This window comes from Sorghum bicolor, chromosome 10 (genome assembly GCF_000003195.3).
Source record: "Sorghum bicolor cultivar BTx623 chromosome 10, Sorghum_bicolor_NCBIv3, whole genome shotgun sequence".
Lineage (NCBI taxonomy): Eukaryota > Viridiplantae > Streptophyta > Magnoliopsida > Poales > Poaceae > Sorghum > Sorghum bicolor.
The window spans coordinates 50838908-50981447 of NC_012879.2; the positions used below are offsets into that span (position 1 = coordinate 50838908).

Consider the following 142540-nt stretch of genomic DNA (forward strand, 5'->3'; position numbering starts at 1 on the left):
ATATCCCGAACCGACCGCTTCCATTTCTACATTGTAATACCGTTTCCGACCGTTTTCATCCTTACATGCAAGCAAGCAATGAAATCTACAACATTGTCTAAGTGATAGGACCAAAAAATAAACATAATCTGCAAAATACATGTATTTCACTATTATTAGGGTAAAAATGCACAAGCAAATGCAGCAATGTCCCAGAAGCATTCACAATATGAGGTAGCTGATGAAATGTCTGTTTCCCAACAAGGCACACAAACATTTTCATACAGATTCCAATAAAGATGCTTTAATAAAGCAAACAGTATCACTTGTGTAGCCAAAACATTACTACAATTGAATTTTCTAAATTGCTAGTTTACAAAAATAAACCATAAGATCGTAATGTTAGACCTCCCAACTTCAATTCCTCATCTTCGTTTCAGACACCAAAAGAGCATTGCTCCATGTACAAACATTTTCTTCAACTTACAACTCAAGTATAGCTAAGAATCACAAGCTTATAAAAAACTTAAAAGCACTTGAGATGATGCTTAAAATCACTTGAGATGATAGCACCTAAACAAATCGAATGGCTCAAATACACAAGGTAAGCCGGGAATTACCTTGTAAAAACTACATGGTCACCAGGGTACCAAAGGTCAAAGGCTACTAGTAGGCCGGGAACTCTAAATGACAGCACATGCACAGTTATCAGGCTACTAAGTGCACTGTTATCAGGCTACTAAGTTCAATCAAACTCAATATGAATCGACGGGTATGAACAAGGGATGACAACAGATTTATTTCCAAAGACCAAAGTTCTGGTGATGTTGAAATTGGAACGAACCAGCAGTCAAAAGTTACCCTACATATAGTCCTGCCCAAAGAAAAGCTGAGGATACAACTAACACGCCCCCGATCACATCTACAGTTCCGAAACCTATGAGGCCACAACTCACCAAAATCGCATCCAACAGAGACCACAGCTCAGCAGCGCGCATCACCAATCAGATCAAGCTACACGGAAGGGATCACAAAACCCTACAAACCAAACTGCCGAGCATACCAAAACTTCCTCGCAGACAGTCTGACAAGCGACGCGCTACGCAGCACTTCTGAAAGAGCGATAAAAAAAAGAGAGAGAGAGGGAGAGGGAGAGTGGAGAAGGAACTCACGAGCGCCATGCCGACGGTTGCCGCTGGTTCACGGGGACGGCCGATCGGAACCTCAGATCTGCTGGGCAGATCGCAGGAGCAGGCCGCGGGTGGAAGAGGGGTTTACGGAGGGCGAGGGCCGCGGACTTTATGTGATGGCGGCGCAGCCGAGAGGGGACAGGGAGAAGGAAGGCGCAAGCGCAATCTAGGGTTGCGGCGGCGGGGTGTTCGGATGAAGGATCGGACGGACTGGATTGACCGCAAGATGAGCCGGATGCTTGGCCGCGTGGGGCCTGGATGGCCCTTTTTTGATCACGCTCCTTGTACTATTTTGCAATTTAGTAAATGGGTATATAGTTTTTTTTTAAAAAAAAATGGGTATATACCTTTGCTACATTTGTTTCCGTGATAAGGAGCGGGTCAATCGAGAAACAACCAAAAAAAATCGTACAAATCAAATTTTGTTCAGCTCCACATATGTAGATCCATGGAGTAAACAAAAAATATCATAGATTTTAGTATATTTTTTTACTGGAGATGCTTGTCTATGCTTTTTAGTGTAAAATTAAAATTGTAGTTATTTGCTCCGATTATTATCAAAATTTTATGGTAGTCTATTTATTGTGATGTTTGATTTGTGGTAAAAATTTTAGCATCATTCCTACATATCTCACCGATTTACTAATTTACCTAAATTTATGCTTGAGGATGCTTCTACTACCTTTACACGATGTGTTATTATGTCATATGAACACTTCATAAGCCTATGTGTTCATAATCTACATACATTTAACTGATATATCATATTTCATAGAAATCCTAATCTAAATAAAAATAAAGCTAGCAACAAACCTCTCATATTTTAATATAATACTAAGATATATTAAGAGGTAATATTAGAGTAAAATAAGATTTGATTAATTCCTTTTTTATTATTAAATAAATATGTCTCCGACTTACATATTATTATGAATATTAACTATCTAATACCATAGATGTCATGGTTATTAATAAAATAAATTATAGACTTTAAATTTTATAAAAAAAATAAATATAAATAGATATGTAACTTCTATTTGATATTTTTCTCCCGTTGCAACGCACGGGCATATTTTGCTAGTATAAATAAGGCCAGACTCAATGGCCCGTTTCAATGCACTGTTTCCAAAACAAATCTGCAGAGCATCAATGAAACGAACAATGAAACAACCTCCACAATGCATGAGTTTCACCTTATGTTTCCTAGGCTGGGCAAAGCATTTAATTACTGCAAAATGATTGGATCACATGCAAGATGGTGAAACGATTTAGTCTTCAGTGGGGATTTCATCCTGTTTCACCGCGTGGGAAACAACGCCAGCGGAGTTTCACCATGGTGAAACTACTTCCTTCTCTCTCCTCTTCGTTTCATGCAAAAAGTACAGTTTTACTGACATGGCGCTCTAATAAATGTGCATGACATCTTGGTGAAACCCCCACTGACACTGGCCTAACTGATCTTTACCTACGTGACGGCTAAGTAAGGTCCTGTGTTAACCTCCTGAGAAAAATAAGGATAGAGTGAAAAAAAAATGAGAACGGGATCCAAATATTGTAGAAACAAACTATCTACGAAAAATCAACTATTGGGATATTTCAACTATAGGAAAGCATAGGATTAGCAATTCTTAGGTTAGAAGAGTTAATAAATGATATTGCAGTTCTGAATGCATCAAGCATAGGATTAGCAAGAGCAAGAGTCTCCTTAACTATCAAGTTGATGATATGACAAGTACAATGTTGATGCAAAAACAGATCAACATCCAAATACCGCTTAAGTACAAGTTTCAATGTATCCATGGCTTTGTTATTAGCAGATGCATTGTCCAAAGCGACAGAAAAAACCTTATTCAATATACCATAATCATTAAGCACATTAGTCACACGTTCAGCAATGTTATCAGCATTATGTGACACATCAATAAGCCTTAACCCAAGCACCCTCTTTTCAAGTTGCCAATCAGCATTAATGTAATGAGCCACAACACTCAGATAATACTATTTAGCATTTCTAGATCAGATATTAGAAGTAATATCAACAGAAGTAATTGTATTGTTCTTGAAAGCATCAATCAAGTTATCACGCTTACTATTGAAGTACTTAAAAAGATCTCTAGTTGTTTTTTTGCCTAGAAACAGTTTTATATCTAGGTTTTGAGCCTTTCTGATATACTCTTCCTGTTGACACTTGCTAACACCACTTGAATACTAGGTTGTCATCCCCAGCATGGCACTAGAGTGTACTATACGGTATTTATACGCACACAGATAAATCCGCAAGCGCATGGATACCGTTGTAGTTTTTACCCGGTTAAAGGTTTTATCGTATCCACAGAGAAACGGGAGAACTGATCTACGCTCTAACTGAACCTAGATAGATAGGTGTAAATAGGAAAGATGGTAAAATTGAGTAAGAACAATATTAAAGGTAAGATAACAATGAGTGATAATATGGGAATAGAGAGTAGAGCAATCTAGTATATGGGCGATGGTAGGAGAATAGAGAGGGTAACTATGGTTTCTCTACTTCAAAGGGATATGTCTATGTCTGGGACGAACCACGTGATAAGAATACACCACAAAGGATACTTATCCATAGGCCGATAAACCCTACCAGTCCTGCTAACAGGAGGTGGACTATAGGGGACCAACGTAACTGTCACCTACGCGGCCTACCACATGATCCGGCTAGACAGGGGATATCCACAAGTAATCTAGGTCTAAGCACCATGCTTACACCTATACTACAACTCTCACCTATAGCGTCCTATAGATTAAAGTACTCAAAAGAGTTGTGAACCAGAATATACATAGATAGTAATTGCATAATGAAATAAGAAGTAGATTACCAGAGTCATCCCATGAGCAAGCTTGATTAGAGCTTGATCATGGCGAAGTACAACCGGAGGAAGAACCGACAGGCCGGCCTCTCCTCCAATCCTCTCTCGCTCTCCATCTCGCTACTATCTAGATCTACTCTAGTTTATCAAGGGGTGCCTCCTCCAGGGGCCAGGGGGTCTGCTTATATAGTCCTGTCAAGTGAATCTGGGCCGTCGGATCAAACCGACATTGATTGAACGGTTATCCTTGATCCTTTAGGTCGGTGGAGCATAATCCGCGAAGTAGAACGTGATTGGTGGAAAAAGTAGGGCGGGCGCCCTAAGGAGTAGGGCGGGCGCCCTGTCCCCGAGCCCGCTCGGCTTCCCGTTCGTTCCCGTGGCTTCTGGAGTCTTCTAGATGATAGAAAATTGTGTGGCATGTTAATATCTCTATGTAAACCCGACATGTGGGCCTTTCCTCCATATTTCCTGATAACCCCCTGTAGAAATAGACAAACACCAAAACTCGTGGAATTCTATCAGATAAAACCCTAAGTCTGGGTGTTGGTTGCATTTGGATCCTTTTCTTTGTTTATTTGATAATTAAATTTGGTACTTAAGGACCGTCAACACTTCCCAGGCCTCAGATTGCCCAATACTGAGGGGAAGGTCTAGTCTAGCAAGCAAGCGAACAAGCTCCACCCGAGCAACATCAGCAGAATAATCCCAATTACAAACAGTACCATCCCTAGTAAAAGTAATGTGGGACTGAGCCAAGCGATCTTTCTCACACTTTTTAGGGCAATTCTCCTGATGACGGAGGAGATGCCTAGTACCAAACTTAGAAATAGCATTGAACTCCTTCTTGTAGTGATTACAGGTAGCCGCATACCTAAAATCCTTACCGTTTACCTTTTTGTGAGTTTCGTGAAGTCATCCCAGCATGCAGAGGTAGAATTGCGAATAGGTGCCCGCCTACCGTCTCCATCACCGTCTGCATCTGGCTAGGGGAGGCCGTCACCGGCAGCATCTTGCTGGGGCTCGCCGGCACCGGAAGAGCCAGAGTTGCTGTCACTAGCAGAGGTAAGGTTGGCGTGGCTCTCGGCAACAGCACGACCGAAGGAGCTCCTGGATCCCACACGCCGACTCCTCTTCCCCACGTCCAGCATAAGGGAGCCGCCGGCGCCACCATGGATTCGGCCATCGCAGGGTCTCTTACCACTAGCATAGAGGGCCGCGCGGATCTGGCCGCTGGTATATTGTCCGCCGGTCGCACGATGCGAGACACAGGCGTTGTCCCTGGTCTTTCAGTGGATGAGGCTGTGGATGCGGCCATGGGGGCTATGGGCAGTGGCTGGTGTGCAAGGCAGTCGGGGGCTAGGGCTGCAGGCAGTGGTGGCCGATGCGTAGGGCCTCGGCCATCTGGCAGCGGCGCGAACGCAGGCATGGTCGCACGAGGCTATGACCGACCAGTGAGAGGTTTGGAGATGAACTCTCGAGCGTTTTTAGATTCTGCGGCTGGATTAGTTATCTCACAATTTACAGTTGCTGGCTTAGTTTTCAATTCAATTTGTCTCAATTTACTCTGTTCTCGCGAGATGTCAAGTAGCACTTGGTTTTTGACTGGTTCTGAAAAATGTGTTTGCTTCTTCAGTTGTTTGTCGTGTCTTTTCTCTGATCTCTTTTTCCCCACCGCTATCTGTGTTGGTCGCACGTAGCAATTAAGATGTAGTGCCCTTCTCACTTGTTTCTTGGTTCAGACAATGACAAGAAGTGTGTAGTTGCTTTTCAACATTCAGATAAGCAGTGAAGCAGTAGGTTAGTATGATTTGTGATTGGCCCAATCATGTTACAGTGATACATCCTTGATTACACTAAGTCTAAGTGTGCATAATTTGTTTGGTTAGGTTCTTTTCAGCGCTCGAGAACCATCAAAGTTACAAAAAAAGAACCATCAAGGAGACCTGTTCTAATTGATATTATTGATTTCTGATGGGATCTTAATAGGATTTGAGTTGGTATTGAAATCAGGAAATGCAGTATATATTCTTTCTTTCTTTATTCACTGGACAAATCAATATCAGCAAAAACATTGCTCAAAATTAGTTTTTTCCTACTATCATGGTTTCATTTTCTTAAACCTTGTAACTGATTCTAACCTACTTTCGCATGATTGGGCTCTTCACAGGGATGCAGGTTCATATGATCTGGATTTCAAGTCAACAAAGAAATCAGGGAAGAACTTCAAAACTGTTGATGATATGATTGAGATTTATAGTCAGCTTTGTTCAGGTATTCATGAATTGTGGTTTGGCATCATATTTTTATTTTTTCTTCATATTTTAGTTTCATGAAGCATATAAACACAAGTTCACTGATTTCTTCCCTCCACTTCTGCACTAGGTGAATATTCGGATGGATATATCGGCAGAGAAGATGAATTTTGGTGTTGATCCAAAGAGGAGAGATGAGCTTATCAATGCAGGTTAACTCTCAGAACATGTAAAATTTTCATAGATACGTGCCTTTTCATGGAGCAGCGTGCTTGCCAATTTTTAGATACAGGCTTTTAGAAAACTAGACTTCAAATTTGATAGAATTAACTCTATCCTTAATGTGGCCTGGGCAAATTTACTTTGTGATTCATCTAACCAAATGGCATGGCGAATTTTGTGCCTATGTAAGTGCAGACTTTGTGATATTCTCATTGAATTGCAGAAACCACCATTTAAGCTGTTGTTGACGGTCCTTAAGTACTAAAATTAACCATCAACTAAACATGGAAAAGGATCAATATGCACCAAACATCTAGAAGTAGGGTTTTATCTGACAGAATTCCACGAGCTTTGGTGTTTATCTATTTCTTTAGGGGGTTATTAGAAAATATGGAGAGAACGCCCACATGTCATGTTTACAATGAGATAATTACGTGCCGTGCAATTTTCCTTAATCCAGAAGAGTCCAGAAGCCACAGCAACGGACGGGAGACCGGACGGGCTAGGGGGCAGGGCGCCCGCCCTGGCCTCGGGGCCAATCAGAACCAAACTCTTGGATCGTGCTCCACCGAACTAAAGGATCAAGAAAAACCATGCGATCAATGTCGGTTTGATCCGACGGCCCAAATTCACATGAAAAGACTATATAATCATGGCCTCTCCACCCCTGGGGGTGAGAAGAGAAGAAATCATTATCAGAGGTAGCCATCAAAGTTAGGGTTTAGGACTTCTCTCCCACAGAGAATTAGAATTAGCTACTCCCTAATCCTTCAAGTTTAGAGGATTGATTAGATAGAATTAAAGAAGTAGAGCACTACACTCTAGATTCGGATCTTCGGTAATAAAGATTGGTATTATTTCATATCTTTCTCTAATACTTTGTTCTAATTGCATTATATCTCTATTTATTATGCTCTTAGTTTGCTCTAGTTCTATATTTGATATAGTTATGATTGATAATGAGTTTATGTATAAGTTTGCAAAGCGCTTAGCTCTTGACACGTGGGAGTTAAGTGGTAGATCACATGTGGGCGTGGTGCTTAGATGTTATTTACCTGCAAATGTATCCTATTGGCCGGGTAGTGTGGTAGTTCGCGATAGTGACAGCTTCATTGATTCTTATATAGTCCACCCTCCGTTGATAGGACTGGTAGAATTTGTATTGCGGAGTAAGTCTTGCGATGCTCTGATTTACTTTAGCAATGTTCCTTATACATGAATAAAGAGTCTTTTATACTATATATGATCTTGTAGATAACTAGAGTAGATTGTGACTTAGTAGATAGTAGATAACTTAGAATCCATTCTCTAGCTAATCCGACATCACCTTACATATATGAGGAGTAGTCTATTTTCTAATCGCTGTGTTATTTACCCATGAACTTATAATCCATTATCATTATCTTTATATTTTACCCCCTGCCAAAGTAAGTGACTGTGTGACGAGTTCCTCATTAGTAATCATGTTCTTGCAAGTTTATCTCTAGTCTATGCCTTGATAGGTTTATCCTTATCTTCATTCATTTAATCCTTTTTTCTCCTGAGCAAAATTAGAAATAACAATACCTGGAATACTTACCTAGTGAAATGCTACAATGAGGTGTTTTATCTGTGCGCTTGCGGATAGAATAGATTATTTTCTAGAGAGCCTCCATATTTATAAATACCTTTGTACACTCTGGCACCATGCTGGGGATGACAACCTAGTATCTAAGTGGTGTTAGCTAGTGTCAACAAGCATTTCTGGCACCGTTGCCGGAGAGTCAAAAAGGGGAACCATAAGGGGAACACACAAAAAGGAAACACATAGGAACGATAAGGAAAGTCAGGAAATCAGTCAAGGTTATTCATATAAAATATTAGACTAGACTATAGAGAAATAATTGCATAAAACAGGTACTAAGTGAGAAATCATAACAAGGCACCTCTGCTTGGGCAGGTTCACCCTGTTGTTTTTCTATGTTTATATTTTTTATACAGGGTATTTCAGGATTGACTTTGGGTACATTCAACTCTTCATCATCAGAACCAAAGCAATCAAGAAAGGAAGAAGAAGCTAGCTACCAATTGCTGAAGCTATGGCACAAAAGACCTTGCAAGAATTCTCTACTCCAAGTCTTGAGAACATTCCAACTAGTCCAAGATTTGTAGTAGAAGAAGGAGCACTCGAGTTCGAGCTCAAGTCAAGCCTCATCAATTTGGTACAAGCTACACAATTCAGTGGAAAGGCACATGAAGATGCTAGTGCACACTTGCAAAATTTCTTAGAGATTAGAAGCACAATCCACATCAACGGAGTCGACAAAGACGTCATACTGCTTCGCCTTTTTCTATTCTCACTAGAAGGGAAAGCGAGGAAGTGGTTCTACACTCATCAGGATAACATCAACAACTGGACGAACTTGTCAGATGCCTTTCTATCAAAGTTTTTCCCTATAGGCAAAACAACTGCCTTAAGAGGAAATATTGTCAGTTTCCAACAGAGGGAAAATTTGCTCCATTGGATTGACCAGAGGGCCAAGTTTAAAGAAGATCAAAGGGCCATTGAGACAACATACAAATATCAACCTACCTCGAGTCAACCCAATAGCAAAGGTATGAATTCAGGTAATACTTTCAAACAACTTTCATTAAAAGAGGTAATTGCTCAACAAACCAAAATTAATGATGAAGTTAAACAAAGGCTAGATACAAATGAATCATCTCTAAAAGATATACATAATAAAATGGATTTTCTATTAACTGCCTTTGATGAGCAAAGCACTCTTAATAAAAGGGCAGAGCTTAAATTAATAAAGCTAGCTGCTGCACTGCCTGTTGCTACTAACATTGAGCAGGTAAAGAACATAACTACTAGAGGAGGCAAAGCCACCAGGGATCCCCCATACCCAAAAGAGAAACAAAGAACATCAGCACCAGTGCAACCAGCAGTGATAGAAGAAGAAAGCCCAGTTGAAGCATAAGATCTGCCACAACCACCAAGAACTGGAGAAATGAGGAAAGATTTTTACAACACCAACTATTTGCCATTTCCCAGAAGAAACAGAGGACTGCAGTCGAATGAGCAGTTTGGTAAGTTTGTAGAGGTCATTCAGAAACTATATGGGAACATACCTCTACTTGATGCCATAAAGGTACCTACATATGCAAAGTACATCAGAGATATTCTTAACAAAAAGAGACCATTGCCCACCACTGAGGTTATCAAGCTGACAGAAGAATGTAGTGCGGCCATCCTCAATAAACCACCAAGGAAGAAGAAAGATCCAGGATGTCCCACCATTGATTGCTCGATCAGAAACCAACACTTCAACAATGCACTTTGTGATCTCGAAGCAAGTGTCAGAGTGATGCCAGCATCAGTCTACGAGAAGCTTGAGCATACGACCCTAGAACCAACATCAATGTGCCTACAACTAGCAGATCAATCGGTTCGACACCCGTTGGGCATCGCCGAAAACATTTCAGTCAAGATAAGAGATTTTCTTGTGCCAGTAGACTTTGTGGTACTGGACATGAGTCCTGACTCAAAAGTGTCCATCATCCTTGGAAGGCCATTTCTGAGCACTGCCAATGCCCACATTAATGTCGGAAAGAGAGAAATCAAGTTCAACATCAACGGAAAAGAAGAACACTTCACATTCAAGCCCAGACCAGAGAGAGACTCTACAGTAAAGGAAGTTCATGAAGAAGAACCACTGGAGACACCATCTCCGGAGGAAGGCAATTCATAAGATTAAAAGATTTGGAGGTCCAGCTTGGGGGACCCAAAAATCCCAAACCCTCGTCGGGAGGTAAATCGGTATTTATCCACATTGTTTAAATTCTTGCATAGTTAATTCTTGCATTAGTCATATTTATTCATAGCATTATTATAATAATAAAAAGCCCCATATAAATAATATTTATGGTGTGTAACAACCCATATTTATTAATTATTGTGGAGGCACAAAAATATTTTTCCATTATCATTTCAATAAGTTTTTATTTCTCATAGATTTTCCTGCATTATATTTAATTATAGCAACCTTCTAGAAGCATGACCCACATTCCTTGGGTCCCACATGTCATACACCACACCTCACACACATCCCATCACATTATTTGATCCACCAACATATCTCCACTCACCAGCACTTTTCCACCGACCAACCGCCACCATTGAATTATTTTTTGGCTTAAAGATTAAGCAAAGAAGGGAGTGGAGAAAAGGCAGCCAGGATGGGCACCAAAGGTGGGCGCCCGCCCACCTATAGAGGGCGCCCGCCCTGTCCCCTCTTCCTCCTATAAATTGCCACCTCCTGCCTCCATCTTCTTCACACAAGCATTCTAGAAAACCACACAAGTTTCAGTTTCTAGAGAAGGAGCTCTTGTAGTGAAGTAAGAAGAGAGTAGAGAGGAAGAGAAGAGTGGGAAAGAAGTTGGTAGTCTTTGAGTGAGAGAGTAAGATTCACCTAGTAAGTAGTGATCCCGCTGTCCTGACCGGAAGTAAAAGTTTTTTAGGGAGGTGCTCGCAAAATAAAAACTTGTCTTGAACGACTAACCCCGGGACTACTAACATTTCGGACAGCTGACCACTAACATTTTCTCTCACATTTTCCACTAGTTGTGTGTGTGTCAACTTTTGTTTACAGGATGTTCAAGAAGGTGAAGAACGCAGGGAATGCCCTCAAGAACATAGGTACAAGGAGTTCATCCTGACACTCCTCGCACCCGTCAGAGATGAGCGTTGACCCGACACCCACACAAGCTCCGTCATCTTCATCTGATCAGCAAGTCAAGGTCCTCCTCAAGATAGGAGACCTTGGACTAAAGACCCGCAGGGAAAAGGAAGTTTACCAGCAGCTAAAGAACAAAGATTTCATTCACACCCCTACTCTTGATCCAATCTTGCTACAAGAAACAAGTATGGATACTGAATTCGACTTAATTTTCCAGATGTTAGGTTGGACAAATTTTTGGAACATAACTGAGCTGGGTTCCCATCTTCTCACCCTTGAATTTCTTTGTACTTTACAATATTATGAGGGGGGAATTGTTTTTCGGATGTTCAAACATGACATTATGTTATCTTGGAGAGAACTGAGCGACCATCTCGGTTTCTCTTTAAGGTGCATCCTGAACATTGACTCCGACTTACCCAATTTTGAGAGACACCAGTTCTAGAGAGAGATATCTAGAGATGATTTTTATAGTCAAGCCCGAACCAGTGACATGGAACACCCCACTCTTAGGATATTCCACAAATGGCTTGGGTACAATCTTTTCCATCGTGATGACATTAGAAAAGTAAGAGTAGGAGATTTACAACTTCTATATGCTACTATAAATGAAGTACCCACTTCACCTGTTACACTTTTGGTTTCTCATTGGCTTAGTATACCTAGTCTTTAGGGACCTGTAGGATGTACTTCACTTATCACTCGTCTAGCCTCTAATCTTCATTTGCTAGAAAACTCGTCATTGGAATTCATAGATGAGTTATGAATTTATCATGGCTATGACACATTTAGGCAAGCTCGGATGTTGAAGAAAGAGGGGAACATAATGTATATGCTATATGATAATAAAGGCAAGATTCGGTTACCTAACCCGAACCTTGGCCTCTATGTTGTTCAAAATTACTTGATTGAGATTACAGTGACACCAGTAAACCAAAGTGCTCCACAACAAGTGACATCTGAAAGAATGACCACCCATCAAGAACGCACCTGGTATGGAGCTGATCTCGGGCCGGAAGAAGCAGCACACCTGCATTATTACGACTACAACCCCCGAGTCCTTCGAGACCCATGGGTTCGACATGCTCAACCACAAGAGCCAACACAGGAGACATGGCCGGAGAGCCAAGATCACCAGTGGACAAACCCGCCTTTCCGTACGGGTAGGTACTCCACTGATCCATATGGAGCTTCAGGTTCCAGACCTCCGCCCCAATTCGATGCAAGACGATACTCCGACGCCTCTTATGCTTTCACGAACGACTACTACCAAGAGGCCGACGCTTTCTTCACCCGTACCAACAACACTCTCCTCGACATCCAGAATACGCAAGTAGAACATGGAAGACTCCTGGAACAACAACAAAAATGGAACCAGGACCACGCCACTGCAGTACAAGAACTGAGACAAGACACCACAACAATGAACGACAACATCACCACCATGATGCGATTCTGGAACATTGGGTAAGACCGATAACCACATCCAGCTTGGGGGAGTTCCTCCCCGTTTTATCAAGTAAGTTTTTATTTACTCTTCTTATTTATTCTTTTCTATTTTAGTGTTTTATTTATCTTATAGAGAAAAACTTAGAAAACCCAATAAATATTTTCTTGCTTTCAATTACTGCATTTTATAAACATGAAAACAAAATAAAAAGAGTGTGAAGATAAGTGTGCTTTATTTTTCCAACTAAGTTTAATCTCTAGAAAAAGAAAAAAATAAAAGACAAAAAAATGCATGATGGAAACGATGAACAGTTGCTCTGTTTGCTTACTTTCAAGTACCTAGCTTTTATATTAGAGTTCTTCCAGGAATCATTAAAACTGAAATTATTATCTATGGGAAACATAAAACTAAAGTCTAGGTAAGAAAAGGGCATGATATAAAGTTTGAGCTACTGTTTATCTTATTTCTACTACACTAAGTTCTGGAGATTTATTTTGAAAACTTGCAAATCACATGATGAGTTCCTAGCACAACAAAATTTCTACCACAACCATACTTGCTATAACATCTTTTACTATATTTACATTGAGTTTGATCGAGCTATGTAGACCCTTAGTCATGTGGTTAAATTAAGATATTCACTTGCACATATCCACTACACCATTCACTATCATCCATTAAAATTGCTAAAAATATTATCACTCACTGTCCCAAGTGTTGTAATTCTCTCTCTCTAAAAAGATTCAATGCAGAAGAGGCATGGGTTATGCAAAAATAGGCGAGGAAATAAAAAGGGGCAAGTGCCCGGAACCTCAAAAAAGAAAAAAAAGAGTGAGACGAGAGGTAAAAATGGACAAGTGTCCGGAGTAGAATTAGGAGTACAAAGATGCCCACTTGAGCGGAAAAAAATAGACAAGTGTCCGACGGTAGAATTAGGGGTATCTACTACCCTCCTGAAAAAGATAGCCCATGTTCTTCCAAAGCAAAGATCAAAGAAGAGGAGAGATAGCAATATGAGGAGCAATGAGAAGTAAGTTTTATCATCACTTATACATCACTATCGTTTACTTCACCACACATGCACATCTTGATTTAATTATATGCTGAGTTCCTTTGGATCCATGGCTCGATTAGACAACATATGTATGACCTGTTTTTCACTCCTATGAGCTCCACTTAAATATTCCATTAGCTATAGGTAAGTGACATTTTTGGTAAGGATCCACAAATACCACATATAGAGAGACTTGAGAGAATCATAGCTGGGAACTCTGAGTTTTATTTTTGAAAACTTATACAAAACTCCAGAACAAAAGTGAAGTATAGACAGGAGGAATAGTGCTTGACTTAATTATTTTGTCTTTCGGTTACTTAAGACTTAAGTGCAGGTATTAAGCTCCATGACACTTCACTCTAATCTGGAAGAATTTTTATGTGAAAGCATGTGTGCCTGTCAGAAAAGAAAACATCGAAGCAACTCCTGATCCGTCTGAGTTTAGCTGTTTGCTCAGGGACGAGCAAAGGGTAAGCTTGGGGGAGTTTGTTGACGGTCCTTAAGTACTAAAATTAACCATCAACTAAACATGGAAAAGGATCAATATGCACCAAACATCTAGAATTAGGGTTTATCTGACAGAATTCCACGAGCTTTGGTGTTTATCTATTTCTGTAGGGGGTTATCAGAAAATATGGAGAGAAGGCCCACATGTCATGTTTACAACGAGATAATTACGTGCCGTGCAATTTTCCTTAATCTAGAAGAGTCCAGAAGCCACGGGAACGAACGGGAGACCGGACGGGCTCGGGGGCAGGGCGCCCGCCCTCCCCCCTTGGGTGCCCGCCCTGGCCTCGGGGCCAATCAGAACCAAACTCTTGGATCGTGATCCACCGACCTAAAGGATCAAAGAAAACCATGCGATCAATGTCGGTTTGATCCGACGGCCCAAATTCACTTGAAAAGACTATATAATCAAGGCCTCTCCACCCCTGGGGGAGAGAAGAGAAGAGAAGAAATCATTATCAGAGGTAGCCATCAAAGTTAGGGTTTAGGACTTCTCTCCCACAGAGAATTAGAATTAGCTACTCCCTAATCCTTCAAGTTTAGAGGATTGATTAGATAGAATTAGAGAAGTAGAGCACTACGCTCTGGATTCGGATCTTCGGTAATAAAGATTGGTATTATTTCATATCTTTCTCTAATACTTTGTTATAATTGCATTATGTCTCTATTTATTATGCTCTTAGTTTGCTCTAGTTCTATATTTGATATAGTTATGATTGATAATGAGTTTATGTATAAGTTTGCAAAGCGCTTAGCTCTTGACACGTGGGAGTTAAGTGGTAGATCACATGTGGGCGTGGTGCTTAGATGTTATTTACCTGCAAATGTATCCTATTGGCCGGGTAGTGTGGTAGTTCGTGATAGTGACAGCTTCATTGATTCTTATATAGTCCAACCTCCGTTGATAGGACTGGCAGAATTTGTATTGCGGAGTAAGTCTTGCGATGCTCTGATTTACTTTAGCAATGTTCCTTATACATGAATAAAGAGTCTTTTATACTATATATGATCTTGTAGATAACTAGAGTAGATTGTGACTTAGTAGATAGTAGATAACTTAGAATCCATTCTCTAGCTAATCCGACGTCACCTTACATATATGAGGAGTAGTCTATTTTCTAATCGCTGTGTTATTTACCCATGAACTTATAATCCATTATCATTATCTTTATGGTTTACCCCCTGCTAAAGTAAGTGACTGTGTGACGAGTTCCTCATTAGTAATCATGTTCTTGCAAGTTTATCTCTAGTCTATGCCTTGATAGGTTTATCCTTATCTTCATTCATTTAATCCTTTTTTCTCCTAAGCAAAATTATAAATAACGATACCAGGAATACTTACCTGGTGAAATGCTACAATGAGGTGTTTTATCTGTGCGCTTGCGGATAGAATAGATTATTTTCTAGAGAGCCTCTATATTTATAAATATCTTTATACACTCTGGCACCATGCTGGGGATGACAACCTAGTATCTAAGTGGTGTTAGCTAGTGTCAACAGCTGTCTATCACTCTATTGAGTACTCATGCTCTGATGGAACCAAAGAGGACGACGACGACATTTGGGGCATCGTTGGTGGGAAGGTAAACAAGATGCTATCATGTCATAACTCATTCATGGTGGAAGAATTTTGTGTTTTAGTTTTTTTTAGTGGATAATTTCAGTGAAATATGGCATATGTAAAAAGCAACCTGAGAATAACAGTATTACAAGATCTAGAAACAGAAGGGCAAAGTATACTCAACTTTTGGGGAAACTTACACCTCATTCATTGCTAATGCCTTGCAGATGCACCAACGGGCTTGTACACAGAATTTGTTGTCAAGGTTGTAGCGATGTAAAACAGTTTGGGGATTACCGGTAGATGGCTGCAGCAACAGGTTGACATATATATAATAACCATTATCAAGTATAATAGATTGTTTTAGTTTTATCATATTTTCAAATTCATAAGATAGGTTGTTTATCATCTTTGATGAATGTGTGTTACCTTAGATGTCGCCGTAGCGTTAGCACAGGTAATATACTAGTATATCTATACTTATCTATAAAGAGGGAAAATTTCAGTCTGCCCCTAAATTTCTTCTGCCAATTTGTCTGTGTCCTGTCCGTGTCCGGGTCGTTTGCTGAAAAAGGAGTACCTCTATACCTAATTTCAGCTGTTTTTTTGGCCTGAAAATTTTTTGGTCTGTCTACTTATAAGGATAAGGAGATTGGATGTAAGAGGAACAGGAAGAAAAGAATTCTCTCTCAAACCGGACTTTCCCAAATCAAACTCTATCAAACCGACCAGCAAAATCTTGTCCAACAAAATCCTCGTCCAGCCTCTTCGACATACAGAAGTTGGAGACTAGAATCCGTATCCGTATGTGAGCCAAAAATAATTTATAAAAACAGGAAATACTAGAGAGATCTGAGAACCAAATCGTAGGCCATCATGATTTAGATCGAGTCTAGAGCAAAATACCAAATCTAGGCTATCATATAAAGATTAGGAGAGATCAGAGAACCAAATCAAGCCCATCACGGTTTAGATCAAGACCAAATAGAGTACAATACCAAATCAGAACCATCAAATATACTTTAGATCGAGACCAAACATAGCAAACCGAGGCCATCAACCATGTAGCACAAAAAATGAAGTATAAACAGCCAGGGCCTCACCCGACGTCGTCTGCCACAAGGCCGCTAGCCGGCAACCTCCGCGCCCCCATGGTTGGTCCCTTGCAGCCAATGAGCCCGCGACCTCGAACGATTGGCGGCCGGTGTGTAGATACACCCTTCACCGGCTCTCCGCATGCGCGGCACACTCGCGCTGCAGCCGGTTCCCGCTCTAGCTACTAGCGCCTGCGCGATCGACGGCCAGCAGACCTACGCGGCCTCCGCACCTCGTGACTGTTTTCTCTGCGGGAGAGGGGGCTCGGCGACGGAGAAGAACTCAGTAACTTTCTGCAACGTTACGACGTAACTTTTGCTTCATCTCATGCGTCCATTCAAAATCCAAGGGATGTCTTGATTTCAAACGAAAAGACATCCTCATACTGGCCATTTTCAACATATGGGCCGCTGGGCAAGCGATGCGAGTTTGTTAGCTGATATAAAAAGTTATGGCTAAAAATACTGTTCACTGATTTATTGTGAGAAAAAAATACTATTAACTGATAGAAAAAAACGGCTGATAAGACAAGCGAACAGGTAGTGCGCTCGGACAATGAGGCCCAGTTCAAAAAAAAAATTACAATTTTTTTAGATTTCTCATCATATCAAATCTTAAAGCACATGCATTAGTTAAATTTACGACATAAATCTTTTGAGCCTAATTAATCTATAATTAGACACTAATTATCAAATAAAACAAAATACTATAATATTAGTTAAACTTTAACCACCTCAAGCAAACACTCCGTCCTAACGCGAGCATATGGATGCCCGGCAGCGGAGCAAATGGCCGCGGCACCACTATGGCCTTGTAGCCTTGTTTAGATGCACCCAAAAACCCAAAACTTTACAAGATTCTCCATCACATCGAATTTTATGGCACATGCATGCAACATTAAATATAGATAAAAAAGATAACTAATTGCACAATTTACATGTAAATCACGAGATGAATCTTTTAAGCCTAGTTACTCCATGATTGGATAATGTTTGTCAAATAAAAACGAAATTGCTACAGTGTCAAAATTCAAAAAGTTTTTGATCTAAACAAGGCTTCTTCAACGAAAAAATTTCGTGACACTGTAGCATTTTCGTTTGTTTGTGGTAATTATTGTCTAACCATAGACTAATTAGGCTCAAAAGATTTGTCTCGTCAATTCCGACCAAACTGTACAATTAGTCTTTATTTTTGTTTATATTTAATACTCTATACATACGTATAAATATTCGATGTGACGGCAAATCTTGAAAATTTTTGAATTTTTGGGTGGAAGTAAACAAGACCTATGCGTCGGCGTCGCGCCCACGCATATACAGGCTACCTGCGATGGGCTTGGCTTGGCAAACGGCTCGGCTTGCGGTTGAAAATGACCAAGTGTGGGGATGTTTTTCCGTTTAGAATCAAGGCATTCCTTGGATCCTGAATGGACGCACGAGATGAAGCAAAAGTTACGTTGTAACGTTGCCAAGCAAAGTTATTGAATCCTTCTCGCTCTGCGACTCGGACTAGACAGCGGCGCCCCTTCGGGCTGCAAACGGAAGCGGCGGCCCTCCTGCGAACGGTGACAGCCTTAGGACCGAGAAGGTGAACGATTTTTTCGTTTGTGCGTCCATGTGAAATGGGATAAGGTAGTGCCCTTTTGCACAAAAATCCTTAAACTCCAGTGAATTGCATAATAATTCTTATCAATTATTAATTCATTTTTGTTCCTACGTTTTAGCCTTTAATTTAACATAGATCATCACTGCAATATATTACATTTATATTTGATTTAAATGCATTATAATGCACACTGTTTACCACTATAAATAGTTGTTTTTTTAAAAGACTAATGAGTCTTTAGAAATAGCATCATAATATTTTATATTGTGAATGATTTTACTATGTTAATGTTTAAACGTTTTTTTCTCCGTATGTTTTTAGAATAAAGAAAAATAATAATACAAATTGCGGTATGCTAACAACATACCACAAAATTTCGGAGTATGTACTCACTTGCTAAATTTTTTAGTCTGGTATTTTTTTTGTATGGTCTCCCTTGCTAATCATATTATGTTTAGCTCATGTACTCATCACACTCCACACGAGGAAAAAACTAGGACTCCCCTATCCATGTCACACAAGGTAAAGTATATTATATCATTATTCCATATCTAGACCGTACAAATATGGAACCAAATCTAGATTCCACATCCATCCAAAACAGTCCATCGTCATTAATTTTTGTACAAAAGATTATGTCACTAAATTGTTAAAAAATTATTTTCATTCAAATCTAAATCTAAATCAATCAATAGTTCATGAACTAAATCTTGATCAGTTTGTTGTGGTTTGTTGTCTAATCTAGTCTAAATAAATGTATTTCTAGAATCATCGATGATGATTGTCATGTAAAAAAATCAAGAGAGATATCTCGTCATAATCATCATCGCATAAACCAATTCTTGACACATCAGCAAATAACTCCTTATGGACTATAATTAAATATTTTATAGGTCCTAAAAAATCACAGAGCTCGATATTTAATTTAAATTTATTTTTTTTGTCTTGAACTATAATTAAATATTTTGTGCATCCTAAAAAAGTCACAGAGCTCGATATTTAATTTAAATCTATTTTTTTGTGTCTTGGAACAAGACACCAAAAGAATCTCTCAAAGTTATATTTTAATTTGATACAAATTTAATAAGACATTTTCATATTAATGACAACACTAAGTTATATTATGATATCATAGCCATGGTAAAATAAATTACAATTTTCAAGTTTTATCGAAAAGATAAATTATAAATACAAATTATATCATTACCATGGTCCCTTCCCATTAAGGTTTAAAAGTTTTTTTCTCCCGTTGCAACGCACGGACATATTTTGCTAGTACTAATATACCGTGACTTTTTTAATTGAAAAAGAAAAAAAAAGAAGGAAAAAAAGGGATCAGCATAATATCGAGAAACACATCGTCAGGCATGAAGCCTGAAGCGGATATTCCGTATAGCCTGGCAGCTACAGCGCATCTCCTCGACTATCCGAAAGAACATGCAGTCCCGTTGGGCTTTCGGCCCATAAAGCTCATGGCCTTTGACTTTTCGGTCCATACATGGCCCAGCGTTCTCTGAGGTCGAGCTTCTGCTACGCGCTTCGACGGACCGACCGCACCGTGCGTCAGCGCGTGCGCCCCGCGGAGGTCCCTGGCCATGGCGAACGCCGAACGGCGAAAGCCAACGGCAACACGCGGCGCAAGTCGCGACCTCGCGGCCATGGCGAATTGGCGATGCGTGTCCTCCGCCTCCCAGAAGGCTGCCATGGGTGAACCCCTCTCTCCCCCCATACCCATCCTCCATCTCTCTTACAGCTGGCGATCGAGATGTTCGACGAAATGCGATCAAAGTGTTTTCTGCTGTTATCACGTGTTTCCTGGGATCTAGGATGGGGATGTTCTTAGGTGGTTGTTAGTATAAGCACTAGCGATACAAATCTGCAGGAGTTTCGTAACTAACCTAACTCCTATCCAAATGCTGCAGCATGGGGCGTGGCACAAAACAGATTTGCCCGTTCGTGTTTGCTTGTACTAGCTTCTGCAGGCCACGGAGTATGTTATTTTTAGCTCTGTTCCAGGTAAGTGGAGTAACTGCTAATTCATTGTGTAATAAAGAGCCATGTATCCCTTTAAAGAAAATGAAAAAAAAAACTGAAACCTATGGAACTCCTTTGCAAATTTTCAGGAAAATGTGAGACTGTTCGGCAAAGTTGAGTCGCAGTGATATAGAGGAGTCTCAAGTATACTTCCTTTTTCAGTGAGGTTAAGGATCAATGTCCTTGGGAAGTCGTTGCTGTTGAGATTTGAAATAACAAGTCTGGGACCACTAACCCAGTACTATGCGAGTAAACTACAACTAACCCAGTACTATGAAACATGCATGCATGCATCACCCTCCCTGTAGCTCAGCAATTTCTGTGCCAATGAAGTCTTTCTTTTTTAGTAGTCCTGATTCTTTGTGTGGTGCTATGCTACATTTGATGAAATTATGAAAATACATTGTTCCGTAGCAAAATACATATGCATGAAATGGGCTTGCAGCCTTGCACAATTGAACTTTTTAAGATCCATGTAGGAAAAAACCCATAAAGGTCGAGCTTTGCATCATAAAACTGCGCTTTTTTCTTGACAAGTGAAAAGTAATAGGTTGATGGACCATATCCTTCTTTTATGTTTGATGTATTTTATGGTAAAATAGTATCATGTTATTGCAGTCATTTATTATACGGGTTGTCAGCTATGAAGACTCTTTGAAATGTTGTCTTTTCTTAATTTAGGAGCTTTTGCACAATTTTTGTGGTAAATTTCTTGCATACGATTACAATAAGCTGATTATGAGATTGAGGTGGAAGGTGTAGTCTATTGGAGACAGTTCTTTAGTTCTTTCTTTTTTCCATTTCAGTTGACTTCATTTGTCTAGACTCATCTTGTTCGTTTGGTTGGATGTTAACTTGTTGACTGGAAGGTAGTTGCTTAGCTCTGTTGTTCGGCGCTGAAACTTGTAAGCTGGAATCTCCAGCATTGTTGTTGTGTCAGAGTCTGTACAAACTTATATATTAACTTTCTATAAAAGCTGAATTACCTATGAAAAAAGGACAAAAATTTTGGTCATGATGAGAGGAAAGAGTCAGCACATGAAGATAAATATAAAGACGTAGAAGAATGTAAAGGATGAATAAAAAAATAAAATATTATATATGATTCAACTCCAACAAATGTTGCAAAACAGATTTGTGAAAGGACAAAGCAAATGATTGCAAATATGTTCATAGATGACAATGATACTATAAACACGATAACGATGATGAAATAGAGAAGCATTTGACTCATCAACGTATTTCAAAGAGAGAAGTACCAAATATTGCAGCCTACCTTCTTTGAGGTATCACTTCTTGGAGATTAAGTATCGTTGCAGCCTGTTACAGAGAAAAGCTCATTCTTTGTCCATTTCGTTGTAACAGTAACTATCGTTGCTAAGTCCCATTGCCACAACCAAAATAGCTACCTGATGAAGAATCCTTGGCTTTAGTGCAGCGTGCACAAATTACTCATAGAGCTTGGAGCAACGCAAAGCACATACCATGGAGTGGAGGCTCTACTGGATGTGGCTTTTTTTACCCTGCCAGTTTCAGGATTCTATTTTAGTAATTTAGAATAAGTATCAAGATTGCTAGTGGTGGTGCGACACTGGTAGAATAATTTGAGATTGTAGCCAGATACCAGTTGTCAGAATATCTGGACCAGTCAGGATCACACATTCTAATAAGTTATTTCTTTCTAACAAAGATAGCTTGTGCACACTTGTACCTGTTAGTATTGAAGCAAAAAAGAAGAAATACAGAGATGCACAATGCAGTAACATTGGAAAGGGCCTGGGGACTCTAATTTTTTAACGTTTCTGTGTGTTCTGCCTCTCTTTGTTGATAGTTAACCCAAGAACAAAGAGAATATGTATAAGGAAAAAAAGATATGACAATGATGGACATATTTTTCCTCTTTTAGAAAACCGGAAAGGTCATATGATTCCCCATTCTCCAAATAAAGTTATTCATTTCAAAGTGTTCTATCAGAAATCGTACCTGTGATTGCTATGTTGCCAACTTGCCGCACAATCTAGAAGTTTGGTACTTTATCTTTTATTTTTTAGAAAATGACTAATGTATTTTCAGAATATTACTGATACTGCAGTAGAAGTATAAGACAGGGTCTTCCTTTAAAAGCCTTTGCTCATGTAATAATTTTTTCCACTATTGTTATATTTCTTGTTAATAGATAGTTGCAGAGTTATAAAGGCTTTTCATATCAAACAACATACATGGGTAGTTGGGTACACACCATATATCTCAATTCATAAAAGGCAAGCCAGAAGTATGAAAATAACCACCCATCCCTAAAATGCTTTGTTGTTGTTGTCAGTAATAAAAAAACGAACTTGTCACCAAACCCCTATTTAGTCTGACAAATTTGCAAAAGGACTTGTACATAACTTTTATTTGTGAATGGACTCTGTTTCTAATCAAATTGGTTATGCATAGTGGAGCTTTTTCTCCTTACAAAGTAGCAGAGTTAAGGTACTTTTAGTTTCTTCCCTGATCTGCAAATCTGGCACAGAAATTTCTTTAATATTTATTATAATTATTGTTGTTTTCTTTGTTGGCTAACATTATGCAAGAATGTCAAGCATTCAGCCCTGAAATAAGTGGCTGTGGTTCCTCCCTTCATCCTACCCGTAGGTTAACCTTATCCTTAATCCTCCTCCCTTTGCTTATTCTGTTTTTTTGTTGATCCTCTGATAGCAACAGGTTGCTGCAGTTGCGGCCTTGCGTGTGTGTGCCATCCACAACCACCTACAACATTGTGGCCTGATCACATCCCTATCATCTGACTAGTCAATTGCTCATTTTAGTTTAACTGTTATACTAATTGGACAAACTATTAAAATTTGTACATGTGCCTTTTCATTTTTATATAAAATAATTCATGAGCAGCAGGATGTTCTCTACCTTGCTGATTAACCAGATATGACCTATTCTATCACTTTTGCTTTAGATTTTCTGGTGGTAGAGAGTTTAGTGCAATACCATCTCAAATATCTTGGCCCATCTTTTTCCTGCTACCTTGAAAGGGATCATGAAAATTTAGAAAAAGAATGGATATTTCAATTTAGTATCTGGAGATCCCTATTAACATGATCCGATCAAAACTATTTTTAATTAGCTGGTCTACCCATGTATGTCTTATAGTTTCTTTGTCTCATTTGAGTACCGACAACTGAGACCGACACAACTCATTGTGCAAGCATTCTAAAAGAAGTTTAGTTTGTATATGTATAATAATCCTGTGCTGCACCGTACAGCCATCACCCTTGATTGATGAGGTACCTGTATGTGTACCGTAATTGTTTAGCTTTTGGATCACCAACCATGCATTTTGCTGTTACCCCCACAGAGAGGGTCCCTGTAGAGATGGCAGCACAGTGTCCTTTTGCTCAATGCCATGATCCCTTTGGATTTGCAGAGCCTTCTGAAAGTTACGTATTTGTTGGGTATCTGTTGGGCGCATGTCTATGATTTGAGCCTTGCCTTACCACCTTACAACTTGTGACAGTGAGTTACTCTCTCTGTCTTGCTCGCTCTAGGAGTGATTCATAGACCGCATACGTATCCAGCCTAACCATCATACAATCTAGCTGTAGCTGCGTTTCTGTTAGAAACATTATCCAGCTGTAGGAATGATATGATAAGAACCTTGACGGTGCTTGCCCTGAATGCTTTTTGCCCTTGCGTATCTGAAGTGTCCAAATTATATATAGGATTTTGATGGATATGCTGCCCTTAGATCACCCCATTTTACTGGGCATCAGTCTTGCAGTTGGGTTTTTCTTGTGCTGCCATAGACATGGTTTGCTAGTAAACAGCTGTGCCATTCTGAAAGCTGTGCTATTTCCTGGAAGTGGGATCTTCGGTCACTGTATGACCTGGATACCAATACCATGCTGATATACTTGGTCTGCACTGTTTTATTAATAGCTTCAGTCTTGTCCCTTTTCGAATACTATGAAGTGTCAGGGATTAGGACTCTTCTTATCAGCTAATTGAACCCTCAAATGTTGCTCTGTTTTTATCATGTAGCTGTTCTTTGTGTTATCCTTGCTTTACCAAACTCATGTTAATTGTGCTGTTTAATCACTGATTATGAATATGTTTGCACAGATATGGAACTGGGGCCGACTTCTGAACCGCTAAAGCATCTATCCCACTAGGCCAGTACTCACCATGCTTGATGATAAACCTGCAGATTTCTGGTCAGATTCTGCAGCTCCGCGGCTCTCCAATCTCCATGCGCAGAGGAAACATATCTACATCGTTGAAAGATCTCGCCTTGTAAGTGTGTCAAACACACAATGTTGCCAATTGCTTTTCCTCCTTCATTGTGAATAATAATTCCCATCTAATTTTGACGCAACCACCATGATCCGATTAGGACTCGTCCCTGAGTAGGAGGAGTATATCCGGCTGTAAAGGACAGGACAGGACGCGGCAAGGTTTGAGTTGTGCAGTGGGCGCGGCCAAGTTGCCCCTGTGCTTGTGCATAGATAGATTCGGGCCAATCAGTCTGTTGTTTGGACGTGCATCTGTCCCCATTAAGGGGCAGATCACGAGGGGAGAGGCGCGAGCAACAAGTCGCCCAGCTGATTTTGGACGCACGCTGTTGGGGGCGTATGGGTATGGGCTCCGTCATGCTGCCGGAAGAGCCGTCGCCCTCCGGATTCGTTTCACTGTACTGTACCTGCTGGTCGTAAGTCGTAAACAGAGGATAGGATAGATGGAGGCCGGCCTTGTTTAGATCGAATTTTTTTTAGAAACATTATCCAATTATGGAGCAACTAGGCTTAAAAGTTTCGTCTCGTGATTTACAGGTAAACTGTGTAATTAGTTATCTTTTTCTTTATATTTAATATTCCATGCATTTGCCGCAAGATTCGATGTGATGGAGAATCTTGTAAAGTTTTGAGTTTTTGGGTGTATCTAAACAAAGCCTTACTTCACCCCAAAATCCAAAAACTTTTCAAGATTTCCCGTCACATCGAATCTTACGGCATATATATGAGGCATTAAATATAGACGAAAATAAAAATTAATTGCATAATTTACCTGTAAATTACGAGATGAATCTTTTAAGCTTAGTTACTCTATGATTAAACAATGTTTATCAAATAAAAACGAAAGTCTAGTTCAGGAAACTAAAAAGTTTTTGCAACTAGGCCGGAATGGACCAGGACCTGGGGAAAGCGGATGCTGGTAATAAGGAGAGAGTATGGCCGTATGGGTGAGCTTTGCGCCTTTGCACGCCGTGTCTTGCCTTTTTTGGTAAAATCCGTGTTGGGGAAGTACTGCTGCTATTTTCCTGTATTAGCAGCGCTGGTGCAATGGACTTGCAGGCCATCATGATCGTTTGGACATACTACACAAGATCTTGAGGGCATGGTACAGATTGCAGGCGATGATTGATATTGCCAGTGACAAAACGTACGGGTGATATGCAAGTGAAGCCGAAGTGCCGACGTCCCCTCCCTCCCTTGGACTGGACCTCCTCGATCACACATCTCCTGGCCGATCGGACCCGCGCCTAGGAATAACGTGTGTTGCACTGCAGCCGACGTGTTTTACTGTTCCCCTCCGATCTAGCCCATCTATCTCTTTGCACCCTCGGTCCCTCCACCTCTCTCTCTCTATCTCTCTCGTTCGTGTGTCTGTGAAAGGGATCACACACGAATGATCTACACAGCCTAGGCAGGCACCTCCCTCCTTGTTGTCCCTTTATAAAAGGGACATGCCTCCCCCTTTCGTTCATGATCGCTAGCTCGCTGCTTGCCTTTTGATCCCTCGCTCCAAATTGCCCATTATTCCGACATACACACAGCACCAGCCGCCACCGCCGCCGCGGCTGCTGTTCTCCTCCTACTCTCTCCATATTATCTCTCATCTGATCTTCACTCATCACCTAGCTATATATACTAGATCCTGCTAGCTAGGTCCTCCATAGCTCTATCCAAATCTCGATATCGCAAGCAAATTCCTGATCTCATCAGTCCCTATAGCTCCCATGTCTGCCATCTACATGAGCCAGCTCTCCACTGCTCTCCCTCTCATGGAGGGAGATCACCACCACCACCACCACCACCACCACCAAGGCCACTTCCAAGCCTTCACGCTGCCAAAGGATCCCCCAATCCTTTTCCCCTTTGTGATCAGCAATAGTAGCGCCAGCGAAAGCAGTCTGAGCTATGGATCGGCAGATCATCACTTGTTGAGGCAGCATCGTCAAACTATGCTCGAGCCCCAACATGTACGTGTTACTTAATTAACTGTATAGTATGTGTTCAATTTCCTAATCATAGCCCATGCATGTGTAAAAATTCACAGATTTATTTCGTCACTCATGCTGCGCGCCCTTTTATGTATAATAATTTTTATCTAATTATATATATCAGATGATTGGTGGATCGTCATCAGCTGCGAGTAGTGTCTTTGCGACGCCGTTCCCGACTGTGGAGAGCATCCGTGACGACATGATCGAGCCTGCCTCGTACGATCCATACGATATGGGGAAGCTGCACCAGGTGGTCGGTGGCGGGTCGTCGATGGATGCTTGCAGCTGGACGCCGCCGGCGGCCAAGATGAGGATCACGAGGAAGGCCACTGCCGCCGATCCCAGTGGTGCCGGGAAGAAGCCGAGGAGAAGGGCGCATCAGGCAGCAGGGTACGACGCCGACATCAACATGAGCGGCCAACCAAATTTGGGTGTTATTAGGGTGTGCTCCGACTGCAACACCACCAAGACGCCCTTGTGGAGGAGTGGTCCTTGCGGCCCCAAGGTATCTTTCTCTGTTTGTTGTTGCCTCTTCCAATCCAACTCCTACGTACATGGTGTCGTGGTCCTTGCATGCTGCATATATACTTATGTAGTAATTTATATTATTGCAAGCCCATGAGTGTAACATATCTTGTTTTGCATGGCGCAGTCGCTCTGCAACGCGTGCGGTATCAGGCAGCGGAAGGCACGGCGGGCGATGATGGCCGCCGCGTCTACCTCCGGGCCAGCAGCAGTGCCCGCCACCGACAGCGATAAGGCCTCGCCGAGCAACGCCGCCGGGGCCGCAGCAGCACACCCCAAGGTGAAGAAGGAGAAGAGATCAGTGGACGTGGACCGGTCGCTGCCGTTCAAGAAACGGTGCAAGGTGGTCCAGGTCCAGCAGGATCACGCTGCGGCCGTCGCAGCTCCTGCCGCGGCCACTGACAGGCCGGCTGTCGTCGTGCAGCAGGCGGCCACCGCCGCCGAGGTTGGTGACGACGACGCCTGTCCGAGCAGGGACCTGCTTGTCGACGACATTGGTGGGCTCATCAGCTGGAGCAGGAGTCCGCCGGCGGCTCCCGCATCTGCAGATGCTGCCTCCTGCAGTTTCCGGGCGTCGCCGGCGTTGCCGGTGCAGCAGGACGAGATCACGGACGCTGCCATGCTGCTCATGACGCTGTCCTGCGGGCTTGTCCGAAGCTGATCGACGATCGATCTACCTCTACAAAGGCCCCAGCACCATAGGCTTTTTGCAGCTAGCTACCTCTAGCTAGTGCCTTTGACTGTTAGTGTTACTGTTAGTGTTGTTACCATCGTCGTTTACCCTACGACCTGTAGTTTTTTTTATTTGGCTTCTTGTTCTTGTTGCCAGTGTAACCCGTGTCACTGTTCAAGTCATGTGATTCGTTTGATGAGAGAGAGAGAGAGAGAGAAGAGAGTTGAGAGAACGGGACGATAGGAGCGAGAAGATCACGAGTGGAAGTGATGAGGCAAAATCGTGATTATCATCTCTAGCTACAATAGCCAGGACGACGATATAATTATTGCATGTAGTGTGAGACTGTGAGGTGTTTCAGTTTTGAGTGCACTAGTTTTTTTCCCCATGCTGTGGCTGTAATCTGGTCAATGGCTGCTATTGTTATTTATTCTTCATTCTGGTTGAGTTTCTTGTAATGGCAATCTGGAGACATATCGTTGCAAGGCGTGCCTGTGTTCTTGCGACTCGTTCATGACTTTTCCTTCTGATGGTTCTGTCAGTATGATCTGCTTTGAGCTGCAGTATATAAAGCTTTTGTCAGCTTGTCTGGTGGTCTCCATTGTTTCACCAGTTTTCATGCAACATTCTCCTAATCTCCTTTATCATATGCCATCTTGTCAGGACCCGAGTCAAGATCCTAATGGAATCTGGAAGTGGAGTAGAGTTTAGGGGAGAATTAGCAAGAACAGGATACACTACTGGATCCGGCTTCTTTGCCGAGAGCCGGGAGCCCTCGGCAAAGGCCTCAAAGCCCTCGGCGAAGTCTTCGCCGAGAGTCTGCCACGAGGCTCTCGGCAAAGAGCTCTCGGCAAAGAATTCTTTGCCGAGAGCCACGTGGCAGGCTCTCGGCAAGAAACGCCCTCGGCAAAGCCCACGGCGCCGTCGAGGAACGTCAATGTTGACGTCGTCTTTGCCGAGAGCTGTGCTGGTAGGCTCTCGACAAAGGAGGTCTTTGCCAAGAGCCGTCCAGGCAGGCTCTCGGCAAAGACTTTTTATTCTGTAGAGATGGCAGCACAGTGTCCTTTTGCTCAACGCCATGATCCCTTTGGATTTGCAGAGCCTTCTAAAAGTTACGTATTTGTTGGGTATCTGTTGGGCGCATGTCTATGATTGAGCCTTGCCTTACCACCTTACAACTTGTGACAGTGAGTTACTCTCTCTGTCTTGCTCGCTCTAGGAGTGATTCATAGACCGCATACGTATCCAGCCTAACCATCATACAATCTAGCAGTAGCTGCGTTTCTGTTAGAAACATTATCCAGCTAGGAATGATATGATAAGAACCTTGACGGTGCTTGCCCTGAATGCTTTTTGCCCTTGCGTATCTGAAGTGTCCAAATTATATATAGGATTTTGATGGATATGCTGCGCTTAGATCACCTCAGTTTACTGGGCATCAGTCTTGCAGTTGGGTTTTTCTTGTGCTGCCATAGACATGGTTTGCTAGTAAACAGCTGTGCTATTTCCTGGAAGTGGGATCTTCGGTCACTGTATGACCTGGATACCAATACCATGCTGATATACTTGGCCTGCACTGTTTTATTAATAGCTTCAGTCTTGTCCCTTTTCGAATACTAGTATGAAGTGTCAGGGATTAGGACTCTTCTTATCAGCTAATTGAACCCTCAAATGTTGCTCTGTTTTTATCATGTAGCTGTTCTTTGTGTTATCCTTGCTTTACCAAACTCATGTTAATTGTGCTGTTTAATCACTGATTATGAATATGTTTGCACAGATATGGAACTGGTGCCGACTTCTGAACCGCTAAAGCATCTATCCCACTAGGCCAGTACTCACCATGCTTGATGATAAACCTGCAGATTTCTGGTCAGATTCTGCAGCTCCGCGATCTCTACCTGCCAGCAAGAACAAGAAGTTCAGAGATCCAGCTCCAATCTCCATGCGTGGAGGAAACATACATAGATCGTTGAAATATCTCGCCTTGTAAGTGTGTCAAACACACAATGTTGCCAATTGCTTTTCCTCCTTCATTATGAAATAATAATTCCCATCTAATTTGACGCAACTACCATGATCCGATTAGGACTCGTCCCTGAGTAGGAGGAGTATATATATCCGGCTGTAAAGGACAGGACAGGACGCGGCAAGGTTTGAGTTGTGTAGTGGGCGCGGCCTTGCCCTTGCCCTTGTGCATAGATAGATTCGGGCCAATCAGTCTGTTGTTTGGACGTGCATCTGTCCCCATTAAGGGGCAGATCACGAGGGGAGAGGCGCGAGCAACAAGTCGCCCAGCCGATTTTGGACGCACGCTGTTGGGGGCGTATGGGTATGGGCTGCCGGAAGAGCCGTTGCTCTCCGGATTCGTTTCACTGTACCTGCTGGTCGTAAGTCGTAAACAGAGGATAGATGGAAATTTTTTTGGGAACTAAACAAGGCCATAGATGGAATGGACCAGGAGAAAGCGGAGCAGGCGCCGGTAAGTATGGCCGTATGGGTGAGCTTTGCGCCTTTGCACGCCGTGTCTTGCCTTTTTTGGTAAAAATCCGTGTGGGGAAGTACTGCTGCTACTTTTCCTGTATTAGCAGCGCTGGTGCAATGGACTTGCAGGCCATCATGATCGTTTGGACGTAGATCTGATTTAAATGTAGAGATTTTAGCAAAACATCTAGCTAGATATTTGTGGGAGTCAAAAGCTCCGTTCGCTTGTCTTATACTCTTAAGTCTGCCAACTAATATTGTTTTGCTCTCACAATAAATCAGCGAACAGTACTGCCCGCCATGACTTTTCAGAACATATGACAACATATTATGCTAAAAGCCAACATATTATGGGTTGTGTGTTTGATTGTCAGCATAGAGTTCAGATGGCAATGGGTATAAACTCGTTAGAGTTTGCTAACTTAAACACATGTCTATAAATATAAAATATGCTTACTAAAAAACCCATGACCTATGACGAGTTTAATTTTATGTCTAGACCCATATCCATTTGGATCATAGGTACCCAACGGGTCGCTTGTACCCACATAGCAAGCACACTACTTCACCACCAATAGGGATATAGTATTATAGTACATATTCACAAATGGTATACTCATGTAAGCACAATACAATGAAATATAATCAAATTAGAAATCATATTTCACCAATCATACAAAAATCAGACACCATAGTTCATATATTAATGACATACATATATCAACCAGTTGGGATCTTAGTCTCTCAGATGTGGCGTGATGCGTGTCGTAGTATGGTTGGGTGGGTGATAGGAAAGGAATGAGCTAGGGTAATGTTTGGGATGGAAAGGTTGCTTATGTATACCTTTAAATGGATTGATAGAGTAGAAATTTAGAGTACCATGGACTGATATAAGCTCTTCTATGATGGATTTGGTTTAAAAATCTATAGGTGTATGAGTTTGGGTACTACATCTCCAGACTACACCTGCAAACCTGCTGGGTATGATTTTTTGTCCATTAATAAACCCACGGGTAGACAAATTAACTCATATCCACGCACTAATAGGTAAAGACACGTCAGGTTTCAAGTATCCATTGTCATCTCTCTAACCTTAGTATGTTACAACTAACCTTAGACAGTGGCGGAGCTCGTCAATTTTGACGTCTAGGGCCACTAATAAAGCACACACACCGTTTACGTTGAATCAAGATATCAGTTGTACCAAGTCTAATACCGATAGATAACAAAAATAGCTTATAAATACATAGTTCGAGATAAAAATCTTAATTTCAAACTTAAATCCATAACATGAAAGTGGATAAAAATCTTAATTTCAAACTTAAATCCACTCGCGCTCGGCCATCTAGGGTGCGTTTGGTTGGAGAGCGTGGAAGAGGGATGGAATAACTATTATTGTGTTTGGTTGGAATGATAGAATTATGTCTTTGCTAATAACTGCAAAGAAGGACGTGTTTAGCTAGAAAACAACAACAAAGCCAACCACGATGCCCTGGAGTACACTATGAGCTGGGATTGAAAACGTGAGGGAACCAGGAAGGAGTAACACACTACAAAGCGGGCACAAGCAAGAGATGAGAGAGGGTGATCGAGGCAGTCTATGGTGATGAATATAATCCAAAAAATTAAAAATGAGTATTAAGAAATTTTGGTCCACAAGTAGGGCCAAGGCCCTAGTGGCCCTAGGTGGAGATCCGCCCCTGTCATTAGATAAGTGTGGCAAATTATAAAAAGTATATTCACAGAAAGTTTGGAGGTAGATGCATCACGAGTCCGTGGGTTGGCACACAAAAGGCGCTGATCAGAGTCATGCATGTAATAAAGGGTAAAAGTGGACAATAAGGATGTAGAGGAGAATGTTGTCATGGTGACGAAGGAGGGCGGTGAGGATGTTGGCTGGAGCTCAGGCTTACCGTGGCTACTCCCTCCGCATCTTGCGGTGGAGAAGGCTTGAAGTGTCACAGTAAAAAAGCTACTAGACGATAGGTATAGTTTGAATCCTGGGTACATTATTTTTCTTTTACAATTAATCAGCAAATAATACTTTTCAGCCTAGCTTATCAACAAAACGAACGCATTTTACTTGCCAATAAACAACAGAACAAGTAAATAACCCACCTTTTGTCAAAATTGCTGCTGTGGGCTATATTGAACTAAAATGCTACAGAATATTGTATTATACATTCATATATATCTGTATACGTATGTACATAAGAGTGTGCAAAAATAGTTGGATATTCCTGGGAGAATACCCTTCGGATCCGCCAAGGCATCCCACTTTGGATAATCAACCAAGCAAATTGTTTTCCACATATATATTTAGAAAATACCTATCAAGTATAGAAAATGTTTGCATATAATGGATGATTCATTATCGTTACTGGTGTTTTCCTTTTGTTGATGAGGGTGTTTCTTGTATCTAGTTCTGGTCCCTTGAAGGTAATGAGTTTAGAGATCTGGATTTTTTGTGAACAGTAAAATGAATACGGCCTTGTTTAGTTCATTCAAAAACTAAAAACTTTCCAAGATTTTTCGTCACATCGAATTTTGCGGTACATGCATGGAGTGTTAAATATAGATGAAAACAAAAACTGTTTAGTACCAGCTGTTGTCGCGGTGGGTAATGTGGGCAACAAGGTTGTTAACATCTCAAAAATTTTGTAAAAATTTTCAAGATTCCTCGTCACATCAAATCTTGCAGCACATGCATAAAACATTAAATATAAATAAAAAACTAATTACATAATTTGTCTATAATTTACGAGATGAATCTTATAAAAAACTAATTTGTCTATGATCGGATAATATTTGTCAAATACAAATGAAAGTGCTATCGTATCTATTTTGCAATTTTTTTTGTAATTAAACAAGGCCCAAGTGTCTTTTTTACTTGCAGAAGCCATTCAATGCACTACTACAATAAACGAGTATAATGTACATGCTAACGCTACGGTTTTATCTTATGAATGTATCTTAAAACAATAAAATTATATTTGCATAGTCTAATATTTATACAATTGTATTTGAGTCTATATATAATTCAGAAATAGTTTTGTAGATAAAAATGTGTAGTAATGTTATTTCTAATATTATAACCATCTAAGTTATATTTTTACGGTGCATGGTATAGATAATTAATAATAGGTTATTATTTTTCTATATAGTGTACAATATATAGCAAGAGACTATATATGCTTACGGTGTTGATCGGTGACAATCTTTCGCCGTCCCACAACTTCATAAAATTGTATACAAGAAAGCCTCCTAGTTTCCTGGACAAGATCAGTTGTTTATTCAATGTACATAAATAAAATAACTATTTTTTTGTGATTTAATAGGTGACATGTATTACAAGAGATTACCAGTATTTATTGTGTGTAACCTTTGTTACATATGTAGGGTATTCTTTCTTCCAATTATAAATATTACCGTTTCGGGTATGGTTGTGTACTTCGTACCCACTCTTTGCTATAAAACAAGGTTATAAAATAAATTACTTTTTGTAGGAATTATAGAATGGATAACTAAAATTTCTAAATTAGAATAAAACAATTTTCTTTAGAATGACTTACTGAGCCAAAGTTTCGTTAGTGCTGATGAAATGGATGTTTGTGCATATTACGTCCAATATGTGTTTTCTACTTTTCCACTTTATTGTACGTGTCAACTTAATTCACCTTGAGGCATGACTTGTACATTGTTTGCTTTCTTTGGCTTATTATACTGAGGCAACACCATCATCTGACTGAGAATATGCATTGGATTTTCATTGCTTTCTGGCCGAGGCGTTTGTACACCATTATCTTTGAACCGTACTTCATTTTCATCCTTTAAAGTGATCTGCATATGCAATATATATAATATCAGTTTGACATGCCATTCTTTTATATTTAGCATGCAATGCCCACATGGGCAAAAAATATATGCAATCCATGGTCGCCGCCCATGGCATCTTCATCACCATCCCAACTATCATTTGTTGGTTCAAATAGTTCACGGTCAAATTCATCTTCATTGGTTGTGACATCTAAATGGTTGCGGCGCCGCTCAGGTAAATGAACTTTTGCAAATTTTAATAATAAGTACAATAGCATGTATCTAAATACCTTTTTTTATTAAACTTCTAAAAATATTTTTAAAATAAGTACATTAACATATTTCTAATTGGCTTATTTTTTTTATCTAAATTAGCATGAGTTGTTGTGCTTGCCTGAATCAACGGGAGTAGGCAATGTTCGAGAAAGGACCGTACATGGGCCTCTAGCTCGTGGCACATAATTATCATTTCTATATAGTTGATAATCCTGTTCCAAAACTCACACAACCTACAAATAGACAACGGTTCATGATATATTACATGGTTGATGAAATGCATAAATTAAAGATATTACTCACCTGTAGGTGAGGATGCTGGCACTATTTGAGACACATCAGAGGTGGTGGTAATATTTTGCATTGCAACCTTCCTACGCGCTCGATATTCACGTTGTTTCCTATTAATCTCCTCCCTTTGTTGATCAGTCATATCATCTCTTCGTTTCCGTTGTCGTGCATTCTTTTCTTCCCTCCTAGTATCAGCACTGTCTGCAGGCATCGTTTGTAGGGCCAAGTGCACATGTTTACATCATTTAAGAAATTTAAGAAAGCATGTTACTTTTGCACAATAACAAACTTGAAGTATACCTAGGACATCATTGTCGTTGACTTCAGATTGTGCACTGCCTCTTGTTGTCGATGTGCCAACGCCAACATGGCTCTGATTCCCATCTGCATCTTTTTGGATATTGTTGTTGCCCAAAATAATTGGTGTGTTTTCATCACATGGGTCAGCATTTTCGTCAATATCTAATATTAGTGGGTTGCACACAAAGGATGACCATTTGTTAGGATAAATCATTAGGGTTAATGGTGTAAATGGGAATAACAAAGAGATTAATTACCCATCGTTAATGAAGTTAATGACATTGTTTCAGTCAAAGTAGCAGAAGTGCTACTATTTTGGGTTGCGGCCTTCTTACGCTGTCGGTATTCACGTTGTTTCCTATTAATCTCTTCCCTTTGTTCGATGGACATATCAGCTCGACGTTTCCGCTGCTGCATATTCCTTTGATCCCTCTTCCGCGAGGCCTCATCTAAAGTGGGCGTTTGGACGATAACTTTACTCCATTAGCATGAGATTGCGTTAAGAGCAGCATACGAAAATATTATAAGCATACCTGTGACGTTGGTGATATCGCTTAACGGTCCGCATGTATCTCTCGGCGTAGACATCTCGCTATGTGCTCGGCCTATATCTCTTGACATAGACATATCGCTTTGTGGTCCACGTGGATCTCTTGGCGTAGACATATTGCTTTGTGTTCCACGTGGATCTCTTGGCGTAGACATATCGACTTAGTTGGACATGGAGTTTTCTGCTCAAATAATTTAGGTTTAGAAAATACTCAAAAATCATATAACAATATCTCTACTATAATGAGCCACACAGCACACATAAAAATTTTGCAGTTATATTATTGTGCAACTATAGCCGGCACTCAAGCAGCTTCTGCTTACCACTCATCTGCAACCCATCCATACAATAGCACTAAGAACTTATATGTGTTACGGCCTAAGGGGAAACTAAACATGATCAATTTATCTAGAGATCTCTGCATGCATATATGAGCACCTCTTTCTGAAATAAAGCAGACAACTCAATGTGAGTACTGATGGCAAAGATAAAATTGCTATTCAGTCTAACCAAGCTTAAATAGCAGGGTTGCTTTTGGGAAATTTTAATTTAGTTGCATAATTAGGCCTTGTTTAGTTTGCAAAAATTTTCAAGATTCTCTGTCACATCGAATCTTTGGTCGTATGCATGGAGCATTAAATATAGATGAAAATAAAAACTAATTGCATAGTTTACGAGATGAATCTTTTGAGTCTAGTTACTTCTTATTTGGACAATGTCTGTTAAATAAAAACGAAAATTTTTGCGAACTAAACAAGGCCTTACTAAAACAGTCGTAGAACACATCCCAATGAAAAAATAGCAGCAGCATCTAGCTAAAGCATCGGTAATAGCGCACGCACACAGGAGGCGCTAGGTCGCCGCCCCAGCCCGCGCTCACCATGTCCACCGCCGTCGATCGTTTCACAAGAGTATTTCTGGTTTTGTTTTTCTTCAAGAAAACGACCATAATTAGCATGCATGACATCATGGTGATGCCATCAAGCTAATAAGGACCAAACGCACACACCGCCGGTTGCTTTGCACTGCCTGCTGTTGTGCCATGATCGCCGGCGAGGTGAGATCGCCAAGAAACGACGAACCGTTACTGTCGTTCACAAAACTCGACGCGAGAAAAAAAGCACCGGGAGGAAAAGGGCGTTACCATGAACTCGATGAGATTGATCTCGATGTTGCGGCCGGCGCGCAGCGAAGAACACGGTGAGCCTTGCGGCTGGCCGGAGATCGGGCGATGATGGGCCGGAGATCGGGCGCTGGTTGACTCGTTGATTGATCGTAGATGACTCGGAGGCTTGTTGAAGCTCGGCGTTGAGGCCTGCAACCGTTGGTGGCTGCACGATTGTGTTGAAGTCTGGCAGAGATGTTCTGTAGCTCTTGATTTTAATGATGACGGTTTTATGTGTACATTTTTCTGGGTGCATAAAAGTTGGAGACTCTTAGTGGGAGAAGTGTTTTTTGGTGGATCTAGTATAATTTGAACTGGTCTATTATAGTAGAGATTAGGGACGGAAACTTCCAAAACTCCTTTCATACTTTTTCTTATTATAGGGACAAAAACTCCTAAGACTTCGGACAGCTGCATAATTGGCTTGAGTGGCAAAACTTTGCATGTCCCACACCACGTGTCGCCGCCTCATTAGGGACAGAAACTTCCGAAACTCTTTCCATTTAAATCGAGTCAGGTTATCCATATTATTTAATACATGCCTTAAAATTATTAGATAATATATGGGCGTGGCTCATATTAAATCTAACACACCCCATCCGGCCCCGTCTCACTCAAATTATTGATACTGTAGCATTTTTATTTGTTTGTGGTAAATATTGTCCCATCATAAACTAGCTAGGCTCAAAAGATTCTTCTCGTAAATTACAGACAAACTGTGCAATTAGTTTTTGTTTTCTTCTATATTTAGTGCTTTATGCATGTGCCATAAGATTTGATGTGAACAATTTTGAAAAGTTTTTGAATTTCGGAGTCAACTAAAAAAGGCCTAGCTCCCGTCCCGTACCAAGTAATAATATTGGCAGGCACCTAGCAGCTATTGGCAGGCACCTAGCAGCCCAGCGCTGCAGGGCAAATTAGCCAGCACCCAGCAGCCTTGCGATGCAATGCAACTGCAAACCGCAAGGTACCAACGGCAAGCGGCAAGCCCAGTAGGCTTGGCCTTAGGCCTTCGGCCTTCATGGACGTGCAGCAAACATCACAGGAAAGCTGGCAAGGCTTGGTCGTTGGGGCCTGCTTTAATTTGCACTTTTGACTGAGAATTTCTCTCCCTGACTCGCCCGTGTATTGGTCCGCTTCTAAATATTCCAGGCCTTTGCACTGATTCCGCGTTGTAGTTATCTGCTTCTCGCCTGCTCATCGTCATCCACTACTATTTTTTGATAGCCCAGCTTATACTGAAAGATTAACGAGTTTAGGCCCCGGATACCAGCTTAGAGTACATGTCGCAGAAGGACACTTTCGACTCTTACAAGCACGTAGTTTATTATTTCATATAAGTAATTTAATCTAACTTCGTTATAATTCATCTGCAGTTCCCACGGCAACGCACGAGAAACACTTCTAATTTACAGTATTATATACTTCCTCGGTCAAATTATGTAGGTCAAGTGTCCGATTTTATAATAGTTGACTAATAATTCAGCTAACAACATTTAGCTATTCTAATAAAAAAATTGATTCTATTAAATCTATAACCAAATATATTATCTAGTAATTATAAATTTATAACCTTTATAAATAAATAGTTAAATAAATTATAATTTAGAAAATCGTGTCATGTCAAAAAAAGTGGACTTATCACAGGCTTGCTGACCCTAGTGGCGTTTTATCAGGCCTTGTTTAGTTCACCCCGAAAACCAAAAAGTTTTCAAGATTCCCTGTCACATCGAATCTTGTGCCATATGCATGAAACATTAAATATAGACGAAAACAAAAACTAATTACACAGTTTAGCTGTAAATCACGAAATGAATCTTTTGATCCTAGTTAGTCTATGATTAGATAATATTTGTCACAAACAAACGAAAGTGTTACAGTACCGAAAACTTTTTACTTTTCGGAACTAAACAAGGCCCTAGCTTCACCCCCTGGGGTCAATAGCCTCGTTCGACGAGAACGGTCAAGCAGGAAGAGACATTGGGGATCAGGTCAATAGCCTCGTCCGACGAGTCGCCAAAACCCTAGGAAAGTACAGGTCTCATCGGGCGTGTAGATAAGGGATGCCCGAGAGGAAAATGATAACTTGAAGCACCTTGTCGGAGGCCTAGGACCAATGGTGTGGACTGTGGAGGACCCAGCTCGCTCACCTCCACGCAACATATGCTATCTCGGATGCCCTTGCAACCGTACCGCCTTTAAACCTTAGCAATCACTATGGGCATTTGGTAATACTGAACCGATCCGTTCGGTTCGTCAGTACCCATACAAATTCGGTTTCTGAGGAAACTTGTACCGATCGGTTCCTAAAAATATTCAGTACCAAGGAAATTCGGTAAACGTTCTTTTCGGTTCGACGAAAGAACCGAACATATTACAACAACATGTAACATCAGGTTCAATGGCCAATTCAACATGATTTCATATAGAATAAGAGTACCAAAATCATACACATAAAAAGTCACAATACAACAGGAGTAGATGAGCTGCTAGGGTTTCGTTTATGTGAGCTTAGGTGGACTGCTACTGGGCTAACATGGGCTGCTAGTCGACATATTCGGTACTTCAGTTCACGAGGTACAGAACGAATATACCTCGGTAAATTCGGTTCCTAAGAACTAGGTACCGAACAGGAAATCAGATTTTTTCAGTTTCGTTAAATTCGGTTCGGTTCTTAGGCCTTGTTTAGTTCCAAAAATTTTCAAGATTTCCCATCACATCGAATCTTTGTACACATGCATGGAGCATTAAATATAGACGAAAATAAAAACTAATTGCATAGTTTGTTTGTAATTTGCGAGACGAATCTTTTGAGCCTAGTTACTCTGGAATTGGATAATAATTGTCACATACAAACGAAAGTGCTACAGTAGCAAAAACAAAAATATTTTGCGAACTGAACAAGGCCTTAATAAATTCGGTTTGGTTCTCGGTATTTCGTTTCTAGAGTGACTTAGGGATTTATGTCCCATGGTATAATAAAGCAAATGCTAGTAGTGATGTTGAATCGAGTCAATTCTGTACGTCTTAATTGTTCTTCAATGTTTGGTTAATTTGTCTTTTTGCTTATGCTTGAATAGCATTTTTTTAAGAGTGCAATGACCTTCAGGGCATGTCTACAGCCAAACAGGCAGACCATACCAATGGCCCAGCCACGGCAGTGATGATATATCATTGCTAGGTTTCAAACAACCGATAATAATAGTATATATCAGTGTCAGATCTAAAACAACAGACACTGATTTTGCCGACAGTTTTAGACCGACCTCAGTTTTTTGACAAGAGACAGGTGAAATTCCTGCTGCATTTTGACAACTCTGTCAAATTAAACCCTAAACCCTAAACCCTAAACCCGGCCTAGCTTGTTTTCTCTACAAACAACTTTTTAAGGCTTCTAATCCACTGCCCTTTGATGCTGCATGTCCATGGTTGGAATACAAGAAACGATGTAAGTATGATCCAGCATATATATGGTGTGACGATTTGCTAAGGTTCGAAAAGACGAAAACAGGTTCAGAGTATGCATGAGTGATGCTGAGACAGTGCTCTACGCTAGGCATGTACGTATATGCCTACGTCTTGCTGCCGCTCCGACCAATTTGCTCCACTCGTTTGCCACCGGAACCGGAATGAGATGAGACGAAGATCGATCACGGACATCCAGACGATTAAATTAAACCGGCGCTGGAAAAAAAGTTGAAATAAAAGCACAGCAACCTGACTCGCGAGAAATATCTGACGGAATGTCTGAACACGATCGCCTGACAGGACAGGAACAGGACGCACATCCTCTCTGAAACCTAGAGGCCTCTCAAGAGCCAACAAGCCTAGCGAGCGAGCTAGCTGAAGGGATCTTCTAAGAGACACCGAAAAGGCCGGCGATGTCCTCTTGCGACGGCTGGCTTGTGGATGGCCACGCCGGCCGGCGGCCGCTCCCGGCTCATCCCGATGCCTCCAGACCCCAGACGCGCACGGCCCCGGCCGCCGCGCGCCTGGCTGTTGGTTTTATTTCGACGTGGGTTTTTATGTGGACATGGCTGCCGCGATCTTGCGCGATTCCTCCGCGGCGCCGGGATCGGAGCTACCTAGCGAGGCGACATGGAGGACGCAGCACCGCACGTTTGTGTGCTGCACGCGCGGGCCAGAGGTCGCCGTCGTGGTGGGATTGTTGGCCGCTGAGATGGTCTCGTCGAGCAATGGAACCAGGCGAGCAGGTGAACTTATCGTCAATTCGTCATCTTGGATCCGCAGTAACAGCTGCCTTTATCCTCTGCACAGAATTCTTATCTGCGCTTTCTTGCATGATTTGCATTTCGCCGTGGATCGCACGAGAAATAGTTAGGCGTGGAAAGCCGTGACAGGGTAAGAGAACAGGACTCCCTTCGCTTAAAAAAATAGGTCGAATTCAAATTATTTCAAATCTAATTAAATTTATAGAAAATAATAGCAATAGTGATGGTTTAAAATATGTATAATGAAAATATATTCGATGGTGGGTATAATGATACTTATATTTATTGATATCATAAACATTAGTATACCTTATAAATTTGGTCAAACTAAATATAATATGATTTTGTACTGTATTTAAACTGGCACTCCTTTTAAAAGGGGGGGGGGGGGGGTCAGTCTCTATTCAATTTGTGAAGTTTTTGTTACTATTGGAAGGAAAGTCTTCTAGATATTCGCTCACAAAAAGTCTTCTAGATGGCTAAGCATCGTCCTGCAAGCTTCCAGACTTATAGTGAGCCACAGAAGAGTGTATGAGGGCTCCAATCTTATTATATCAAAGTCAAACTATTTTAAATTAAACTAAATTTGTAGATATAGTATTAATGATTATGATTCTACAAAGTCTCATATGTTAAGTGAATCACATAATCTTTGAAGCACATGCACATAATTTAAGAATATCTCAACTTTGTACATGCATATTTAACTGGGTATGTAACCAGAGGACATGGACGAAGCTAGCGGTGGGGCTAGGGGGGCTCTAGCCCCCCCTACCGCTACTGATTCAGTAGAGCTCCTAGTGTTTTTGCTTCTAATTTTAGACATAAATTTATAAGGTAGGGTGGGCTGAGACTTTATTTTTAGATATATTTTGTGAATTAATATAAAACTACTTCAAGCTAATATATATTTTTTCTATTGTGAGGGGTTATAGTAAAGTTAAGTTGATGTAGCAATTTTGTTTAGCCCCTCCTACAATTTTTTTTGGCTTCGTCCCTGCCAGAGGAAGGTCAACAGTTCGACATTTATTTGAAGCACACTATCTGACCTGCTGCAACTTCGTTGCTTACATGTTCCACGGAGAGATACATGTACATAAACCCATTCTAAAAGTAAACGAACAAACAACTAAAGATTAAACCATATTACAAATCAAAATAGCTAGGACGCTTCTCCGGATCAGCATATCACCGCAAATTCCCTATGGCTCCTAATATAATAGAAAAAGAATCAACCAAACTAATACCTCCTCTATCTCAAATTATAAATCATTCCAATAATTTTAAAGAATCAAAACATTTCAAGTTTGACTAAGTCTATACCGTAAAATAATAACATTTATTATATCAACTAAGTATCATTACGTTCTATATTAATTATATTTTCAAAGTATATCTATTTGATACCACAAAACTTTGTAATTTTTTTCTATAATTTTAGTGATGCTTTGACTCTCTAAGATTCTTGGAATGACTTACAATTTGGGATAGACCTTTCTATTAAAATGGAATCAACCAAATCCAAATTTCTGATTCTCTACCAAAAAAATCCAAATTTCTGATTCTCTAAACACACCTGCTGAGTGCTGACCACTAACTATCGTTCGTGCAAAGCACCTCCGACCTGTCGTCTCCTGCTTTGCTCCGATCCACACAACATGCATGCATGCATGCAGGCCAAGCTAGACACCAATAATGTCCTCTACAGGGAAGAGTCAGAGGCCACTCTGTCGGTCAAGCCGTCGCCGGCGGCGGAGAAGATCCCCTGCCCCGGCGACAGAATCGCCCGCGGGTCGTACTTGCGCTTCAGCGCGGCGAACCTGCTCCACTTGTCGCCGAAATGCCGCCTCCAGCCGTCCCGCGACGCGTGGCTCGGCAGGTACTGCTTGCACCCTATGCGCTCCCGGTGGCAGAACTCCAGGACGGCGGCGTTCTCCCTCTCCAGCTGCTCCACGTCGCCGGCAGCCACCGCGGACCGCAGCAGCCCGACGGCGTAGAACACGTCGTCGTCGGGCGTGGCCGCCGTCATCCTGTCGTCCCACCTGTCCCTGTTCATCGGGTACATGAGGACGAGCCCCACGGGCTTGGTGTCCCTGAGGATGCCCTTGAACACGCCGGCGTCGAAGTCGACGATGCGCGACCTCGGGACGAAGAGGTTCAGCCATGGGTGCGGCACGTCCCAGACGCCGGCCGACCGCAGCTTCTGCTCGTCCCGGCCAACTCGGTCGAGAAACTCCACGTAGGACACGTCTCTCACGAACGCATGCCCCGGGACGAAGCTCAGCTCCTCCAGTAGCCTCTCAAGCTTCGCAGAGGATGATGAAGAGGCAGTATCGTCGTCGCCATGGTAGTACATTGCACCCTCGATGTAGTAGATTGCGGCAGACCCGGTGCCATGGGCGAGGTTGGCAAGCTGGTCGAGCTCTGAGGCTGAGAAGAAGGAAGACGACCTCCGGCGCCCCTCGGTGAGGGTCCGGTTCAGCTGGACTTGGCCCTCGATGTAGTCGAAACCACCGGCAGATCGTTTCGAGATGAGCAGTTCCTGATCACCGGTGAACGACGGAACATCCGAGTAGGCGAGACGGACCCAAAGGACACGTTTGGGAGCGCGTTCAAGCGCGATCCGAGCCCGGGTAATGACCCCAAACTGACCCAAACCACCCAGTGCTGCGAAGAACAGATCCGAGTTCTTGTCCGGCGAACAGCTGACCATGTCGCCCGTGCCTGCAAACACCAACATACGTACATAGCTTAATCGTTAGTTAATTGTCGTATAAATGAATAAATGAATCAACAAAAAAAACACAGATCCATCATCACACATTGTGCATGCACTGGTCAGCTAGCTGTAAGGTTTCTGTATACAATATTGGCCGGCAAGAGACGTGTACCTGTGACGACGTCAAGCTCGTGCACGTTGGAGATCTGAGGGCCGTGCCGGAACGCCTGGCCGCCGATGCCGCCATTGGAGAGTGTGCCGCCGACGGTGATGTGGAGGTAGTCGGTCCAGACGCGGGGCGCGAGGCCGTGCTCGAGCGTAGTGTGGAGGACGTCGATCCACAGCTGCTCGCCGCCGACGTCCACCCACAGCTCGTCGGTAGACACATTAATCCGGCGGCAGCGACGACCAGCATCGTGGTGATCATGGCCGAGCGAGCGCATGTCGACGACGACACCGCCTGGGGCGAGGGCTTGCCCTCGAGCGGAGTGGCCTTGCCCGCGTGGCGCCACTGTGAAGGGCTTTGGCTGGGAGAGTGAGAGCCGGATTAGGGCGGCAATGTCGTTGGGTGAGGTTGGATGGAGTACCCCGTTTGGGATAGCTTCAACAATGTGGCCAAAGTCCATTGATGCCTTGATGGTTGAGTTGCGGTCCGTGCGGATTTTTGAGACAATGTCTAAGGCAAAGATATCATCAGATTCTGGGAAGGCGCCGGCTGCGGCAAGGGTATGTAAATGGCTGGTGGTGGAGAGGAAGCTGGTGACAATGAGAAATGAAGCTAGATACGCCCTTGAAGGCATGTTGTTGCAAAGAGTTGGAACACAAACTGTGTGGCTGGAGTTTGCTAATTGCATTAGAGATCCTTGATGTGTGTGTCATATATAATGTCCATGAAGCCCTACGCATTTATAGTTGAAGAGTAGAGTGTTTGTCTCAGTTAGTTCTCGATTTGAAAATGCATAGGGTTGACATCCTCTAACACAAATTAACAATGCTAAAACTAAAGCTTGGTCAATGCCCCTTGGCCGGTTTGACTCTTGAGGAGACCTCGATGATGATTGGGTCAATACAAAATTATGATATACATTCTTGACTTCTGCGGGCCTTCAACTAATTAATAAGAGGGCACTGAGTTCCAAATGTATTTTATGAAACATGAGACACATATAGAAAATGGATGTGCTTGGATGTTGGAAGAAAATAAGTTTCATGGGATATCATTAAGCATGGTTCATGGTACTAATTATCAACAATTTGATGCTTTCAAATCAGATCTCCTAGTCAACTAGTTTGAAGAGTCTGAATAACACGCTTGATCTTCTTCAGAAGCTCTTAAGCGTCCAAAATGTAAATTTCTTGTAGCATCAACTGGTGTTTTGTATGGGCTAGTAATTTAAGATAGATAAGTGTAAGAAATTCATGGATAAACTTATTCAGGGCCCATAGCTAATCAAGATAAACTATTTCCTCTCTCTAGCCATTCATATTCTAACATAATATAATCATATAATAGATACAAACTTACTTTTTGTCTGTTTGCAATAAACTTTAGTTAGCAATCACTCTTTATATTTCTCCAACCATATTCATAGTTTTCACTTTTCATCGTGCCACCATATGCCATGTGTTTATTTAAAATCTTTGCTTGAGCATGTATATCTTGAGTCTATTTTCCTATATCAACAAAAGTACATTAGAAGCACATATATATAGGTACTTTAAGGTTTAATTTGTAATACACACTATGTCGGCGTCTGGACTCGTGGTCTAGACACAAACAAGTATAAGAATACGTGACTATCTAAGCCTGGATGGTGATGCAAGTGGAACACAGAGAATTTATACTGGTTCGGGCTAAGGGTGCCCTACGTCCAGTGAGATCGGGAGTCTATATTGCCTTGCACCCAAAGGTGCTTGTAGTAGGGGTGTACAAGCGGGTTGCGAGAGAGGGCTAAGTCCCAAGTCTCGGCTTTGTGTGGTGGACAGAGTGCTGCTAGCTACCCTGCGTGAGAACTCACTTGGAGTGTGGTGATCGTGTGTTGTGTGCCTCGACCTCCCTTGGCTGTGAGCCCTGGCTCCCCTTTTATAGTCCCAAGGGGAGGCAGGTATTTACATATGCGACTGGAGATTTCCTCTGTTGAGTGGTGAAGCCACAGTCCCGACCCTGTAGAAACTCGCCCATCCTGTCCTTGTGGCATGGTTGACAGCATGGCTGCTCCTATGGAGGGTTACCGAGCCCTGTTGGAGTCGTGGAGGTTGGATCGGTGACACTGCTGCTCGTCCTGTTAACAGTGGGAGAAGACAGCAAATAGTGATGCTAATTAATGTCCCCCATTCCTCTTTCACTGTGAGGCAGTACACCACAGTAAAAGAGGTAAGGTTGCATAGTGAAAGAGGTAAGGCTGCAGTGACCAGCGTGGTTGGAATAGTCGCCACCACGCCCTGCAACGATATGGGAGTCACTGCGCCTGTCACGTCGCGGGTACAGGCGCCGTGCGTCGGAAGCCTTGCACTGTGAAGGGGGATCGGGCGAAACGGCGTCGGCGCCCGAGCCCTAGAGGGGTCGGGCGAGACGGAACTCGCGTCCGAGGCCCAGGGGGGTCGGGCGAGATGGAACTCGCGTCCGAGGCCCAACGGGGTTGGGCGAGACAGAACTCGCGTTCGAGGCTCAACGGGGTCGGGCGAGCCGTGGTTTGGACCCGAGGCCAAGGAGCCAGACGAGACGGGGCCCGCGCCCTGGTGGTTTGCTTTGTCTTTTGTGATTTTTTATTGCTCTAATTTGGGTATCCCTTTTTATGGTACCCAACAGTAGCCCCCGAGCCTTTGGACGGGTGAAGGCACCCTTTCAAAGGTTCTTTTCCGATGGACTGTTTGATTTTGAGCCTTTTTACTTTCTCCGGAGAGTGCGCGCGAGCGCACCCGCCGGGTTTAGCCCCCGAGCCTTTTGGAGGAATGGTGTTATTCCTTCAAAGGCTTTTACCCCTGAGTGTTGGAGTCGGGAGTATTGAGGGGTAGGTTGTGTTTTCTTTACACGTAGTGCCTATCCCCATTGTGCGAGGAAGCCCTCGAGCCCTTTCCCCGTAAGGGTCGATCAGGTTCTTTCTCGTCTTTGTAATTACGTCCCTCATTTGTCCTTTCGCTCGGAGGATGGGTGGGTTGCGTCGTACTACCCTCGATGGGCGAGTATCGACGTTCCCCGGGAGCTGGAAGCGGGTAAATCCAAGTGGATGTCCGAGTCCCATTCGCTAGGGGTCGGCTAGTGGCCTTATGGGCACATCTCAAAATACCCGAGGGCAGTCACGGTGGATGTCGGAACCGTTCGCTAGGTTCCGAGGGCTCGGCGCCTCCCTCGATGGGATCCCACTCACGTGACATCCGCATGGGTCTCGGATACGACTGGCAAAGATGCGCTGACCCCTGTGGGGCTCGGACCTTGGGCTCTATTGTGCTCATCTTCAGTCATCCCTCGCTCAGTCATCCTGAGGCGACTGTTCGAACCTGCTTTGCAGGTCAGTCTTCGCGACATCTGGAACGTAGGTGGCCGTGGCCTAGGGATTTTTGCCTTAAAGGGCTTTCGGTTTTGGTTATAGTACTGGTGCCGGGCGAGACGACATATGTGCCTGACGAAAACCGCCTTGCAATTTTTTGCTCGGGGTCTATAGGGGGTCGGGCGAGACGGAGTCTTCGCCCGACGGAGACCACCCTGCGACTTTGGTTAGCAGGGGGTCGAGCGTCACTTGCCCTGGAAGGAACCGCCCTGACATATCTTTTCAGGGCGCTCCTTCTGAGGCGCGGCGCATGGGGAGTTGAAACGGCCGTGCCGTTGTGCCCTGACCAGACGCGACGTTTCACCTGCGAAATTAATGCGCGCGTGCGGCGGGCTTGAGAATCGGAGGGAGTGGGCGCTTCAAATTTTTTCACCTGGTGAGGGAGCGGGCGATGGTTGCTCTTTTTCCCCCTTGGTCTTCTGCGCGGACGGCGTGGCCGCGGCGCGCTCCTTATAAAAGCAGTCGCGGGGGGTTGGTTTCTTTCCTCCTGCTCTCGAGCAAACAAGCCCTTGCCTCCTGTTCTCCCTTTTGCTGTCGTCATCTCCACTCCGCCCCCAAGAGGCCCACTGTTCTCGCAGCCATGGCCTGCGATGATGTGTGGCCTCCTAGCAATGTGACCAGGTCCGCGCTAGACGCCCGTGTGAAGGTCGGGATCCTCCGTCACCTCACGGATGCCGAGCTGCCGGAGTGGATCGTTCCCTCGGCGAACGACAGGGAGCCAAACCCACCTCCGGGTTATGTGGTTTGCTTCCTGTCGTTCCTAGACCGGGGGTTTGGAACTCCGGCCGATCGCCTGATCCGGGCGATTCTTCATTACTACGAGGTAGAGCTGCACAACCTCAACCCCAACTCAGTGATGTAGGCAGCCGTATTCACCATGGTGTGCGAGCGGTTCCTGGGGGTTCCTCCCCATTGGAACCTTTGGCTTCACCTTTTTAAGGCGGATATGGCCGCCCGCTATGAGGGAGGGGAGAAATTTCCCTTACGGGTCGGCGGTTGCACGCTGTAGTTCCGCCAGCAGCGATCTAACCAGTATATCTGGAGCGCGATGCCTTCGTCGAACCGGGGGTGGCAGAGCGGGTGGTTCTACCTCTGGAACGACGGCGGGCTGCTCCCGGGGTACACCGGGAAGATGGTGAAAGAGTGCCCCCAAAAGTGGGTGTGGGGCACCCCTGCGGAGGAGCAGAAGAGGCTCGCCCCGCTTCTTGCAGGGCTCGAGAAGCTGCGTGGCGCCAGAGTCACCGCGGCCACGGTGGCGACGACGTTCCACAAGAGGAGCTTGCTCCCGCTGGCGCAGCGGCGGGCGTTCATGTTTGAGATGACCCGGGATGTCCCCTGGGTCGGGACGAGGATGCTGGCCGAGCCGGTGTCGGCGTCCGACATAGCCGCCCGGGTCTCGAAGACCACGCACTCGGACCTGAAGAACTCCCGGGTGGTGGCGATGCACCCTGAAAAGGGCTACATTTCTCTGGTAAGACGCTATTTTCGTTTTGATTTCTTGCGCTTGTTTCCTTTTTTCTTTCTGCCTCAATCCCTTTTTCTGCTCGTCTTACAGGGGATGGGGATCGTCAAGGATTCCCTGCCCCCTGTTCCCGAGGACAAGGCGACCCGGGCCAAGAATCGGGCCCGGAACGAGGAACAGAAGAAGGCCAAGGAGGCATAGAAAGCGAAGGCTGCGAGGAAAGCGCAGCGTCGTGAGATCTCCGTCAAGAACCACCGCGAGGCCGAGAAGGCGGGAGTCCCTCCGCCCGATTCTCCTCAGACCTCGGTTTCGGAGATAGAGGGTGGGGGAGACAACGTGCACTGGCTCGATGAGCTGTTGGCGGAGGAGGACGACGTGATCCCCCCTGTCGGTGGGGGGATCGAGATTTCGGAGGGGTCGAGGGCCCGAGGGGGGTCGGAGGCCCCCGAGGGGTCCCAAGCACCGGGGGGTGGTCAGGCCGCCCCCCACATAATCGCGGATGATGAAGAGGATGGCGCCCCATGGGAGGGCTCTGTCCCCTCAGGCCCCCAGGAGGGGGAAAGGATGCCGGGGGGCGGATCCGGCGCGCCCCCACAGCCGGAGGTGCCGGAGGGCTCGATCGAGCCCCGCCCAGTGTCTGGGGCGGAGGGAGGAAGTTCGGCCGAGGTGCCGCGGGCGAAGACCACCGTTGAAGTCCCTACGCCAACCGCTGGGGAGACTGGGCATCGAACGGCTCCTGGCGCTCCGGGAGGCTCCCAGGGAGCTCCGGGCTCCCAGAAGAAGGCTGTCCCCCGAGCCAGGTGTGTTTAGGTTTTCTGATTCTTCTTTGGATTTTTTTGTTTTTCTCTTTCTTCTGACTTGTGTCATCCCTTCAGCCGGAAGCACAAAGCGGCTCCAGTGGCACTGGCCCCCCTGAAGGCCGTGAAGAGGGGGCGCAGTCGACCCCTGGGTCGGCGAGGCCCAAATCACCGCTCCCCTGAGCCGCGAAGAGGGGGAGCCCCATCGGGAAGGAGAGGGGCAGGAGATGGAGACGTCGAGGCCTCAAGGGCCGGAGGAGACGGTCTTCGCCCTTGAGGCTATTCGTCCCCCGGGGGATGCCGATCTGGGGGATGTGGCTCGGCCCGCGCAGATTGAGGAGGGCCGGGGCATCGTGGCGTCTAATGTGGCGCCCCTCGAGGGTCCCCACAGGAAGGGCCCTGCCCGACCTGAGGCTCCCGCGGCGGGAGGAGAAGGCGACGCCGCATGGAGCAAGAGCCCCGTGTTCTGGCCCGACCTTGACGACACAGAGGGAGGGGCCAAATTTGTTCTGAATGATCCGTCGGAGGTTTACCACTGGCAGGGTCTAGACGCGTGCGGGAATGCAGTGTCGAGGCCATCAACCGAGCTTCTGAGCTCGTGAGCCGAGACATGTACAAACTGGCCCAGGTAAGGCTTCCTTCCATGTCGTGAGGTGTTTTTTGTTCTATATTGTAGTGCTGACTCCCTGTGTAATTTCTGATTTTGCAGGCGCTCAAGGCTATGTCCCTAGAGAAATCGGTTTTCCTCCACAGGGAAAGAGACGCCTGGGCGACCTGTGAGAATGAGAAAGCTGCTAGGGAGGCGGCTGAGGGGGAACTCGCGAAGGAATGCGAGATTTCTGCCGAGCTTCGGCAGAAATGCACGGCCCTCGCGACTGAGGCTCGGGAGGCCCGGGAAAAGGTCGCTCCTATGGAAAAGAGGGTTAGCCACCTAACCCAGGAGTCCTAAGAGCAGAGGGCGGCGGCTGAGGGGTACAAGGGCGAGGTTGCTCGGCTTGAGGCTCTGCTCACCGAAAAAGACCTTGCCCTGAACCAAATTCAGGCTGACCTTTCTGCTGCTCAGAGCGAGGTGGTTCGTTGGCACCGGAGCTCGGCGGAGAACGAGAAGCGAGCCGAGGGTAAGAGCTGCGTCTTTTACCTTGGCTCTTTTTATACTTGGGTTGACTTCCCTGATCTTTCTGTTCTTTTTCGTTCCGCTTTTCAACAGAGTCGGAGAGGAAGATGGCCATGGCAGCCTCTGCCGCCGAGGCCTTGTAGAGGTCCCTTGATGCCGAGGTCTCGAACCGCTCGGCTCTGGAAACCGTGGTGGCTTCGGTGTGTGAGGGGCTCGGGGTGTCGGTAGGCGAGCCGGGGTCGTTGCTGCGGAGTCGGGTTGAAGCCCTCTACTCCCGGGCCGGGGAACGGCTGAGGGAGGCGCTCCACGTCGGGGTGAAGAAAGTCCTGACGGTGGTGAGCTCTCACTACGTCGGCATTGATTTGCCGGCGGTCTGTGAGGGCTATGTCCTTCCTGAAGATTAGGTGGAGGCCCAGGAGGAGTTGCAGAGACTTGAAAACACCGTGGACGCCCCGGGAGATGCCCTGGCTACGTTCTTCGATGCCAAGGTGGAGCTTCCCCCCCTCGGCGCGCAGGGGCCTGCGCAGGCAGGGCAACAAGGCCCTTTAAGTTAGATTTCTCTTTTTTTTATAAAAGTCAAAGGCCAGTGGGCCTTGTATTGTGTATACAAAAACATGAATGTTTATATGATTGCTCCTCTTAAGATTTCCTTTATATTTCTTGTTATCTCTCTTTTCTTATGCCGACCCGACCTCGGCAGCGTGGGGTCGGTCTGCGCTAGGCAGAGTGCCCGAGCTCAAGTCCTTTTCCTTTTCCTTAGTAATTTTTAGAAGTCCAAGTCCGCCCCCCGATCCTAGGGGGAGTGAGTAGAGGTCGTCCTTGCCCGTGGGCTCATGCCTTAAGGCTTAGGGGATGGACCTGTGGTTTCTTAAATCCTTTTAGGAAACGGAAGAAAGACCCTGGGTCGGGATACTTTGACTTGTGCGAAAAAAGGATTAAAAATTTGGAGTTTGCCGCAGAGGGTTCCCCCCGTGTAGCCCCCGAGGGAGGCTCGGACTCTGCAAGGCAGGTCCGAGGCTCACTCTCTAAAAAGGAACGACCATATAATTTAAACTTTCATTTATTCTTTCATGGTGATGAATCAAATGGATATTTTTGCAAAATTCTAAGGGTAGAAGCGACGTAGCTGTTCTATGTTCCATGCGTTCTTGAAGACCTCCCCTGCCTCGTTGGCGAGCTTGTAAGTGCCGGGTCGGAGGACATCGGCGATGACGAAAGGTCCTTCCGAGGGGGGCGTGAACTTGTGACGACCCTTGTTGCTCTGCCTGAGCCTAGCACCAAGTCGCCGACTTGAAAGGCTCGGCCTCGGATTCATCGCGCGTGGTATCAGCGGAGGGCCTGCTGGTACTTAGCGGAGTGTAGAAGGGCTACGTCTCTTGCTTCATCTAGCTGGTCCAGTGCGTCTTCTTGGAATGTCTTGCAGCTGTTTTCGTCGTAGGCTTGTACCCTTGGAGACCCATACTCTAGATCCGTGGGGAGGATGGCTTCCGACCCATAGACCATGAAGAACGGGGTGAAGCCTGTGGCTCGGCTTCGAGAAGTCCTTAGACTCCAGATCACGGCCGGAAGCTCTTTGAGCCACCTTTTTCCGAACTTGTCCAAACGGTTGAAGATCCTAGGTTTCAAACCTTGGAGGATCATGCCATTGGCACGTTCCACCTGACCGTTGGTCTTTGGGTGAGCAACCGCTGCCCAGTCCACACGTATGTGGTGCCTGTCGCAGAACTCCAAGAATTTCCGCCCGATGAACTGTGTGCCGTTATCAGTGATTATGGAGTTGGGCACTCCAAATCGGTGGATGATATCGGTGAAAAATAGCACTGCTTGTTCGGCCTTCATCCTAGTGATGGGTCAGACCTCGATTCACTTGGAGAACTTGTCGATCGCGACAAGCAAGTGGGTGAAGCCCCCGGGCGCCTTTTGTAGAGGCCCGACGAGGTCGAGGCCCCAGACAGCAAAGGGCTAGGTGATGAGGATCGTCTGCAGAGCCTGAGCGGGGAGATGGATCTGCCGAGCGTAAAACTAGCATCCTTCACAGGTCCGCACGATCTCCGCGGCGTCAGCCATGGCGGTGGGCCAGTAGAAGCCTTATCGGAAGGCATTTCCTACTAGCGTTCGAGGCGCGGCGTGGTGGCCACAAGCCCCCGAGTGTATGTCCTCCAGGAGCTTGATTCCCTCCTGACGTGGGATGCAGCGCATGAGGATGCCCGAAGGGCTACGCTTGTACATCTCTCCGTCGAGAAGGACGAAAGTCTTAGCGCGACGAGCCACACGCCTTGCCTCAGCCTGGTCTGAGGGCAAAGTGTCGTCGACGAGGCGTTGCAGCAAGGGGTAGCGCCAGTCTGGCGAGTCGTCAGGTGCAGGGGGCTCAGACACGATGTCCATGGCCTCCTGCTCCTGAATCGTGGAGAGCTCGGGGTCGGGGCCTGAGTCACCTGGTGGTTGATCCGAGCCCCCGTCGTCTTTGTAGTCGACAGAAGACTTGTAGAGGTCGCTGATGAAAACATCCGGGGGGACCATGGCCCGCTCGGATGCCATCTTGGCGAGCACGTCGGCGGCCTCATTGTATTTTCTTAACACGTGGTTAAGCTCGAGGTCGTCGAACTTTTCCTCCGGGCGTCGGACTGCTTTGCAGTACGCGTCTATCTTGGGGTTGTGACAGCTAGACTCTTTCATGACTTGGTCGATGATGAGTCTAGAGTCGCCTCGGACGTCAAGCCGTTTGATCCCAAGCTCGATCGCGATATAGAGACCATTGACAAGGGCCTTGTACTCCGTCGCGTTGTTTGAGGCGGGGAGGTGGAGTCGGATCGCATATCGCATCCTTACCCCGAGGGGTGAGATGAAGATGAGGCCAACGCCGGCCCTGGTTTTCATCAAGGACCCGTCGAAGTACAAGGTCCAGCATTCGTGCTGGATCTGAGGTGGAGGGAATTGGGTCCCTGTCCACTCAGCCACAAAATCCGCTAGGACTTGGGATTTTATAGCTTTCCGAGGCTCATGGGTGATCCTGTCACCCATAAGCTCTATAGCCCACTTGGCAATTCTGCCATTAGCCTCACGGTTCTGAATCACTTCCCCCAGAGGAAAGGATGACACTACCGAGACCGGATGGGACTCAAAGTAATGGCGGAGCTTGCGTCGGGCCAAGACTACTGCGTAGAGTAGTTTTTGGATTTGAGGGTATCGGGTCTTTGTGTCGGATAGCACTTCACTGATGAAGTACACCGGTCTTTGGACCGGCAGGGTGTGCCCTTCTTCCTTCCTTTCGACCACGATAGCTGCGCTGGCCACCTGATCGGTGGCTGCGACATAGAGGAGCAATGGTTCCCCCTCGGCGGGGGGTACCAGAATGGGAGGATTGGTGAGCAGAGCTTTGAGCTTGTCAAGGGCTTCCTGGGCCTCGGGGGTCCAGGAAAAGTGCTCGGATTTTCTAAGCAACCTATACAGAGGTAGTCCTTTCTCCCCGAGGCGAGAGATGAAGCGACTAAGGGAAGCTAGGCATCCCATGACTCTCTATACTCCCTTTAGGTTACGAATTGGTCCCATGTTTGCGATGGCCGAGACCTTTTCAGGATTGGCCTCGATCCCTCGCTCAGACACAACGAAACCGAGGATCATGCCTCGGGGGACCCCAAAAACACATTTTTCGGGGTTGAGTTTGATCCCTTTTGCCCTGAGGCATCGGAATGTTTCTTCCAGGTCGGCCACCAGGCCGCTTGCCTTCCTGGATTTGACAACGATGTCGTCTACGTAAGCCTCTACCGTTTTGCCTATAAGGTCCCCAAAGACCTGGAGCATACACCGCTGGTATGTAGCCCCTGCGTTCTTAAGTCCGAAAATCTAAAAAAATAAAGTCTTTGGTGAGGTTTGTAAAAAAACATGGGATTAAGTTTTCTAGGTGAGCCTGCTGGGAGTTAGGATCCACAGTTTCTTGACGTAGCTTGGTTCAATATAAAATGTGGGAACCAAACCATATTTTGGAAAGATATGTGCTTAGAATCATATAGGATTCAAAAGTTCAATATCCTTTTTTGTATAATATTGTTTAGAGAAAGCATGTAACAGTACAAAAGTTTTGGGTTCGGTTCCTTACATGTCTCTTCTGGAGAGCATAAATCGGAAACCAACACAAAGACAAGCATATTATTGTTGTATAAGGGTGGCTAATGTTAATAATAACGAAGGTTTAGACAAGTTCTTTTGGAGTTTACAAAATAATGGTTGTTTTTCTATGAACTCAATGTAAAATTTTCTTGTCAATAATGGAGTTAATTTCTCATTGAAGTACTTAAAAGGGGGATTATTCTAACTATTATTCACTACGTGGTCAGAACTGGAATGACGACAGAAACAAATATTCTACTATTGACAGGGCTCGACTATTTGCAACTCTATTTTGTCTTAAAAAAATGACTATGTGCTGAACTCTATTTCCGTCCTGCTCCTGAGCCCAGTGCTTCTTCTTCAAGTGCCGCTCGTAGAGCTCCTCTATCAGGGGCCAATGCTGTCCCTCTAGGATCTTCAGCGCCGGAAGCGCAAGGCTCGAAGTTCGCCGCCGATATCCTTTCTGGGGCTAACGCTGTTCCATTGGGTGGCGCTCCTCCGACGAGGCGGCGGTCCAGACAATGCTCTTGGTGCCTCGCGCTTTCCCATTGGCGCGCGTCCTGTCGTCAACAAATCCGCTGTCGGGAGTGCCTGGTTTTAGGGCATGTTGCTGTTAATTGTCCTAAATTCAAACAGCCCGGGGGACAAAGGCCACCCTTAATGGCCAATAAGGACGCAGATGTAGTTGGAGGTCAACGATGGAGGCGTCATAATGACTTGAGCCAGCCAACGGCCAACCACCCAAATGTCTGTGGTCCCTCCGTGGATGGCTCTAGGCCCGATACTTTGGCTCAGAACGCTGCTGGTGAACAATTGTGGCCCAGTTGCGGCCCACGGGCCACGACACATTTGGAACGCGGAAAGGAGCCCCTCTTTAATGCTGCAGATCCTTCGAGGTTGTCTTTGTTCCCTCCAGACTCTCCGTCTTCCACCGCTCCAAGCTCCACTGTTCCTCTGCCTCAAGAAAACCCCAGCTCCCCAAGCACCCACCGTTGCCAAAATTGACCTCAACGTTGCTACTCAAGAAGGTGCTCACATGGCTTTCCAGCGCGCGGACCCGGCTCCCTTCCTCCCCGGCTACCTCGAAGTGCAAGATATCCCTGGAAGGAAGTTCATGTCAAGAGTGGTGGCGCCGGCTAGGCCAATGGCGAGGAATGAAAACCTGGCCATCGTCACCATCGATCCTCTCCCCGGTAATGTCATGCACTTTGTCGCGGTTAGGGTGGTTATCAGGGACTTCCTTAGGGGGGAAATGGGGATTCCTTTCTCAGAGATTCAGCCGACCAGCCTCGGGCAGGCCATGGTCAGGCTTCGTGATGGCCATGCCAGAGACGCCCTTATTCAAGATAGTCCCCATGTCTTTGACAATATTCTGGTTTCGTTTGTCAAACATGATAGAGGCAGAAATTGGAGGGCCGCTGAATTCAATCATGAGTGTTGGCTGTTACTTTTGGATTTTCCTAGAGATTACCTATCTGAGAGGCACATTCAGCAAGCAGTTGCAAAGTTTGCTAAGGTGTTACTGTTTCAGTTGGTAGATGGGGTTGAGGCTTCATTGCTGATTAGGGCCAGAGTCAGAGACATCAGTCAGGTGCCGCAGTTCGTTGTGTTCGAGGACCCGGATACAGTCGGTGGGGAAAGTTTCACAATTCAGTGCGAGCTGCTCAGGCACAAGGATCCTGCCGAAGTTCCCCTCCCTCAAGATCCAGTACCTGAAGATAATATCTTGGAGCACCTAATGCTGTTCGATTTCTTTGGACTGGGGCAGCCAGTTTTGGGACAGAATGCTAATGCAGAAGGTGATTGGGACCCTTGGCCAGAGCAAGACCATGATGTTAATCAGCATCTCCAAGACAACCTAGACAATGAAGGGGTAGTTGATGAAGTGCCTGCACATGACATAGAACCTGCTATGGAAGCCCTGGTAAACCCAAACTTGGCAGCTGCAGCTAAGGATGCCCAAGAAGTGCCAGCTATCATTGGTAATGAGGACATACAGGGAGTTCAGGCACAAATTGCAGTGGCAGACCTGAATCAACCACCTGTTAACCTGGATCTCAACCCAGTCATCATCAACCCCTTCCCAAATGATCCTAGGGGTTTTGGAGAGCAGGCCACTCACCTGATTCAGGAAATGGGTGAGGTCTTTCAACTTAATCCCCTTATTGACCTAGAAGAGTATGAACAAGTCCAATTGGTTGACCTGAACTTAAACCTGAATCAGAATCAGCAAGATGAACAGCATAACTCCCCCCGGAACTTCCTGGTGGAGGAATTCTCCTCAGAGCAGCTCTTGGGGACTGATGATATCAATAATAAAATGATGTATGACTGCATGGCCTCGGGGCACAATCAGCAAGACAATCAGCATGACTGTTCTCGGAACTTTCTGGTGGAGGAATTCTCTCCTGAGCAGCTCTTGGGGACTGATGATATCAATGATGAAATGATATATGACTGCATGGCCTTGGGGAAAAGGGTTCAGCATGAAGGAGGGAACAATCAGCCAGACTACTACCCCCAGCCCTCAGTTCAAATGCAGATAAATGGGCCCGCTGGTGGTGAGGGGCAACAGGTCCATGTAATGCTAAAAGAGGCCCAGGATTCTGTCACACCCTGGCATTTAAAATAAGACCAGAGTCGTCATATGTGTGCCCAGGAAGTCCACACATACAACAAAAGACTAGAAATATCAGAAACAATGTTATATATAGCGGAAAACATATTTCTAATATACAAACATCAGAGTACGCGGAAACAGTAGCTAGAACTTCTTAGGCTCCATTCTTCTCAGGGACGGTTGAGTGGGGGCTTCGTACGCCAAGCACTTCTGATAAGCTTCTAGAAAACTCCATAGCATCTTTATCCTTCTTCTGAGCAGTACTTTACTACACACTGGGGTGTGCGGGAAATAGCAAGGGTGAGTTCATGTCGAACTCAACAAGTACAGGTGGAAAGTATATGACATGCAAGGCTCAATCAATGGAAGAGCTGACACTGTTTAACTGCAAGTGAGCTTTTAAGTTGGTACACTTTTATTACAATTCTTTTATTAAACAACCTATTACTAGTGGTGAGTAGAATATCCCAACCCTTAATTAGATGGAAGTAGATTAACCATTTTATTAATCATCATCATCATTATTATTACCGAGGTAGCAACCTCAGATAGTAACTCGGGGTAGCAACCCCATTAAGGTCATGGGATAGCAATCCCAATTAAGAACACAGGATAGCAATCCTGCCAACACGGAATAGCCATTCCGCCAAAGCACGAGGTAGCAACCTCAACCAAGTTTCGCCTCCAAGTTCCATGTGATTCCAATTTGCTCATCAAGTGAGGGTCTGGGCCGCTCGTGACCGTGAGCACGGCTGATATATCAGTTTTACACTCTGCAGAGGTGTGCACATTCACTCCAAGTCGTGATTCCCATTTGCCCGGGGTCGCGACTCCCCAAAACACTGCCGAGGTGAGCAGGCAGGGTCTCACTACGAGACCTTTCACAGGGTCCAACTAATAGGATGCCACTCGCAAGTTTTCGCCGGGGCGCTCGACAGTCGATACCCATAGCCATGGCGTACCGATCAACCGACAACTTAATATTCATTACCCAAGTTACTTCCTCACACCTACCCGGAAAGTAACACCCTACTAGTGGAGGTCCTGCTAATTAGTCAAGCCAGAGCCATATAGCTTGGAGCTGTATGTCCCAGGGGGCCGCTCCCTGACTAAGTCCTTACGGAGAGCAGAGACGGGTACGCCCGACAACCGGACCACCAACAGTACCCGCTCCCCCTGTCCTCAACCAAACCACGATGCTCGCAAGCACCGCAACATCTCCATCACCGAAGTGACCATTGTTCATCATTTAAACATTTATCATCATTGAAGAATTTATTAAGCAAGATCATTATTTTTATTATTATATAGATTAGATGAGTAGAGCAACTAAGCATATCTACTGTTCACTATACTACCCATGTATAAAACCCAGGAGTACAAGGAATATAGTAGAAGACTAGTCAGGTCCTTATGGTTTGCAGTATTAAGACACATGCAATGGAAAGTAAATGTATTTAAAGTTCATATGTACAATATGATCAAAGGGTGCCTGCACTTGCCTTAATTCTCAGTGTATATCTGCTCAGAATTCTTTAGCTTCTTTCCTTCTGCTTCGACTGTCGGTCCTCAGCTCCTAGTCTTCACTGTTGACGAACCACACTTCTTCTACGCGTAGCAACCAAGCAACACAAATAGACAAACAAACAAACAACAATCACGACTAAGAACAAGCATCAATCAAAAGTAAAGCTTTGAAAAGAAGAGCGCACTAAACGACACGGCTTGTGGCTACGATCGTGACAACCCAAGAACGGTTGAGAACGGAGCTATCGTTAAACAGACAGACTTTCGAGGTTCGAAGTGTAACGAAGAAGACCAACTATTCGCTTGATCTATTTTATTTGATGAAGAGAGGTGATAGACTTTTTAGAGAAACAACTCAAAAAGTGGAATTAAACAAATTATAATTATAAAAAGATGAAGTATAGTTCTAGTCATACTCTATTTATAAATAATTATAGAAATTATTTAAACTATTTTAGCATTCATAGCTTAGAGAATATAAAACGAGTGATAGCAACTTAATTAGAATCACTATTTATTTTCAAAGTTAAACGGAGCAAGTCATAACTAACAAGGCATTTATGTTGATATTATATAATTAATATGATTTATGAAAGATCGGAGATAAACCTAAACTACTTCAAATTCAAAAAGACATTGAATAACTACTAATTAAATTCATTTAAAACAACTTTATATGATCATATTTGAACAAGGCAAATTAATAATTGATAAATACACATTTAAGTTGACAAGTAATTATAAAAAGGTCAATATTTTCATATGTTACTTTTATTTAGAAACAAATATGTGCAATCATTAATCAAATTATGTTGAATTATAAAAACCAGAGTTAAACTTTAGTTATATTTTAATTGTAGATGATTATATATCATTTAAGCCATTTACGTCTTTGTAATTTTAGAAACATAAAGCAAGTGAGAGCAACTAATCAAATCCTAACATGCTTCCATTTATACTAAACAAGTTATAATTAATAAAGAATCATTTAAGTTGATATTAATAATGTTATGATTTATTTATTTATAAAAGATCTAAATTTGAAACATAAGTTATTTTTAACCAAAAAGACATTAAATAAATATTAAAGAAATTAATTATATACTTTATGTCTAACTAAAAGAATTATAATTAATAAATATTTAAGTTAACATTAATCAAATTAATAGTAGATTATAAAAAAAATACCGAAGTGTAAACCTAAATTGTTTTTTTTAATAATTAAAAAAATGGCACTCAATAAATATTAATTAAACTAATTATATTTATAAACATGGGACATGGAAAACAGTATCGCCAACAAGTCATTTTCGTTGCCACGATCACAAAACAATAGAAAACATGATTTTAACTGTATACTGCTTTTAATTATAAAATTAAGTACATATATTAATTAATCTAATATTCAACTAAATATATATAAAAATATATGACATAATAAAAGTTAGCACTACTGCGTAGAGCGCGACGTTACGAAACTAACGCAATTGAAACGGAATGAAACGGAGTTAGAACGATTAAATGGCGAAGGATTAATGACCAGTGGCAAACTTGTAATTACTTTCATCTTCTACCTTGAGCTTTCGTACGAACGAAACCAGGGCTGCCTGCTGCTGTTTCGTGCATGAAGGGAAGCGGAATGGGCCTGGCCGGCCTACCAGCCAGCCAGAGGCTCGGCGTGGCAGCGCAAGGCCACCGCGGCGCGGACCCGCACGCGGGGTCAGCCTGCCCGCACGTCCAAGGGGGGCGCCGCTGCCTGCGGCCGGCAGCCCTGCTCGATCTCGAGCAGGCACACGCGCACGAGGGCGGCGGGGCGCAGGAGGCGCAGGCGTGGATGGGGTTGGGTGTCGCAGGGCTGGAGCGCATGGGGCCGGCTGTAGGCGCGGGACGACCAGAGAACGTGAAGAAGACGGCTGCCCATGGAGTTCCTCGCCGGATAATGTAAAGAAGAGTTAGAGAAACGATTAAACGGTCATGGATTCGCGAAAAAGATGGCGTTCCGGTGTAGAGGAGATCGACACGAACCTCACGATGGTGGCGGTTTTCGCAGGGGACGACGGAGATGGCCGGAAACGCTCGCCGAACGTTCGCCGGAAAAGTTCGCCGGGAACGAGATCCAAAACTTCGGCGATCGATCTACGGAGCTACGAGCGGCGGCTCGGAAAAAGGGTCGTACTTCTGAAATCAGCGCGTCGAGGGCTACGCCGGCATATATATAGGTCTAGGGTTTGGAAAAGTTTCGGAATTTCTTAATTTCGGGATTTAAAATAAATCATTTTCAGTTCCAAAATAATTCCAGAAAAAGCTAAAATCATTTTAAATTTCTGAAAAATATTTCTAAAATTCCAAAAATTCAATAAAAACTAGTAGAGATAGATTAGGAGATTATGAACCAAAATAAAGTTTTTGGAGCCCATGGAAAAGTATTTTAGAGCATACAAAATTATATTTTTGTTTTAGGAAAATGGAAAAAAAGTCTCGAAAAGGTCCGAAAAATTCTCGGGAAAGATTGGACGACATCTAACGTGTTTTTTTTTAAATCTTAGCACACATAAAAATAATAAACTCAAGTAATAGACAAGCATCACATCAACAAAAGCTCGTCTAATTAATTCCAAAATATTTGAAAAGGACCATTTTTCTTTGATAAAAATATGTGGAAATCTAAATTATTGTTGGAAAATTTTATCCACATATTAAAACCATACATTTTTTTAATATTTTCTAATAACAACCCGAAATAGAAATTTTGGGGTGTTATAGATCTACCCCACTTAACATAAATCTCGTCCCGAGATTTGAAGAGACTAGAGAGATAGTCCAAGGAGATCATCAAGATTGTATTAAGACTTTTGACAAGATATGATTTAGGAATTAGGGATAAAAAATGAAAAAGAATTCAAAGATCGATTCTCAAGATTGATTTAGAGTTTATGGCATGAGGTCAACGAATTGAAGATCCGCATAGGTTGAAAAGCAAGATAAAAGGAAGTTGAAAAGATAGATAAAGGTTGATCACTAGGTTTTCACATTATAAGGTGTAAAGATAAGGAGTGAAGATTAGCAATCAATGATATATACGATAAATCAGTGCTCATAATTTCTTGATTCAAGATTTACAAGATATATGATGAAAATATTAGGAATTGTCAAAGATTAAAAAGGAAGACAAAGATTGAATTATAGTCTTCACGCTTCATTGATTCCAAGACTATGAGATGTAAGATCAAGGACCAAAGGTTGGCACACAACGATCAAAAAGATTAAGATTGATGACAAAAAGGATTGACAAGATAGATGAAGACTTATCTTTAGGTCTTTATATTAATGGGGATACAATCGAGGGCAAACAAAGATGATAAGAAGATGGAGTTTTGTGACAAAAGGATAAAGTTTGATACACAAGAAAGATAAGCAAGAGATGGTCTTCAAACTTCAAACTTCATTTTGTTCAAGATATCAAGAGTGATAGAGGATCTACCCCACTTAACAAGAATTTTGTTCCACTTGTGTTGTTGAAGGCGATACTTTCTCTAGGGCTTGCTGCTATTAGGGCATCTTCATGTCTTGATTCCTCCATTAAGTTGTGATAAAGAAGAAGGCATCAAAAACTAGAGTGGGTAGGGATGGTGTAAGAGAAAAGACGATAAGGACCAAGATTGATAAAAAAAATTAGATCAGATAAGAGACGACACTACCCCACTTAACACAGATCAAACTAAACCCCGAAAAGTCACCTTCTAGGCCTCCTTCAGAACATAAGAGCAGAGACAACACACAAAACAACAAGCCAAGCAAAACAAGCACACATCACATCAACGATACTACGCGGGCTTCTTCAACAGTGGTGGTCATCCTAAAAGGTAAGTCTGAGATGATGAAGGGCCATCGAATTTTGGAAATAAAGCGAGGTTTTGTAAACATTAGTAAAACAACTAAATAAGTGCCAAGGAGATATGTAGAAATAGCTCAAAGGAAGCTATTCTAGGAGGAGATACAAAATGATAAGGGGAAGGAAACAGTCAGAATCAAAGAGTCAAGGGATGAGAAAATAGTTTTATATCAAAATAAGCTTTAGAAATCGACCGGTGCTATCTAGGCATACGTCCTACAGTCAACATTGCTCTGATACCATTCCTGTCACACCCTGGCATTTAAAATAAGACCAGAGTCGTCATATGTGTGCCCAGGAAGTCCACACATACAACAAAAGACTAGAAATATCAGAAACAATGTTATATATAGCGGAAAACATATTTATAATAATACTTACAAACATCAGAGTACGCGGAAACAGTAGCTAGAACTTCTTAGGCTCCATTCTTCTCAGAGACGGTTGACTGGGGGCTCCGTACGCCAAGCACTTCTGATAAGCTTCTAGAAAACTCCATAGCATCTTTATCCTTCTTCTGAGCAGTACTTTACTACACACTGGGGTGTGCGGGAAATAGCAAGGGTGAGTTCATGTCGAACTCAACAAGTACAGGCGGAAAGTATATGACATGCAAGGCTTAATCAATGGAAGAGCTGACACTGTTTAACTGCAGGTGAGCTTTTAAGTTGGTACACTTTTATTACAATTCTTTTATTAAACAACCTATTACTAGTGGTGAGTAGAATATCCCAACCCTTAATTAGATGGAAGTAGATTAACCATTTTATTAATCATCATCATCATTATTATTACCGAGGTAGCAACCTCAGATAGTAACTCGGGGTAGCAACCCCATTAAGGTCATGGGATAGCAATCCCAATTAAGAACACAGGATAGCAATCCTGCCAACACGGAATAGCCATTCCGCCAAAGCACGAGGTAGCAACCTCAACCAAGTTTCGCCTCCAAGTTCCATGTGATTCCAATTTGCTCATCAAGTGAGGGTCTGGGCCGCTCGTGACCGTGAGCACGGCTGATATATCAGTTTTACACTCTGCAGAGGTGTGCACGTTCACTCCAAGTCGTGATTCCCATTTGTCCGGGGTCGCGACTCCCCAAAACACTGCTGAGGTGAGCAGGCAGGGTCTCACTACGAGACCTTTCACAGGGTCCAACTAATAGGATGCCACTCGCAAGTTTTCGCCGGGGCGCTCGACAGTCGATACCCATAGCCATGGCGTACCGATCAACCGATAACTTAATATTCATTACCCAAGTTACTTCCTCACGCCTACCCGGAAAGTAACACCCTACTAGTGGAGGTCCTGCTAATTAGTCAAGCCAGAGCCATATAGCTTGGAGCTGTATGTCCCAGGGGGCCGCTCCCTGACTAAGTCCTTACGGAGAGCAGAGACGGGTACGCCCGACAACCGGACCACCAACAGTACCCGCTCCCCCTGTCCTCAACCAAACCACGATGCTCGCAAGCACCGCAACATCTCCATCACCGAAGTGACCATTGTTCATCATTTAAACATTTATCATCATTGAAGAATTTATTAAGCAAGATCATTATTTTTATTATTATATAGATTAGATGAGTAGAGCAACTAAGCATATCTACTGTTCACTATACTACCCATGTATAAAACCCAGGAGTACAAGGAATATAGTAGAAGACTAGTCAGGTCCTTATGGTTTGCAGTATTAAGACACATGCAATGGAAAGTAAATGTATTTAAAGTTCATAGGTACAATATGATCAAAGGGTGCCTGCACTTGCCTTAATTCTCAGTGTATATCTGCTCAGAATTCTTTAGCTTCTTTCCTTCTGCTTCGACTGTCGGTCCTCAGCTCCTAGTCTTCACTGTTGACGAACCACACTTCTTCTACGCGTAGCAACCAAGCAACACAAATAGACAAACAAACAAACAACAATCACGACTAAGAACAAGCATCAATCAAAAGTAAAGCTTTGAAAAGAAGAGCGCACTAAACGACACGGCTTGTGGCTACGATCGTGACAACCCAAGAACGGTTGAGAACGGAGCTATCGTTAAACAGACAGACTTTCGAGGTTCGAAGTGTAACGAAGAAGACCAACTATTCGCTTGATCTATTTTATTTGATGAAGAGAGGTGATAGACTTTTTAGAGAAACAACTCAAAAAGTGGAATTAAACAAATTATAATTATAAAAAGATGAAGTATAGTTCTAGTCATACTCTATTTATAAATAATTATAGAAATTATTTAAACTATTTTAGCATTCATAGCTTAGAGAATATAAAACGAGTGATAGCAACTTAATTAGAATCACTATTTATTTTCAAAGTTAAACGGAGCAAGTCATAACTAACAAGGCATTTATGTTGATATTATATAATTAATATGATTTATGAAAGATCGGAGATAAACCTAAACTACTTCAAATTCAAAAAGACATTGAATAACTACTAATTAAATTCATTTAAAACAACTTTATATGATCATATTTGAACAAGGCAAATTAATAATTGATAAATACACATTTAAGTTGACAAGTAATTATAAAAAGGTCAATATTTTCATATGTTACTTTTATTTAGAAACAAATATGTGCAATCATTAATCAAATTATGTTGAATTATAAAAACCAGAGTTAAACTTTAGTTATATTTTAATTGTAGATGATTATATATCATTTAAGCCATTTACGTCTTTGTAATTTTAGAAACATAAAGCAAGTGAGAGCAACTAATCAAATCCTAACATGCTTCCATTTATACTAAACAAGTTATAATTAATAAAGAATCATTTAAGTTGATATTAATAATGTTATGATTTATTTATTTATAAAAGATCTAAATTTGAAACATAAGTTATTTTTAACCAAAAAAACATTAAATAAATATTAAAGAAATTAATTATACTTTATGTCTAACTAAAAGAATTATAATTAATAAATATTTAAGTTAACATTAATCAAATTAATAGTAGATTATAAAAAAAAATACCGAAGTGTAAACCTAAATTGTTTTTTTTAATAATTAAAAAAATGGCACTCAATAAATATTAATTAAACTAATTATATTTATAAACATGGGACATGGAAAACAGTATCGCCAACAAGTCATTTTCGTTGCCACGATCACAAAACAATAGAAAACATGATTTTAACTGTATAGTGCTTTTAATTATAAAATTAAGTACATATATTAATTAATCTAATATTCAACTAAATATATATAAAAATATATGACATAATAAAAGTTAGCACTACTGCGTAGAGCGCGACGTTACGAAACTAACGCAATTGAAACGGAATGAAACGGAGTTAGAACGATTAAATGGCGAAGGATTAATGACCAGTGGCAAACTTGTAATTACTTTCATCTTCTACCTTGAGCGCGTAGGAACGAAACCAGGGCTGCCTGCTGCTGTTTCGTGCATGAAGGGAAGCGGAATGGGCCTGGCCGGCCTACCAGCCAGCCAGAGGCTCGGCGTGGCAGCGCAAGGCCACCGCGGCGCGGACCCGCACGCGGGGTCAGCCTGCCCGCACGTCCAAGGGGGGCGCCGCTGCCTGCGGCCGGCAGCCCTGCTCGATCTCGAGCAGGCACACGCGCACAAGGGCGGCGGGGCGCAGGAGGCGCAGGCGTGGATGGGGTTGGGCGTCGCAGGGCTGGAGCGCATGGGGCCGGCTGTAGGCGCGGGACGACCAGAGAACGTGAAGAAGACGGCTGCCCATCGAATTCCTCGTCGGATAATGTAAAGAAGAGTTAGAGAAACGATTAAACAGTCATGGATTCGCGAAAAAGATGGCGTGCCGGTGTAGAGGAGATCGACACGAACCTCACGGTGGTGGCGGTTTTCGCAGGGGACGACGGAGATGGCCGGAAACGCTCGCCGAACGTTCGCCGGAAAAGTTCGCCGGGAACGAGATCCAAAACTCTACGAGCGGCGGCTCGGAAAAAGGGTCGTACTTCTGAAATCAGCGCGTCGAGGGCTACGCCGGCATATATATAGGTCTAGGGTTTGGAAAAGTTTCGGAATTTCTTAATTTCGGGATTTAAAATAAATCATTTTCAGTTCCAAAATAATTCCAGAAAAAGCTAAAATCATTTTAAATTTCTGAAAAATATTTCTAAAATTCCAAAAATTCAATAAAAACTAGTAGAGATAGATTAGGAGATTATGAACCAAAATAAAGTTTTTGGAGCCCATGGAAAAGTATTTTAGAGCATACAAAATTATATTTTTGTTTTAGGAAAATGGAAAAAAAGTCTCGAAAAGGTCCGAAAAATTCTCGGGAAAGATTGGACGACATCTAACGTGTTTTTTTTAAAAATCTTAGCACACATAAAAATAATAAACTCAAGTAATAGACAAGCATCACATCAACAAAAGCTCGTCTAATTAATTTCAAAATATTTGAAAAGGACCATTTTTCTTTGATAAAAATATGTGGAAATCTAAACTATTGTTGGAAAATTTTATCCACATATTAAAACCATACATTTTTTTAATATTTTCTAATAACAACCCGAAATAGAAATTTTGGGGTGTTATAGATTCTAGCAGAATGGGAGGAGATTTCCACCAACTTGTGGCCCATTTAGCAGCTGGCATCTCTCCTGGTTTGTTCTGCAAAGACAAGTCTGTTCCATAGGAGGCTGGTGGTTCCACCTGCAAAGACAAGTATGTTCCAAAGGAGGCTGGTGGTTCCACCCACATGGCCACCCACATGGCTCTTCAGAGTATGGGTCCCCAAGTTGAAGAACAGCATGTGGACCTTCAGGAGGAAAACCAGAGGAGCTTTCCTGATGACTTAACTGTCTTCCAAGCTATGGTGGAGGACAACTTTCAGCTCAACAAGTCTACCCAATTAAGTCTGGCTTTGGGGGTCCAAGATGAGAGGGAGCAAGGCAGGACCCAAGAAATAAATAAAGAAACTGGTAGGCTTCATGCCAAGTTCTTTTCTTCAGGTAACTCTAACAACCTTCATGTCTCAGTGCCTGCTCGTTGGGTTAATTTTCTGACAGCTCAGTTGCTTAAACCCAACTCTTTTGGCTGGATAAGATCTTTGTTATCTTCTGGAATCATTAGTGCTTTGGATAAATGCAACTCTGGATCTGTTCAGTTCTCTGTCCCAACTGAATGTCCTCAATTCAACCTGCCTTGTCTTTCAGAAGTAAGGGTGGAAGATCCTGCCGGGGCTGAGGAGTCTGCCATGGTGGTGCCACCTAAAAAGAGAAGCCGGAAGAGGACCACAATATATATTGAGTCAGAGGTAAGAAGGAGCCCCCGTCTCAAATCCACCAATCAGGGGTTTAAAGCCAGAGGATGTAAAGGAAAGAACTGCTTTGTCTGTAATGTGGTTCCACCAACCTTGTCCTCAGAATCTATCAAAAGAATTGCCTCAAAGTTCTGTGACATTGCTGATACTGATGTTAATGCAATCTCACTGCAGGAAAGGAAAAGAGCCAAGCACCCGGTGGCAAGAGCTCGGATCCTTCCTCTGGAAGATACCCAGTTCACTTCTGCAAATGACACAGAGAAGGTCAGCACCCTGGAGCCTGTTCCTGGAGAAGGGGGGGGCAAGATGGAGCAACCAAGGAATAATGATCATGCAGAATGGGATAACGCTAGGGTTGTGCCGCCAATCTTTTGTGCCCTAGAGTGCTACCCTCTATGTAATAGTTAGTCTGAACTTTAAGTTGTATTCGCTGTCAAACTATGTCAGTCTTTTTAGTGGGAACTTGAATGTCCCTAGATTTGAAATCCCCGTCAGTGATGTCATATTTGGAAACAGTTATGCAGTACTGTTATTATTTTCAGTTGTCAGCATTAGTCCTGGATCTGCTCATTTGCCATCAACCTAGTTGAGCTTTGTCAGCATCAGCTCTGGATCTGTTCATTTACCATCAACTTGGTTGATCTTAGCTTATCGCTGTCAATCTGCTCGTTCCGCACTCTATCCGGTTTTAAATGAATCGAAGCAATGAGAGAAATTGGGGTATTTTGAGCTGGAACGTGAGAGGTCTGAATTCTTGTTGTAAATGGGATGCACTCAAAAATAAAATCATAGATTCTAAGTGTGATATCTTCTGTTTGCAAGAAACAAAAAAAGAAAGCTTTGATATGCAGTTTCTGAGAAAGATCAGTCCAGCAGGGTTTGACAGCTTTGACTTCCTCCCTTCAATTGGAGCATCTGGGGGAATTCTCATAGTTTGGAAATGCACACTTTTCATGGGAGAAAAAAATTTTAGTAACAATTTTGGAATATCCATCCAGTTTTGCTCCCTTCTTAGCTGTGATACTTGGGTCCTAACCTATGTGTATGGGCCATGCACCCCAGATGGGAAAACCCAGTTCATTGATTGGTTCAAAGGCATCCAAATGCCTGATACTTTTGACTGGATTATAATGGGTGATTTCAACCTTCTAAGAAGTTTAGAGGACAGAAATAAACCTAGAGGCAACATTTTAGAGATTCTTCTTTTCAATGAAGCAATTAGCTACCTAGGCATTGTTGAAATCCCTCTCCAAGGTAGGAGATTCACCTGGTGCAATATGCAACCCTCACCTCTGCTGGAAAAGCTAGATTGGGTGTTCACCTCTTCAAATTGGAATATCAATTACCCAATCACTACAGCCAAAGCTCTGGACATAACCCCTTCAGATCACACCCCTTGCCTCATTAACATTGCAACAAGAATTCCAAAACCTAAGGTGTTCAGATTTGAAAACTATTGGTTACTAGATGAGCAATTTCCTAGAATTCTAAATTCAGTTTGGTCTGCTCCTGCCACCAGTCAAGACACAGCAAAATCAATAACAGCAAAGCTAAAATTGTTAAGGCAGAAGCTGAGGGAGTGGCAGGCTGCCAAAAGAGGTCTCCACACCACAATTGCTAACTGCAGAATAGCCTTGCAACTGTTAGAAAGTTTTGAGGATTTTAGAGACTTAAGTGTTGAAGAATGGAATTTCAAAGATATTCTCAAAACCCACCTCTCTTCACTTCTTGAAAAACAAAGAATATACTGGAAGCAGAGAGGCTCCATCAAATGGGCAAACTTGGGTGATGCAGGGACAAAATTCTTCCACAATAATGCAACCATCAAGCTCAGGAAAAGCATAATTTCAGAACTAGAAACTCCAAGTGGACTATCAATCAGTGAGCATAACCAGAAGGAAGCAGTTCTCTGGGAGGATTTCAAAGACAGATTGGGGCGATCTGAATTTTCAGGTTTTCAGGTAGATCCATCTCAGTTTGTTCAGCCATCAGCTCATCTGTTCTGTTTAGAAGCCCCATTCCTGAATGAGGAAATTGATGGAATTATCAAGGCTCTTCCCAATGACAAGTCTCCAGGTCCTGATGGTTTCAACAATGAGTTTATGAAAAAATCATAGCCAGTGATTAAGTTTGACTTCTACAGACTATGCAATGACTTTTACAACCACTCTGTCTGCCTTTCAAGCATAAATTCCTCTTACATCACCTTGATCCCAAAGGTAGAAGCCGCCAGAAAAGTAAATGATTTCAGACCCATTTCACTACTCAACTCCTCTGTAAAGCTGATTACAAAGCTGCTAGCCAACAGATTACAGCCAGTGATCACCTCTTTAATCCACAAAAATCAGTATGGCTTCATTAAGAAAAGAACTATCCAGGATTGTATTGCATGGGCTTATGAATACATTCACCTCTGTCATCATTCCAAGAAGGAAATTGTCATCATCAAGCTTGATTTTGAGAAAGCATTTGACAAGATTGAACATCAAGCTATGTTAATCATAATGAAAGCCAAGGGATTTGGAGATAAATGGATCAAATGGATGAAAGACATTTTCAACACTGGCACTTCATCAGTTCTCCTTAATGGGGCTCTAGGGAAAAGATTCCACTGCAGGAGAGGGGTTAGGCAGGGTGACCCACTCTCCCCCTTGCTCTTTGTTCTGGCTGCTAATTTCCTGCAATCAATGATTAATAAAGCAAGGGCAACAGGATTGCTAAATCTCCCTATACCAATGGCAAGCACAGAAGACTTTCCAGTGATTTAGTATGCTGATGATACTCTGATCATTGCTGAAGGGGACCCAAAACAGTTGTTCTTCCTCAAGTCTCTCCTAAACACCTTCAAGCTAGATATTCTCAAAGTGAACTTCAACAAGTCAATGATTGTTCCAATTAATGTTACCCAAGACAAGCTAAATATTCTGGTAGGAACCTTGGGATGTTCTATTGGCTCAATGCCCTTCACTTACCTTGGGTTACCTCTATGCATCTCAAGACCAAGATTACAGGAATTCATGCCCATGATTAGGAAATGTGAAAACAAGCTAGCTTTCATCTCCTAGTTTCTAAATCAGGCAGGAAGACTTCAAATGGTCAATGCAGTCTTGTCTGCCTTTCCAACATTATTCATGTGCTCAGTTCTTCTCCCAAAGGCAGTCATCAAGCAAATTGACAAATATAGAAAACATTGTCTTTGGAGGGGTTCATCCATCAATGAAAAGGGAGCCCCAAAGGCAGCTTGGAAAATGATATGTGTTCCCAAAGACCAGGGGGGCTGGGAGTTATTGATTTAGAAAAACAAAACAAGGCCCTGATACTGAAAAACCTCCACAAATTTTTTAACAAAGAAAGCCTTCCTTGGGTAGACTTAGTGTGGGAAAAGCACTACTCCAACAACAAGCTACCAAACCACTGTACCTCATTTCAAGAATGGATCTACTATTCTTTTCTGGATGGATTCTTGGTCTGATTCCCCTGTTGTAGTTAAATACCCTGAACTTTACTCTTATGCAAATAAACAAGCAGATTAGTGCAGCCAGAGCTCTTGAATTTCCAGATCTCTCTTCTTTGGTACAGCTTCCACTTTCAGAGCAAGCTTTCTCACAACTGCAATACCTCCAGGAAGCAATCCTAAGCAGATCAGCAAATTCAGAAAAGGATAAATGGACCTGTGTGGGTCAAGCAGCTCATTATTCAGCAAAAAGAGTTTACAGGTTTTTGGCAGGTGCAACTAACAACAATATCTTCTTTAAATGGATCTAGAAAAATAAGGTTCAGCTAAAGCACAAGGTCTTCTTTTGGCTTCTGATAAAAGACAGACTAAACACCAAAAATTTGCTAAAAAGGAAGAAGATGGACATCAACTGTTACAGCTGTGCCTTATGCAGCTACTTATCTGAAGAAACAGCACAACACCTTTTCCTGAATTGTGATTTTGCTAGAATGTGTTGGAATTTGGTGGGTGTTGACATCCCCCTACAGTCTAATATAGAAGAGCTCATCCCTTTGATCAAGGCGCAAATCAACTCTCAGTTCTTCATGGAAACCATCATTTTGCTGTGTTGGACCATTTGGAGTGCAAGAAACGAACTCATTTTCAGAGGTAATGGATCAAATAGCCTGGACTGTGAAAGATTCTTCTTTAAAGAGCTAAGACTCATCCGTCACAGGCTGAAGCAGGACCTACATCAAGCCCTTGACTCATGGATTCAATCCCTAGAGCTTATTGCTGCTTGATGCAGATCTTTTTTATCTCCTTTTTTGTTCCTTAATGTTTTTCACCTTGTTTTAGTTTAGCTTCAATTTAGTTTTTTAGTCCTTTAGCTTAGTAGTCTTTCTTGCTCCTCCCTTTCTTTGTATCTTCTTTCATCCTGTTTGCGCTACCTTTGTTAAGTTTTTAATATATTCGCTGCAGGGGTTCACACCCCTCCAAATTACTCAAAAAAACAACCGTAACCACAAAATGACCCCATCTGTAAATTATGTGGAACTGATATGGAAACCTCAATGCACCTTTGTAAAGACTGCACTTACACAAAGGAGATGTGGGAGTTGATCAAGCAATGGCTTGGGTTGTCAACTCTAAACCAAATCAACATGGAGTTATTTGAGGAAATGTCGAGCGAATACAGAAAGAAGTCAGAAATAGTCTTTTGATAGAATCATGATCTACTTTTGAGTGGAACATTTGGAAGGAACGGAATAGAAGAAGAATTTACAACCTAAACAAGTGGCAATGTTATGCAAGGAGCATCAAATCTTGTGACACATATATAAAGCATTAAATATGCACATTTTGCCTGTAAATTGCGAGACGAATCTTTTGAGCCTAGTTAGTCCATGATTGAACAATATTTATCAAATATAAACGAAAATGCTACATTATTCATTTTGCAAAAAAAATAGAACTAAACAAGACCCTAGTTGTGGTTTGTTCTATAGGTTGTCTCGGTGTCGGTTTGTTCCTAAGAGTTCCTATTTTGGCATCTTTTGGTTGTCTCGGTGTCGGTTTGTTCCTAGTATCCCTGTAATTACGTATTAATTTTTTCCTTTCTCTTGTCTAATATATTTTTACAAAGCTCTTGCCGCCACTTCTAAAAAGAACTAATTGGCTTTGAAAAGTTACACTTCATTTCTTAATATATTTTTACAAAGCTCTTGCCTCCCCTACTAAAAAAACTAATTGACCTTGAAGTTACACTTTATTTCTCAATAAATAGAAGTTCTCTCTGAAAGAGACAAGAGGGAGTGATATTCGGCTATAGGATTCTACGACATATATACTATATTGTTTCTTAGCATATAGTTCTATTTTTTCGAAGTTGATAAACGTACATTTCATAACATTGTTGACATAGCGGGCAAAGAATTTCAGTTAATCCAATCAGCTTACGCACAACAGAGATGAGAATTTGAGACGGCAATGTTAAGTAACCGAAAACAGAGAGGTGAGAACTTGAGACGACGAAAAGATATTGTTATAAGATTGGGGAGCATGGATGTCAAGGCCTACTTGTTTAAGAGCAAATCAGAGAGGTGGAGATATGTCAACGTACATCATGTTTAAATATAATCACCACGTATTAGTTGTAGCCGTCACAAAAATTTCTTCATGTCCTAATAAAAAGGAACAAATTTGACATGGGCATACTCATTCAACATTCATGCACCAAATAAATAAACCGTTGAAAACAAAAGGCATGCAACGGATTTTAATCCAGGTCAACTGTGAAATCACGCCATTTCAGAGATAACTAATATTTCAGCGTTATTTTTTTCTATTTTACTTGTTATTATACATTATAAAATTCTGTCAAGAAAAGTTGCACATAGTCTGAAATTGTGTGCCCTGAATCCGGACAGGATGACTTCCAGCTAATCCGGGGAAAAGTGTGTTGCTGGAATGTACTGTTGGCACGTAATGGTGCATGAACTGAAGCTTGCATTTTGTTTTTCCCCTGGCTTGAAATTATCCATCTTCAAAGTTTAAATTTTCAAAGGCGTAGCTAACTTTTTTACGCGTACTAGCGCACTTGAGGCCTATCTTATGGCTCTCTGATTCCTGCCACAAATTCAGAATGTGTCCAAGTTGTCAACCCGTATGGGTTGCTGCTTCTCTCGGTTGCAGACCAGATGTGACAAGAGCAGGCTCGCTCTGGATTTAGCCCAGGCCCGAGAGACACCCTAATAAGTTTCGTGGCTTGAGAGGCCCAAGAAGCGTTTTGGGCCATGTGTAGGGCCGAATTGTTATATAGCTTCTTCTTTTTCATATATTTATTATTTTGCAGTACAGAAATGCTGAACGGAAATGAGCAAAACAGGCATCATGCATTCATGCTAGCGGCCTTGTTTGGTTCATTTTTTTTTTTTGCAAAATAGCTACTGTAGCACTTTTGTTTATATTTGACAAATATTATTCAATCATAGACTAGTTAGACTCAAAAGATTCGTCTTGCAAATTACAGGTAAACTACGTAATTAGTTATTTATTTTATCTATATTTAATGTTTTATACATGTGCCGCAAGATTTGATGTGATAAGAAATCTGAAAATTTTTGCATTTTTTTATACTAAACAAGGAATTGCAGGAAATGTACGGCAACACAAAAGTCCATTCTCGGTCTCTCGGAGCACGCACAGATATATATTCCGTGGCCTGAAAAGGAGGCACATCTCATCTCATGGAAATCGCAGTCGATGTTTTAACGAAGCTTGAGATATCTTATCGCACAGATAGATACATACATACACTCCTACTACAACATCTAGCAGTTGTCCTCATCATTCTACAAAACTAATTAACCACATTACTAATCGCACCCAACTCACCACAGGGATCGACGACGACGTGCAGGCTTTACTTGGTACTACACTACTACTACTAGTAGGTATGAAAACCCATTTGTAGACGATCGATGTGAAGAAGAACAGATCGATGAAGTAGGACGAGGATTTTTCGAAGCATGCATCAGTTTCGCCATTTGTAGCGTCGGAAGAGGTCCTCGGTCTGCGCGTTGCGGAAGGCGCAGCATCCGATGACGTAGACGAAGATGAGCGCGACGGTGGCGACGAGCAGCGCCACGTTGGCCTTGCGCCACTGCTGGCGCACCGCCCCCAGCACGCCGGCCTTGCAGGAGCCGCAGCCGTAGCAGAGCTGGTCCGGGTCGTTGCTCCACGCCGCGCAGTCCGCGTCCGCCGCCGGGTTCGCCGGGCTCGTCCACGCCGTCGGGCTCACGTACGCGTACCCGCACACCGTCGGCGGCTTGCAGCACCCGGACTGAAAAGACACCACAGCACACCATCATCATTAAGGGCCTGTTTAGTTCCCCACCAAAAAAATTTTATCCATCCCATCGAATCTTTAGACAAAAAATAAACTAATTACACAGTTTGGTTGAAAATCGCGAGGCGAATCTTAAGTCTAGCTACTCCATAATTAGCCTTAAGTGCTACAGTAACCTACATGTGCTAATGACAGATTAATTATGCTTAATAGATTTGTCTTGTAGTTTTCCTGACGAGCTATGTAATTTGTTTTTTTATTAGATTCTAAAAACCTCTTCCAACATTCTTCCGACATATCCGATGTGATACTAAAAAATTTTTATCTCCAATCTAAACAGGGCCTAATTAATGGTAACAACAACTAGTAGAGTACAGCACAGAAGCTTCCGATCCTATAATCCTTATCGTATTGGAGCTGGAGTACGCACGGGACAAAGCTTGCATGCAGAAGAGTCTTAAAAATCAGTGGCTGGCTACATGGTTCCATGCACCGGCCCACATGGCACATGCATGTCTGCCGCTCTCTCTCCCACGCACACAGTGACAGAGGACACATCTAGGCATGATGGAGATGAACACATTTACAGGTCACGCCAACCATGGAGCGAGGGCAGGGTGGCGGCAATCATCATCTTCCCAGCTACACTGCAAGTGTCTACCAGTAGGAGCAAGGCAATAAGGGACTGATTCCTCTTTACTTTTACACTAGCTACAAAGTGGAAACGAAACTACCAGGTACCTTTACACACAAATGTTCATCTTAGCTAGATTACAAGTAAACAATGTGTGTAAACAAATGTTTACTTTAGATTAGAAGTAAACATTGGTCAGCTCAATCGATGAGTAGTACTAGTCTAGTAGTAAACAATAAGCACAGTACAAAAGTACGATTTGATTTACCTGGATGGGCGAGAGGTGCGACATGTAGAACTGCTCAGGCACGATGAACGAGCTATCGACGGCGAGCTTCCTACAGGTGCCCGACGCGGCGACGCAAGCCCGGATGCCGTCCCACCTCCGGGGGTCGTCGCCGGCGACGTACCCTCTTAGCCAGGAGGAGTACCCCTGGAGGCGGTAGTCGTCGTATGCCCTGCCGCTGCCGGCGACGGGGTGGTAGGCGCCGTCGCCGTGCGCGACGACGGCGAAGGCGAAGACGAGGAGCGCCAGGAGCAGCGTGACGAGCGCCGCCATGGCGAAGAGGTAGCAGGCCAGCAGGCCCCTCCGGTTCCAGTACGCGCCCGCGAACCCGGCCAGCGCGACGAGGAGGAGCAGCGCGCCCAGAATGGCGACGGGCCACCGGAACAGCCTGAGGCAGTCCTCCCCGCCGTGACGCGAGGCGAGCCAGAGACCTGTCGCCGCGATGGGGATGGTGCAGAGGAGGACCAGGAAGTTGATGCACGCCGTGATGTTGTTGCTCACCGCCATGTTCTCGCGGCCCCCGCCCGGGATGGCGGACGGGGAGTCTGGGAGGGGCGGGCGGGATCGAGGATCGGGATGGCGCAGCGGATGCAGCTGATGGGACTGGAAGGGGGAGTGTGAAGACGGAACTGCGTGTGTGAGTCTGTGAGAGTGTGAGGTACTGGAGCAGCGGTGAGAGGGTCGTTTCGCGACTCGTGGGAATGAATGCTGTTGCTGCAGTTGCACGCGGTGACGAGGCACGTGAGGACAAGAGAGAGGGAGAGTTGCGGGTGGGGATTGGGCAATAATACAATACAGCATGTACATGCTCAGCATTGTTTATCTGGACCATCCAAATATGCTATGAGATTCGTGCTGCTACACTTCTCTCCATGCAGCATGTACATGCTCAGCATTGTTTATCTGGACCATCCAAATATGCTATGAGATTCGTGCTGCTACACTTCTCTCCACTGTGTTCACACTTCTTTCCACTGTTTCACACATCTCGATGCATATTCAACGGTGCAGATAAGCAATGCCCAGCATGTAGACTAAAAAACTGCTGGGATTGGGGAAAGGAGTTTGGGGGGGTACGGACGAAGAAAGCGTCTTGATATTCTCGTGCCCACCGGCGGCCTTGCATAGCGCATTGTGGGTAACCGCCGCACGGCCGCAGCATCCTGGGCGCGTCTCAGTTCCGTTGCGTGTGGCGTCCTACCCCTGCCGCGTGCACCGCCGCTGCCACGCCGGCCTCGCCTCGCCTCGCCTCGCCTCCGATCCATCAGCTGTGCCGACACGGGGGCTGCAGCCGACTCGGCGTAATCTGCCATGCGCGGGGTTTTGCGGCGGCCTCATCACCGAAGGCGTCGCACGGCGGCTTGGTCATAGCGCTTTGCCTGTGCGTGTGTGCTCAGCTGTCATTTTGAGCCCGTCTTTAGGCCTTTGTTTAGTTTCGAATTTTTTTTTTGTTTTTGTAACTGTAGCACTTTCGTTTTTATTTGATAAATATTATTTAATTATAGAGTAATTAGGCTTAAAAAATTCATCTCGCGATTTACAGATGAACTGTACAATTAGTTTTTATTTTCGTCTATATTTAGTGCTCCATGTATATGCTGCAAGATTCGATGTGACGGAAAATCTTAAAAAGTTTTTAGTTTTTGGGGTGAACTAAACAAGGCCTTAGTTAACCCAAAAATCAAAAACAATTCAAGATTTTTCATCACATCGAATTTTATGGCACATATATAGAGCATTAAATATAGATAAAAATAAAACTAATTGCAAAGTTTGTCTATAAATCGACAGATAAATCTTTTGAGTCTAGTTACTCCATGATTGGACAATGTTTGTCAAATACAAACGAAAGTGCTATAGTACTCCTAATCCAAAAAATTTTGGGAACTAAACAAGGCCTTAGTTCCAAAATGGTTTTGTTTTGGGTACTGTAGCACTTTTATTTTTATTTAGCAATTATTACCTAATTATGGACTAACTACACTCAAAACTTACAGATAAATTGTGCAATTAGTTTTTATTTTCATTTATATTTAATGTTTCATGCATATACCACAAGATTCGATGTGTTCACCTAGCCCCACGTATAAAATTTTGAGGGTACATATGAGCTACACAAGAAAAGAAGTTGAGTACACCTTTGAGTCAACTTAAGATTCATTTAAAAGAGAGAAATTCATCGGCGGTCTCTCAACTTGACTCAAAGTGTCATCTAGATCTATGAACTTTCAAAGTGATACCTATAAGAGTGTCATTCAGGTCCTTAAACTTTCAAGATGATCATTGCAGGTCCTTAAACTTTGCAGAAGGTGTCATTCAGGTCCCTAAACTTGACCGACAGTGACATCCTGGTCCAAATGTGATCTAACTCACTCTATAAACTGGTATGGCATGTTGATTCTATGTTAGACGTGGATCCAACATGTGTCATTTAATCAATCATTACTTATATAATATTTATTATGAAATTATATAAAATAACTTACATCAACAAATATATTTGGTTTTAACTTAAATAGGAAAATAATAAAATTAATTTAATATTTATGTATCATTAATAGTATTAAAATAATATTAAACTTGGAAAATAATAATAATTATAGTATTACTATATAATATTATACTACTATTAATAATACTTTTATTAAAAGTTGTAATACTGGTATTATAGTATTAATAAAGGTATTATAGTATATTTGTTGTAAATTTTTTTGCTGTTGTAAATTTTTTGTTGTTGTAAATTTTTTAATACTTTAAATTATTTTTTGTTGATGTAAATTATTTTACATAATTATAATTTCATAATAGATATTATATAAATAATGATTGGTTAACTGACACATGGTGGATACACGTCTAACTTACATCCACAATGTCACACCAACTTATAGAGTGAGTTAGACCATATTTAGACTAGAATGACACCGTTGGTCAAGTTTATGGACCTGCAGTGATCACCTTAAAACTTTAGGGACCTAGATGACACTATTTGCCAAATTTAAAGACCTATAGTGATTATCTTAAAAGTTTAGAAACCTAAATAATATTCTCTGCCAAATTTAGAGACATACATATATCACTTTGAAAGTTTCAGTGGCACGCGGGAGGGGGATTCGGGGCAGCGGGTGGTGGTGTTGGTGACGAGTGAAGGTCGTTGTGTTGCTGCAGTGGCACACGCGGTGACGAGGCAGCTGAGCAGAAGAGGAGAGCGAGTCCGCCTTGCGGCGGGTGGGTGGGGATTGGGCCCAAAGGAGTTTGGAAAAGGTTTGATATTCTCGTGCGCATTGTTGGGAGTCAGGATGGGAGAACGTACAAACGTAGCGAGGCTGCCCGCCGGCCGCCGCACACGGCCGCAGCATGGCGTCGCGTCGGTTACGCCCCCAACAACAAACTGAAACTGGGCAGCAAGCAGCTTCCTCTGACGTGTGTCGCGTCGCGTCCTTCCCCTGCCGCGTGCACCGCCGCTGCCCCGCCGGCCTCGCCTCCATTCCAATCCCTTCCAATTCCCATCAGCCGTGCGGACTCGGTAGCTGCTGCCGACTCGGCCTAATCTGCCACGCGCGGGTGCCACGTCGGGGTTTTTGTTTTGGAGGCTTTTAGGCCTTGGTTTTGTTTAGTTTCATTTTTTTTTACAAAATAAATACTGTAGCATTTTCGTTTGTATTTGATAAATATTATTCAATTATGAATTAACTAGGCTTAAAAGATTTGTCTTATAAATTGCAGGCAAACTATATAATTAGTTAATAATTTTATCTATATTTAATACTTTATGCATACACCACAAGATTCGATGTGATGAGGAATCTGTTTTTTTTTTTTTGCAAAATTTTTTGGGAAGACCCTTGTTTAGTTCCAAAAAATTTAGCGAAATGGACGCGATAGCACTTTCGTTTGTACTCAATCTATTATAAGATGTTTGACTTTTTGACACCAAGTTTGACCACTCATCTTATTCAAAATTTTGTGCAAAATATCACTTCTTTTGTCGTGGCTTGGTTTATTAATTAAAATTCCTCAAGAATGACTTAAATTTGACTATTTCTGCATAAATTTTTCGAATAAGACGAGTGGTCAAACTTGGGGTAAAAAAAAGTCAAACGTCTTATAATTTGGGATGGATGAAGTATTTGATAAATATTGTCTAATTATGAACTAACTAGGCTCAAAATATTTGTATCGCAAATTACAGTTAAATTGTGTAATTAGTTATTTCTTATATCTATATTTAATGTTTCATACATGTGCCGCAAGGTTCGATGTGATGGACAATCTAAAAATTTTTGCAAATTTTTTGGAACTAAACAAGGCCTTACTTACGTGTCATTACAAAAGTTAATAATTATCCACAAGTTATTAAAAAAGTTAAGTTCTTATATGTGCCACTCCTCTAAACTCTTTACTCTTCATGCCATTTTCGACAAATTTGGCTCTAACGTGTCAAATCGCGAGTGTAAAAAGTCAAAAATACCTTCAAAGCTGAATATGCAATTAATTTTTTTTAGCATCTTAATGATCTCAAATGAAAAAAAACCGAGAACTACAAAATTGTAGATCGTTGTGTATAAAAATTATCCTCATTTAATTCCTTGCAAAAAAGATATGATTTGATAGGATTAAAATGCCTTAGAAAAAATATATTTTTTATACAAAATAAAAAAATATTTTTATATAAATATTGTAGATCTCAACAAAATCTATGACTTTCTAGTTTTGAGTTTTTTTCATTTGAGATCGTTAAGATGCTAAAAAAGTTAATTGAATATTTAGATATGGGGATATTTTCAACTTTTCATACCTATAGTTTAACACCGTTAGAGTCAAATCTGACAGAGCTAGCATAGAGAGTAAAAGAGTTCAAAGCAGTGGCACTTTTAAGAACTTATATTTTGTAATGACTTGTAGATAATTACCAATTTTTATAATGATATATACGTAAAAGCCTCTTTATTTTGTGGCGGCATGGTCACAACGCTTTAAAGTTTTTAATGATGTTTGTGTGAGTTCTAAATATATTATTTGGATATTTTTCCCAATATATATCTAAAATCTTAAAGATATTTTCTATAGTTTTAAAACCTTATCAAGTAGTTACCAATTTTTTTTAACTAAGAAAAGAAAATTGCCTTCAAAACCACTACGACCTAGGTTAGCAAGGTAATTTGTAAGATTTTGAAAGGTTAGGAGTAAGATGTTTGGTTTTTACGGTTTGAGGAGAAAAAATAGATGATAGTTGATGGATGCACCTCCTCTCCCACGAGCCACAATACCTTTGGTCCTTTTTATTTCTCTAGAGTGTGCACTTCCTTAGCAGGCCTGCTTCATCCCCTCACCCCCACTTGGACCCAAAGTGTATCGGCTTAGACACTGGGCCATGATTGTTCCAAGTCTCAAGTCCACGACTCCACTCAGAATGAGGAGGAGGCCATGAGGATGAGGAAACTTCGCACTAGATGGAAATTCACTGGGCTAGAGGCCCCGTGCGAGGCACTTGTCACCCAAGAGGCCAACACCCAAGCAACCAATGCTGGAATCCTGGTTCTCTCTCTCTCTCTCTCTCTCTCTCTCTCTCTCTGAAACGGAGCTTTTCTCATTACTCCTCTGTCACAGCCAAATCGCTGGAAAGGAGGTACATCATCTCAAGCGGCATGATCACCACTGGGCAGCTTACACCCTATCGAATAGCAAGTTCATGAGCAAGTTTGTTACAATCACGGGGACACACACTAATTTTACACACAGTAAACTCCAAAGCCATAAGATGTTTGAGCTTTCCGTAATCACTCCTCCCATTGGAGACTGCCGGAATTCGTCACTCTCCAAAGCTATTTTCACATTAGCAGCATCTGTCTCCAGAACGATGTGCATCATACCCATTGTAGCCGCCATCTTCAGACCTTCTAAACAGCCCAGAAGTTCATGAACTAGTGCTGGAATCCTGGAACTTGGAATACGGCTTCTCGGCTCTCGCGAGCTGCCAACCAAACGGACAGCCCCTCAATGTCAACGACCATTTTTTTCACGTAAAATTACGTTGATCCGAATATGTGTTTGACTGTTTCCAAAGTTATCTCCAATGCTGAGGTGTGAGGTGGATATAGTTGTAACTTGTAAGGTAGGCAGGTTGCACTTGCAACCTTGTTGGGCCGACAGTAGTTCTAACTTCTAAGCATCTTTGATTTAGATTAAATCATAAAACGCAATCGACAACCATAAAAGGAAACAACGAAAACTTTCCATGCTAGTTTTCACGGCATCGTTTAGCCGCGGTCAAGGGTTGGGGGATGTCAGTAGTTTTGACTTTTGAACGCACGCAGTCTTCAGAGATCTGGATCCAATCTTTTCTTTCATCGCCAGAGCCAGATATATAGCACTACAGATAGCAGCAATCATCCTCTATTCACATCCTTGGAGTGACGTCGAAGTTTGTGTTCAACAACAAGCAATCATCTTGTCTGATAAGGTTGTGCAAAAAATTTCAGGCCAATATTTCAACAGCACTTTTATATATGTCCTTGTCACCAATCAAAGCTCAGTGTATGGTTACATATATCATCGCCAAGGACTGGATAAGGAGAGGAGAAATCCCTGATTTGTACATCTACAAAGCTGTAGGAGAAAAGAGGTGTGTTGATCAAGAGAATTCAAGAACGGAACGCATGCAAATTAAACCCTCTGTTAGCACCGTCGTCCACGGGTCCTCAGGTACTGAAAATAGTCCTTCTATCAGTGACCTGATACTTGTCCCAATCGGTGACCCTACGGTTTATTGTCATTACTTTGACATGGACCACACAGGTATATATATCACTATATGGTAGCTGAAGTGTCAAGCTCAAGCTCATCCTCGACGAGACGACGACGGTTCTCTTTTTTCTAAATATACTTTCAACATAATCCTATGTACCTAAAAGAGTAAAAGGAGAAAAGCAAAGGATTAGACAATGATATCCTATTCACACCCAATCCATATGTTTGATATGTTTACTGACAAGTGTAGTTATGGGTAGCCTTGATGCTGTACGTTAGGCTCTAACATGTAGGTTGAGATATTGAGGATTTCTCAAGCATCAGTAGATGATTACACAGCTCAAGAAAGGTGTCTACGCGGGCCTCCTTTCCCGTTTTCTTTAGGTCGTTGTGGTCCCTTGGGCCTGCACTTTCTTTCACCCATCAAATATCTGTATGTCTGGTGCCCTTCTCTGTAGATGCTCCTTGTTGATCAACAATTATATGACACACACAGCCCTTTAGCACATGCAAAGCTAAGCTACGCACCTAGTCATGTGCAGTGTCTTCCAAGTATGACACCCTGCCTCCATGTTACTGCATTGTGCACGTTGAAGGCTTGAAGCTGAATTTGTTTTCGCGTAATGATGCTGCGTGCCCTCAACCTCAATTGATCGGTCTGTGGCGAACGGTGGATCATGAAGAAGTGGAATGCACTGTTGAACATGATTATGGAATATGGAAGCCCACATCAGGAAATAAAGCACACTGCGCGAGGTATACCAACAGGTTACACTTTCCCTCAGTGTTCAGAAACAGAAATCATCATATGCTTATTGTCACATTGTGACACATACAGACTGTTCAGATAGGAACATCGGGTTGGACCTGGACCGATAAGGATGGAGCTATCAGGAAGTAATTGGAGTTAGGACTTTGGATAAGGAAATTGCGTGAGGCAACCTGCTACTGCTAGCATGGCGGATGCAGTTGCATTGCACGGCGAAGCGTGTATGCAGAGTTGCAGACCTTATCCATGACCAAGTAACACTTTCCATACGTATATATCCTTAGCCTACTGCTCCTACCCGTTCTGTTCGGACATGTGCGTGCTTGCTATATTAAAAATTGCTCCAGTTGTTGAATCCTGTGGCATAGAACATGTGGAATGGGATAAGATAAGAGGCGTCTTACGCGTTGAAATTTGTCGTCAGAGCAGTCTGATAAAGCCAGATCATAAGCTAGTGATTAGATCACTGATCTTTTTTTGAGTGTATGCAGACTTTGTTTTGCCACACAGCATGACAGCATGCAATGTTATATAGTTTAAGTTAGATATGTGTGATCTGTGATATTCGTCTGCACTTTTTATATGATACTGTATATAGGTACGAGTGATGAAGAATAGTTCTGAACTAAACACTTCATTCCTATCCTTAAGATTCAGAGACGATAAACGGATCAGAGTTGGATTGGGTCACTGCGGTTGTAAGGATGCTCATTCGCTGCAGGTTTTATCAGTGGAAAGTATATACAACACTACTTCATCAAAAATGGATGGAGACATTATTATATATATATATATATATATATATTGGTTACTGCTTTTCACCGTCACTTTCTGAGTTCTGAGTATTTGGCATCTTGCAGGGATAAAGTACGGAAACAGTGTAACATAGGATAAAATGGAGAATCTGAAATTCCGTGTGACAATGAATACCAGCCTTACAAGTTCTATTTTTCAGATATATAGGTAAACTTGGACAGTCATTTGGTTGATTTTTTTTTGAAGGATTTATGTTCTGATGTACTTGGAGGTCAAATGTGAGTTATTTCCCAGTTACTAAAGATCTATGATTGGCTGACTCATTAGGATGGCAAAAGACATACTGTCAAAATGATGATAATACGATATATGATTGATAGAAGTTGTTGTCAAGACTCGACCACGGTGATCGAGGTTAGTTAGTGTATTTGGTAGGTACTCAATCCATCCCAAATTGTAAGTCGTTTGACTTTTTTAATATCAAGTTTGACCACTCGTCTTATTCAAAGTTTTATACAAAATATCACTTTTTTTGTTGTGTATTGGTTTATTAATAAAAGTTCTTCAAGAATGACTTAAATTTGACTATATTTATATAAATTTTTTGAATAAGACGAGTGGTCAAATTTGGGGTAAAAAAAGTCAAACGACTTACAATTTGGGATGGAGGGAGTACAGTACAAGACAAGATGCTTCCACATAAGTAATAAATAAAGAAAAAAGAGCCAGGTTAAGAGTTGGTGCAGTGTTGTTGAGGGGTTGCTTTCACCTTTCAGCACTCTTATATATTCTCTTTGTTATGCCACCAAGAAACAGAAGCTCCCAGTCCATGCAATTTATTCCACTGTTACAATTTCTGATTATATGCCCATGCACAATTTTTTTTTCAAATTTTACATGGCAAATAAATGCTTTATAAGGTTTGATTGTGGTCTGATAAGCCCTGGATTCTAGAAGTTACAACTTTAGTCTATAGTGAGAGTGAAAATGTTCCATTCTTGGCAGTTTCTAGAGAAAAAAAAAACGGATTTCTTCTGTATATGATTGGTGATAGAATAGGCTTAGGCCTTGTTTAGTTTGAGAAAAATTTTGGATTTCGCTACTGTAGCACTTTTGTTTGTTTGTGGCAAATATTATCTAATCATAGACTAACTAGGATCAAAAGATTCGTCTCGCGATTTACAGGTAAACTGCGTAATTAGTTTTTGTTTTCGTCTATATTTAATGCTTCATGCATGTGACGCAAGATTCGATGTGACGGGGAATCTTGAAAAATTTTGGGAACTAAACAAGGCCTTAAGTCGGAAGGGTGCAGGCTGATGAGTGACATGGGAATGAATCGATGCTTCTTGCTCAAGCAAGAAACATATAGACTTTTGGTTGCCTAACACATGACCTTATGCTGTACAACAGGATCTGTCGCCTCACTTGTCGTCAATCCAAACAGCAAGTTGATGTGTCTCTCACGATCTTTAGCTTATCCAATCAACTACCCAACTGCACTAACTGTTTGATGGATGCTTGTCTACAGTGCGCAGCGTAGCTGCCTGTTCATCATCTCGTTCATATCTTAAGCCTAATTTCAGCCTCCTTCTCATCTCTACCACAATCCTTTATGCAGTAGTATATATCTCGAGTGGTACTCGTTTCAGAACAATGCCATCCATTCGTATCTTGAGCCTGATTTGCTAGATCATGAAAGGCACATTAACTGTTAAAAAAGGTCACATCATCAGATAAACATGCATGCATGAGCTAGCAAAGCTCTTGTGGAAATGACGCTATGGATTAGATCTAACTACAGTGCCAAATTGCCCACTAGATCCATGTATTCATTCAGGTGCGCATGCGGGCATGCGACCCAGATCCATGTATTCATTCAGATCAATTGTTGTGCTGGCATTCTCTGTCTTTGGGCATGGCGGGGCCTAGAACGCGGGACCCCACATGGAACTAGTTGCACATGAAAGAACTGTGCTGACCCTTCAAACATGCATGGGGCAAAAAAAAAAAAACAAAGAAAAGAAGAAGAAGAAGAAGAAGAAGAAGAAGAAGAAGAAGAAGAAGAAGAAGAAGAAGAAGAAGAAGAAGAAGAAGAAGGCCCATGCCTCATGGCTCATGCGCATGGTTTTGCTTAATTCCAAGAGTCTTGATACGGCATGGAACTGTACATCTCTTGAGCATTTCGCGTTCTTGGAGAGAATAATGTTTATCTCCGTACCTTTCGGGCAAATGCGATATTTGATCCAATCTTGATTTGCCATGTGCTGCCGGTCACTTGAATATTTCTTATTTTTAAGATAACGTTCTTCTATATCCACAAAAGTCAACAACTGATCCAATCTTGATACATAGGTATTTTTCATTCTTTTGATACAACTATTTTTACACATGCGTCATTCATATTCCATCCTAGATCTCATCCTTGTGTTTTAAGCATTTCTCATGTTGTAATTAAACTACTTATTATAAATGGATGATAGTAGATCCAATCTTAAACTAGTCACAGTCACTACCACAAAACAAATTAGGAGACATGCCCCCCTAATTAATAGAGCAGCCTCTGTATATCATCAGACAGCATTCAGGTAAATGTCTGCCTCTATTAATCATTATTAATTAACAGAGATGGATGTCCTTTTTCATATTTTTAATAAAAAATGTATTAAGAAACCTGCAAACTTTGGATAACAGCCGCAGCAACATGATGGTCTACTTCAAAATTTTGAGGGTGATGCATGAATGCATGGACACATCTCAATCGATGGTCATTCTTTCGTTTTTCAGGCATATATAACTAAACAAAATTGTCAGTTGTTTCATGATCCACCGCCCCGTACTTGTATTTCTTTTTCAATGCCTTTCCAACCCATAGATAATGGCAAGTTCGAAATGGTGGGATTAGAAGCCGGTGAGAAGCTAGAAAAGCTGCCTTCGCCCGCTCTGGCTCCTATGTGCACTGCAGCTGACTTTTGTTTCCATATTTGAGATCTGGTGGAGCCTGCACATAAGCGAGAGTGAAGAAATACATGTGAATTTTTTTTGTTCGTTTGGCTGATAAACCATGACAAAAAGTACTAGTGGTTAATTTGTTGTGAGAGAAAAAACTGAATGGCTGGTAAATTCGGCTGATAAGTTTAAGCGAACAAGGTGCAACTCGACAAAGAATTCATAATGTGCACGAGTGTTTAGTTGTTGACTTCACTGTACTGTATTTATCAAATGCGTACACGTGTACGTCTGCTTGTGTACCCCCTTTGAAAAGTGATCACTGTCAGTCTGTCACAGTGTTTTTCTTTTCTGACGAAGAAATTCTGTTGAATCGTACGTGTACCATACTTTCGACCTACGGAGTACAATTGATGCCTGCTATATTGCAAGCCAAGCATCCACGTTACTCTGCTTTCCCAATTAATTTCCCTGTTAGTAGCTAGGTTGTTGCATGCTGATGAGGTAATAGCTAATGCAATGCAGTACTGGTAAGGTGGTACGTTGAGTGTTCCGTTAACCGAATGCCATGTCCTGCTGCAATGCGATTTATGGCATCTACTACGTACTAATATAATTGCATGATGAGCCGCTTCCTTTCCGTAACCTCTGTTGTTGTTGTTGGTGCAGTGTTGCTCTAGTAAAGATCTATGGAAAGCTTTTGGTCGGTGAGAGATCTTGTCCAGGTGGCGATATATTAAAAAAAAAATCCAAGCTTTTTGTGTCAGTCTCTCACTGTCACTGATGATGAGAAATAAAAGGTTAAGGGATCATCGCTTCCGCCTTCCAGGACAATCAGTAGCGCCACCGCCGCGGCCTAGCTCATCATCATCATTCATCACTGAAGTAATGCATGCAACGAAAGGCCGAAAGAACAATCTTAACCACCACTAATCTGTTGGTGGTACCCGTTTATCACCGCCCCCCACAAACTTACAACCTTGGAAGCTAGGAACATCCATCCTTTCTGATATCGAGATATCTGTTGCCCTTGCTCTTATGTCAGCACCTTGCATGCAACAACCTTACAAGAAAATAACAATTTTGAGGGCTTGTTTGGAACGCGGGAATTTTATAAGAATCAGTTCTAGAAAACCGCAGTAACATGGGAAATTTCCTGGGTTCCAAGATGAGTTATGATAGGGGTTGTATATAATGACAACGAATGTAAAACAATAATATCTGTATGACACATGCAATTCACTGTCCAAGGCTGTATGAATCTCACGGTGAAAATAAAAGACTGCAAATAGTTCCCTTATAGAAACAGATGTCATGGTGTTTTTAGCAATAATGTGCACTAGAGGCATTAGAGTTTTTATCATTTTAATTTTTTTTGGATAGGCCATTCTGCTAGTTATTTAAGATATCTATACAGAGGACACTGGTCCAGCTAGTACATGCAACTTTTTGAAGAAAGATTAGTATAACTCGCAGTTTTGTTGCCTAGCTTACACCTATCAGCTAAGTGTGATTCATTAAGAAATTCATGGAATCAAATGGTGTATCGGTTAATGATTTAGCGGCAGTGTCATGTGTGCAGGCCCAGGTCCCTGCAGGGACGAAAAACATTGCGTGGCAGCAGAGCAGCAAAGTGTCATCTCGAATTCATGCTAGTACATACTCTAATTCAACACAACATTTTGCAAGGGCCTAGGACTAAGGAATAAGGATTCGTGTCAACACGGACAATTTTGTTGTGAACTGGATCTCTTTCGTCAGGGGATTTTGGCATTCCGCAACGATTGTCTGCGTGAAATTAAATCGATCCGTTGGGCAGGTAGTCCACCTTTCCTTGTTCGTGGAAAGCTCAGTGTCACCACCCAACTCGCATTTGCAGAAAGGTCATGACATTAGCTAAGATTTGTTACACCTTTAAGAGGCACAGCTTTTGTTGTTCGTGAGCGGCGGGCTCAGTAGTGCACAACTGCATATCACTACCGCGTCCACACTCCAAAACTGTTTGCTTGTCAAACTCCAGGCAGCGCCTGCTCCAGGCAAGTACCTCAGCCCCAGGCACTGAAAATTCAGTGTTTTTTAGTTTACTAGCATATACCCGTGCGTTGCTACGGGAATAAAATTTCAATGCACAATAATATAAAAAATTATACCGAGTCAAATATATAGACTAACATACTATTCTGATCCACCTGCAAATAAAAAAGCACAATTTCTAAAAAAATCATATCGCCATATGTATTATCAATATGTACTTTTTTATTTTTTCTTGGCCGCCGCCTGCCCTGGCCCACCCCGGTGACTCACTGCGTCTCGCCAACGCCCGCCGCGCCGGAGACGTCGTGCTCGAGTTTGGCCCGGGCACCCGCTTGCTCACCGTCACGCTGCTACAGGCAGACGCTACCATCTCCACTGTCGAGAAGGTCTATAACATTTGCTTTGCGTGTTGTTTCCATAGCTTGGCTGTGTGTTAAGTGCCGATTGCTGAAACTTATAGAGACCTCCTGAAACGAATTGGAATTGTGTGAAATGGTTCAACGTGTTTGGGTGAAGAAAGTGGGTGATGCAATACTATCATTGATGAGTCAATAATTGTGAGTTCTCCATTGTCAGTTAGTAATGTTGTAACATCGCTAAATAAATTAGAGAACATTGTATATATATTACGCGAACATCACTAAATACATCATAAAACATCATCTGTATATTACACGAACATCGCAAAAAACATCATAAAACATCATCATGATAGTATATGAACATAGCATCTCATAAAATACAAAAATTTAAAAATAAACATTTAATAAATAAATAATTAAGTAATATAAAATATAAAATAAAAATAACTATAAAATACATAAAGACAAAGATAAAAAGGGTAAAGAAAGAAAAGGAAAAATAATAAAATATAAAAAATAAAATAAGACAAACAATTAATTAATTATAGTAAAATCAAAAAAGATATATAAAAAATGAAGGGAATAATGTAAGATAAAAAATAAACAAAAAATACAAATACAAATAAATAATTAAAGTACGAGCAAAAATAAAATAAGATAAATAAAGATATAAAAGTTAGAAAGAAAAATAAAAAAAATCACATGAAACAAAATAAATAAATTAAAATAAATTAACAAAAGGAAATAAAAAATAATAAGAAAAGGAAATGAAAGAAATAAAAGGAAATAAAAGAAGTATACAAAATAAAAAGAATAATAAAAAATCAAATAAAACAAAAGGAAAAAAATGAAGCACGGAAAGAAAAAAGAGATAGGAAAAGAAAGGAAAAGAGAAAGAAACAAAGTTGTTATTTTTATATCTCACAAACAAAGTTGAGTTTAGACAAGATATTTTACAATGTTGTGTATCATCAAATCATCTACATGTGTGATTTTTTTGATGAATTTAGACAATTTTTTTACTATTGCACAGGTTTTCACGGAGGTTGTGGTTTGCACTAGATATGTTCCCATATATATATATATATATATATATATATATATATATATATAATCTTTTCTATTCAGGCTCTGCCGTCGCTCATAATCTTTGAATTGATGCCTTGCTTAATGCCACGCTTTGTTCCACTTCAACCGGCAACTGAAATTCACAAAACGTTCATGAACAATGCCCATCCGGGCATGCATAATGTACTACCTGTGATGTGATGGCCCTTCCATGGCAGGAAAAGAAAAAAAAAACAGGTTGGGATGTCATGACATTGTACAAGAAAGGGGGAAAAATGCCTAGCCACAGTCACTCGCTTCGGGCCTTGTTTATTTCATCCAAAAATAAAAAAAAAACATTCAAGATTCCCTATCGCATCGAATCTTGTGGTACATGCATGGAGTATTAAATATAGATAAAAATAATAACTAATTACACTGTAATTTGTGAGACTAATCTTTTGAGCCTAGTAGTCTATAGTTGGACAGTATTTACCATAAACAAACGAAAGTACTACAATATTCAAAAAGTTTGCTTTTTAGCAACTGAACAAGACCTCAATCAAAAGGAAAAAAAAGAGAGAAAAAGAATTAGAGGGACTGGAAGGTGGACCCAACCTCTGTCCTTTTCCTCCCCTGTTGGGATTGGGCGCCAACCCAACTAAATAGCCGCCCTCCATCACTGCAGAGGCCTTCCTTCTTCTACCTGCTCTGCTCCGGCTTTCCAATCCTCCCTTCACCACTCCACCACTCTTCTCCCACCTCTTGGCTAAGCTTCTTGGTTCTTGCTTGCACACTTGTCCAAGTGTAAAAACAGCAAGCGCTACCTGATCCAAAAGCTATAGGGCTGGTAAAAGATCAAAAGCGCGCGCGGCGCAGCAGGTAAAATTAAAGAATCGGAAACCAGGAACGCATTCCCACTCGATATCACCCAGCAGCAGAGCTCAGATATAAGCAAGCTCACCAGCACCACCCTTTCCCATCCTCTCCCACTCCCTTCTCCTGTCCAGGCGTCCACTGCCATTGCCTCTCTGCAAGAAGAACAGGGAGGGAGAGCCAGTAGGCCGCCAAAGGCCCAGAGCTGCCACCGCACCATGATGTCCGGCGGCGTGCTCTTCCTGGCCCTGCTGGCGGCGGCGGCGGCGTTGGCCATCATCGTCGCCCCGTCCCCAGCCAATGCGGCGGTGTCGTACGACCACAGGGCGGTGGTGATCAACGGGCAGCGCCGGATCCTCATCTCCGGCTCCATCCACTACCCACGCAGCACGCCGGAGATGTGGCCGGACCTTCTCCAGAAGGCCAAGGACGGCGGCCTCGACGTGGTCCAGACCTACGTCTTCTGGAACGGGCACGAACCCCAGCAGGGCCAGTACTACTTCGGCGACCGCTACGACCTCGTCCGCTTCGTCAAGCTCGCCAAGCAGGCCGGCCTCTTCGTGCACCTCCGCATCGGGCCCTACGTCTGCGCCGAGTGGAACTTCGGGTTGTTGCCCCCTGCCTTCGTCTTCCTCACGATCCCTCTCCTCTCCTCTCCTGCATTCTTCTGCCATGCCATACATGGTTCCTGCTTCGTCTTCCTCCTCACGTCTTGTTGCTTAATTGGGATGGGATCATGGTGGTTCCTGCAGCGGCTTCCCCGTGTGGCTCAAGTACGTCCCCGGCGTCAGCTTCCGCACCGACAACGCGCCGTTCAAGGCGGCGATGCAGGCGTTCGTGGAGAAGATCGTGTCGATGATGAAGGCGGAGGGGCTCTTCGAGTGGCAGGGCGGGCCCATCATCCTCGCGCAGGTGGAGAACGAGTACGGGCCCATGGAGTCCGTCATGGGCGGCGGCGCCAAGCCCTACGCCAACTGGGCGGCCAAGATGGCCGTCGCCACCGGCGCCGGCGTGCCCTGGGTCATGTGCAAGCAGGACGACGCACCGGACCCCGTGGTAAGTTCTTCTTCTTAAAAAAAAAACACTTTGCTACTCCCGCAGTGGTTAATTCGGTTGATATGTCGGCCAATTAATCCGTCGCGTTCGTGGTTATTAAGACGCGCTAATCAGCCACCTCGATCGTTTTCTCTCTCACTCTCGTCGTTAGTCGTTAGGACATCAATCGCTGCCGCGCGCGGTCCCTCCTTTTTTTTTCCAGCTGGCACCTTTGCTTGGCTTTGCTTGCTGCGGACAAACAATTATGCTTATGCCTGTCCCATTTCATACTGCTGCTACTTCAGTTATCTTTGAGTTTTACTATTTGGTAGATTCTTTAGTTACCTTACTATTATCTTTGGATTACCCTACGTTAATCCTCTTCTTGCGAAATGCTGAAATCATGGCTTCAGATCAACACCTGCAATGGCTTCTACTGCGATTACTTCAGCCCCAACTCCAACAGCAAGCCTACAATGTGGACCGAGGCCTGGACCGGCTGGTAAATTCTTACTCAATTTCTTTCTACTAGTATCCAGATCGCCGGGTTTTTTTTCGATCACGCAAAAGGTTTGCGCGTCCAGAATTCCAGATCGCGTTGAATGAAACCAAAATGCGTGCGTTCAGGTTCACGGCGTTCGGTGGCGCGGTGCCACACCGGCCGGTGGAGGACATGGCCTTCGCCGTGGCGCGCTTCATCCAGAAGGGCGGCTCCTTCGTCAACTACTACATGGTGAGTCACTAACAGCAACAGTCAGAGTGAGTGAGGCTGGCTGGCTCCATCTGAGCTGCCACATGGGTCAGTCAAGTCACATACTCTCACATGAGCTGCCGCGTCGTAGGATAGGATGCTTGATTTCTCAGAGGATAATGATGTTTAATTAGCATGCGCTTTGTTTCTTCAGTACCATGGAGGCACCAACTTCGACCGCACCTCCGGCGGGCCGTTCATCGCCACCAGCTACGATTACGATGCGCCGATCGACGAATACGGTGAGCCGACATTGCGCGGTTTCAGTTTCAGTATGACAGTTATTAACTAAGAGTCTAAGAGGGAGAAAAATGTACTGAAATAATAGTTGCAGTAGATTGTTCTGAATGTGTGATAGATGGTCTGTCTGTAACTCAAACTCTGAAACCATGGCATGTTCAGGTCTGCTGAGGCAGCCGAAATGGGGTCACCTGAGGGACCTGCACAAGGCCATCAAGCAAGCCGAGCCGGCGCTGGTCTCCGGCGACCCCACCATCCAGACCATCGGGAACTACGAGAAGGTCGGCCAAATTCTGTCAAAACAAAAAAATGTACCGGGACTTTCAGAGGAGTTGCTCATGGAGTGGAGCTGTGTTTTTTCACTTTCAGGCGTACGTGTACAAGTCGAGCAGCGGCGCGTGCGCGGCGTTCCTGTCCAACTACCACACCAACGCGGCGGCGCGGGTGGTGTTCAACGGGCGGCGCTACGACCTCCCGGCGTGGTCCATCAGCGTGCTGCCGGACTGCAGGACGGCCGTGTTCAACACGGCGACGGTGAGCTCGCCGTCGGCGCCGGCGAGGATGACCCCCGCGGGCGGCTTCTCGTGGCAGTCGTACAGCGAGGCCACCAACTCGCTGGACGACCGCGCCTTCACCAAGGACGGCCTGGTGGAGCAGCTCAGCATGACGTGGGACAAGTCCGACTACCTGTGGTACACCACCTAGTAAGTCATGGCATCGATCCCTCTGAAACTTCATCTCGTCCTCCACGCACTTCTCTCTCTGTCTCTGATGAACAATTGGACACAGCAGTGTTTTTATATGGTCGATCTCTGCGTGCTGACCTCTGAATTTCTCAATGCAGCGTGAACATCAACTCGAACGAGCAGTTCTTGAAGTCCGGACAGTGGCCGCAGCTGACCATCTACTCCGCCGGCCACGCCCTGCAGGTGTTCGTCAACGGGCAGTCCTACGGTACCGTCTCCGTCTGAACCTTGTTCTTCTTTCAGAACTTGCATCTCTCTGCATCCCATACCAACATTGCATATTTACTGATGGAAACATTTCTTGGTGTTGTTCAATGGCAGGCGCCGCGTATGGCGGCTACGACAGCCCGAAGCTGACATACAGCGGGTACGTGAAGATGTGGCAGGGCAGCAACAAGATCTCCATCCTCAGCGCAGCAGTCGGCCTCCCTGTAAGCTCACCGCAGCGGAAATTCAGAATCTTTATTCGTGATTACATTTTCTGTAGAATTTCAGACTCCTTGTAAGCCTGAAACTTATTACAATCTCCTGTGGTTGGTGACCCTGCAGAACCAGGGCACCCACTACGAGGCGTGGAACGTCGGCGTGCTCGGTCCGGTGACGCTGTCCGGCCTCAACGAGGGCAAGAGGGACCTCAGCAACCAGAAATGGACCTACCAGGTAAGTACCTGCTGCTCATCTGCTCTGTCACTCTGAAGTCTGCAGACACACACACACACACTGACTGACTGACTGACTGATCTCGCGGCGCACGCAGATCGGCCTGCACGGCGAGTCGCTGGGCGTGCACTCCGTCGCCGGGAGCTCGTCCGTCGAGTGGGGCAGCGCCGCCGGGAAGCAACCCTTGACATGGCACAAGGTCAGTGGTCTACTACATGCATGATGATCTCTACATTTCTGAAACCACACGCGTGTATGTGACTGACTGACTGGCTGGCTGGCTGTGATCGTCTTCAGGCCTACTTCAACGCGCCGTCCGGCAACGCGCCGGTGGCCCTGGACATGAGCAGCATGGGGAAGGGCCAGGCGTGGGTGAACGGCCACCACATCGGCCGGTACTGGTCGTACAAGGCCACCGGCGGCAGCTGCGGCGGCTGCAGCTACGCGGGGACGTACAGCGAGACCAAGTGCCAGACCGGCTGCGGCGACGTCTCGCAGAGGTACTACCATGTCCCGCGCTCCTGGCTCAACCCCAGCGGCAACCTGCTGGTGGTGCTCGAGGAGTTCGGCGGCGACCTGTCCGGCGTCAAGCTCGTCACCAGGACGACATGATTGATTTTGGAAATGGAGATCAGGTTGTGAATAATTAATTTGCTTGCTGGGAAGAGAATTAGAGAAGGGAGAGGAGGGCACACGCACACACACATGACACCAAATTCTTTCTTGCTCATATGGTATCTATAGATACGGCGTACATACGGACACAATTCGTGCTCACAATACGTACGTACAAAAAAGATTAGTACTAGTATTGTCTACTGGAGTCTGGAGATCAATCTGTTCTTGGAGTTGGCCGTCGTCCGGCACGGCTGCAGGAACTGCAGCTCACGGCCGGCCGGTATACAAGTCGCTGTTGAATGGTGGTAGTAGTATGATTTTGCTCTGCAGTCTGTCCACATAGACTTCATTTTCTTAGTAGAAATTTGCAACAATGAGCTGCAAAGGAGGTTATTTATTCCTACCATGTATGTATGATATCTTATTGTGTGAATTAATGTCACAAAGAGAAATAATGATTCTTTCCCCACATCTGGGTCCCTTATTTCCTTTCAACTTCATTTTTCCCCCCATGAACTTCCTTTATCCCGGCACATGTATTGAATTATGCAAACAAATGATGAAACAGTTGAAGCGAAACCTAGGTAACGCAGGTGCTCACTCCCAGTGTCGTCACTGAGCTCTCTCTCGCGTTGCCGTTGCGCCTGGACTGACTGGTCCAGTCTCCTGACAGGAGAAGCCTGCAGTTAGCTAGCACACAAGTTCGTTTAGCAGTAGCACTCCAATTTGGCTGGCTCTGGCTAGATTGAGGAGTTGGTGACCAATTCCTATCATCTTCACCCAACCACCATGCATGGGCATGTTGCAGCTTTGCATTGCATCCATGATCCATGCACTTGCATTTGCATAACGACCTTGCCATTTAGGATGTACGTGGTGGTGGCCGGTGATGGGTCGACCAAATGTCTCGTCAGGCAACGCAACCGATTTTGCATGCGGTGCCGATGGCCTGTCCACGTCAATAATTCTGGCGGTTGGCACCGCACGAGAGAAAAAAGGGTGGTGCCGTGGTGGCCGTGCTGTTTGTTCGTTGTTCGTGCTCCTTCTTTTTAGTCCTGGCTGATCGAGTGGCTGATATACCAGTATAGGACAGTAGTTGATGTCTGCGTCAAGGTCAGGAATTCCTCCGTGTCAAAATACAAACTAGCATACTGGAGTATTTCTATGTCAAAATGTCAAATTTCATTTAACTTTATTTGCAGCCGTGTTTATAAAAGAAATTCATGAACATCTGCTATATCAAATTAGATTTATTAAATCCATCATGGAATATCTCTTGATAGCACACTTATTTGGTATTTTTCTATAAAATTGTTAAAAGGGCTAAAGAAATTTGACGTACAAGTAGAACAAGACTAGAGTGAGTACTGTCCTCAAGGATGCGTGACCTCAATGCCCTCAAGGAGTGCCGGGACTAAGGGTCTGTTTGGTATAGTTCACAACAGCTTCATGAGCTGTTGTGAGCTGTTTTTTTTTCCAAACACTTATTTCCAAAACAGCTTTATGAGTGAAGTTGTTTTTTCTCTCCTCTCACAAAGACATAAGTTAGGATGAAGCTGAAAAAAGTAGCTTATTGCAACTCTCTCTTTCATTTATCTCTCTCAATTATGCATGAAGTAGTTGGTGAAGCTATTTTGCCAAACATTTTTTCCAAAACAGCTCAACTTCATCTGGAAAGTCACCCACGAAGCTATTTTCTAAAAAAACAGCTTTATTAGTGAAGTTGAGCTGTGCCAAACAAACCCTAAAGTGAGTATGGTCCTCCAATTTCTGGGTATTCATGTAGGGCCTTCTTTAGTTCCTGAAAAGTTTTGCAAAATTTTTCAGATTCCCCATCACATCGAATCTTTAGACGTATGCATGGAGTATTAAGTATAGATAAAAATTAAAACTAATTGTACAGTTTGGTCAGAATTGACGAGACGAATCTTTTAATCCTAGTTAATCCATAATTGGACAATATTTACCAAATACAAACGAAAGTGTTACTATTTCTATTTTGCAAAAAATTTTGGAAGTAAACAAGCCCCAGGAGGAGAAAAGTGAGAAGAATGGAGGATATAGAAGGGGTGTAAATATGACGCGTAGGCTCAATGCTCTCAAAGAGTACCGGGAGGAAGTAGTGACTTAAAATTAATAGTTTATAGTTAAAGACATGTTTGACTTAGAACAAAACTATTACAACGTCTAAGGCCCTGTTTAGTTCTCCACCAAAAAATTTTTCATCCATCCCATCGAATCTTTGGACACATGCATGGAACATTAAATGTAGATAAAAAAATAAACTAATTACACAGTTTAGTTGAGAATCACGAGACGAATCTTTTAAGTCTAGTTACTCCATGATTAGCCTTAAGTGCTACAGTAACCCACATATGCTAATGACAGATTAATTATGCTTAATAAATTTGTCTTGCAGTTTTCTGACGAGCTATGTAATTTGTTTTTTTATTAGTTTCTAAAAACCCCTCCCGACATCCTTCCGACACATCCGATGTGACACCCAAAAAATTTTCAACCCCAATCTAAACAGGTCCTAAAAAAACATGGAGGGTAGTGACACAAAAAAATCTTGCCGAAAGGCGGGGTACACAATAAATGGCCATTGTTAAATCTTGTCTGTTTATTAGGTGGATTAAGGCCAAACTATGAGTATTTTTTACTGCTCTCCCTTAATTATATAGATTTGTGTTTAGAAAGTACTGTTCGCTAATTTGTTATGAGAAAAATACTATTAAATGCTTGGTACATTTGGCAGATAAATTCAAGCGAACATGTATAAGTTCTGGGTTCACCATTGCATTATCTCTCGTGCCTACCTTGTTGCTTGCATGAGAGCTAAATTGTCTTCTCTTTTTTTTTTCTCTTCTATATCAGTAAAAATATTGATCAGCTTGGCTATAAGCCAATTATTATACGTAGGTTCGCTTGAGCAAAATATAAAATTTAAATATTTTTTAAAAAATTAAAACATCTTATAATCTAAAAAATAAAGGCAGTATTTATAAAGCTATTTATATTATGAAACTTCTGCCAAGACCGGCATATAGAGTGCCCGTCCGTTTTCCACTCCCCTTTCAACTTCAACCTCATTATCGGAAATTCAGAATCAGAACAAAAAACGCGGGAACCTTCCGGGCTTCTGGCGACCCCCCAAATGGAGCAGTGGCTGCCGCTGTTCCGCCATCTCCTCGTCTCTCCCGCCGCCAACGCCGTCGCCTTCTCCTCTTCCCCCTCCTCTGGAGACTGCCCCAGCGCGCCTCCCCCGGCCGCCGCGCTCCTGCGCCTCCTCCTCCTGCCAGCGCCCATGCTCCCCGCCTCCGCCTCCGACCCCACGGCCGCCATCCTCTTCCAGACCCTACCGCCGTTCCTCCAGTCCCAGGCGCTCTCCTTCCTCGCCTCCTCCGCTGACCTCCTCGACCCGCACCTCCTCCGCATCCTCGCCGCCCGCGTCCTCTCCGCCCCGCCTGGCCGGTATGGACTATGGGTCGTCCGCGGCGCCCGCCACCTGATCGACGGATTGCCTGAAGAGGAAGGCGTCCCTGGTGTGGTCTCCGACGAGTTCATCGATGGGTTTCACGATCCGCCAATGTGGCTTAAAGAAGCGGCCGCGCGGGCGCATCCTGTTCTGCCGTGGCTCCCTGTTGATTGCCGGAGCTTGACGGGGAGCGGGAGCGGGACACGTGCTGGTCCTGGTGGTGAGGATGGTTTGGACGGGATTGGGTTGGAGACCTTGGTGTTGGTGCAAGACGAGGACGTGGAGATGCAGGAGGCGCCTGGACGTGTTCTTCCTCAGGCTCCTCTGCTTGAGGACTCAATCGTGCGGAGGGCCATGGCTATGCAGAAGGAGATCGTGACAGTGGAATCTGTCTTGGTGGCCCAGCGGGTGGCGAAGGATTTGCAGGACCTTTGTGTTCAGTCCAGGAATGCTGCTGAAGTGCTTAGCTTAGTACAGCCGTGGGAAGCTGACGATGACACACTGAGGGTCCTGCTTTCAAATTTAGTGCTTGAGGGAGATGGAGTGGATGGAAAAGGACCAGCACTTGTTTTGTGTTCTGTTTTCCTACCACAGTTACTCGAGCTTCAAAGACCACCTTCATCGGTTCTCCTTTCCACTGCATTGGGTCTCTGCAAGCGCCATCCAGCTGCAGCACTGGAAGCTGTACTATTTCCACTGGTTCTTAGAAAGGGCGGGCTAAATGTTCCCCAGTGTGATGTGCTAACACGTATTATCAAGGAATGCATGCATCCACTGCACGTCACTGCTTTCTGCCATAGGCTGCTTTCAGGAGAGGATCAAGAGAGGAAACCAGTTTGTATGCCTCAGCATCAGGAGAGTATTGGTACTAATTTGGTCTGGACAGAATCTCTGTTCACACTATTTTACAACATTCTCAGTCAAGATATTTGCTTGACACCGAGCACCGTTGGTGAGCTAATTTCTGTGATTGATGACCAGGCATCAAAGTTCCTGAGGTCCTTGAAATTTGGCAACTTTCTGAAGTGCTTCGTGTCGAAGTGTTGGCATGAATGTAAGCATCAGAGGGGTTTACTCAAGAGAGCTGCTGAGAGAACCGACACTTTCCTGACTAAAGCTGTGTTGGCAAAACTGCACCCAGCAAGTTGAATTTATACTGCTAAGTCATTTAAACTCGAACAACTTGTGAGTCTACATTTCTACTTAGATTAACTGAATGTTTTGGAAGGTCTTTTTAATTTTATAGAAGTACTCCTATGCATGCATGGTGCTTTAACATCTGCTAACTTCAAAACATACAGCTTCTTAGTTTCATATACAAAACAACAAACTTATTATTGTGTATATGTTAATCCTTAGTGTTTATAAGATTCTTAATTAAATAATAGATTGACATCTTCATAACTAACATGACATTTTACTGTCTGAAGAAACCCACATGTAATATATTACATTAAGTACAAGTAGTGTAAGCTGTTTATTCTTCAAACTGATAAACACTGAAAGTAAAATACATAAACTAACACTTTGCTGTTCCTTAGGAGCACTACATACAAACGCATCTACACACTGATGCAGTATTGCTGAACAAGATACTTCTTTTCTCCAGGCTTCTGATGTGATTCACTTCAATATTGCCTTTGTAGTCTGGAACCTTGATACCTTATCAGTAAACTTGGTAGTAGAATAGAAATTAAGGTAGTCTTGGAAACGATATTGGCTAGGATATGTAAGCTTTGGAGCTGGGTAGATTATGGCATCGGCACCAGGGTTATAGAATGTTGCAATAGACAGGCGGCTCCCATTCTTATTTGGAAGGACCCGATGGCATATGCTCTTGTAGATTCCATTGGTCATCACTTCAATCTGATCTCCAAGGTTTACAAAAATCCTATTACCTTCTGTTGGAGGTATTGCGATCCACTTGCCATCTTTCAGAAACTCCAAACCTGGGACTAACTCATCTTGAAATAGAAGTATGATCCCTCCAGCATCAGTGTGTTCCCTGAGGCCCATCACAAGCTCTGGATGACTGCACCTTGGATACTTTGCCACCTTGATGCCTACAGAAGGTTTAGAAAATGCCTGCTCGATATAATCCTTGTCCAGCCCAAGATTTTCACTCATAACTGCTGCAAGCTGTTCAGCCAATTTGATTACTTCTTCTGCATACTCAAACACTGTTGCACTGCACAGTTCATTGGATCATGTTAGTTTGATTTAAAATTTTGTGATTTATAGTTCACAACAGATGACTGCTAGACTTAGTAAAATGTGTTTCTTCTATTTAAACTTTGCACTCACCGAAGCAGCTCAGGAATATCATGACTGTTTGATTTTGGCTGATGACGGTACATGAAACTGCACTCCCAGTCAACATTTGATGAAGCTTTTTCATAATCTAGGATTTTTGCTTTCTCCGAACTGTAGAAGTTCTTCTCCATGTCTTGTTCATAGTGTTTGTTCACCAGATCCTTCATTTTATTCATGAGGTCCTCATTGACTCCATGATTCTCAAGCTGCCATGGAGTTTAGCGTGCAGTATGTTAAAAAATAGAATGAAATTATTCTCATATAGAGAATGATGCATATTTTGTTACTTACCCAAAAGAAACCCCATTGCGCACAGGCATTATGGAGGAGTGAAAGTGTCTCTGACCTCTTCTCGCCATGCAGCTGATCCATCTTTATCACTGGAATCTCCATTTCCTGAAACACTGGTGTGTTGCAGTCTAACCAGATGTGCTGTCTACTCTTCTCAAGTTGGTACGCTACATCTACAGCAGGCCAGGTATTTATAGTGGCCTAGATAGGAATGTTGGGAATATCCCTTTTGAGATTGCTAACATGATGTTGTTTGAGAATGAAGGAAACCTTGCTTTCTTATGAGGTTTGTATAGAATCATGTCCAAATACATTGCACTATTCACACATGGTTTAGCTAAGATAACCTATGTGGCATCCTTGGTAATTCATCAACATGGTTGACCTATGAGCACAGCATGATTGTTATTTGTTTATTCTGTTTTACTTCCATATAGAAAAATGAGTGGTAATGCATGTTATCTATTGAGATAAACTACTCTTGCTGCCCCTGTCATGGTATGGTAACGATCGCTGGTATTGGGAGGAGTAAAATCTCAGGTTTGAGATCTCTTCCAAGTCAGACTAATCATGACAGTTAGCTTGACTTTGTGATTCAGTGGATGCAGACCTGTGTGCAGAGTCAATCACAAAATAGTTAAACTGAACTCGAAACCATTCGTTGCATTTCGTTTGTCGATGCAACCCCTAGATTTTCTCAGAGATTTGCTGGATCATGTTTGTACTTTTTTTAAGCAGCACCTGTTGGCGTTCCGCAGATGAAGAATTTGCTATTGGATGCATTCATCTTTTTGCAACCGGTTTTAATCTTCCTTCTTGATTCACATAATTTGATCTGCTTTTGGAATTTGGACGGGGCTAATATTTCTGCCGTGTAGGAAGTGGAAGTACATTGCGGTGGAACGGCCCAACCGCATGCAGAGAGGACGGGCCGACTGGGCTTTTGCTCCAGGCCCAGGTGCCAGTTAGGGTGTAATTGCGCGCGCAATCCTAAAAAAAAAGTTGGGTAATCGTGTAAGTTAGCCCACGGTCTGCTTTCTTTTTTTTAATAAAGACACTTAAAAAGAGTGCCTAATATCTGATATTTATCTAATTTGTTCTTAAGCATATTAAAAGTATCAACATTAAATAGTAACAAGTTTTTATATAAATATAGGAATAAGCTCACTTTATATTCAATTGAATCATTGATAATAATATCACTACTACGTGTTCTAAATTCATGGACCCCTCGAACGATCGTGATGTTGCCCAGTTCCATTCTCATGGTCGTTCAGTAGTTTTCAGTCCAGCGAATGATCCGACAGTTAATGTACGTCGGTCGCCCACCCTCCTCCCCCTTCACTTCCCTTCCCTCTGCTTTTGACGTCATCATAAAAAAAGCAAAATATTTATTTCAAATTACTATAACTTTTGAATGATATATCTATTTTTAATTCCGCCTACACAGCTGTGTTTAACATGACGAGGCGAACAAAACTAGACCCCACTTCTATACGTTTCGAAGATTTTTATTTTTCTAGTAGCAATTTATGTATATTAACTTATAACATATAAGTTATATTGCTAACTTATTCTGCTAAGTTATACTGCTAACCTATTCTGCTAAGTTGTATTGTATACCTTTTGTTTGTGTATAATAACTGCATAACTTTCTATATACACTAGTGTATTAGTTGTGTAACTTATGTACATAAGTTGTATTGTGTAACTTATGTCTCCCTCTATTCCAAATTATAAAATGTTTTGTTATTTCTATATATATTAATTTTGCTATGTGTATACATATATAGTTGTGTCTAGATACATAGTAAATTCAATTTAGAAAAGTCCATATACCTTATAATTTCAAAATAATGGGAGTAAACTTATGTACATAAGTTATATACTATAACTAGCAATGTTGAGTTATTCCTCGAACTTATGTTGTCTTCTAAGTTAGTATTGTTAAGTTTATCGTGAAAGTTATGCTTTTAATTCCGTTTTATAAGTTATGAGCACATGCTTCTTAAAAAAAATAAAAAAAAGAGCGGGTGATCTAGCAAAAGAAAGTGAAAAGAGAATCGAATGCCTCAAAAGAGAAAGAGAAATGATTCCTGTTTTGTCAAAAAATAGAAAGTAACATATGCACTTTCCAAAAAAAGAAAAGAAATGGTTGTCGAAAATTGACCGCTGCTTTCGTTTCCACTGAACGTTCGTGAAATAGTGGCGTTTCATTCTCACGGTCGTTCAGTAGTTTTCAGTCCAGCGAACAATCCGACAGTTAATGTACGTCGGTCGCCCACCCTCCTCCCCCTCCACTTCCCTTTAACATCGCGTCACCGATTATGATTTGAGTTCTGAGTTTGTTATGAACTCATGTTGGATTGGCTAGTTCCTCTTTACATTCCTCTAACATTGTACTATAACCATGCTTCCTCATGTTTCTATTTTAAGTATTTTATTTGGGTTTTTGCTAGATGCTAGTATAAATGAATTCTCAACTAGCTAACCCAAAGCAGCAGCCCGGGAGTCTGCTGCTGTTGTTCTTTTAAGAAGTGTCTGACTTTGAACGTGGTTTGATTATATTATCATATTCGACTAACCTTTTTATTGTACTTTCTTTTTATCATAGTGTATGCATGGTGAAGCACTAAGGCACCAATACTAGTAGGAGTGCCCATGTACATGACGATCACGTACCACGTCGTGATGCCTTTCTCCTTTCATGCTCTCCACTACGCACCACCACCTTCCACACCGTCGGCCTGTAAATTGGTCAAACCGCCATTTCGTTTTAAGCAGCCGCCCGCTCGCAGACCTGATCCCTCGATCAGTTTTTCGTCAGCTCATGCACAAATCCGCCAACACAACACAAGCCCATACACGTCGTTTTGAGCACATACCCGACGCCATGAGCGAAGCGCCGGTGGCGGAGGCGGCGCCACAGGAAGGAGCAGACGAAGGCTCAGCGCCGGCAGACCGCGGCAAGAGCACGAGCACGAGCCCGGCCCCAGCGTCGCCATCCACGGTGAAGGAACGGCAGATCCCCGTGGACCCCGCGTCGCTGCGCCGCCTGGGCATGGTGGCCGACGGGGACTCGCCGGTTTCCGCGCCCTCCGTGCTCACGGAGGTGGTGGTGCAGTCCCCGATCCTCCCGCCTCTCCGCCGGCCCACGTTCGTCGGCGCCAGCCTGCCGTGCTCGGCGGCCTCCTCCCCGGTGCACGGCGGCGCTCGTCCAGGTGCTGGTGGCGCCAAGTGGGAGGAGCAGCCTACTGCCACCACCCACAGCCCGACCTCCGTGCTACGCTCCCTCGCCCGCCAGCACTCGGCCGCGCTCGCCCGGCTCGTCGCCGCGCCCGCGCCGTCCACGCTGTCGAGGTCCGCGCCCCGCGCCGAGGGCAGGAGTACCATGGCGACGCACGACGACGAGGAGCGGGAGCCGGTCCAGCAGCACAAGACGTTCGCCGAGGAGGACGGCGGCTTCACGTGCGGCGCGCTGTGCATGCTCTTCCCGGGCTTCTCCAAGAGGAAGCCCGCCACCGCCGCCGCCTTCGCCGGCACCACCACCGCGGCCGTGTCGTCGAGCATGCAGAGGCAGCAGTCGGGCTTCAGGCCCCGCCGCAGCAGCGCGTCGCGGGTGGCGTCGCTGGAGAGGTTCGAGTGCGGGTCGTGGAGCCCTCCTCCGCCGTTGCCGCCGCCACCGCCGCCCGTGGACGACGCCGTCGACTGCCACGCGACGGAGGTGGCCAAGATTAGCTGCGCGGACGGCGATGCGGAGGCGCCGGTCAAGATGGCGTTCGTGTTCGACGGGGAGGCGCCCGCGGCGACGAGGGGGATACTGAAGAACTCGGCGTCGTCGCGGCTCATCGTCGACTCGGCCAGGCCGTCGACGTCGTCGCAGAGGCACGTGAGGTTCTCGACGGCGGCGGTGGCGGCCGATGCGGCGTCGTCGTCGTGCCCATCGTCGCCGTGCATCACGCCGCGTCTGGCGATCGCCAGGGCGGAGTTCCACGCGTTCTTGGAGGCGCAGAGCGCGTAGCTGTTGCCGTATCGTGCGCACTGATATTCTCCAGTGTAGCAGCGTTGGCTCTTGGCCCTGCTAGGGCCTTTCTTTTGGAAAAAAAAATTGGGTAGGCTATGAGTCTATCTCACCACTGGTGCACCCCCTATGCTTGATGGTGGACGCGTGGCTGAGAAACAAATCAGACGCTCACAAGAACATGGCTCCTCGCGAAGCATCTCTCGGCTCCTCGTGTTCGGGTACCGGTCAGCAGGGACAGCGCCTGAGTCCACGACGCACGCCGAGTGCCTGGCCGCACCACGTCGCCACCAACACGCGCTTCCGCAGCACCACGTCAAAGCCGCCCAGCTGCCGCTGCCCGTTGCCGTCGCACAGACCGGCAATCTCCTCGGAGATTGCCCTGTAGCCCGACGTTCTGGCCATGGAGCCGCTGGCCTAGTAGTACGCGTGGAGGTTGCTGTCGTCGTCCTGCGTCATCGCCGGATGAACAAGCCGCAAGCCGGTGAGGTTGTGGACGAACGTGCCGAACGAGAGCACTCGACCCCTCTGTCCGCCGCCGTCGCCCACGAAGAACGCGCGAGCATCGAGGTGGCCGTAGACTGGCGCTCCGTGGCATTCTCCAGCTGCGCCATCAGTGCTGTGTGCCATCAGTACGTCGGTGTCGTGCGGCCACCGTAGAACTCTAGGTGCAACGTCATGTACGTCTTCCCGAGTCACAGCATGAACCGGCGGTTCGCAATGAGCAGCGGCGAGGATCCGGTGAAGTTCTCACCATGCGCCTTTAGCTGGATGCCTGGATATGTTGGCTGTTGCGCCGCCACACATATCGGCCACGACAAGGCACTCAGGAGCCAAGCCGAGCCACTGACCAATATGCTAACACGAATGCGAAGGAGCGTCGGGAGGAGCCAAGTTCCCTTGAGCGTCTGATTTGTTTCTCAGCCACGTGTCCACCATCGAGTGCAGGGGTATACCAGAGGTGGGATGGACCCATCGTCCATCCAATTTTTTCCTTTCTTTTTTCTGCCTAATCACAACATAGTAGGATCTGAAGTTATGTATGCAAAGTCGATGACTGGTTAGCAGTGGCATTGGTGTTTGATTTGTTTGTCTTTGAGCCATCGAGATGTTTTTGTTAAAAAATGTGACCAAATAATGTGCTACCAGACACCTTTTTTTTTACTCCTGTTTCATTAGCTTTCAAGTTCTTAGAGTGAACCAGGATGGATGCTTTGTAATTATTTGCTTTGGTAGATTCTTTGGCATGGAGAATGTTGGATTCTATACGGGCATACTCACTTCAAATAATCCTAATGATCCTGGCTTGGACGACTTGAACTTGCCATTCACGCAAGACACCCCTACTCCGTTCACTGGTAATAGTGTTGTTTCTGATGAATTGCAAGATGATGTTGTGCAATCCCAAGGAACTGAAGGTATTGGTGGTGGCCGTCGTGCTAAAAAGGGTGCATCACATAGGCAAAAAAATTGACAATGAGGAAGATAAAGTCATATGCTCTGCTTGGTTGCAAGTTAGCAAAGATCTCATTAACGGGGCCAATCAAGCTTGTTCAACTTTTTGGGATAGAATTCGTGCATTCTTTGATGAACACAAGGATAAAAAGACAGCCGTCTGTGTCAGAACAGAGAATTCTCTTATGCATAGGTGGCTCACTATTTAGAGAGAAATGAACAAGTTCTGTTCATGCTACGAGAGAATTGAGCGGAGGAATGCTAGTGGAGCAACTATCCAAGACATGGTATGTTTTCGTATTTGGTTCTTTTATTTGTTTGCCAATATTTGGTTCATTTGTGAAAAATATAAGCCTTTCAAATATCTTATTTGTGCAGATTAATGCAACATTGGATACATACATTGGAGAAGACGACGAAAATAAGCCGTTCACTCTTATGCATTGTTATCACAAGCTGAAGGATGAAGACAAGTGGAAGTCATTGAGGATTGAAATGGCTCATAAGAACAAAAAACAAAAGACTACCAAGGCATCCACGCCGAGCAATGTACAATCGAGCAAGAATGATGAAGTGGAAGAGGTTGCAGCCCCAGGTTCCGAAGAACGAAAGAGGCCAAAGGGTCAGAAGCAGGTAAAACAAGCTAGGCGTGACGACGCCTCTCTTGCAGCTTTGGAAAAGATGTGGGAGAAGAAGGAGGCACGTGAATTGGAAAGAGACAAGGCAAGAGAGGCTTCACTTGAGATCGAGAGGGCTGCACTTGAGGTAGAGAAGGCTGCACTTGAGCTTGAGAAGAAGCGACTGTCAAACGAAGAAAAAAAATTTGAAGCCGAGCTCCTGAAGGAGGAGAAAGACATCATGTTAGCGGATAAGAGCTCCCTTGACCAAGACCAGCTGCAGTGGTTAGAGATTATGAAGAAGAAGATCCTTGCGCGGCATATGGGAAATTAGTTTCAGTTTAATCCTAGAATTTAATTTTAGTCAATGTCAATTTAGTTCATCATCAAGTGAACCTTTAGTTTATTTAGTCAATGTCAATTTAGTTCATTCAGCAGACCCTTTGTTTCAGATTTTTTTTGAACTTAAAAAGTGGTGTGAGGCAATGTCGTGTGTGCATTTCAGCTAGGTAAGTGATTATTGTGCAGTGATTATAAAAATAAATGTTTCAGTGACATATTGTTTACACTAATAAAAAAATAGTTTATGACACTTCAATGAAAACACTATGTTAAGTAATACTATATGCATTATAAATCATGATGACGGTTCCATGTGGTATAAATCAGGATGACGGTTCCATGCGTGCTCAATGAGGTCTTCTTTCATCTGGAAGTGTGTTGGCTTGTCTTTGATCTGTTTATAGGCTTCAATAAATTCTAGGCGTGCCATGAGAAGGTTGCACATTTTCACCAACATCTGGGAACCGCTCATCAGGGTCGACAACTCTTTCATCCTCAACAATCATATTGTGCATGATAACACAAGCCCTCACGATCAATGCAAGTGTCTCCCTGTCCCAAATGCAACCTGGCTGTCGAATAATGGCAAACCTAGCCTAAAACACACCAAAAAACCTTTCGACATCCTTCATCGCTGCTTCTTGTGCTGTTGCAAAATATTTCTGCTTGTTCCCCATAGGAGATGAGATAGTCTTGACTAAAGTCGCCCATGGGGGGTAAATACCATCGGCGAGCAAATAACCCATCTTATAGTCATGACTATTAATGGTATAGTTCACCTCTGGAGCTCTACCTTCCGCCAAGTTGTCGAACAATGGAGACCGGTGAAGAATGTTGATATCATTATGAGAACCAGACATCCCGTAAAATGCATGCCAACACCAAAGGTCATGAGATGCAACAACTTCTAAAATGATAGTTGGCCTATTCCCATGCCCCTTGTAATGCCCCTGTGATTGCATTGGACAATTCTTCCATTCCCAATGCATACAATCGATGGACCCTAGCATATGCCTGGGAAACCTCTTTTCTCATTGACCGCTAGCAAGCGTGCTACGTCAGCCTCAGTGGGGTATCTTAGGTATTCCGCTTCAAATATTTCTACAACTACAGCAACGAACCTACGTAGGCTCTCAAGCGCAGTGCTTTCGCCTATATGAATATACTCATCGGTAGCATCAACAGAAACCCCATATGTGAGCATACGAAGAGCGACAATAACTTTTTGAAAGCAACTTAGACCGACCACACCTCCGCATCCCTTTTCTGCACAAAGTAATTATCATGTGTTTCAACGGCATCCATGATGCATTGGAAAAGTGGCCGGCTCATTCTAAATCTGAAGAAAATAAATAAAAGTTCAATACCTCAACAAAAATAAAAAAAATACAATGAATTAATGTAATGTGAAAGAACAATAACCTCCGACGGAATAAATCTGGACCATACGTCGGATTATCCGCCAAATAATCTTGATACATCCTCTGGTGGCCGCCTTCTCTATCGCGATAAATAACAGCATGGCCAGGGATTGATCCACCAGGCCTTCGTTTTGTTCTGAAAAATGTGTGCACAACCCGAGCAGCTACATACATGAAGTAATCATCGTCGTCTGAAGACTCATCGTCCAATCGTCTTCGCAGACGTGATCTAGAAACCGTCTTCCGCCACAGCTAAGAACAATTACACGCCTCAAAATATTGAACAAAATAAAAAATACACAACGGTCACAAAGATTTAGGAAGGACGAACCTTGGAGATTCGTAGCGCAATCCTGCTTGATGAAGTCAGTGGCGGCATCATGGGTACCGGGATCCTGGACGAACGAACTTGTGAAATACTTCATTGGCTTGTGAATGTATTTGCTATCTGCTATTAACGATACTTCATTGGCTTTCTTTACATAGAAAAGAAGGAGATGCAACTCAATCGTATCTTCTCTTGCGCGGAGGTTCACCTAGAAGATTGCGACTGTTTCTTTCACGTATGAATACTGGGCCAGGTCTACGTACCAACCAATGAAACACACAGACACCAATTGCCTGGCGGCGCGCAGAAACTCGCAGCGGCGCGAAATAAAGTCACGCGAAGCAAAAAAAAACACGGCTGGGTCATATTTAGCTAATTGCCAACTCAATTTATGCAAAACCTTTGGAGATAACCTATTTTTAGACTTTGTATTTTATTTTAGGAGTTAGTAAATAACAACAAATGGCAACTCCAATATACAAAACCCTTGGAGATGCCGGGCACATGCAGCAGGGAGCATTGGGATGGGAATGGGATAACCTGTTGGGAAATGTGATTAACTCGATAAATGTAACTGGCAATGGATTTAGTGCAAACTCATCTCCTGTGCAAACTGTGCAAACTTTAATCTGGACCACAGGATGTTGATCCAAGGAGCGCGGAGAGATTGGGTAATTTTGCACTTAACCGCCCGCTCTTAATCACACTTTTACAAATCCCTCCTTCCACCTCTCTCATGTGCTCCCCTTAGATCAACATCCTGCGGTCCAGATTAGAGTTTGCACAGTTTGCATGAGATGAGTTTGCATTATATCTGTTGCCATTGTAATTACCTCGATGTGAGTGAATCTCGATAATTATGATTAATTTCCATAAATATGATTACCTCGATGTGAGTGAATCTGGATAGTATATGTAATCACTGTCGCAATACGTGATCACTGATCACATGAGGACAAAACGTATAAGGAAATATGTAAACCATGCGGGAGATTAATGGGAGAATCCGATGGGCAACACTACCTGCGCCATCAGCTCTATAAATTGGAGATCAGTTGTCTCCTTTGTTACCAACAGGCCCCATTCAGTAGAGCTTCCAATAGCCTCAGTTTCGTTAACGTATTTACTGTTAATACATGATTTACATGAGTTCAGCGGAGCAGGATCTGTTGTTTTCATATAGTGCTCTGACAGGCATGTCTACTCCACCTCCTCAGCAGGCTCCTGCAGCTTTTATCTTGCCAAGCTTGCTCCTTCCTCTATAGTTCCAGAGACCTCAGCAACAACTACTGAGTCCGTGCCAGCTTCTCCACAAGACTTGAGACTCAAGCAGCGACACAGATAGCTATAGAGCACACTGAGCCGACCCAGACTGCTACACCAGCACGTGCACCATCAGAGGGTCAGACAATGAAAGGATCTAAACAATGCCTAGAGGGGGGGGGGGGTGAATAGGCGTATCTAAAAAATTCTACACAAAACTCAAAGTCACTTGTCAGCAACTGTCGGAAGTCCCGACAGTTTGGGTCAGAACTTCCGACGTTGTCAGAAGTTCCAACGCAAACTGTCAGCAGTTCCGACACCTACGTGAAATGAACTACAAGTGCTTAAATGAACTTTGTGAGATCCACAACTTACAACACCACTGTCTAGTGGTTAGAAGAGGATGTTGAGAGCCTTCCTTGACACCAAGAGTCCCCCAAACCGTAGATCGAGACCAAACCCTAAAAGGAGGTTGAAGCACAAGCAAGCACAAGTAATACAAGTAGATCTTAAGAAAAACAACCACAAGAGACACAGAGATTTAACCCGAGGTTCGGCAACCCCACTTAGGAGTTCCTACGTCCTCGTTGTTGAGGTGACCACCAAGGTCGGAGTCTCTTTCACCTCCTTGCCTCCCTCAAAGTAACCACAAAGGTCACTTGAGCTTTCCACTAAGAAAAACCGGGTAATACAAACTTTCCAAGGCTATTCCACAAGATGGAAGCTCTTGGACGACGCCTAGCCGGCTAGGGTTCCAAGAACCCAAGAGTAATAAACTCAAAACCTGCCGGCTTGACGAAGAGATCAAGTGCTCAAGCTTTTCAAAGCGTTGCTCTCACTTATCCACTCTCCAATCGCTCCAAATCTTAGGTGAATCGAAGTTAGGAGCAAAGATGAAGAGGAGAGAGGAGTCTTGAATGCTTGGGAGCTGTTTTGTCTGAGGGTTGGTCGCAATGAATGAGTGGGTAACGGTTAGAAACACAGAGAGAGCTATTTATACTACTGGGAGAAAAGTCTGCTCAGATCTACGTCAGAAGTTCCGACACAGGGTCAGGACTTCCGACACACATAGGAAACACTGTGCAACTGGTAACCTAGGTCAGCGCAGAAGGGCAAAGTTGGAACTCCCGACATGCGTCGGGACTTCCGACGCGTCAGCACTGCTGACGCTGGTCGGGACTGGTGGTGCTTGTGCGAGGGAACAACCAGCCAAAGTCCTGGCGTCGGGACTTCCGACGCTTGTCGGGACTTCCGACACGTGCGCGCACAGAACTCAACGTCGGGACTTCCGACGTTCACAGTCTTCGCGCAGCACGTCGGGAGTTTCGACCCACGTCGGGACTTCCGACACCAGAAACACCAGAAGGTAACCTAAAGTGCAAGAGAGGTGCTAGAGTGTTTCTAAAACATTTTAGTTGAAAGACTTGAGCACTCTATCTTTCCAAAACCAACAACCTCTGAATCCCTCTTGATAGTACGGCATACCTATCCCCAAGTTAAAAGATAAACAAATAAGCTCTAGGTTGATTCCAATGCCTTTCTCACGAACGAAGATTGGGGGATACCATTTCATCTTAAGTCGAACCTTTGCATCTTTCATGAGAACAGTAGCTGTAGCAAATCTCAAATACAACGCATTAGTCCCTAAATTGGATGTCATTAATACACCAAAACCCACATAGGGGGCAAATGCACTTTCAATCTCCCCCTTTTTGGTGCTTGATGACAACCAAGTTTAGGCTTACAAATGAAAATCAAAAGCTTTTGAAGTCCAAAATTTACAGCGAGCTCCCCCTTGATGTATGCATGAATTTGAATTTCAAGGGTGATTTTCATCACTTAAGAAACATACATCAAAGAACAAGCTCCCCCTAAATTTTGCACTCCGTGGGGTGCTACAAGTGTGAACAAGAGTATAACCGTGAAAGAGTATGCAATATGACAGTTTATATTCACACAACAAAGTGGAGAGAATAGGATGGCCAATAAACCAAGATAGACTTTAAGTACATGGCCATCACAAAAACTCAATCAACAAACAAACAAACAAAAGGGACAAGGACAAGTAAACAAAGTAGATAAAATGAAGATTAACAACTTGTCCTACAATCATCCAACTCACACAAAATATATAAAGATGTCCATCACATAGTGCCACCACGAGACATAGATAATCCAAACTAAGAGGTTTTTAAGCCTACCACGACATCTAGCTTATTACATGAAAGATCAAAGCCTAACACTCCCCCTTTGTCAACAAGTGCCAAAAGGGGTAGGCCGTGCTTAGAGAAGAAACAACTACTCAATGTCAAAGTCCTCATCGTCACCGTCATCATCATCGTCGTCGTCATCATGGTCTTCTTCATGGTACTCCTCATCCTCAGGGGCAGCCACACCTTTGCCATGAGGGCGAGAAGTGGCCTCATCCTGATAAGCTTGGCAAGCCTCATTGTTGGGTATTTTAAACGCAAACAAAAAAAATCCGCAAGCGCACGGATACCGATGTAGCTTTCACCCGGGAGTATTGCAGAGTATCGATTTTCCACAAGGAACGTGAGTGTACTAATTAAGATCCAAGATCGCCCAAGGATAACTATATAATTATTTTTGGTGGGAAGAGAGGAAGTTTCCTGAGAGTTCTCTAGTTGATCTAAGAATCAAGAATTACTTCAAGATTATCTATATCGGGACATCAGAACACTAACCACAGAAAGAGATGAGAAGGGGGCTAGGAAGCTCCGACTACGGTCCTACAAACACCGATCCGAACGAGGTGGAATACGTCGACCGTTAGGGCTGTCACTACCCTAAGGCTACCACAACAATCCGCAGGATTGGGTGCAATTCCAGGTGATCGCAAGACTAAACACCACGTCTAATCTATTAATTACTACTCTAATGTTTCAAAGACTAGAGCACTTGATGCAAGCGGGAATCCAATAAATAACTTGAATGTAAATAAAAGTAATTAGAGAACTCAGGAGTTATGAGTTGAAGAACCTGGAGAACGATGAAGAACGAACCAGATGCTGCAAAAGTACAATGTTGAGGAAGATCCGACAGATCCGGCTCCTCCTCCGCTCTCCTCTTCTCTCTCCCTATTTTCTAGATTACAACTAGAACTAACTAGAACTAGAACTAGAGAAACTAGAACTAGAACTAGATGAACTAGAACTAGATCTAGATGAACTAGAGGTAGAACTAGAAGAACTAGAGGGATCCTCTCTACTTGGATGAAGAATTGAAACCCTAGCTTTGATTCTGTAGAAGAGGTATGATCTCTAGGGGCCAGGAGGGTCTGGTTTTATAGTCCCTTCAAGTGAATCTGGGCCGTCGGATCAAACCGACATTGATCGTGTGGTTTTCCTTGAAGTATTAGGTCGGTGGAGTGTTGTCCCCGAATTGGACTCTGTTTGGTCCAGGGGGGAGGGCGGGCGCCCAGTAAGGGAGGGCGGGCGCCCAGTGCCCGGCTCCGTTACGTCTCCCGTTCGTTCTCGTGGCTTCTGGAGTCTTCTAGATGGTAGATAATTGTGCGGCACGTTAATATCTCTATGTAAACCCGACGTGTGGGCCTTTCTTCCGTATTTCCTGATAACCCCCTGCAGAAATAGACAAACACCAAAACTTGTGGAATTCTATCAGATAAAACCCTAAGTCTAGGTGTTGGTTGCATTTGGATCCTTTTCTATGATTAGTTGATGGTTAATTGTGAGCATTAAGGACCGTCAACAAGCTCCCCCAAGCTTAACCTTTGCTCGTCCCTGAGTAAAGATGAACTCAAGAGTTTCTGCAGTGGTTTCATGCCTTAAAGATATACATGCGTTCAAACAAGATCTCATCTCTGGTTAGAGTAAACTGTTAAGACTTAAAACTTACTCATTTTACCTTTCACCATGGGACTTGTAACCGTCACTTCTGTCTTGAGTAGTTAAAAGATAGAACGGTCTAGTCAAGCGCCATGTCTCTTGTTCTTCGATTAACTATAGCTCTGGAGTTTTTGCAGATTTTCAAATAAAACTCAGAGATTCCTTGTATGACTCTCTCTAGTCTCTCTTTTGTGGTATTTCTGGATCCTTACCAAGGCAGTAATGGTATATGCCTTCTCTCAAAGTATGTAGTATTTTTGGTATGGAGCACAGTGACATTGCCTTCTCTCTCACCCAACTCTAATAAGGCTTTTGATATCTGGAGCTCATAGGTGGGAGACAGCTAATACATACTTACAAGACATTTATTGCATAGTCAAACCATGGATCCAGAAGAACAAGTCAATAAGTCAAATCAAGATGTGCATGTGTGGCGAATGAATGGTGCATGGTAATGATGGTGATAACAATGGTGAAAGTCTAATTCTACTTGTGCTCTTTTGAGGGGATACATACCTTTCTTGCTCTTTTGAAACTTTTTGAGGAGAATGAGATGCTCTATATTTTCTTTTTTTTCTTTTCTCCCAGGTGGGTATCTTGTACCCCTAATTCTACTGTCGGACACTTGTCCATTTTTACCTCTCGTCTCACTCTTTTTTTTTCGAGGTTCCGGACACTTGCCCCTTTTTATTTCCTCGTATACTTTCTCTTTTTTTTCTCTCTTTTTTTAGAGCACTCATCTCCTGAAATAATATAGCAAGTGGTAGTAACAAGATAACTTGAGCATTTATTTCACAGGGGAAAAACAGAAATATTTTTGGCTATTCTCTCCCTGATTAGGAGTAGAATATTTTTGGGTGGTTCTGGAGATGGAAATAGATGGATATATGTGGATGCGTACTTCCGGAGTAGAAGCAGCATGTATGAGTGAACGTGCAAGTGAATCTTGATTTTAACCACATGACAAGCTCGTAAGGGTCTACACAGCTTGACCACACTCAATGCTCATAAGCAGTAAAAAGTAAATGTGTGGCTCAAAGTCTAGCAAGCATGTATATCTGGCTGTGGTAGGAATTTAAACTCTCATCATACAGGAACTCATCATGTAATATTTTAAAGATTTTCAAAGATAAAATTCTCCAGAATTCTAGCATCTCTAGGAACAGATAAACAGCAGCTCGACCTTCCCATATCATATCCGTTAACGACTTAGACTTTAGATCAAGTACTCTCCCCACAAGTTCAGGTTTAGAGCAAATCTTAATTAATAACAGTCATGCCTAAACTTGAGAGAGATTTCAATTTTGAGAACTAGTCATGGCAGAGCAACTATTCATCACTTCCATGTGAGAGCTTATCATGAGAGTTCATAGCAAATTTTATTTATTTATTTAGCAAACTAAGCAAAGATATATATATAAGCATAAAATCTTTATTTGAGTTTTTATGATTATGCATCTTTTTATTATTTGAGTAAAGTATAAAGATGAGTAGAACACTTAGCTGGATAAATGAGGGTGCTCTCCCCCAAGCTGAATTTTGACGTAATTTCTTCTGATGTAGCTAGTAAGTGGTGGAGGTATATTTGAATGTCGGTAGCACCCTGACATCGATTAGGATGTCCTCCATCTGCTAGTCTTCTTTGATCCTTGAATTCTGTGGAGCTCAAATAGACAACAAAGCTTTGTGGAACTAGTTAAGTGTTAGCATAAATATCTAGCCTTTATTATGTTGAGCCTCCTCAATAAATGTTATAGGACAGGAATATGTTTATTTCATGTTTATGCCACCACAGTGAATGTACTTATGGGTTTTATGCCATGAGCATACTCACATGGGGCTTACTATTTTAAACATTTTTATTTTCTTTTCAAGATGATATGAACCTGATTAACTAAAATAATTGAAAGGAAAAAGATAACTACCAAGTTTACCTCTTGGCAAGGCGTTCGGTGTTTTTACGTCCTCCGAACGGGACTCTCCGTTTTCTCAATCGTCCTGGGATTCGCTGGATGGCGTAGTCGGTGGTTCCGGCGGTGCCTCCTCTTCGTGTATAACTATCTTCTCTCTACACACCTGACTCGGTGCTACGGTCTCCTCAGGACAGTTCTGTTCTAGTTATATGTCTTCAGACCTTACAACTTCTCCATCATAGTCTACCCATCCGTCCTTGATGATTTTGCCTTCTCTGGTTGCGGTTGCGTTGTCTTCTTCTTGTCCTGACCTGCTTAGAGTCTTCAACTATATAGTTAGGGTCAGTAAAATAGCGGCGTACCTTCTCAGAGGGGAAATGCATGTGGACTTCTCCAGTTCCAAAGTAGATGATTGCTTTAACGGTGCTGAGGAACGGTCTTCCAAGGATGATGGGTGGATCGTACTTGTCTTCTCCCATGTCAATAACCTTAAAATCATCTGGAGCTGAATGTATGTTAGTTGTAGGGACATGGTTCCATGGAGGAGCTGATAAGTGACTGCGGCCAGTATGTTGACGTCAGATCCGGTGTCATAGAGTGTCTTCTAAAAAGAATATCCGTTGATTGTTCACTCGATGCTTGGAACACCAGGGTCGTCCTTCTTGATCAAGAAAGGTGACTTGAGTTGACGATCTTGACCTCCTTGAGCTGCAGTGACCATCTTAGCTGACTCGGTACACATTTGCTTGTTCTTGTTCCTCCTGTTGGTCCTCTTCCTTGGTTCATGTCGGGAATGCTCTGAGATTTGTGTAGTCTTGTTCTTGAAGGAAAACGTCTCCTTCCTTCCCTTGATGTAAAAACTGATCTTGGCAGCACTAGCGTAGATGACAGCTCCCGAAGTGTTTAGGAATAGCCTTCCTCGGATGATGGGTGCCCTGTCATCAGTACCAGTCTCTATCACTACGAAGTCTGCTGGGACGTATAAGGTACCTACTCGGACGTAGAGGTTCTTCAATACTCCCTTTGGGAAACTTAGTGTCTGATCTGCAAGCTGCAAACACATGGTTGTTTCTAGGAAAGGATGTGTAAAGAATTTTTCATAGAGTACCCTGAGCATAATGTTGACGCTGGAGCCAAAGTTGCAGAGTACTTCTAGGAAGTCCACCATGCCGATGGAGATCGGTATGACGGGACGTCCTGGATTGTATCTCTTGACCGGCAGAAGGTCAGTAATTACTTCCACAATAGGGTTACTCCAGTAGTTACGTCCTCAAGCATCTCAGGGCAGTGATTGCCTGAGTGTCCAGTATCTCCAGTGTGTTTGTGCTCGTAGATCTAGGTTCTTCACTTGGTGGAGTCTGGGAGTTATAAAACTCCTTCAAATTTTGCTCTAAGTGTACCTACTCATAGAGACAAGGCAGAGATCAAGTGCATGGGCCCTGTTGGTGGAAAACACCAACAGAACCAAAAGTGTATTTGTTCTTCTCTAGCCTTAAGCATAGTGAGCAAGACAAACTTGATGGATAATAAGATCATGAGTGTAGCATTTAAAGTATTTGTCAAATCAGATCGCTCAACCTAATGGAAAGATAATCTATCTATACTTATGTTTTTTTATATATATATCTTCCAATGAGTGTGCAACATTTTAGCTCATATGATTAGGAGTGCGGGATCACAAAGGTGGAAGGACTAAACATGTTGAATCAATTGGGTTGGTTAATCTAGAGTTGTAAATCATACATGTTTGTCTCTTTTATTCATGTGAACACCAGAAATAAGGAGAAGCTTATAGAAGTGATAGTCAAGTACCTTAAGATGTTACCTTACTTGAAGAGTGATGGTACAGTATCACCTTGTGGAAGCTTTCCTCTCTTAGCGGTTGTGCATCGTGTTTGTGGCACCTCCATGGATCATCTCTTGTGAGCTGTGCCTTCCTTGTGTAAATTGTTAAACTTCATGTGTGTCTCTCTTTGTCTCCAATGTGAGTTTATCTCAGGACTTCCCAGGTCGATATTGAAAGTTTTCCTGCAGGGGTTAGTCCAACAAAATATACCAATGTCTACACAAGCAGTTTTTAGTTCAATAACCAAACTAGACTCCATGTCTAATTAGATTAAGGAAGGCTTGTTTAACCTAAGCACCATGCTTAATTTAAAAACCAATAGAAGTATGTACAGTACTTCCAAACTAACACTTACTAGGATAAACAAATGTAGCGTGATGGCTTTTATAGAGATCTACTCAAGTGGAGATGAAGTAGTGTGATTACTATTTAACAAATTGAGCATGTCTCAAAGGTAGGGACAACCAACATAGCAACATGGCAAATGATGTTTTTATATAAAGTACTCCCCCAAGCTTGAATTTTGCAAAATTCAAGTTTGGATGAATTTAATTCAATGTTGTATGATGATTGGTTGTACATACCTTGTGCTTGTCATTCATCCGATCTTCTTGCTCCAATCCTAGAAAGGTTAGTGACAAGAATACCGAAGGAATTTTTTTTACAATTATCCTTATATGCTCAATACACAAGGTAATGTTGCAAATAATTAAAAGCTCATGTTACGATCTGATCAGTGCTTGTTTTAGGACACTAAGCTTGTCCTTGGGAAACCCTCAATTTATGTCGGCGAAGTGGTTTCCCCTCCAACGCTGACCTATATCAAGATCAACTCAACGAGATCTGCAAAATTTATTATAGACATATGCGTCGACAACCGCCCTTTTAAAGTTTTTATAAATAGAAAGGAAGTGGGGGTTGGAGATCTCGAATGTGGTGATGTTGGAGAGACCAATGGATTGTGAAGATGTTGCATATGAGCATGGAGTAAATGAAGTGGCTATGAAATAAATTCCATGCTCATTAATGCTTAGAGTGAAATCCATGTGGTGTGGTGAAAATGGTAAGGTGAGTGTGATAAAATAGGAAAAGAAAAAGGATACACGGACGACTTGGTTCGAAACTAGCACAGCTACCGTTCCCCGGCAACGGCGCCAGAAAGCTTGTTGGGTATTTTAAACGCAAACAGAAAAAATCCGCAAGCGCACGGATACCGATGTAGCTTTCACCCGGGAGTATTCCAGAGTATCGATTTTCCACAGGGAACGTGAGTGTACTAATTAAGATCCAAGATCGCCCAAGGATAACTATATAATTATTTTTGGTGGGAAGAGAGGAAGTTTCCTGAGAGTTCTCTAGTTGATCTAAGAATCAAGAATTACTTCAAGATTATCTATATCGGGACATCAGAACACTAACCACAGAAAGAGATGAGAAGGGGGCTAGGAAGCTCCGACTACGGTCCTACAAACACCGATCCGAACGAGGTGGAATACGTCGACCGTTAGGGCTGTCACTACCCTAAGGCTACCACAACAATCCGTAGGATTGGGTGCAATTCCAGGTGATCGCAAGACTAAACACCACGTCTAATCTATTAATTACTACTCTAATGTTTCAAAGACTAGAGCACTTGATGCAAGCGGGAATCCAATAAATAACTTGAATGTAAATAAAAGTAATTAGAGAACTCAGGAGTTATGAGTTGAAGAACCTGGAGAACGATGAAGAACAAACCAGATGCTGCAAAAGTACAATGTTGAGGAAGATCCGACAGATCCGGCTCCTCCTCCGCTCTCCTCTTCTCTCTCCCTATTTTCTAGATTACAACTAGAACTAACTAGAACTAGAACTAGAGGAACTAGAACTAGAACTAGATGAACTAGAACTAGATCTAGATGAACTAGAGGTAGAACTAGAAGAACTAGAGGGATCCTCTCTACTTGGATGAAGAATTGAAACCCTAGCTTTGATTCTGTAGAAGAGGTATGATCTCCAGGGGCCAGGAGGGTCTGGTTTTATAGTCCCTTCAAGTGAATCTGGGCCGTCGGATCAAACCGACATTGATCGTGTGGTTTTCCTTGAAGTATTAGGTCGGTGGAGTGTTGTCCCCGAATTGGACTCTGTTTGGTCCAGGGGGGGAGGGCGGGCGCCCAGTAAGGGAGGGCGGGCGCCCAGTGCCCGGCTCCGTTACGTCTCCCGTTCGTTCTCGTGGCTTCTGGAGTCTTCTAGATGGTAGATAATTATGCGGCACGTTAATATCTCTATGTAAACCCGACGTGTGGGCCTTTCTTCCGTATTTCCTGATAACCCCCTGCAGAAATAGACAAACACCAAAACTTGTGGAATTCTGTCAGATAAAACCCTAAGTCTAGGTGTTGGTTGCATTTGGATCCTTTTCTATGATTAGTTGATGGTTAATTGTGAGCATTAAGGACCGTCAACACTCATCATAAAGAGCAAGAGGATCACGGGGAGGCACAAACAGAGGAGGGGGCGAAGAGACAACACCAGCCTGCTGCTCAAGACGATAGAGCCTCTCCTGAATATCATGCTGCCTCTGAGCACTAGCACAACACTGTCCAAACATATAAGTCATGAGAAACTTGAACTTGCTGGGCTTCTTGCCTTTGCCAGAGGAGGTGAGAGGCTGAGAACTGGTGGAGCAAGAGACAGCAGGAGGCGAAGGGGCAGCACGACGAGAACGAGCAGAAGATGGACCACCACGTCGAGGAGGGGGAACTGCACCACGTGCCTTCAAAGCCCTTGCAGCTTGGACTGACACTCGATTTGCCAAACGCAGGACCTTGTGATTAGAGCCATCAGAAGGAAAGCGAATGCCTGAGACCTGCTGAATGACATGCATGATGTAAGGAGCATATGGAAGGTTCTTGACTGGATCCTCAGAAGCATCATGTATCCTGTTCCAGATGTACCGGCCGACCGGGAACTTCTGGAAATCATTCCCAAAACGAGCTAAGACCTTATGAGAATCATCCCGAAGAAAAGTGGAGTCTCCTTCCTTGGGGTACAAAACCTGCCTGAGAATGTTGTTGAGCACATAGTAATAGGGCTTCAGATAAACTGTCTGTCCATCAGCAGGAAAACCCTCCAAATACATAAACTGGTACTCAGACATAGCCACATCCTCATAATCAGTAATCTCCGCTGCACGGCGATCATGCCCATTGAAACCAAGCAAACGAGCAAAGGTGACAAAATCAACCTTGTAGTGACGACCCTCAGTGGTCCAGTGAATAACATCAGTGTCACTCTCACTGTCAGTCTCATGAAAGTATGAAGCATAAAACTGCATAATCACCTCGTTATTCCAATGCCTGTGAAGCTCCATCAGCCCAGAGAGACCCATATTGCGCAAGTCTTCCACCATCTGCCAAATCTCATGATCTTTGAAGGTGGAGGTGAGGGAATACTCGATGATGTACTTCATCTGAATGACCGGAGGCTTCCCTTTCTTAAGAGACTTGCGGTAAAGAATGGAATCATAATAGTAGAAATGAAAGTAGTGCCAAAAGCGATACTCAAGACGGAGATCCTTCTCATCTTCAGCATAGAGATTGCGGCTCCGGAAGGACCTGATGTCGCGGACATTGTGGCGGAAATCAATCGGACGAGGAGGAGCCCAGCCACCAATGTTGGGAGCGATCTCGGGGCACCGCACGACGGGGTGAAAGGTCCTAATATGGCTAGAGGGGGGGTGAATAGCCTATTTAAAAATTCTACAAACGCACTAGAGCAAGAGGTTAGTAAATAACAAAGCGAAGCTTTTTGCTCTAGCTCTAATGGAGTGTTTGCAAGCCACCTATCCAACAATTCTAGTTGATATAATCACTAGGCACACAAGAGCTATGTCACTACTTACACTAGAAAGCTACCTAAAGTTTGCGGGAATGTAAAAGAGATGGTTTGAACTTTATACCGCCGCGTAGAGGGGATGAACCAATCACAATATTATGAAGTCCAATCACCGGGAGAAATCCAATCAACAAACACAACGGAGACACAAGATTTTTCTCCCGAGGTTCACGTGCTTGCCGGCACGCTACGTCCCCGTTGTGTCGACCAACACTTGGTAGTTCGGTGGCTAAGAGGTGTAGCACGAACCTCATCCTCACTAGGACACCACAAGAACCTACCCACAAGTGAGGTAGCTCAATGACATGAGCAATCCACTAATGTTGCCTTTGGCTCTCGCCGAGGTAGGCACAAACCTCTCACAATCACCGGGAGATGGCCACGAACAATCACCAACTCGTGCCAATCCTCCTCCGCTGCTCCAAGTCGTCTAGGTGGCGGCAACCACCAAGAGTAACAAGAAAACCGCAGCTAGAACGATCTCCAAGTGCCACTAGATGCAATCACTCAAGCAAATGCACTTGGAATCACTCCCAATCTCACAAAGATGTTTAATCTATGAAGGAGATGAGTGGGAGGTGTTTGCTTAGGCTCACAAGGATGTCAAGTATGTTAGAATGCCAAGAGTGTAAGCCCCAAGCCGGCCAAACACGTATATATAGCCCCTCAAACAAATAGAGCCGTTGGCTCTTTCACTGGGCGAAATACGGGGTCACCGGACGCTCTTAAAGGGGCACCGGACGCTCAACACCAGCGTCCGGTGCTCCAACGTTAGCCACGTGTCACCTTTTGAAACACTCGTGTCAGAGTCTAACGGTAACCTGCAGAGCACCGGACACTGAGCAGGTTGGCACCGGACCCGTGCGTAGAGAGTTCCGCAAACTCGCAGAGTCACCGGACGCGAGTCACCGGACGCACCCTGAGCGTCCGGTGCTCACCGGACTCATGCGCAGAGAGGGTCACAAAACGCCCGCACACCAGACGCTAACCACCGGACGCACAGGCCTGCGTCCGGTGCCAGTCGTCCGGTGCCTTACCCTAGCTGGGCCAGACACTGTCTGCACCGGACGCTCAGACGCAGCGTCTGGTGCTCCAGAAGCCAGCGTCCGGTGAGTGTTTTCTCAGCGAGAAACACTCCCGCGAATTCTCCAAATTTCCCACAGGCGCAATAGAAAATATGCACTTCATTTTCTCAAAAAGAGAGAGGAACCCATCCTCTCTCTACCCTTCAAACTCCACCTCCTTCTCAAAGTGTGCCAACACCACAACGTGTGTACCAACAAGTGCACGTGTGTTAGCATTTTCACAAACATTTTCTTTGAAGGAGTTAAGTTAGCTCACTAGGTTCTAAATGCATGCACATGAACAGTAACACCTAGTGGCACTCGATAACCGCTTAGCCAAAGAATTCCCCTCTTTATAGTACGGCTATCTATCCTAAATGTGATCACACCCTCTATGGTGTCTTGATCACCAAAACTAAAACCCTAAGCAATACCTTTGCCTTGATCTCCATAGGGTTTTGTTTTTCTCTTTCTACTTTTCCAAGTTGAGCACTGGATCATCTTGTGGTCATCACCATCATCACCATGATCATCACTTGCTCCATCACTTGGCATGTACCAACCTCATTAAGTCTACACACACTTAGTATAGAGGTTAGTACTAGGGTTTCATCAATTATCCAAAACCAAACTAGGGCTTTCACGGGGGCCGGAGAATCGAAGGGGACAAGCACGGAGACGGGACACTCCGGCCCATCATAAGGTGAGCACACTTGAACGAAAATAGTCCGCCCAGCACGCTCAAGCTCCTCTTCTGCAGGGTCGACCTCGGTGTCACGCCCAGTGGGATCAGGAGCCCGATGCGAGGACTGAGGGGGCGCTGCCACCGGAGCCGACGGGCCCTGCCCAGAGGCACGGGTAGCGGCACGACGAGGGCCACCAGCACCAGCCCGAGGGAGAACAGCCTTGGTGCGGGGCGCAGCAGAGCGGTCCTGGTTGGTCTTGGACCTCTTCTCAACATGGCGAGAAGGGCTTCCACGAGTCATCACTGCGAGATAAGATACGGACAACTAAGACGCTAGGCAAACACAAGGAAAGACAAAAGACAAGATGGAGGAAGACACGCGATGGAGCAATGGACCGCGAGGTCAGAAGTCCCGGCAGGAGCCGGAAGTCCCAACAGTCGGAACTCCCGACAGCCGTTGGAACCCCCGACACACGAGGTCAAAAAACTCCAAAGCCAAGACACGGGAGGTAGAGGGAAGAGAGAGGGGATCACCTGAGAGAGAGAGGAGAAAGGCGCGACGAGGAACGGTCGAGAGATGAGGAGCCGAGAAGAGCGAGGACAGCCTTACACCGGGGCAACTCCAGCCGCACACGGGGGCAGCACGAGGACGGCCGTGTGCGGGAGCAGCACATACGGGCAGCACCGGAGGCAATCCGCGGGGCAGCGCCGGCGAGAAGCACCGGCGGGCGGTGGATCTGGCGAATCTGAGGAGGAGGGGGGAGGCACGGGGAGGAAGAAAGTCACTGCGGGGGGAAGGGGAAATGACTGCAGTAACTGGCTGCGGGGGGGATAACTGCGTCAAAGGGGTAAATAGGGGTCAAGCCAGGGACAAAACGCGCTCGCGATAGATCGGCGTCGGGACTTCCGGCACTCATCGGAACTTTCGACGCTGGCCGGGACTCCCGACGCCAGCCAGAACTCCTGGCTGAGGGCCCAACCCGCAACCACGTCGGAACTCCCTACTCACGTCGGGACTTCCGACACAGGGAGATCCAAAAACTTCAAGATTTGAACTCTCTGTGCAATGTGGGGCATAAATATGATAGACACATAGAATTTCAAGGATGACTAGTTGACAAACAAGCATCACAAAACTATAGTCATCCATGAAACCTATATCAAATTAGATTTTGAAAATCGGCATACAAACTTTGCAAAAAGTTTTCTCCTTCCTAGATCAATCAAATTATGTGCAAGACATCAAGTTAGGTTACGAGAATCAATGATATTTAGCTCACTCCTCAAAGCACAAAATCTTGACTCATCTAGGGGCTATGTGAAGATATCGGCTAGTTGTTTATCGGTGCTCACATGATGAAGTGCGATATCTCCTTTGGCTTCGTGGTCTCTCAAAAAGTGATGCCGGATGTCTATGTGCTTTGTTCGAGAGTGGTTTACAGGGTTGTTTGCCAACTTAATGGCACTCACGTTGTCACAGAAAAGGGGAATCTTGGTTAGCTCACAACCGAAGTCTTTGAGGGTTTGCTTCATCCAAAGTAGTTGGGCACAGCATGCACCGGCCGCCACATACTCGGCCTCAGCGGTGGACAAAGCAACGGAGTTTTGCTTCTTAGAGCTCCAAGACACCAAAGACCTACCAATGAATTGGCAAGTCCCGGTGGTACTCTTTCGACTTACTTTGCAACCGGCATAATCCGAGTCGGAATAGCCAAGTAACTTGAAAGTGGAGCCCTTGGGATACCACAAGCCAAGATTAGGAGTGTGCACTAAATACCGAAAGATTCTCTTAACAACCATTAGATGACATTCTTTTGGACTAGCTTGAAATCTTGCACACATGCACACACTAAGCATAATATCAGGCCTAGATGCACAAAGGTAAAGGAGGGATCCAATCATGGAGCGATACACCTTTTGATCGACGTCCTTTCCTCCTTGATCAAGGTCAAGATGCCCACTTGTTGGCATCGGTGTTTTGATGGGTTTGGCTTTGTCCATGGCGAACTTCTTTAGCATATCGTAGGTGTACTTTGTTTGACTTATGAACGTGCCATCTTTGAGTTGCTTGATTTGAAATCCAAGAAAGAACTTCAACTCACCCATCATAGACATCTCAAACCTGTTCGTCACAATCCTACTAAATTCCTCACAAAAATCTTCATTAGTACTACCAAATATTATGTCATCGACATATATTTGGCACACAAAAATATCATTATTGACTTTGCGAGTAAACAAGGTAGCATCGGCCTTTCCTATCTCAAACCCTTGTTTGAGTAGGAAGTCCTTTAAGCAATCATACCAAGCTCTAGGGGCTTGTTTAAGCCCATAGAGTGCTTTGTCGAGCTTGTAGACGTGGTTTGGAAACTTGGGATCTTCAAATCCCGGTGGTTGCTCAACATACACCAACTCGGATAGGGGGCCATTGAGAAATGCACTCTTCACGTCCATTTGATATAGCTTGAAATCATAATGGGCTGCATAGGCTAGTAGAATACGAATGGATTCTAGCCTTGCCACCGGTGCGTAGATCTCCCCAAAATCCAAGCCTTCTATTTGAGTGAAACCTTGAGCCACCAATCTTGCCTTGTTCCTTATCACCACGCCATGCTCATCTTGCTTGTTCCAGAAGACCCATTTGGTTCCAATCACATTTTGGTTGGGCCTTTCCACTAAGGACCAGACTTCATTCCGTGTGAAGTTGTTCAACTCTTCTTGCATGGCCATCATCCAATCTTCATCATCAAGTGCTTCTTCCACCCTACGAGGTTCCAAAGGAGAAACAAATGAGTAATATTCACAAAAACTTGCTAAACGAGAACGTGGCGTTACCCCTCGTCGAATGCTTCCCAAAATGTTATCAACGGGATGATCTCGCTGAATTGATTGATGTACTCTAGGATGTGGCACTTGAGTTGATCTTTGAATGGGGCCATCATCTTCTTCATCATCATAGCTATGATCTATTGGAAGACCAAGACTATGAACTTGTGGATGATTGTCTTCACTTGTGTGGTCAAGGTTAAGATGAGGTTGAGCTTGCACATTGTTGCCACAATCTTCATTGATTCTTGATGCGAAAGCCTCATCATGCTCATTGGATGAGCCGTGATGAATGGTAGAATCATGATCAATATGCACTGCACTTTCTTCATCGTCATCTTCAATGGGCTTTATCTCACCAATTGCTAGCTTCTTGATAGCTTCTTGTGCAACTGCTTCATTACCTACAATCTCAACATTGACTTGCTCCTTTTGAGAGCCGTCGGTTTCATCAAAGGTCACGTCTACCACGATTTCAATCAAACTGGAGGTTTTATTGAAAACACGATATCCATGTTCGTTAGTACCATAACCAAGCATTAAACCTTCATCAACCTTTGGTGCAAACTTTGAGCTTTTGAACTTTTTGTTAAGTATGAAACACTTGGATCCAAAAACTCTAAAGTAGTGCACCTTGGGCTTTTTACCGGTTAGAAGTTCATAGGCGGTCTTTTCTCTTTTCTTGTGAAGATACAAGCGGTTGATAGCATGACACGCCGTGTGGACCGCTTTCGCCCAAAAGTTCACCGGAGTCTTGTATTCATCCAACATTGCTCTTGCGACTTCTATGAGTGTCCGGTTCTTTCTCTCCACAACACCATTTTGTTGAGGAGTATACGGAACCGAAAACTCATGCTTGATTCCTTCTTCATCAAGGTACTCTTCGATGTTTGTGTTCTTGAACTCCGTCCCATTGTCACTTCTAACTTTCTTGATCTTGACATCAAACTCATTTTGGGCTCTTCTTGCAAACTTCTTGAAAATCCCTTGGACCTCACTTTTATCACGCAAAAAGAAAACCCAAGTGTAACGTGAATAATCATCAACAATCACAAAACCATATTTGTTACCACCAATGCTTATGTAAGCCACGGGTCCGAATATGTCCATGTGTAGCAGCTCCAAAGGCCTTTCAGTTGTCACGATGTTCTTTGTGGGATGCTTAGCTCCTACTTGCTTTCCCGCTTGACATGCACTGCAAATCCTATCTTTCTCAAAAGAAATATTTGTTAGTCCAAGGATGTGTTCGCCTTTTTGAAGTTTGGCCAAGTTCCTCATCCCAACATGGGCAAGTCGGCGATGCCATAACCACCCCATGCTAGATTTTGCCATTAAACAAGTCTCGGGCTTTACTCTATTTGATGTGAAATCAACTAGATAGAGTTTCCCTTTTAGGTGACCCATAAATGCAATAGAGGAATCCTCCCTTCTATAGACTTCCACACCCTTATCCGTAAAGAGACAATTGTAACCCATTTCACAAAGTTGCGAGACGGACAACAAATTGTAACTCAATAAATTTACAAGTAAAACATTGGAAATGGAGTTATCCTTTGAGATAGCAATTTTACCCAACCCAAGTACTTCTCCTTTTCCATTGTCACCAAATACAATGTTTCCACTTTGTTCACCACTAGGTTGGAATGATGTGAACATGTCTTTCTCTCCGGTCATATGATTGGTGCATCCACTATCCAACACCCAACTTGTACCACCGGAGGAGTATTCCTACAAAGACAATTCAAACTCGTGTTTTAGGTACCCAAATAGATTTGGGTCCTAGGGGGTTAGTCACATAAAGTTTTGGCACCCAAACACTCCTCAATATTTCCTTCCTCTTGTGAGCACCAACATACTTTACCACGATCTTGCCATCTTTGCCCCAACAACACATATAGTCACTAGCATAGCACCGTGGAAGTGGTGCTTGTGGCTTGGGAGCTTCGGATGGCTTTATCTTGCTTTCCTTGTTGCTTGTAGGTTGAATCAACGGAAGATAAACTTTGTTGTTTGCCTTGCATATAAGCTCATCAAGGGCAACACCCTTGTTGAACTTTACACAAGGCACTCCGTTCACAATGTTTCTTCCATTGGCCTTTCCATCATACCTATTAAAGCCAAGTCTTTCCTTGATGGATGGGTGCCTAAATGCCTTGTATATAGTCCTTTTAGATTGCTCTTGGCATTTACACCCCTTCTTAATTTCCATCTTCAACCTATTGATTTCCTTGTCCTTTTTCTCTAGCTCAACAAGGTTAGTAGCATATGCATTTACATCAACTTTATAGCATCTTTTACAGTCGTTGCTAGTGGAGACATTAGAGTCTTTGGTTGCCTTAGGAGAAGTCAAAGTGCTAGCCCAAAGAGTGTTATAGTTTAACTCAAGAATTCGGTATTTTTCCTTAAAGCTTGTGAGGCTTTCTTGAGATATACTATTCTCATTTTTAAGGCTAGCTACTTGATCATCAATCGAGGAATGTTCCTTAGTCAATTTCCCAATTGAGTCATTGGCTAAAGACAATTCAACGGTTAAATTTTCAACCTTCGTCTTTTCCTCGGTGATAGATGCTTCAAGTGCTAGGTTCTTTTCCTTCTCTTGTACAATTATATCACCTTGCATCTCTAAGCATCTATCCCTCTTCTCTAATTTCTTCATTAGACTTTTTATTTTAGTGAAGGCCTTATGACCAAATTTCTTTATCAAGGATGCCTCAAGTAGTTCTATGTTTTCATCATGACTATCATATTCATCACTAGAGGTTTCGGATGAGGTAGTTACCTTCTCCCCCTTAGCCATAAGGCAAGTTGGAGTGTCGTTGTCAACGTCGACGAGGTTGGCGAAGAGGCTTGGTGTAGAGTCCAAGTTGGGGAAGAGCTTTGGTGGTGAAGCCTTTGGGAGGTTCATGAGTGATGATGAGGATTTGTGGATGGCAATGTTTGCAGCTCCTTTATTCTTCTTCTTCTTCTCTTCATCACTTGAGTCACTATCATTGGATATCCATTCTTCACCAAGATGAGCTTCACCCTTTTTCTTTCCTTTATACTTCTTGTCATTATTCTTGTTGTACTTGTTCTTGTCTTTCATATTTGGGCACTCAGCTATGAAGTGATCGGTTTGTCCACATCCATAGCAAAACCTCTTTTTCTTTTGATGACCTTTCTTCTTCATAAATTTTCTGAGATTTCTAATGATAAAAGCAACTTCTTGATCGGAATCTTCGTCACCACTTGATGAATCATCCTTCACTTTCTTCTTTTCTTGACATGACTTGTGGTGTTCATGGCCTTGCTCTACCTTTAGAGCTACATTCTTGTTGTATCCCATTGCACTAGGATTTTGACTATGTGCATTGATAGCATCTTGATCAAGGTACTCATGATGCTTGAGCTTGGCTAGAACTTCTTGAGGTGTCATGCAATCATAATCGGGCCTTTCCATAATCACTGATGCTAGCATGTTGTTCTTTGCTCTATAGGTTCTTAAGATCTTCCTTGCAACCTTGTTTTCATCCCATTCAGTGCTTCCAATAGATCTTATCCGGTTGACCAAAGACATCATCCTATCAAACATAGCTTGAGTGGATTCACCTTCTAGGAAAACAAATCTTTCCAACTCACCATGAAGTAACTCAATGTTACCCTTTCTCACACTCTTGTCACCTTCGAATGTTGTTTTCAACACTTCCCAAATATCCTTGGCAACTTCTCTTCCATTCACTTTGTTGAATTCATCTAGAGCCAAACTTGAAACTAGAATAGCTACTGCTTGTGCATTTTGACGAAACGTGTGAGCTTCCTCCGGAGTGATCTCTCTATCTTCAGTGGGAAATGTTACACCAACATCTACCACTTCCCAAAGATTTGCGGCAATGAGGTGCATCTTCATTTTGTAGGCCCAATCAGGATATCTAGTTCCATCAAAGTGAGGAGGTTTCCCTAGGTTGATAGATGGAGCATGATGTGAAGCCTTAATAAGCTGTGAATAATCAAAGTTCATGTTGGAGTAGACTCCTTTTGGGTGACCTTCTTCTTTACCTCCAACTTCACTTTCATTATCATTGTCTTTGTGTCCACTAGGTCCCTCATCAGATTTCCTACTACCTATTGCATCTTCAACTTTCTTGCTCAGCTCTTCTTTTAACTTAGTCATCTCATCTTGCATTTTCTTCATTTCATCTTGAAAGAGCTTTGATTGAGCTGCCAACAGTTCTTTGGCTATTTCCTTAGCCAATTCTTGTGTCTTTTCGGTTTCCGACATTGTTTCTTCTCACACGGTAAAGTGCTAAAAGAAGATCTTGCTCTGATACCAATTGAAAGGATCTAAACAATGCCTAGAGGGGGGTGAATAGGCGTATCTAAAAAATTCTACACAAAACTCAAAGTCACTTGTCAGCAACTGTCAGAAGTCCCGACAGTTTGGGTCAGAACTTACGACGTTGTCAGAAGTTCCAACGCAAACTGTCAGCAGTTCCGACACCTACGTGAAATGAACTACAAGTGCTTAAATAAACTTTGTGAGATCCACAACTTACAACACCACTGTCTAGTGGTTAGAAGAGGATGTTGAGAGCCTTCCTTGACACCAAGAGTCCCCCAAATCGTAGATCGAGACCAAACCCTAAAAGGAGGTTGAAGCACAAGCAAGCACAAGTAATACAAGTAGATCTTAAGAAAAACAACCACAAGAGACACAGGGATTTAACCCGAGGTTCGGCAACCCCACTTAGGAGTTCCTACGTCCTTGTTGTTGAGGTGACCACCAAGGTCGGAGTCTCTTTCACCTCCTTGCCTCCCTCAAAGTAACCACAAAGGTCACTTGAGCTTTCCACTAAGAAAAACTGGGTAATACAAACTTTCTAAGGCTATTCCACAAGATGGAAGCTCTTGGACGACGCCTAGCCGGCTAGGGTTCCAAGAACCCAAGAGTAATAAACTCAAAACCTGCCGACTTGACGAAGAGATCAAGTGCTCAAGCTTCTCAAAGCGTTGCTCTCACTTATCCACTCTCCAATCACTCCAAATCTTAGGTGAATCGAAGTTAGGAGCAAAGATGAAGAGGAGAGAGGAGTCTTGAATGCTTGGGAGCCATTTTGTCTGAGGGTTGGTCGCAATGAATGAGTGGGTAACGGTTAGAAACACAGAGAGAGCTATTTATACTACTCGGAGAAAAGTCTGCTCAGATCTACGTCGGAAGTTCCGACACAGGGTCGGGACTTCCGACACACACAGGAAACATTGTGCAACTGGTAACCTAGGTCAGCGCAGAAGGGCAAAGTCGGAACTCCCGACATGCGTCGGGACTTCCGACGCGTCAGCACTGCTAACGCTGGTCGGGACTGCTGGCGCTCGTGCGAGGGAACAACCAGCCAAAGTCCTAGCGTCGGGACTTCCGACGCTTGTCGGGACTTCCGACACGTGCGCGCACAAAACTCAACGTCGGGACTTACGACGCACGTCGGGACTTCCGACGTTCACAGTCTTCGCGCAGCACGTCGGGAGTTCCGACCCACGTCGGGACTTCCGACACCAGAAACCACAGAAGGTAAACCTAAGTGCAAGAGAGGTGCTAGAGTGTTTCTAAAACGTTTTAGTTGAAAGACTTGAGCACTCTATCTTCCCAAAACCAACAACCTTTGAATCCCTCTTGATAGTACGGCATACCTATCCCCAAGTTAAAAGATAAACAAATAAGCTCTAGGTTGATTCCAACGCCTTTCTCACGAACGAAGATTGGGGGATACCATTTCATCTTAAGTCGAACCTTTGCATCTTTCATGAGAATAGTAGCTGTAGCAAATCTCAAATACAACGCATTAGTCCCTAAATTGGATGTCATTAATACACCAAAACCCACATAGGGGGCAAATGCACTTTCAGACAACTTCATCAGAGTCCACCGGTGATGGCACTGATGATGATACAACTCAGTTTGAGGCAGTGCCACGAGACTCCTCCGCTCCACCTCTGCCTTCAGCTTCTTAGTTTTTCTGGCGTTTGATGACAAAGGGGGAGAGGGAGAGTATGTTAGACTTAGAGGGAGCTAGTGAGTGGGCTTTTGATTCTTTTGTGTCCTACACTTCATGCATCATGTTTTATTTCATACATTTGCGAGGTACTTTGCTTTGTGAGATACTTTATGCTATGGTTGTGAGACATGACTTATGCTTCATGATATTTTATCCATGTCATGTGTTTGGCTCATATTGCTTTGCTTTCGTGTCTTTACTCTGATATCTTATGAGCCATATGTTGTTGTATCCTGTTATACACATCTCACATATTTGGATGCAGGATATGGGGCTTGGTTGATATAAGCATGCCTAATCCCTTTTTGATCTTATTGTCTCATGCTTATAGAAACCAAGTCATTTGAAAACCTCATTTCAAACATACTCGAGGTTATTGTCATCAATCACCGAAAAGGGGGAGATTGAAAAGCATCTAGGCCCCTAATGAGTTTTGGTGATTAATGACAATGTTGATTACTATGACTAACGTGTGTTTTGCAGAGGTAAAGTCATTTATGTTAGGTCATGACAATGATGATCGATGGACTAGATCGTTCATGTTGACTTAATGGTAGAAATCATTTTGGTTTTCAAAGGATGGTTGGACTTCATCGGGACTAGACTAGGTCTAGGTGCCATATGGTGAAGAAGGGCACTTAGAGTAGTTTAGGACTTTGTTTTTCCTTTGACCGTACTATTAAGGGGTGAATTAAGCGGGTAGCTTGACCTAGGCAAGGCTTTAGGTTTAGGTGTGGTGCACACTTGGTAGACCTAGCACTAGGCTGCTCTGAGAGAGTCCTTAGACCAAGAGGAACAAACTTTATTTTGGAAAGATCGCGTTTCGACAAAGTTTAGGTGTCAAAACAAGCACCAGACGCTCTATGAGCACGTCCGGTGGTGCTGACTTGGGTCAGTGAGTTTGGGTGCCTAGGGTTAAGCACCGGACGCACGTACCGGACTCGCCAGGGTGCGTCCGGTCCCATACCCAGGGAGATATGCACTTTGACCTCACACCGGACGCGGGCACTGGACCCACCGTGGTGCGTCCGGTCCCGTACCTAGAGAGTATTACAGCTTGCCCCTCACACCGGACGCGGTCCAGGTGAGTCACCGGACTCACTGTGAGTGCGTCCGGTGCTTGTCAGAAGCAAGTACAGTTAGCCGTTAATGGAGCACCGGACGCTCTGCGCAGCGCGTCCGGTGCTCTAGTTTTCGGTGGAATTCGGGTGGTCGGCCCTTGGACTTGATGGGGAGTATTTATACTTCTCCACCTCATCTATGGGAGGCCTCTTGCCCATTTGTTCACCTAAGAGACATCTTGTGGTGCAAGAGAACCAAGAGCCTTGAGAGGATTGAGAATTGAGTGATTTCTTGAGTGAATCCTTCTCTAGTTGAGTTTCAAGAGTTCAAGTGTGCATCTACTACTCTCTAGAGCCTTGTTTGAGTCAAGTGAGAGTTCTTTGCCATCTTTGTGGGAGCAGCCGTCATGTGGATGTGGGAAGAGAGAATAAGGATGAGTGATGATGGTACGATAGAAAATAAGTATGGTTTTTACCCTTGACGTGGATGAGTTAAGTCCATGGACCATGTGTCCACATGCAAGATGAGAGTGTTGCTAGAGAAGAAAAGACATATTTTTGAATTTCAAATAACTCTTTTGTTTCTTCATATACTTTTGACGACTTGAACAAAATTGAAGTTCTAAGATCTATATGTACATTTTTTCTTAAAATCACATTCCTTAAATAAAACATTAAACTATATAGGTAATTGGAAAAAAGTGTATGTCCTGTTCCAATGCATATGTAAATAACATGTGTAGCAATAGCATAAAATCTAACTCCAAGACACAGTGGACCAAACGGTGTGATTTGTTAAATAAATATCTAAGTCACAAACTCAAACTAACCATATAATAAGTTGTAAACTCAGTTGTAAAGTATGGGCACGATTACTATCTATACCTAATAAAAAAATGAAATGTTAGGCTTTTTTTCGTCCATCCATTTGTTTTTGTCTGTCTTCCTCTAACTATAGGACAATGAGAAGTTTATCTGTCCGGAATTATCTATACCTATTAATAAAGAGGTAAAATTTTAGGATTTTTTTCATCCATCCAATTTTTATGTCTTTTTCTATCTATATATCATTGACAAGGAAACCAGGACATAATTGTTTATCCGGTAGAGAGTCCAAATAGTAGATCATCGATGCATGCCAGAGTCCATATAAAAAAGAAAAGTATGGAGGCAAGCAGGAAACCAGGAAAGAGTAGACAGTCCAAACAGAAGATCGTCACTGCATGGCAGAGTCCATATAAAAAAGGAAATACGGAGGCAAGCAACTTAGCATCAAATGCACGCTAGCTTTGAAGGGATTAAACTCCTAACTTTTCTTTGATTATTAATAAAGAAATATTTTGACCACAATGTTAATGTAGTTTTCATAAGGAATAAAATTTATTTTAATGAGTCCATATAAAAAAAGGAAATATAGAGGCAAGCAACTTAGCGTCAAGTGCATGCGGACTTCGTATGGATTAAACTTTTAATTTTTCTTTAATTATTAATAAACAAATATTTTGACCGCAAAATATTAATGTAGTTTTGATAAGGAATAAAATTTATTTTTATTAGAATTTGAATGAGCTGATGATCCAACTAATCAATCCGTGAACTAAAATTTTAAGTAGTTCTAATATAACCTGAATAAATCTATCTCTAAGGCATATACATATAACAATGTGATTCTCGACATGGGCTACTATAACAAAATTAAGAGATATCTCTATTATAGTCATGAATGGACAGACCAATCCTTGCCATAAAACCCATTAACAACTTTGATCAGATAATAGAATTACATATTTTTATAGATTTTCAATAAAAATCATGTATGTAGAGATGTAAGTTTACCAACACTATGATAGTATAAAAATTAAATTATAATATATTATGACTAAATAGTTTTATGCCTTACAACAAAAGAAAAAATATCTATCAAAATTATATTTTTAATTCAAAACAGATCTAATATGATACTATCATATTATTGCTAATATTAACTTATAACATACTCTGTAGATGTCATGATTATTACAAAATAAACTATACCTCATTTTTCTAAATTCTAATAGGAAGTACACAAAAAAAATAAGTATGTAACATTCTTATTTCCCTTTAAGGTTCCTGTTGCAACGCACAGACATATTTTCTAGTATATATTTGAAGAGGCATAATTGGGATGGATAAATAAAAATTGGAAGTAGATAATAGAGCTCAAATGATTTATAGTTTTTGAAATATATTTAAAAATAACTTTTAATGCGAGTGATTTTTGAATGTGAATTTTTGAGATGTTACACTCGTACCCAGATTACTTGGCATCCTAGGCTCAAGGCCTGTTTTGAAACTCATTTTTTCTCTCTCTTCTTATATATATTGTCATGTTATCAAAAATAAATACTTCCTCCAAATTACTTTACATCCTAGGCTCAAGGCTTGTTTTCACAACCCTGCCTGCTATATTTAGGGCGGGCCACACGCTCGCCCACCGTAGGGCCATAGTGCCAAAAAGGACGAAGAAAGGGTGTCTACGAGGCTTTGAACCGACAAACACCGGGCAAACATCCTTACGCACTAGTTGTTTTAATTGCGAAATTTTCTTAGAAAAAATGCACCCGTAGATCTATTTAACAAGGACAAAGAAGAAAAAAAAACCTCCTAATTAATCACTCTTTGGTTATCACAATCATATCCTAAACGTCAAGTATTTCAGATATGAAAGGAGTATGTGACAACCTATTTAATACAAATAAAACTCACTTAGAACTCCTATTAAGATTAGCCTTAGTTTGATAGCAATTATTGCCTTCTCTCTAATAAATGATCTTTAGTTTTGAAAAACACACGAATTGACTCTATTCTATGACGCCGACTTCCTATTTCTCCAACATTTGTTGTTCTTTACACAAAACTTATTTGTATTGTGGCCTTGTTTAGTTCCCCTCCTCCAAAATTTACACCCTATTCCATAAAATATTTAGACACTATTAAATATAGATTAAAAAATAACTAATTGCACATATTACGACTACTTTGCAAGATAGATATTTTAAGCTTAATTACTACATGATTTTGACAATAAAGTGCTATAGTAACACATATGCTAATGAAGGATTAATTAGGCTTAATAATTTTTATCTCGAGGATTACTAAGGCCAGTCTCAGCGGGCCGTTTCAATGCACTGTTTCCAAAATAAATCCGTTGACAGGGCATCAATGAAACGAATAATGAAACAACCTCCACAATGCATGAGTTTCACCTTGACGTTTCCTAGGCTGGGCAAAGCATTTAATTACTGCAAAATGATTGGATCACATGCAAGATGGTGAAACGATTTAGCCCTGAGTGGGGATTTCATCCCGTTTCACCGCGTGGGAAACAACGCCCGCGGAGTTTCACCATGGTGAAACTACTTCCTTCTCTCTCCTCTTTGTTTCATGCAAAAAGTGCAGTTTTGCTGACAAGGCGCTCTAATAAATATGTATGACATCTTGGTGAAACCCCCACAGAGACTGACCTAACGGATTCTGTAATTTGTTTTTATTAGTATCCGAATACACACTCTCATGTGACACCCGATGTGACCTAAAATTTTACACCCTAAAACTAAACAAGGTCTTATTTTCTGTACATATAGTTGGATGACACATGGAACCAATCATTTTTGTAGTAGTTTGCTAAGGCCTTGTTTAGATGTGATTTTTTTTTTATTTCGCTACTGTAGAACTTTCGTTTGTTTGTGGCAAATATTGTCTAATCATAGACTAACTAGGGTCAAAAGATTCGTCTCGTGATTTACAGACAAACTGTGTAATTAGTTTTTATTTTCGTCTATATTTAATGCTTCATGCATGTGTCGCAAGATTCGATGTGATGGAGAATCTTAAAGCTTTTTAGTTTTTGGGTGAAGTAAACAAGGCCTAAGTGTGTCTAGTCTATGGGCGCAGCGAAGCGTGTCTGCTTTTCTAGTATAAGATCTTGTTTAAATTCAGGATATAAAGTTTTGGGGTGTCACGTTAAGTATCACACGGAGATATCATATCAAGTGTTCGACGCAAATTCAGGATAAAACAAATTACAGAAGTCCTCGGTACTCTATGAGACAGATTTATTAAGTCTAATTAACCCATCATTAGCACATGTTTACTGTAGCTTTATTATAGCACCATATTATCAAATTATAAACTACTTAGGCTTAAAAGATTTGTCTCGTAAAATAGTCACAATCTATGTAATTAGATTTTTTTGTTCATATTTAATACTCTATGTATGTGTCTAAATATCCATCGGGAGTAAATTTTAGGGGGGGGAACTTAATCAAGGCATAAGACTACATATATAGTCGTGTGCTAGTATTCCTCGAGCCGGAGGCGCGCATGCTGCAGCCGTTCTGGTCAAGAAGGCTTTTCATCAAATCTTCAAATCTTGCTGGGCTGTCAGGCTTTTCCGGGGACTCTGAAACTCCACTCTTTGGGCCGGCCTCCGGGTAGAGATAGGCCACTAGATCAAGCGGGCCCATTCTTTCATCGAGTTGCAAACCAACAATACTAACTACGCCTCTCTTGCCATCAAATTGAGCCTTTAAACCTGCAATTGTTCCGCACACCAGGGGAAAAACAGATCAACAAGTGAAAAAGAGCTCCTATCGTGATGTAGCACTTGACATTGAGAATTGGTAGTGTGTAATAAAATCGTAGAATCTAGCATTTGACAAATTGAGCCTATTTGTTATCCTTCCTCACTGTAATAATTTATATATACCATGAGCAGAAGGGATTTGGAGCTGATGTATATCGGAGCCTAGAAAAATTGTTGCCTCAGAGAGCTCTATCCAATCAAATTAAGATACTGTAACTAACATCGGACGTCTTAAATTGTTGCCTGAGCCAACCAACTTTCTAAGCTTCTAAAAAACTAAATACTCCGGCCGTATGCCCTTAATCTCCATCTCTCTTCCTAATTAATTAATCCCTACATAGAAAGGTTTAACCAAACAATCTCACTGTGTTTGATCATCAAGAAACTTTCGTTTTGGTGTAGTGGGTAATGTACGTAGAAAGATCATGCATTTCACACCATGTATGCGCATAGGGTCGCGTTGTGCTGACCTGTATTTTCAGCTAGCCATTCCATGGCCTTATTCATCAGGTGTGATGAGCACTGCGTTTCCACCTTGACTTCTATCCTCGGTCTCCTTCTCGACCCTGAGTAGGGATAATAGCTGACGTAACCACCGGCAAGCTGGAAGCTTCTGAGCGTACTTAGTGCACGCCTGTCTGGACTAGTCTCTCGCTGCTCCATTGGCAAAGACTCCTGCATGCAATGCAAGCCAGCGACAAAAGATTATTCCATACTTATTAGAATAACTTGCCAGGTTTTAAATGTAGTTAACAAAACGGATGTGAAACACTACGTGCTATGTAAAACATAACCTAAAGAGCAACATTTCAATTAAAGTTGCAAATATACAAGTCCAAAAGTCAAACTGAAACGTGACAAGCAAATTGAACTTATGGTTTACACTTCAACATAAAAACATATTTTCGATCTAGAGTTACAGTTTAAATAATTCAAAGTTACCACAATGGCCGGCGAGTTCATATATTTTTCATAGAAAGTGGTAGGTGATATATACTACTATCTCTATTCTAAATTCTAAGACGTTTTGATACTTGTAAATATATATTATCTAGACATAATTGTATATCTAGATGCGTAATAAAAACTATAAATCTAGAAAAACTTAACGTCTTATGATTTGGAACGTAGGGAGCGGTATGTAAGTGTACCCAATGGGGTGAAGGTGTGGATGTGATGATACCTGCGGTGAGAAGGTTAGCAGTAACGTCTGGTGCTTGTGACTCGTCGTCGGCATTTGTTGCAAGCTACTAACTCCACCATTATCATCACTGACCTTCTCCTCTCGGACTAGCTCCTTTTTCTTCTTGCGGAAGAACACGCTGAGGAGATTACACGGCATGCAGCTGTTGACCGGGACGTGGTGCGGAGCTGCTTGTGTTTCCAGCACCACCAGCGGATGATGATGATCCGCGGCGGCGGAAGCGGAAGGCTCCCCTGCTGGCTTTGCCTGCAGCGGTGTGGCAGTGGCAGTTCCGGAGCCGGTGGAAATGGAAGAATGATCATCTTTCTCTTTGCCAAGGAGTGGCTGGTGCTCTTCTCTCGACGACGACGATGTTCGTGATGAGCCGAGGCGGCTCCGAACATAGCCGGCAGCAGCTTTGTCTCCTCGTGAACGTGACGAGGCGGCGGCGGCGGCAGTCTGCAGGTTTACCTTGGGACGACACCGGCCCCCCGGATGGGCGATGATCCCACAGGAGCGGCACAAGCTGGGGATTCGCTCGTACACCACGGACACCATCCCGGCCGTGCCGTCGTCCAGGTCGACGGGGATGGAGTGGACGAGCGGCGCCGTGATGTCGACCTGGATACGGGCACGGAGCAGGTCGACTGGCTCCGTGCCGAGGTCGGGCAGCACGACTGGGACGCCGACGCGCGTCGCGAGGGCGCAGAGCGAAGCTGTGCTGAAGTATTCCACGGGGACGTTGTGGAAGTGGAACTGCACCCACAGGTCGGCGGTGGAGAAGCCGACTCCGGCGAGCTGGTCGACCAGATTCACCTCCGGCTTGGCTTGCCGCATGAGGAAAAGGAGGCCGCCGCCGTCGCCGTCGCCGCAGCACCACGGCGCGCCGTCCATGACCCTTGTTAGGTCTGCCTCTTGCTGGAACTGGACGAGGTAGGCACCGTCCGCCGTGACTGGCCACAGGTTGACGGTGCCTGATGCAGCAGCCCAGTCTCGAAGAAGCCTGGTGCCAACCAAACCCATGCCCATGTCGTCTACACCGCTGGCACCATCCGAGGAGACGCGGAGAAGCTTGCCCAAGATGAGCACGCTGGCTATGCAGGTATCTTGGGTCAGCACCACGCTCCTTGATAGCGAGACGGCTTTGCTCAAGTTGCGCTGCCGCTGATGATCACCGGAACCGCCGTTCATTATCGCAATGGTGGTATGTTGTCGGTCGTCGACGGCCTCGACGGATCGGATCGCGGGTGGCAAGGGGGCTAAGTGCGGCGGAATTGCAAGACTCAGCTCGCCCGCGTGCGGCAGCGGAAGTGATAAGATCTGATGCACAGAGCTCGATCAGTTTGTGCAGGCTGCCGTCGATATGGCGTCTACAGTTAAAGCAGCCCTGCGCTTGACCAGCGTAGACCACGCGCAAAAGACCACGACGACGACGCCGCGTGAGGGAACCGCCGAACGACCACACCAGGGGACAGTCGTTAGGCCTCGTTTAGTTTCCAAAAATTTTCAAGATTCTCAGTCACATCGAATCTTGCGGCGAATGCATGGAGCATTAAATATACATGAAAACAAAAACTATTTGCACAGTTCATCTGTAAACCGCGAGATAAATCTTTTGAGCCTAGTTACTCTATAATTGGACAATGTTTGTCAAATAAAAACGAAAGTGCTACAGTGCCGTTTTTCACAAGTTTTTGCGAACTGAACAAGGCCTTAGTTTGAGAAAAAAAAGTTTTTGTAGGTGTAGCAACATTTGTAATTATAGTAATCGGTGTCTAATTATTATAGACTAATTAGATTTAAAAGCTTCATCCCATAAAATACATATAAATTATACAATTAGTTATTTTTTAATTTATATTTAATGCTCTATGTATGTGTCTAAACATTTATATGACGCGATGAAAAGTTTTTGAATGAGAACTGACGAGGACCCGGTAGACTAAACTCCAAACCTGATCAAACATGGCGGACGCGTTGATTTTTTTTCTAGCTAAACTAATAGCCCCTTGCAAAAACTACTTTTACAAATGGACCCAATAAAAACTATTTACAAAAATAGACCTGTTTATAGCGTAATTATCAATTCCATAAGATTGAGAA

At 43.4% G+C, this 142540-nt stretch overlaps 13 protein-coding genes and 1 long non-coding RNA gene across 17 annotated transcripts in view; 7 read left to right on the top strand and 7 right to left on the bottom strand.

Annotated features, from left to right (window-relative positions):
- Positions 1–1363, bottom strand: part of LOC8079301 (elongation factor 1-gamma 3) — a 3978-nt gene extending 2615 nt beyond the window's left edge. Inside the window, exon 1 of the mRNA XM_002438557.2 lies at positions 1152–1363. Coding sequence (XP_002438602.1) covers positions 1152–1160 — 9 coding nt within the window. The 5' untranslated portion in view covers positions 1161–1363. The remainder of the gene's footprint in view (positions 1–1151) is intronic.
- On the top strand, positions 19989–25327 carry LOC110430823. 4 transcript variants are annotated; one of them, XR_002448206.1, is made up of 6 exons: positions 19989–20183; positions 20399–20492; positions 20600–20759; positions 21317–23143; positions 24627–24797; positions 24898–25327. It is a non-coding gene; the product is annotated as an uncharacterized LOC110430823 (long non-coding RNA). The 4 variants fall into 4 exon arrangements; XR_002448207.1 differs by lacking the exon at positions 21317–23143; XR_002448204.1 differs by lacking the exons at positions 21317–23143; positions 24627–24797; positions 24898–25327 and having other exon boundaries at positions 20600–21174.
- Positions 26170–28438, top strand: LOC8065027 (putative GATA transcription factor 22). The gene is made up of 3 exons (XM_002437140.2): positions 26170–26763; positions 26909–27292; positions 27440–28438. The coding sequence occupies exons 1-3, from the start codon at positions 26521–26523 to the stop codon at positions 27971–27973; spliced, it is 1161 nt and encodes a 386-aa protein (XP_002437185.1). The 5' UTR covers positions 26170–26520; the 3' UTR covers positions 27974–28438.
- On the bottom strand, positions 34810–37009 carry LOC110431423. Its single transcript, XM_021450540.1, has 5 exons — positions 36844–37009; positions 35683–35880; positions 35407–35598; positions 35150–35311; positions 34810–35050 (listed from the first exon to the last, which is right to left on the bottom strand). The coding sequence occupies exons 2-5, from the start codon at positions 35852–35854 to the stop codon at positions 34854–34856; spliced, it is 723 nt and encodes a 240-aa protein (XP_021306215.1). The 5' UTR covers positions 35855–35880; positions 36844–37009; the 3' UTR covers positions 34810–34853.
- LOC8079302 (cytokinin dehydrogenase 10) lies at positions 42698–44615 on the bottom strand. The gene is made up of 2 exons (XM_002438558.2): positions 43988–44615; positions 42698–43820 (listed from the first exon to the last, which is right to left on the bottom strand). Exons 1-2 carry the CDS (start codon positions 44613–44615, stop codon positions 42799–42801), a joined length of 1650 nt encoding a protein of 549 aa, XP_002438603.1. The 3' UTR covers positions 42698–42798.
- Positions 50233–50879, top strand: LOC110431171. The gene is made up of 4 exons (XM_021449887.1): positions 50233–50250; positions 50332–50544; positions 50665–50740; positions 50830–50879. The coding sequence occupies exons 1-4, from the start codon at positions 50233–50235 to the stop codon at positions 50877–50879; spliced, it is 357 nt and encodes a 118-aa protein (XP_021305562.1).
- Positions 52825–53256, bottom strand: LOC110431172. Its single transcript, XM_021449888.1, has one exon. The coding sequence runs from the start codon at positions 53254–53256 to the stop codon at positions 52825–52827; it is 432 nt and encodes a 143-aa protein (XP_021305563.1).
- LOC8079303 (tetraspanin-2) lies at positions 74766–77097 on the bottom strand. Its single transcript, XM_002438559.2, has 2 exons — positions 76328–77097; positions 74766–75419 (listed from the first exon to the last, which is right to left on the bottom strand). Exons 1-2 carry the CDS (start codon positions 76850–76852, stop codon positions 75111–75113), a joined length of 834 nt encoding a protein of 277 aa, XP_002438604.1. The 5' UTR covers positions 76853–77097; the 3' UTR covers positions 74766–75110.
- Positions 91712–96422, top strand: LOC8065029 (beta-galactosidase 9). The gene is made up of 12 exons (XM_002437142.2): positions 91712–92495; positions 92641–92944; positions 93337–93425; positions 93551–93656; positions 93829–93916; positions 94077–94195; positions 94284–94618; positions 94759–94868; positions 94982–95091; positions 95210–95320; positions 95418–95519; positions 95618–96422. Exons 1-12 carry the CDS (start codon positions 92107–92109, stop codon positions 95930–95932), a joined length of 2178 nt encoding a protein of 725 aa, XP_002437187.1. The 5' UTR covers positions 91712–92106; the 3' UTR covers positions 95933–96422.
- On the top strand, positions 99041–100681 carry LOC8079304. The gene is made up of 2 exons (XM_021448743.1): positions 99041–100281; positions 100398–100681. The coding sequence occupies exons 1-2, from the start codon at positions 99096–99098 to the stop codon at positions 100466–100468; spliced, it is 1257 nt and encodes a 418-aa protein (XP_021304418.1). The 5' UTR covers positions 99041–99095; the 3' UTR covers positions 100469–100681.
- LOC8079305 (1-aminocyclopropane-1-carboxylate oxidase 1) lies at positions 100814–102156 on the bottom strand. The gene is made up of 3 exons (XM_002438560.2): positions 102021–102156; positions 101721–101935; positions 100814–101604 (listed from the first exon to the last, which is right to left on the bottom strand). Exons 1-3 carry the CDS (start codon positions 102120–102122, stop codon positions 101040–101042), a joined length of 882 nt encoding a protein of 293 aa, XP_002438605.1. The 5' UTR covers positions 102123–102156; the 3' UTR covers positions 100814–101039.
- Positions 104833–107205, top strand: LOC8065030 (actin cytoskeleton-regulatory complex protein PAN1). The gene has a single exon (XM_002437144.2). The coding sequence runs from the start codon at positions 104851–104853 to the stop codon at positions 106039–106041; it is 1191 nt and encodes a 396-aa protein (XP_002437189.2). The 5' UTR covers positions 104833–104850; the 3' UTR covers positions 106042–107205.
- LOC8079306 lies at positions 107712–108447 on the top strand. Its single transcript, XM_002437145.1, has 2 exons — positions 107712–107783; positions 107875–108447. The coding sequence occupies exons 1-2, from the start codon at positions 107712–107714 to the stop codon at positions 108445–108447; spliced, it is 645 nt and encodes a 214-aa protein (XP_002437190.1).
- LOC8079307 lies at positions 138889–141775 on the bottom strand. The gene is made up of 3 exons (XM_002438561.2): positions 140438–141775; positions 139725–139929; positions 138889–139203 (listed from the first exon to the last, which is right to left on the bottom strand). The coding sequence occupies exons 1-3, from the start codon at positions 141626–141628 to the stop codon at positions 138947–138949; spliced, it is 1653 nt and encodes a 550-aa protein (XP_002438606.2). The 5' UTR covers positions 141629–141775; the 3' UTR covers positions 138889–138946.

Coding starts and splice junctions, on each gene's coding strand:
- LOC8065029 (XM_002437142.2), top strand. CDS start 92,107: ATGATGTCCGGCGGCGTGCTCTTCCTGGCCCTGCTGGCGGCGGCGGCG. Junction 92,945..93,336: donor ACGACGCACCGGACCCCGTG/GTAAGTTCTTCT, acceptor TCATGGCTTCAG/ATCAACACCTGCAATGGCTT. Junction 93,426..93,550: donor ACCGAGGCCTGGACCGGCTG/GTAAATTCTTAC, acceptor GCGTGCGTTCAG/GTTCACGGCGTTCGGTGGCG.
- LOC110431171 (XM_021449887.1), top strand. Junction 50,545..50,664: donor TCGCTCCTATGGAAAAGAGG/GTTAGCCACCTA, acceptor AACCAAATTCAG/GCTGACCTTTCTGCTGCTCA. Junction 50,741..50,829: donor GAACGAGAAGCGAGCCGAGG/GTAAGAGCTGCG, acceptor GCTTTTCAACAG/AGTCGGAGAGGAAGATGGCC.
- LOC110431172 (XM_021449888.1), bottom strand. CDS start 53,256: ATGGTCCCCCCGGATGTTTTCATCAGCGACCTCTACAAGTCTTCTGTC.
- LOC8079305 (XM_002438560.2), bottom strand. CDS start 102,122: ATGGAGATTCCAGTGATAAAGATGGATCAGCTGCATGGCGAGAAGAGG. Junction 101,936..102,020: donor CGCAATGGGGTTTCTTTTGG/GTAAGTAACAAA, acceptor ACTCCATGGCAG/CTTGAGAATCATGGAGTCAA. Junction 101,605..101,720: donor GATATTCCTGAGCTGCTTCG/GTGAGTGCAAAG, acceptor TGAACTGTGCAG/TGCAACAGTGTTTGAGTATG.
- LOC8065027 (XM_002437140.2), top strand. CDS start 26,521: ATGTCTGCCATCTACATGAGCCAGCTCTCCACTGCTCTCCCTCTCATG. Junction 26,764..26,908: donor CTATGCTCGAGCCCCAACAT/GTACGTGTTACT, acceptor TATATATATCAG/ATGATTGGTGGATCGTCATC. Junction 27,293..27,439: donor GTGGTCCTTGCGGCCCCAAG/GTATCTTTCTCT, acceptor TGCATGGCGCAG/TCGCTCTGCAACGCGTGCGG.
- LOC8079303 (XM_002438559.2), bottom strand. CDS start 76,852: ATGGCGGTGAGCAACAACATCACGGCGTGCATCAACTTCCTGGTCCTC. Junction 75,420..76,327: donor CGCACCTCTCGCCCATCCAG/GTAAATCAAATC, acceptor GTGTCTTTTCAG/TCCGGGTGCTGCAAGCCGCC.
- LOC8065030 (XM_002437144.2), top strand. CDS start 104,851: ATGCACAAATCCGCCAACACAACACAAGCCCATACACGTCGTTTTGAG.
- LOC110431423 (XM_021450540.1), bottom strand. CDS start 35,854: ATGTCTACGCCAAGAGATCCACGTGGAACACAAAGCAATATGTCTACG. Junction 35,599..35,682: donor CGATATCACCAACGTCACAG/GTATGCTTATAA, acceptor CGCCCACTTTAG/ATGAGGCCTCGCGGAAGAGG. Junction 35,051..35,149: donor CAACGACAATGATGTCCTAG/GTATACTTCAAG, acceptor CGATGCCTGCAG/ACAGTGCTGATACTAGGAGG.
- LOC8079302 (XM_002438558.2), bottom strand. CDS start 44,615: ATGCCTTCAAGGGCGTATCTAGCTTCATTTCTCATTGTCACCAGCTTC. Junction 43,821..43,987: donor CGAGCTTGACGTCGTCACAG/GTACACGTCTCT, acceptor TGGTGTTTGCAG/GCACGGGCGACATGGTCAGC.
- LOC8079307 (XM_002438561.2), bottom strand. CDS start 141,628: ATGAACGGCGGTTCCGGTGATCATCAGCGGCAGCGCAACTTGAGCAAA. Junction 139,930..140,437: donor TGCTAACCTTCTCACCGCAG/GTATCATCACAT, acceptor CATTGCATGCAG/GAGTCTTTGCCAATGGAGCA. Junction 139,204..139,724: donor ATGGCTAGCTGAAAATACAG/GTCAGCACAACG, acceptor GAACAATTGCAG/GTTTAAAGGCTCAATTTGAT.
- LOC8079304 (XM_021448743.1), top strand. CDS start 99,096: ATGGAGCAGTGGCTGCCGCTGTTCCGCCATCTCCTCGTCTCTCCCGCC. Junction 100,282..100,397: donor TCAGCATCAGGAGAGTATTG/GTACTAATTTGG, acceptor ATTGATGACCAG/GCATCAAAGTTCCTGAGGTC.
- LOC8079306 (XM_002437145.1), top strand. CDS start 107,712: ATGAACAAGTTCTGTTCATGCTACGAGAGAATTGAGCGGAGGAATGCT. Junction 107,784..107,874: donor GAGCAACTATCCAAGACATG/GTATGTTTTCGT, acceptor TTATTTGTGCAG/ATTAATGCAACATTGGATAC.